The 144,179-nt window shown below is 45.6% G+C and overlaps 2 protein-coding genes across 7 annotated transcripts; one reads left to right on the top strand and one right to left on the bottom strand.

Annotated features, from left to right (window-relative positions):
• Window positions 1-23,591: 23,591 nt before the first annotated feature.
• On the bottom strand, window positions 23,592-60,753 carry LOC119452987 (transmembrane protein 104). 4 transcript variants are annotated; one of them, XM_049667461.1, is made up of 13 exons: window positions 60,544-60,753; window positions 53,737-53,858; window positions 52,024-52,162; window positions 48,434-48,568; window positions 46,156-46,228; window positions 45,846-45,913; window positions 45,732-45,762; window positions 44,746-44,845; window positions 42,827-42,956; window positions 41,907-42,000; window positions 39,085-39,377; window positions 35,760-36,008; window positions 23,592-27,977 (listed from the first exon to the last, which is right to left on the bottom strand). In XM_049667461.1, exons 1-13 carry the CDS (start codon window positions 60,586-60,588, stop codon window positions 27,669-27,671), a joined length of 1,788 nt encoding a protein of 595 aa, XP_049523418.1. In that variant the 5' UTR covers window positions 60,589-60,753; the 3' UTR covers window positions 23,592-27,668. The 4 variants fall into 4 exon arrangements, with proteins under 4 accessions (XP_049523418.1, XP_049523419.1, XP_049523420.1 ...); XM_049667462.1 differs by having other exon boundaries at window positions 48,440-48,568; XM_049667463.1 differs by lacking the exon at window positions 48,434-48,568.
• Window positions 60,754-60,975: 222 nt separating this feature from the next.
• Window positions 60,976-104,672, top strand: LOC119452989 (actin-related protein 2/3 complex subunit 1A-A). Of its 3 annotated transcripts, XM_037714956.2 has the most exons (10): window positions 60,976-61,110; window positions 63,291-63,375; window positions 76,074-76,355; window positions 78,394-78,571; window positions 82,519-82,628; window positions 84,551-84,729; window positions 86,865-86,952; window positions 90,062-90,074; window positions 97,608-97,788; window positions 99,024-104,672. In XM_037714956.2, the coding sequence occupies exons 2-10, from the start codon at window positions 63,312-63,314 to the stop codon at window positions 99,060-99,062; spliced, it is 1,134 nt and encodes a 377-aa protein (XP_037570884.1). In that variant the 5' UTR covers window positions 60,976-61,110; window positions 63,291-63,311; the 3' UTR covers window positions 99,063-104,672. The 3 variants fall into 3 exon arrangements, 1 of the variants encoding a protein (XP_037570884.1); XR_005192171.2 differs by lacking the exon at window positions 90,062-90,074 and having other exon boundaries at window positions 86,865-86,966; XR_007466981.1 differs by lacking the exons at window positions 60,976-61,110; window positions 90,062-90,074 and adding an exon at window positions 61,619-61,658 and having other exon boundaries at window positions 86,865-86,966.
• The last annotated feature ends 39,507 nt before the right edge of the window (window positions 104,673-144,179 follow it).

Here is a 144,179-nt window from a genome sequence, read left to right as displayed (position 1 = left end):
GGGCGAGTTAATAACGTACAGGCCTCCCGAAAGACTGACTTGCAACGGCTGAAGTAAATAGACACTATAGGTGAGCACACGAACTATAAGAACCTGCACAATAAGCAACAGCCAAACAAATTTGCTATAATACAGCTTATAATAGAAGAAGAAGAAGAAGAACGATAACTTTATTGATAGTCCAGCGAGTTAATCGGAGATTTGGGCGAATACCTCTGCCTAGGTGTTGGCCACGAGCCCTTGAGCTCTGGCGGCTTCCCCGGCCCGCTGGACGGCCCAGAGTTGGTACCAACTTCGAGGGCGGAGCTGAGCAGCGCAGTCTCCCAGCGCGTTCGGTTCGAGGCTACGTCCCAGTCTGAACCCCCCCCCCCCCCCCTCCCCCCTTTGTTTGCACTCCTATAACATGTGTTCCAGGGTTGTCCTGGCCTCGCAAAACCTGCATTGGTTTGACGATTAAAGCTCTGGGTAACAGAGATTCAAGATCACCGGGTTCAGAACGTTCTTGTCTGCAGCTGTCGCCATGCGACCGCCTGTCTCTTGTTGAGTTTCTGGTGTGGTGGCGGAAATTTGCACCTCGCCAGTCTGTAGATTATAATAGAAAGTAAAAAAAAAATTGTCTTGCCTTCGGCAGCAGGGAACATGTGATTTTGTGATCAGGAAACAATAACGGGGAACATTTTAAAGGAGATTTATGAACGTTAATATTTACAGCACAGTTAGCAATTCAAACTCGACGTCTTCCATGGACTTTTAGCAACAATGGTGAATCAATGGCCACTGAAGTTTGCGGAATAGCGGAAAGTTTGAACGACAGCGACAAAAAATGCCAGGCAAGGATTATGCAAGCTGCATCTTGTGGACAGATTTCTAGAATTAACGGCACGTAACACTCCCACCAACGTGCACTACTGTGCGAAGGTTTCATCGAGAGCAGTCACTTTATGCGATGTGTTGGATGTATTTTATTCTATGTATATCAAATAACTGCGCAAGAAAAATCATTGCAATACTATTGAATATCGTATCAAGGTGACGTTATAAATACTACGAAATAACGGATACAGCTAGGGTCCTGCATGTCCTTTTGAAGTATGCGCGTACTCGAAAAAAAAAAAAAAATAGGTGCCAGTCGCATCAAGTCAGTGCGTTTTAGAGAGGCGTCACTGTGTTCGCTCTCAGTGTGACAAACTTGGCAGCCATTGTGAGTTCGGTGCTCGTACGCTTTGCGTGAATAACCCTGCGAGTAGTCAGTCGCAGAGAGTGGCAGCGGTCACGGCCAGTCTGCTGATGGCTGCGTCCTTGCTTGCCTCCCTGGCAACTCTTCGTCGACGTGTTTCCGTTCGGGATGAATCCCGATCCGTATATACGGTTGCTTGCGCGTCCTCCTTTAGCTGGCCACAAAACTTAGTTGTGACCTCGAGTCTGCTTTTGGCTTAAAATATTTCCTGGCACCGCTCGCCATCCCGCTTAACGGATCTGCGTGAGAGCGTTAAAAAAAGGCGTGCTGCCATTGAAGCCTCTAATTATCCGTTCTTCATCCTATAGGTACATCTTAATTTGATCTACTTATTTATCGTCCTTCTTTATTATTATTTTTTTTTCAGTTACACTGAAGCTATGCTGCCTGTACACCGCTGCCCAGTCAATGGATGTGGGTCACATCTCACTTGGCGAGGACAATAAGGGGGAGGTTACGACCTTTCGAACCTGGGCCGTGCGCCGAGCTCGCGATATGAGGGCACATCATGTGTCACGAGGGAACGCTCATGATACGGGCGTCCGCCGGTGTGCGACAAGGAGGTTAAAAAAAAAAAAAAAACTGGTGTGCGACAGAGACACGCACGTACACACTGGCACCGGCAGCGCAGCACGAGCGGCGTTGCAAGAGCAGCCACCGAGGCAAAGCTAAGCTGAGCCTCGCCTCGTGGGACGAGCTGTGGTGGCGACGCAACAACGCTCCTCCCTTGTGACTTGCTCGTCAGCGCGGGCGCGGTGTCTTCTACACGCGGGGGGCTATATACACACCACGGGGGGGAGGAAGGTCCACGGATGGCGGACGTCATTAGCGAATATACGTCGGTACCCGTTCATTTTGCTGGTGTATTCTATCTTGTATGTATTTAAGAGTCTTGGCGTCTTTCTTTATCATCTTTCTTCGCCCATGTGCTGCACTTATTCGCTTCTCCTCTGATGTCTTTCCCCCACTCCTCTCCTTGCCTTCTTTCATCTCTCCTCATCCGTCCTCTCACAGCCTTTTTCGGGTATACCCCTTCCGTTATTCCCCTTTCCCATTGCTGTCATGTTTTCTTCTGCTTTCTTTCTGCTTTCTTTCTGTACTTTTGTTTCCCCCACTCCTGTTGATTCCGTTCTTACCTTCTTCTCCCATATTTCTCTTCTCGTGCCACTCGCGTGCCCTCCCCCTTTTCTGATACACCCTATACCTCTCTCAATCCATTGCCCTTTTTTCACGCCTTTCTCTCTCCACAAACGTAGAGGTCGTGCGTTGCAGACAATCGCCTGCCTTATACGGTCTACCTTAGCTCATCCGCGCGCCATTTTTTTTTTTTTTCGCTCATTAATCTCTTGCGACGTCAGCAGTTCACAGCCTCCCAATCCAGGGTTCGCTACGGGACACGCGTCAGCGGGGAAATACCGTTGAAACCAGTTGAAACTGCGCCACGTAAGACTGCACGCCGCGGGCGTATATTACTCGGGTATATCACCTATGTAAACGCTCGTAGAGCACTGACGGTGTCATGTACCTGGCATATCAGTACTTCGTGACTCTTGTGTATTATGTTGCGTAAGAGCGTTTGAAGAGTAGATGTGCCTCCGAAACTTCCTTTTCAAATGAAGGTAGTGTTAAAGGAATAAACTGTGTGACCACTTTGTTGTATCCGAAATTGTGAGGTATAGCTTTTATATTCATTTGGTGTTATCTGCATGGCGTACAGTGAGAAGACACCCGGCTTTACTTTTCTGTGGTGCTTTCTCGTACACAACTTATTCGTATAGACGCGAAATCGTACAGTGCAACAGAGCAGCTATATGATTTGCGGATAAACGATGGAGTTTTCAAAAGCATGGAGAGTTAGCCGAATAACATTCAAACAACTTACTGGATTCGAAAACATATATCAACATATATATTAGCATAAACCGTCAGTTCCTGACATCTTCCATGATTTTTTTTTTTTTTCAGAATGCAGGGGCTAATGACAACTATACTGCCTGTTTAGAACTATATGCAGCTTCTGTTTTGCAAAAGTGTTACAGTGTGAACATTTACGTGTCAGAGAGCCGAACGCACTACATGCAATTAACGCAGGCAATATTTAGCGGGTGTGCAACTATACACAAGTATGCTTTGTGAACCAGAACTTTGCATACCGAACCAGCATCCTAATTTCCGACAGAATTGACGTGCTACACATAGCGATGTATCATAGTCGACGGATATTACTCGCGCTGCTTGAGAACAAGGAAAGTGTACTATAATGAGTTGCGACTGCATATCGTCGATGCGAATTTTGCCTTAGGGCTCTTCTTTCCTCTTGCACGCCCGTTCTGCTGAACTGGTCGCGGTGCGTGGCCAGGTTTTGCAACGGAATTTCGCAAAACGGCATAATTAGAGAAGCCCGCCTGCAAAGGGGCGCCATTTTTAGAAAGCGAGTATACGCGAGCAAGCTGTATACCCCTGCAAGGCAGGGATTAGGCTCGCTGCCAACGCTAACTCCGCAAGAAGATGCTAGCCGTTTCTTCTTTGTTTTTCCATTTTCCAGGGTGTGAAAGTCATGAGCCTCTTTTTTTGTTTTTGTTCTCCTTTTACGTTTTTTGCAGGAATTCCAACGAGACTGCCAGAAAACTGCGAGGGGCTCCCACGTGAATACTCCCCGGCTGCCGGCCCAGCGCACGCGTACAGACCTCCATCGTCTGCACGCCGCTCTGTGTGGCAGACGATATCTTATGCGCGCGTCGTCTGCTCTTTTTAGCCGCCGCCGCGTCGTCTGCTCACGCTTCAAGGCTACGTATACGCAGCCGTTCCGCCTGCTTGACCTGCTGGTCCACATAAAACCGACAAGGCACGCTGCCGTGAGCACGTCCTTATATAAGCGCGCAATTTGCAGCTCTTATTTATTTCGTATTTGTTTACGTAGCTTTTATTTCGTATAGTTTTTGCTGTTGCAGTCGTGACGAAAGAAGGAGTGGAAGGTATACACTCTCCATGGTTCGGTGGAGAGAGTAATTGGGGTGCTTTCGCTCTCTTTTTGTTTCTTCAGTCATAAGCCCCCTAATGCTATTCACGCTAAATTACGTGCTCAAGAGTGCGAACTAAAAAAAAAAATACAAAGAAAAAATATGTAACGGAATTGTCGTCAGACTCATAGAGTAAGACGTTTAATGCCTGAAAGGGGTGCAGCCGTTCCCATAGGAATAGTAACTTTTTTACGATCACGTATAGTTTGTCGAGACACTTTGCTCTTACACTCGTTATTGCCTGAACGCGAGCATGCTAAAGTGTGCTGAAAAAGACAAGAATGGTAAGTTATAATCTGGGAAACGTAATTTTATTCACCTTAAATTTAAGTGTTCACCAAGGACGGCAATTAATTCGAGTTTATCGCATTGCACTAGTTCGAATCATTCGTGGGTTTGGAGCATGTAATGCACTTTCACCTGAACAGGCGTTTGAGTAGAGCCCACTACTATAATGTTGCGACGTATGAGAAGGCCTGCAACACAAATAATAACGCTTTTAACAGCGGAGCTGTTTAAGCTTTTCGTTTCTCCGCGTAGCGTTCGCAAGAACTCTCCCAGCGATGACGTCACTGCGCACAGCTGCGTCTCGCTTCACCTTGCGAGAGCCAATCGATAGTCAATCAATAGCTAATCGATCAATAATCAATAAATTTCGGAAAATGCTGGGGATGACTTGGTAGTGCTTAGCCTAGCCCAAGTACGTGACCAATACCTTGCGATAGCCAATCAATAGCTCATCGATCAATAATCAATAAATTCCGGAAAAGCATAACCCGTAAGGCCAGGACCAGCTAGGCGCCGATCAGCTCTGCTGTTTCTTTAGCCTTGCGACACTAGTGCAAGCTACGCAATTTTTTTTTATCATGGAGGAAAGACGACGTCGTCGTCATCTCGCACATCTCAGTGCTTCCTCATCGTCGTCTTCATCGCTTGGAACATGTGTATGGATGTGGTGGCAGTATGAAAAAAAGTACAGAGGTAAGCGTTCTCGTGGGTCCTTCTACTGTCGCGGGGTTGGCGCGCGCCGTGGATTGACTGTTCTGCACGGTCTGTATACACCATTTGGAGTTTTAATAAACGATGATTTCTCTGTATTTGCGTCTTGGAAGCTGGGGCAAGGCTTGGAAAAGCGCCACAGCGGCGCTGCTCATCGAAAGGTATGGCCATGCACGAAAGGAGCCCGTACGATCTTGCACTTGGCGGTCAGTGGCGTAGCCAGAAATTTTGTTCGGGGAGGGGGGCTCAGGTTGCAGCGCGGCCTCCTCCTTATAGAATTTGTCGACGGATCAAATACATGAATAATAACTGCATTGCCAGTGCCTTTGTATATTAGATGCTGCAAACGAATTATTGAATGCTACGCACTGTCAAGTAAAATATGTATTTTTTCATAAAAGAATATATTCGTATGTCCCAAAAATTCTGACAGAAATAACTGATATCAATGCGGCCGCGTTTTTTTTTTTGTCTATTTAATAAGTAAAGAAAATATCACACGGACTTTAGAACTATATCAGTTCGAAACCAGCAAAGCAGTGTATACAGCTGATATGAAGAACGTAAAGGCCATGAAATGAATAAGTTGAGGACAAATATTTTGATGAACCTTCGTCATTCAAGAACCTCGTTTACATTTTTGCACATATGCAACGGCCAGGAAAAAACCTCAATGACGCTGTCCCTCGTTGCAATAGATTGAGCAGGAGCAGCTGTTACCGGCCGTGTATTGTAATTACACCGAGATTATACTCGCAACAGTGATTACAAATAAAAAGTAGGAGAGAGAGAGAGAGAGAGAAGTCATAAGGGAAAGGCAGGGAGGTTAACCATGCAGAGCTCGGTAGGCTACCCTGCACTGGGGAAGGGGGAGAAGGGATTGAAAGAGAAGGAAGAGAGAAGTTCACAGTTCACACTTTGGACATTTACAGTTAAGCGTTCATCGCTGAGTTTCGTCACAGGCGGTCATACAGGCTTGTGCACTTCAAAAAACGCAGCAGCACCTTTGTAGCCCTGCACACAGCAGACGCACGAGGCCACGCGCCCAAGATCTTTTCCTCCGTAAAAGGCCTGTCGTCTAAGTGCCCCAAAGCCGTCCGAAGGGCAATCCTCTCATCTTCGTATCTGTGGCAGTCACATAAAAGTAGGAGTTCTCCAAAATATACATTAGAAATGCGAAGACAGAATGGAACATACAAATGCGAAGATACAACTCGCTAAAGGGCAAGAAAGAGTCGCTGGAAACAAAGTTCACTGCTTGTATACACAACACCTCGCAACAAAATATTTAAATATACGTCTAAGTCTCCAATAAATCTACGTATTTAAGCAAACGTCACTGTACATTATGCGTCAAACAAGACAAACACGTTGCGGAGTCAGAGATAGTAAAGTTTGCGCACAGAAAGACAGATGATCTAGGCAAGAACAACTATGATCGCAGAAATCGTGATATGTACTCGGGCCATGCAGCGGTCGCGACAGCACCATACAGGTAGAATAATAGAGGAATAATGCAGAAATCAGTACGAAAATGTGTAATTTAACTGCCTGCACAGCGGGAACAATTATTCTGCACCCAAAATTAAAGGAGGCTTTTGCTTCGTTTCAAAAAAGAAATAAAAGCAGGTAGCTAAAAAGGAAAGAAAAGGGCAAACGAAAGCCACAGATGATGCGGCAAGTTGAACTACCCAATATCTGAGTGTGTTTTTGGCAAACGCCACGTGGGCCGGGCTTTCTATGAGCAAGGTCGGTCAAAATTGGTTATTGATGTCCTCGTAATTTTCGTATTCGCACGATAATTTTGATCATGATGCCAACTGCTAGAATAAACGGCTAAAATTTCTGCGGCTTTAAAAGCTAACGAACAGTCATACGTTTTCATAATTACGAGCTTATGGACCTGAAGGAACAGAGCTTTTTACTTGCATTGATTTTTCCTGCTTAGCTATCTAAAGGACAAACTTCTCCCGGCGGGGAAGTTGAGCGAAGCGGTCAATGACTCGGACACGTTGATGCCGACGTCTCTGTGGGTGTATAGAAGCACCAGTCTAACCATGCGTTCCACAGACATTGTAGAGCGCAAGTAGTTTTTTAGTAAACTCTTGTTAAAAAATATTCTCTCTGCGCTGGCAGTGGTCACTGGAAGGGTGACTAGAATCTGGAACAGTTTGTACACATTTACATAGAACCTGCAGTCGCAAAGAGAGAGGGCATCTATTCCGGTGCTAAAACCTAAAACACTACCTCGATGTCGTTGGCATCCTTGTTTAGGTACCTTGCACAAACAGTAGGCTGTTCGATTCCAGCGATGTCCGTCGATTCGTCAGGAAGTATGGAGAAGCAGCCTGCTTTTGCAACTAGGTTTTCTTTGATAAAATCACCACAAATTTCTGTAATTTGGTTTTGTGCATCTGGGCTTAAATACGAGGCATTACTGGGGCAGCTTTCCAAATGGTTCTTCAGATATGTATCTCCACAATCAGCTCGCATGCGAAGAAGCGCTCTGAAAATACCTGTATTTTCAGCGGGGGCTATGCTTAAATCCATAGGGCCACTGTCCCTGTGGCCACGGAGAGCCAGCCCTTGTAGCCCGCAAAAAGAATTTCCTCAATATTAGGCCATTTCCTTTCTCCCGTTTTCTCATATTTTACTTTGCCTGCCCTAGTCCAGCTGATCGATCACATTGGGCACGCTTCCTGAAAATGTTTGCAGAAAATTATCAGCTGCTAGCTCACAGTCACGGTGATATTTGGTATTTTCGTGTGTGTGCAAGATTGCGAGCGCGTGCTTTCATTTCTGGAACGGCTTGGACACGAGGGCTCCACAAAGTTTCGGAATTGAAATCCATGCGCTCCGTAGATTCCGCGGCCGCTGCGAGATGCCGCAACGCGCCCGCTCGCTATCGAAAAGCCCTTGAAAGTTTGTGCTCGGATGGCGCTCCTTGCGTTACGTGACCCCAGGTGCCACGAAATCCACCCCGGGTGCCACAAAATCCAGCCCGAGTTCGCAATGTTCGTGCCAAACTGTCTTTTGAGCGTGAAAAAGACATTGTAGACAGAATGCAGAATGATTCCCGACGTCGGTGGTAGTTTTGGTCGGCGGTGCATGCCGGCACGAAAAAATTTCGGGGGGGGGGGGGGGGGGGGGCTGGAGCTTCATCAGCCCCCTCTCCCCCTGGCTACCCGCCTGTTGGCGGTGATGATATAAATGACCCTCAGCTACATATAGATAAGTATACTGCATTTAAAACATCATTCTTTCCTCTCCTTCACCTCCTTAAGATACCCACAAAGGTCGGGACATTGGCTAAGCTAAAAACATTTAATACGAGCTTATATATTGCTACATGCATATTGCGTGTTTCTTCTAGACGAAGAAGACGAACTGCTCTGGGCTCTCGAGCTATCGGCTGATCTGGCCACACACACACAACGTTACCTACACAGAGCTGGTCTGGTTCCCTCACCTAACTGTCCCTATTGTGGACAACATGAAACATTAGATCACTTTCTCATTGTCTGTCAAAGATATTCTCAATTGCGAAAAAGAACCTTAGAAACACCGTTCCGCCTTCTTAGATTAGAATTAAATGTTCAAAATTTACTATCATTGGGGGCCTCTACCCTTGGGCACAGCGACGGGAAGGTTGTCGATGCCATCCAGAATTACATTATAGGGTCAGAAAGATTTAGATGACAAAATCAGGGCTTAGGGTTCCGAAATATTTTTACAAATTTGATGACTAGCTGTGTACTTTTTTTTAGTTATCATTTATTCCTTTATTCTATTCAAGTCATTTGATATATTCTAATTATTCATTCTCAGATGCGTATATATTCCCACATTTATGTTTGTATTGTTTTATACATCTTCTTTCTGATTGTTATTTAAAACTACCCGGTTTTTGGCCAATCCCCCAGAGTGGGTATGTGCCAGTAACTCCAAGGCTCTACATCTACATCTACATCTAGATCTGGCCAGCACTGCAGCTATCTTTTGTAAATATACTTGTAAATAGTCTCCTGTACTTAATCCTTCGTTCGCGTAACATTTTGGTGGAGCGTGCCGTTCCCCGTCCTCACCACGGAGCTCCGCAGCGGCCGCACCGTCCTGCTTTCCACCATGGCTCCCAGTGACGACACCTCGACTGCTTCTACTCCTGCGACCCCGACAACAACGTACGACACGGTTACCAATCCCCGCGATCCTGGCATATTCTCCGGCCAAGATAATGTCGACGTTGATGACTGGCTACGCATGTATGAGCTTGTTAGCCGCAACAACCACTGGGACCCTACCATAATGCTATAGCGAATGTCCTCTTCTACTTGGGCGGAACACCTCGTGTCTGGTTCCGGACACACGAGGAGGAGATCTCTAGCTGGGACGCTTTCAAGGAGAAGCTCCGCGACCTCTTTGGAAATCCGACCGGTCGGCAGCAGGCTGCAAGAAAAGAAGAGCTTGCTACCCGAGTACAGTCTTCCACACTGAATCGTATGTCTCGTACATACAAGACGTGCTAGCTCTTTGCCGGAAAGTCGACGAGAACATGGTCGAAGTTGGTCGAATGGGATAACATGGTCGAATGCACACGGGGAAAGACAAAAAGAAAGAAACAAGAAGTTCTACATGAATCGCACAGTAAGAACCCTATAATTTTCTAACAGATTAATTTCATATCGCAATAAAATGAATTACTTTTAATTTAGATAATCACAATTAATTAGAGTATAAAACAGCAATAGAAGTGACAAAGTCAGAAGGCAACATAAAACGAAGCGCAGTTACATGTTATCTAGACAGGAGTACCTATGCTTAGAGCGGTAGATGCCATGGTTCACACACGATTGCGCGAGCTTTTCAAAATATGGAAAGCTTCGGCAATTGCCCGTGTGGACGCCGTGTTAAGTGAAGTGCGTGAATGGAATAGCAGAGCGACTCTGAGCAAGCAGTGCACGACAGCAATGGGTGAACAGATCCGACGGATGTTGCCGGCAGCGAGTAAACAAAAAAGGTCACGCGCCGGCGTGACAGCGGACGCGACAGGAATTCGCTACACGTCATCGGCTGAGCGGCGCTTCGCTTGACAGAACCGTTGTGAGGAAAGAAGGGTGCCTTCCTTTCGTTCAAAGAAATACACGACTGTACTTCTCAAACTTTTAATGCGAAGCATTTTACCGCGAAGAATTCTTCTCCGAGTCAACCCAGTTTTTGGGGTGTATCTCGGTCCCAGATATAGTGCGCTCTACAATGAACCTCTATGACGCCAACTTGATTCAGTGGGTATCACAACATAATGCTTCTCATTACGTAGATGCCAAGTGGAGTTGCGTCTGCTTGGATTTTCTTTTTTATCGAAACCACAACAAGACGCGAAGAAACATGGCTTACATATGCGGGTTAGTTGCTTAACGCCCAAAAGCAATTAACGCTGGCTCGTGGCTTCGTTAGATAAATTGTATGGGTTTATAGGTCGCAAAACTACACAGTGGGTCGTGAGGTAAGTGGAGGACTCCAGTTCAATTTCTACCACATGGGGTGGAGGTCTACGCAAAGCGCTTTGACGTGGACACGAAGCGCGGCACACGATATTTCATTCCACCCCCATCGGAGTGCGGTCGTGGTGGCAGGGAATCGGGCCCGAGAACTCGCGCGCAGTATAGCAAGAAACCACAGCCCACGAGCCACCGTGACGTGCTTAAGGAAATTTATAATTTAACGAAGTTATATCTTATACGACAACTTCCCATACAGCCGGGTTCTGAAAGTATATAGCGCAGCCAGGCAGCGCGTTCTATATATGTTTTCCGTTCGCGTGCTCAATGAGCAGCGGTCGCGCTCTTATTTGTTCGACTTCATCCGGGTGACCCACCTGGCGCCGATTAAGCTGACGCATGCAGCTGGATGGGTCGGAATTCTCGCGCGCAAGATTAATTGCGAGTGCGCCCCCCTTTCCCAAAACATCTCCTCCCCCGCAAAATAAATAAATGAGTGAGTGAGTGAGTGAGTGAGTGAGTGAGTGAGTGAGTGAGTGAGTGAGTGAGTGAGTGAGTGAGTGAGTGAGTGAGTGAGTGAGTGAGTGAGTGAGTGAGTGAAGCAAATCAAGTAAAGCAAATAAGTAAAGTAAATTAAGTAAGTAAAGTAAGGTAAAGTAAATAAATAATACGAACAAAACAAGACTAGAAAAAAAAGCTAACAATTCGTTAGATCACAAATCTGTTTTAAGCGATTCCTCTTTTGTATCCCCATGAGTTGAGAAAACTATATTTTAATAAAATGCACTCATACTGTACGGTATAGACGCACCGGGCCGTGATCCCACACGCCAAGCAGTGTCGCGCACTTCAAAGCGAATGCGGCATTCCTGTGCCAACCCGTGTCAGCGTGTTATTTTTGTTTCGCATCGGACTGCCTGTGATGCTATTTCGTGCCCCGTGCCAAGGTACAACCTAAAGAATGCTGTGTGAGTGGGCAGACAAGAATCTCTAGCGAATGGGCGCCCCGGTTCACAGTTCAGTCTTAAGTTTGCGAGGCGGCTCGCTTTTCGTGACTGTACACGGGGTGATTTTTAACTTTTACGGAATTTTTAGACATCGCCTGTGGTGGCATAATTCTTATCGTTGAGCTGGGTTATTCGATGAGGCGGACGTTAGTAGCACGCAAATCGAAACACATATTCAACTGATTAACAAAAATTGACTAATGGGCTTCTTAGTTAATTACTTTACGGAACATATTGCTATTTAGGAAGTGTAGCCGGTGAGATTGCAAGACGCATCCACTTGGAATGAATTTCCAGGATGACAACAGTTTGGAGATATGCGCCATCAAACTCGCCATAAAAATGCACTGTTGTTCCACTTACTTTTTTGCCAAAATGCTGTTTCACACATTGAAGCACAAACGTAACTGGATGCCCATGTATTTCGTTCCACACTTTGCGAAATAATATCTCGAAACAAGAACTGAGCTGTTTACGTACGTCATGCATAGGAACCGCCGTTGCACACTCCAAAACAAATTCAAACTTGAAAACGTTTTTAAATTACAAAACACACGTATTATTTGGTCCTGATAAAGAGAGGTCAATTATCTTATACCGCGCACGTCTTTTTTCATTACATTAAAAGAATTATGCGGCGTGTGCGACAAAACCTGGTAGCAAGCAACCCTGGGCGTCGCATCAGTCGCATTGTTGAAATCGTAATCATCTGAATTGCGCCCTCAAAAAATCGCATTGCGACGCGTGCGACTGCACTGATTTTTTTTTTTTTTCCCGCTCCAGTCGCAGCATGTGAAACAGTTTCGACACGGGCGCGCGTCGGGGCAATAACAAACAATTAATAAAATAAATGAAAAAAAGGTGCTAGCGCCTTCACATTTTAATATAAGACGACTTATATTGCCCCTGGAAAAACGTCTTCCCAGCAATGCATTTTTGTTTAAAAATGAAGCCGACTTTAAGGGGATCGGTGTAAGCTTGGTCTTTGTAAGCTGGCTTTCCCACGCTCTGTGTTGTAGTGAAGCCCACTGAGAGAAAAATTAGATTCGAACGGGGCCCGATAAGGCTATCGTGTTCCACTCTTAAATGGCAAGCTTAAGCGTCCTCCAATTTTTTTTGACCGATTTTACTTTAAGAAATTAAACTTTGTTCCCTAACGCCTTGCGCCACGCGAAGGACCTGCCCGGTCGGGGTGGTTCGGGATGATGTTGTCCGGCACGATTATTTCCGCTACCGACGCCGGTGAGCCCACGTCGACACCGACTCCGGATTTTCTGTCAGGTTAAAAAAAGGGGTCGCGGCGTTAGCTGTTGCATCTCGACGGCGGCGCGAAAGGATGGCCAAGAGGCTACTTGTAAACGGCGATATAATCCTAGCCCTGATCCTTTCCAAAGTCCTCGCTGCAAGTGTGGATGCGTACGTTTGTGCTGTGCTGAACCACAGCACAGCACGTTCACTTCACGCTGTAAGGGTAACTTTTCTTTTTCCTTTCTCTTTTTTTTTTATCTCTTTAGGGCAAAGGGATGAAAAACAGGCGCAGCGCGCTTTTCGCATATGAACTTTACCTAAATTTCCAGCTTGTCGAAAACAATAGGGAAAACCTATCTGTCCGTTGAGAAAATACGACGCTGCAGACATTCGAATGCCGTTTTCTTGCACCTTGTCGTAATGGTCGGCTGTTATTTTCGCCGATTCTGGTCGCATGAGACTATAGGTGACCACCGAATGCATAAAACCAATCACAGGCCTCAAAGTTAATCTCTGTGTTCCTATCACTATGTCGAACCCAACACCTAATAGTAGTTCGTACCACGTACCATGCAAGATATCATCTGTCGGGATGTACATGACATTTTAAAATTTCTGCTGCGTTTTTACACCACGCACATATAATTGTTCTTCCACTCCAATCTGTAATGTGGTAGGGTACAACAATATAAACTAATAAATAAAATAATAATTTGAAATATCTTAGAGCAAACAAACCTATATGACTATAAGACAGTAGAAGCATTTATAACGGTCTCCATTGGCGGTTCAACGCTCAGCCAGCAAAAAGTGTAGCAGTTTCGTGTACAGGTTTCTTTCCTTGTTCAGCGCGACAAAGGGGGACGTGCGATGAAAACGAAAAAAAAAAAAAAAGGAGGGAAAAACATCCGATATAAAAGCAAGGGCAACGGAGAATGACTCGCACAGAACTTTTATCACCGGCGTCCGCGCCGACTTCGTACGGCATTTACAATCCCGTTCATGGCTGTGACCTGGAAATGCGGGCACATCAAAAGCGAAAGAATGCCACATGCTGCGCCCGTATCCCCACAGTATATATCATCTGCTCGGAAGGCCGAGCAGATGCATGCGCCCCTTTCAAGCCGTGAATGTATTTTTTTTCTTATATATATATATATATATATATATCGCAATAAGGTGAGTCAAAACTCGCAGGGTCTCTTATGTTATCCCTAAGACGACTTGAAGGCGAAAGCCCAAGTTCCGAAGAATTAAAACCCGTCGCAGTGGCTGAGTCAGCTAAGGCGTTGCGCTGCTGAGCACGAGATCGCGGGATCGAATCCCGGCCGCGGCGGCCGCATTTCGAAATGCAAACACGCCCATGTGCTTGCGTTGTAGTGCACGTTAAAGAACCCCAGGTAGTCAAAATTATTCCGGAGCCCTCCACTACGGCGTGCCTCATAATCAGAACCGGTTTTTGCACTTAAAACCCCAGAAAGAAGAAGAAGCATTAAAGACGTATACAGCTGAAAGAGATCAGCACAAGTGACCGATCAGATAAATTGCGGTACGCGACGCTGTTGCTCCCTAGCACGCCGAAAACGGGAGTGCCAGGCACTCCCTCTTTGAAGCATGAATCATGTGGCACCTTAGCTACCAGTGTGCACGGGAACAAGAGTGCCGCGCACTCCAGTCATTGGCCACTTGTGCCAATCTTTTCCCGCTGCACCTGTACACATCCCCCTTAATTCGCTTACTCTACTTCGCTTAGCCATACCTCACAATTTGCTTACTCATCCTTTTAATTCGCTTAGTCATTGCCCTTAATTCGCTACGTGTACTTCTCTTAGCCATCCCTCTTAATCCCAAATGTCGAGGGTTCGACTCCCACCCAAGGTCGTGCGTTCGTAGCCTTTTTGTACCTTTCGTTTCGCCGACGCGTTTTCGCTCAATCGACTCGCTAATGAGACCTATATAAGGCTTTCGCCTTAATAATTTACCGTGTTCTCGTACTTTTAACACTGTACAGTCGCGGCCAAAAGATTGCGGGCCACTCGTGACGCGAGAACACCAGTGTTTCGTCGAACTCAGCGCGCGCAACCAGGCAACGAGTTATGCACTGTTACTGTCGATTCTTTCGTCCTCTGGATCCGGCAGTGGCATAAGTCCGAATTTCCTTTCTATGTGTGTCCGCTAATCAAGAGCGGGCCATCGCGTGCAAAGAGTACTATTTCATTCGCCACCGATGTACACCCAACCACAAAAGTTTGCGGACCACGGGATCTCAGAAAACGTTCAGTTCCCGATCGGCCTGTAGCAGTAGCCAGTAAAACTGTATACGACAATGTTAATAGCATGTTCTAGTCGAGGCCTGAAATGCAAATACCAGGCTGCGTTGTGAAGCTGCGGAGATATTCAGCTTTTTCTCAGATTCCATGTTCCGTAATATTTCGTGGTTGCATGCCTGTATCGTGATCGACATCACCCTTCAAAGCGAGCCCAACTAAATTAAGACCGCTCACATGTTCAACTGTTTTCTTTTTGTTAATAATTGGAAATTAAAAGCTGGTTGTTTCGGGCTAAAATATCGCCATCTGGTGAGTAGTGATATCATCCGAACGTTATTTTAACAGCGAAGCTGTTTAAGCGATCCGTAAAACCGTACTCGTCGACCGAAAAAAAGTTGTCGCAGTTTCACCTGAAAGGTGAAGCATCAATTGCGATAGCAAATTTGAAGAGAGCTATACGGAGTAATGATAGCAGCTTTATCAGCTGTATAAACTTGGACATGCAGCAGCACCGGCAACACGCAGAACTGTTGTCGACACCGTCGGCGTTTTGCCCGCGTTCGCTCAAAATGCGTGCGGCGTTGGTGACTGTTGCCGGAGCCTCTGATATAAATAGGCACTTGGTGCCGCAGCTAAACGTCGCCTCCCTTCCCTCCTCCCCCCCCCCCCCCCCACGGTCTTTCGTGCGTCGGAAGAAGGCACGTTTGCTCTACATATATGGTGATTGTAGAGGAGGAAAGAGACGCCTATCTTGTGCAGCCCTTAAGGGAGCACAGCGCAGAACGCGCGTTTGTTCTCCGCCGTGCGTTCACTCCCCGTGAAAGCGCGCGTCCCTCGCGCCCTTTCACTCGCACATACAGCGTTCGGCGCGCGGCGACGATTTCATCTCCATTGACGTCATACGGAACCTCACGGCGACGGCGACGCCGACAGCAGAAATCTGCTTTTGAGTGTCCATATAATTGCTATCGCAATAAAACATCGCTGAGTGATAAGTCACCTGCGTTGCCTAGCAACCACCTCGTGGAGCGGCGTGTGCTTCGCCTCCTCTCCGTGCCGTGCACAAGTTGCCTTGACATCGGACGTTAAGGAGAGGGAAGGAGAGCATGCGCGCGCTAGGCTCGGGAGAGAGAAAGAAAATGAGAGCGAGAGAAAGAGAAATTGTAGCAGCACCAACGAGGCAACGCGCAAAGCTGCTGCCGACGCCGTTCGCGTTTCGCCGTTTACCCGCGTTCGCGCCGAACGCGCACGGTGTCCGTGACTGCAGCAGGCGCCTCTGGCGGCGGCTCGGCAGGTTTCTACCAGCCACGCCTCGGCAAGTGTGGAGGCGCAGCTTGGCCGTGACGTCACCGGGGAGACACCGTGACGTCTCGTTGACTGTGGCGAGTGCATGTAGCCTCGACATGTGACGACCAAAGAAGATCCGGACACCCGAAGAAGAAGCCGCTCATCTTGAAGCGCGGCCAAGTGAGAATTTGTGCGTTGGCGGCGAACCGATTCGGAATACCATGCCTAGCAGCACTTAGCATTTCCTAGCAAAACCTAGCCAAGCCTAGTAAAACCTGGTAGAAGCTAGGTCGATCACCAGCTCCGCTGTTTACTCCAGCCTTGCACCACTAGTGCAAGCTGCCCACATTTTTTCCCCTTTCTTTCTTTGACATCGTCTTTCTTCAAGAGGAAATTCCTTCTGAAAATTCTCTGTTATTTGTGCTTCTTTGCCTAACGAGTTGGAATCAGCTAGCGCAAGACAGGGGTAATTGGAGATCGCAGGGAGAGGCCTTCGTCATGCAGTGAACATAAATATAGGCTGACGATGATGATATCGTGTTCAGACACAAACATCGAGATTGGTTGTATTAAAGCCCTTTGAAGAGAGAAGAAAGAAGGAATTCCCGGATCTTACGTGTCAAAACCACGATATGTTTATGAGGCACGCCGTAGTGGGGGACTCCGGATTAATTCTGATCACCCGGCGTTCTTTTAACGTGGAACCAATGCACGGTACATGGGAGTTCTTGCATTTCGTCCACTATCGAACTGGACAAGAAAAGGTTTCCTGTTTTCCGTCATGTATATACGCTAACGTTTATCGATTCCTCTGGTAAGACGGCGGCGGCCAGCCTCACTTTTAAACCGTCATCTCCACCCCAGAACCTTTTTTTTTTGTTTTTTTACCTCCTTTGTTTCGCCAAATCATTTATAGTATATAGTAAAAATAGCAGCGCACAAGGGACGAAGGACCATGGAGGACACAAAGCTGGCGCTGAACTCTGCAAAATTCGTCTGTGGACATTTATCTACAAAGTCTGCTGACTCTATCTATTCAGTTTGTATAGACAACGTTTCTATATAAAGTTCATGTTTCCTGGATTCTATCGCGTACTTCTTCATTTCAGCAGTGTCAAGCCGCAGTTTCGAGAGTGCACAACGATGCGATTATATTTCTTGCTGTCTCGCGTGCAGTTCATCGACCTGCATGAAGACAACTCAAACTTAAAAGCTTTTTTAACAGCGAAGCTGTTTAAGCCAGCCGTAATTTGTGGTGCGTGCCAGGAAACTGCCGCGCCGTAGCCATGACAACCCGGAAGAGGAGGAGGAGACCGCGTACATGCGTACCGGTCTCCTCCTCGCCAGCTCCATGCCTTCCCGACCCCCGCCTCTCTTCTCTCCGCGGTGCATTGAGCCAGGAGAAAAAAAAGGCGAAAGCTTTTTTTTTACAGGCCACGTAAAGCTCAAGACACAGCGAAGCTGGCCGATTGATATCGAGCGGCTAGCCTCCAACGCGTTCGGCGTCGGCAAGCAGCAGCGTTCTTGGCACTGTGCCAACCTTGGTTAGCCTGCCTGCGTTTGTGGCATGCCAGGAACGCAGTCGCTCGTAGGCGCCGACGCGTCCAGCGCTAGTCACGCGAAATGTCGCGTAAGGGAAGGTACCTCTGAAAATGATCGCTCGAGAATACCTTCCTATATGCGTAGTTAAGTCAGCAGCAACCCAGTCAATACCTAGCAGTAGCAGCCAGTAAGCTTCGTTGTGTCTAAGCTTTGCGCGACCGGGTGCAAACTTTCTGATTTTTTGTGGTTCTTTTATTGCGATAGCAATTATATGGACACTTCAACCGTATTTCTGCCGTCGCCGTGAGGTTCCCTATAGATAAAATCTTCGCCGCGCGCCGTATGCCCGAGCGGAAGCGTGCGGGGACGCGCGCTATCACGGAGAGCGAACACACTCAAATCACCCACGCGCAAGCAAGGAAGCGGGAAGCCAGCGCCGGAGGGAGCGCGGGAGGGGGGAGGCGCACTTCTACTCTGCCAACAACCGCGCTCGTCCGCACCGTCTCTTATCTCCACTCGGCTCTGACTTTTATGCGCCGTGCATTCGCCGCTCAGTTTCCGTTGAAGCGATAGACCGCACGTACGTACCTTCGCCCGTTGCTGCGGCGTATGGGCTTGCTGCCAGCGTTTTGACAGTCGTTGTCTGCAGTCATTCAGTGTGGTCTATTCGTGTTTGTTGGTGCGTGCTCACACCACGCTTGTTCATTACATTTTCCAACGCACGCTACACATGCAATGCTGCCCGGATCGGCAGTGCAGCGCTACAGGTGTGTCCCTTCGCACGCGCTGCCCACGGGAAGCGCTTCTCATCAACACCACCGTTTCACACGCGCCTTCTCGTGGTCATCGAGTCTCTCTTCATGTCGGTCTACTTACGCCGCAGCACACCTGCTTACTTAATCAGCTCATGTTTACTACAATTCATATTGCTACCAAAGCCGCTCACCTTACTTCGTATGACATTGCTGTGTTGCTATCGCATTCATTGCTTCGCCCTTAGGGCGAAACTGTGACATTTTTTCTTGTAGAGCACAACCAGGCAGCGATGCTACACGCAGCTGGTTTTCAAGAACAATGCGCTTATGCTGGTTAGTCCGCAGGCAGAGAAGCATGAAGAACAGAGCGTTGGCAGAAGGAATTCCCTCTTGAAAACTCTGTGGATCAGTAACCAAACACCGTTCCATCATTTTCTCCTTGCTTCGAGATCGGAGCTTTCGCTACAGTGCTGGTGCAACGACACACCGAAGCAAGTGTTTCGCAGCGCACGTGTGCAGTGCGTGGAAGCAACGTGTCGAGAAAATTCATTGACAAGGCAGTGCAACGACCGTCCTGCACCGAGGGTTTCAATTACGACGCTACATATAGATCTCGACGCCACTCGATCTGCCCAGGGGTGCTTTAATCGAGCCACAAGCTGCAGAAAGCACGGGAATTATATCAGTGTCGTTTTTAACAATCGGACTTTATAGTTGTTATTAGTGTATCTACTATAGATCCGATCAAAATGCTGACATTTGGGCGATTTCATCGAATACGTATATTTATATCGTGTATATGTATACATCATGTATAGCATACGTATACATGTGCATGCATGTATATGGATGCCCGAACGAAAACTGCACAGGTCCATTTATTTTCGCTTCATATAGTTGTACGTATACGTGAAAGCACCATATACCAGCGGCGTCAGAAATACCGTGTGTTCCAGCTAACGTTAGCCAAGATGTTCAATGGAAAATAAGATTCAAATAACACGGTACAAGTGACATCTACAAGATATACGGTGAGGACCGAACACTGTGGGTCTTAAGATCGTATTCGGCATCGTGTTCTTTTTATTATTTTATTTTCGCTGAACAGCTTGGCTAACGTTAGCTGGGACACCCTATATACTATTCGCGACGCCAAATACCAAACAGTATATATACCACAAGTTGTTCTAGTTATTAACTGGCATATGCCAATATTTGTCGCACTTGTCTTGTATATCTAGTGTGACACTGACACAGTTAATGAGCTTTTCGTTCAAGGTCGTTCTCTCCGTAAACACATCGCTGCAGTTGTGGCAGATGTGCGGCATGCTTAGTAAGTGCGTCACGGAAGGCCGCCCCACTTTGCCAACTTGGCTGCGTGACTTCTACACCGTATAACCAGCGAAATGCTACAATATGTAGTATTTTAAATACATACGTACTGAAAACGCACCACTGAATTTTGCTGCTTTTGTCACCTACGTGGGCCGCCAGGTCAGTTGATCTGTGCATGCTGTGATCGTAGATATATGAGCTCGAGTGATCGCCTTCACGGTGCGCTCCTGGTGTCTGGTTCTTACTAAATATGAATGTTTAGTATGAATATTTAGTAATCTAAAACAACATTCATATTGCTTTAGATTATCAGCTATATTAAGAATGATGCGACGTAAATGCGCACCATGTCAGCGCTCGAGTTTTGAGGTGGCTACACTGATTTTTTTTCTTTTTTTTTTAAGTGCAGAGGAATGTACAGTGTATAGTTTGGTAGCATTTATGCCGTATATTCATTTCTGTTCACATCATGTAAAGTCTGAAGACCTCGATCGTTGTCCGGTGGACTAGGTACGGCGAAGGACCATTTACACACCAAGAGCAATGTAGCAGCCGCCGCCGTTTATTCCAGAAAGAAGCCGACGACCTTATCTCATGCGCTCTCGTCCCCTTTACTTATTTTTCCTCTCATATGCGCGAGGTATTTCCTTTCTATTATTAAATCACAAACAACCTACAAAGCATTGTAATGTCTAGCCGCACGTCTATAGCAATTATCATTACCATCATAACCATACTTACACCCATTACTATCATTAATTCTCGGTCCTTGGCAACTTTTCGAGTTTCTCGACTCATTTTACGGCTTTTTCACGCGAATTATCATAATTAATTTAATGACTATCTAGATCTGTACCAATAGCAGACACGTGGCCATTGTGGATGCGCGCGCCGCAGATGAATACAGTGCAGTAGTACGTTTTTTTTTTTTTTTTTTATGCTACCTAGAATAGTCGTAGTATACTCTCGCTTTCCGATCGGTTCACATCAGCTCAAACTTCCCCGTACCCGACGCTGCATTGTACGGTTCAGCGGATCAGCGTAAACGCATTTCTACTGTGAGCAGGTTTATTATTATTATTATTCATATTATTATTATTAATATTCTTATTACTACTATTATTACGCTAGACGTTTCGAAATGAACTCAAACATGAGCGGCGCCATTATAGTTTTGGCGACGTCCGTTGTATTACGGTTGTGACACCGTGATCACGACAGAGCAGTAGTACGTGATACAACAGCCACGAACGTTTCAATGTGAAAAGGACACTGCAGAACACTGGGCACTCTGCAAGATTGCCATGCCAAACAAGATATCACATTTTCAACGTGTCTTAGAACGCGTTTAGTTCTAAAGTTCTCTTAGTCGTAAACCACTTTGTACCACGCGGCACGTCCATGCATCCTATGATTTACTAGACAAGCGACTTCCACAAAACCTTTACGGATCGCTACGGATGACATAAGGCCTGTGCGACTCCATCGGCGGTAGGCCATGTTTTGACCACACCAGCCAAGCGCTCGAGCTTTGCAATGTTAGTTTGCTGCTCTTTAAATCATAGTGGCCGCACCTTGAGAATGGCGGTTTGCCTGCTGTCGAGGACACTTTTGAAACGCGCGCCTCTTCCCGACATTATTAGACGATAGGTTGCTACCAGTGGCGCACCGACGAGGGGGGAGGGGGGGGTCGGGGGTTGTAACCTCTTCCCCCCCCCCCCCCTCTTTTGTTTAACCATTTTTTTTTTCCTTGCGCCTTTGAGTACTGCAACTAAGATGTAAGACGCGCAATCGTCTGCACACTCCCAATAAGCGCAGTTTTTGACAATTTCCCGTGAAAAAAGTGAAATTAGTGCTGTTTAGATGGTATCGGCAAACTAAGGCAAACTGTCAAACCTCCCCCTGGCAGAGATCCTGGGTGGCCACCCAGGATCTCTGCCCGGGGGTTGTGGTCAGAGCGACGGTCCGCTCGCGTTATCAACGTTCATATCGTGAGCGGACCACCACTGGCAAAGCGCGATAAGCGCGAAAAGGCACTATTACTTTAAAGGCATCGCTACAAAATAGCGGCCCTGGTTGCTACCTATGGGTAACCTAGGTACAGTTCTGCGAAGCTAGCGACTTCTCGGCGGTGTCGGGCGACTGTTGAGCAGAACTAGGGAAGCAGCAGTCAGTTTGTCTCGGGTGGGGAAAAAAAAAAAAGATTTACTGCTGTGAAGTTGGATTACCAGCGAAGCAGTTTAACACACGACATAGAGGTGACACAGAATTTAGATCAAAGGTATGAGTAAATTTTATTTCTCTTGAGCGGCGATGGCGGTCATTCAGAAGACACACACACACACACGCACGCACATTTTTATTTTGATCGGCGGTCTTAATCGGCGGCATACATTCCCGTGGAAGACAACCGCTACCTCGGGGAGCCGGAGGAAACAAGACTCGCGCGACGGGACCGCGACGGCGGGAGAGCGGAAGAAAACTAGGTATGCAAGCGCTTGGAACTACGACAAAGAGTGGGCGGTGCGAGAGAGGGAGAATTAACTTTATTAATGGTCCTGAAGGGGCCTGGGCACTCCTTACGGGACCGGCCCGGTGGCTCCGCCCATGTGGGGACTGGGAGTCGGAGTTCGCCAGCCACCTGTTGGGCCTTCTGGACGGCCTGGTGTTGAAGGACCCTGTCGGGGCTCCTGAGGTGGCTGATCCAGTCGTCCTCGGTGGCAGGAGACCCGAAGCAAGCGTTTAGCTCGAGACACTGCCACAGCATGTGACCTAAGTCGCACTTTGGATTTTGGCATTTAGGGCATTCTGGCCTTATATCTGGGAGGTATTTGCTGCATATATAGGGGTTGGGGTAACTGTGCGTTTGCGGTGCGAGTGTACACATGGCCGACGCAAGTCGCACAGCGGCAAATCTTTAAGAAACCCTTATTACCTACCTGCGAGTCTACTGATATTGAAAATTGTGCCTATTGACAACTAATCTACTGAAAATGTATATCCAAGTGATGAAACGGAGATTTTGCATCGAAGAAAGCAACTTTGGAGCAAATTCGGGAGCCGAGTTTTCGCACACGCAGACCTGTTGACGGACACAAAGAAATGCATAGAAGCTTCGCTGTAAAAAAAAATGCAATAAAAAAAAAGGAAAAGGCAAGAAAGGAGCTCAATGCACAATAAACAGTCTTGCTATTCCCCACCTAATCAGTACTACATACCACCTTACCATATCTTTCCTAGCTTATGACGCTGCGCTGTGCAACATATGCTTTGCAGTTACCCATTCTTATTCTAGCACGGAGGTTGTATTATACGGGGCCTAAATTAGGCCAAAGTACTACAATGCACTAAAGTTTTGCAATTTCTTGATAAAAAGTGTGCACAAGGCCAAAGTTTACTCAAAAATACAATTTATTACTCATTCACAGCCTAGATGGAAAACAGCCCTGCAAATAACAATAGTAAACATGGAAAGTAACATGTCCATTCAAACCGGCTTAATTCAAGAGTAAAAGAGTGGGGGGTTGTGGCCTGTGAAATTATGCAGAGGCTTATTCCCTTCAGTATTGGCAAAAGCAAAAACATGCACAATTGCCGATAAGAAAGCTTAACGAGCAAACACTACACAATGAACAAATAAAATATCAGAGTTGGAAAAAAAAAATCCCATGTTTGGTGTACTCAGTTAAGTGGGGAAAAAAGGGGGGGGGGGGGGAGAACTATTTTAACATCTGACATAATTGCACGACTAGACTGGGTTGCACCACAGAAAAGTCCATTGGACTAAAATTAGTAACTGCAAAAGACAGGAACTTCAAGAGTGAACGAAATACAATAAACATGGTTTGCGCACATCACAGAAGGCCTACCAGGTGAGTACCAAATCTGCTAACTGAGGATGTTCAAAATCCAAGCTAAGAACATGACAAAGCCATCATCAGTACAAAAATATTCCGAGCAAGTGACATCCACACATTTGAAGGGAGGATGCCACTTATTGGCAAATATTGCCACTTTGTACATTGGGGACATATTCTAAGCATTTCAACAGCGATTAATTTGCTACAGACACCAGTGACATGCGAAAACTAAATGAATCAGACAAAGAAGAAAGCAAGGAGGTATGTTGGTAGCTTGCAAACTTTGACCACAATGAATGCTCAGACATTCATGAAGTTTGAATGACTGCAATGTGGAACGGCTGCAAACTGCCTGTTACTTGTTGGAGACACGCCCAGATGCCAACTGCTATGGACGGAATTGAACATTGTGGGCAATTAAACAGGAAAAGAAAGAAAGCATACAGTTCAAGACATGGAAATAAATACCACAAGTTCAGAGGTTAAAATGAGTGGTCCCGTCATCCTGACTATCATGGTTTGAAATGTGTACAACAGTGTCCCATTTGCAGCAACACACAGGATCCAGTCGTATTCCACACCACACCCTTTACATCCACAATCAAGAATGGCAAAAGAGCTATGAACAGCTAATAAAACACTAGTTTTCTAAGCCATTTTATAGAAAATTCTCTGCTGCAACATTGTGAATTTGCATCAGCAGAAACTGTGCCCCAACAATGGAGACCAGCTTTTGTTTACCTAAATTACGAAGTTATTAGAAAAAGTGCAAGCCGACGATATGCACTTGGCTGCAGTGAGCTAAAACCTGACACAAAAGTGACAATTAAAATACTGCAAAAACAATCTTAACATTACCCACAGTAAACCATAGTAATTAAGCAGCCATGCCAACATCCCTGCAGCAAAATTTTAAACAGACATCAAACAACGAGAGCACATATGCAACAAATATAAATTAGCATTTTGTATAAAAGACTGACCTTATATCGTAACCTTCCTGTCTATTCATCCCTATGCCTGCAGCACTAGAAGTACTGCTAAACAAGAAAAATGTATATTCTATACTTTCAATCTGACAAGCCGTAAAAGCTAACTAATGAAATCCACAGTCAAGAAAGGGAGCATGTAGCTGTCAGAATTGTTTCGCAGAATGTACATCAAGAAGCAACTAAGTGGTCCACAAAAGTAAATATATAAGCATTGTGGGGGCCAACTTCAGGTATACAATCAATCCCAACACCCATCCATCTCTCCAGAATAGCAAAACGTTTTTAGAGACACAGTAGAGTGTTCCAAAAATTGCCTCCAATACACAACTAGGAGTGTTTCATACCTCCCGACAATTGCAGATACAAAACCACGCCAAGCAAAAGCATAAGGAACACAGACAAAATGGTAAAACTGAATTTCTTTGCCTTCTGCCTGGCACTGGAAGTAAAAGCCTGAATCAATCCCTTTTACATTATGCACCTATGCTGTGAAAAGTTTAAATGTTTTTTTGAGGGACCCATCATCTGTATAATTTGCTGGTGGGTGTATGCTGCGAATGAACATTGCTGCTCCAATTTGTGCATGGCACTGCTGTCTACACATCCAATTGAGAGGGGCTGTAACAATGTGCACTGTTTCACTGTTTAACAATTTGTGTCCCAAATTCATCTACAATAAAATGTGGAGTAAATGGAACGGCATCAACAGTGCATGGAGCCCAGGTTGGCCACTGCACCTATTGTAGTGCATATTGAAACACATATTGCAAGGACCACTGCAATTGCTTAACTCTTCGATTCATGTGGCATTGACTGTTTTACATCAGTCAATGCCACATGAAGAGTTAAACAATTGCAGTGGTCAAGAAAATGTAACACAGGTGCAGTAAACCGAGAAAGCTAGAAAGAAGCACAACCATGCTCTTAGTAATCACTTTCATGGATACCACTTTCAGTTCATGCACGTTTACTAAGAGTGCATCGCCTAACACTTGCCGCCATCTGCGCTTCCAATCAGTGTTTTAGCTGCATCGCATTGTTACCCAACACACTTACAGGACAGGCAGCAAAACAGTCACGCTGTCATTAAATGTCCATATACAAGTCATGCAGAGCACTACAAAATCCTCCATGAAGGTGAAAAGCATCCCTAAAAGTGATTGGCTGAGAATATAGTAGTGCAAGGGGTACGCTTTTTTAAAGCTGAAGACATGCTGCTTGTGCTGTGATGAACACTCCATAAGAGCACAGGATCATAATCCTGCTCAATGTGCAAGCGAGTTTTATGGGGAAGAGCACAGTGAACAATCGTTGGTGCCAACCAGGGCAAATGGTGGGCAAATGCAAGTTGTAGAGCTTGGAAGACTTAAGCACAGGACCACAGTTAGTGACCCAAGGCCCACACAGACCTGGTTGCCCACAAATATACCCGTGTTCAATGCTTTGGAGAAATATGTTCAAAGTGCTGGAAATGACGAGAGAACATCAACACAAAACAGGCACCTTCGTCGATAATTTGAGTAAAGAAACAGGTCCATTAAACTGGGAGAGAGTTCAGTGTGAACGCACCCTTTCATCCAAACACTGGAACAACGTTTTGCAACAGCTGTTCACGTTTAGCACACTGAATTGTATGTCGCATCATCATCAAAGGTGCTGCACATATACTGGTGCGTCATGCAGACTGAATAAAAAGTGCAGATGCCACTCTGCTTTTGCTGCATGTCCTGGAAACAACTTTCCTCACATTTCAACTTGCCCATCAAAGCAAACAAATCTGTCAATGCTTGTGCTAGGCAACAATTGCACTTACCATTAGTTTACAATCAGAAATCAAAAATAAATAAAAACCAATGTCTTCAGGGGTGCTTGAACTTGGCAAAATCTTCTGGCAAAGCATTAGCAAATTGAAGGTTCAGCAGCGGCTGTGCATTTGCAGCAGTTCCACAGACCAGCAGTAATGAAGCTGGCGATGTGCGCACATGAAGTGCTCGCTGAACAAAATGCTGCAGCAACAGCAGCAAAGACAAAGCACCAAGGCCACAGGTGATGCAACTCGGGGGAAGCGTTGAAGCGAGGTAGCTCACCAACAAGTACCGATGCCTATTAACGTTTCTGCAGGTGATGCTGTGACTGAAGGGTTGTGCAGGGAAACAATGTCCCAGTGCCACCCAAGTAATGCGATAATTACTAGTGGTCTTGTTGTGCCCCCAGCTGTGTGCTCTGCTGAACCAGGTCTATGAAAATGCACTCCAAGGGCAAGATATAGGAGAGTGGCCTGGGCGGTAGTCACGTTTTCATCGAAATCTGACAATGCTGAGACTGGACTGCAAGTTAATAAAGGGGTGTGAACCAATCAGGATCCCAAGGACTCCCATCTTGCGCTGCACATGACACAGCTGGTGGAAGGGCATGGCAGTGCTAGTGGTGCAAGGACAGGAAACTGTGCTATCACTGGCCCTTGTATCAATGGTAGAGTCCCAAGGAGTGGCAAACATTGGGCCGGGTCGGAGGAACAATGAACACCGGTAAAACTGAGGTACTTTCAAAGCTGTTCTGGTCACGTGCACACACTGATGCTGTCATGTCACCGAAGGTGGCAGCGGAGAAGAGGTGTGCTATGCCAGTATGATGATGTGGTTCACAGTCACCAGTGTCACACATGCCACTGCCCAGACCAGCACAAAGATAAGCCAAGCGCCATGGCGGAATGGTGAGGCATGCTGGTTTTTGACGCCGAGCCCGAGTGCCTCGAGCACTTGCTTCCTGGCCCGATGCACCAGCGCCACTGGTATGATGTACTGGATGAAGGCGCCAGCGTAGGAACCCGTGAAGCCAACCAAAAACTCTACGCTCTCAGTGGCTAAAGCAATGGCGACCGGTGGAAGCAAGGCCAGCAGCGGGAAGATGAAACGCTCTACAAGCACCTAGAGAAAAAGAAAGGGAAAAATCCCGAGACTCATTTGCAGAACTGGCTGTAAACATGTCTTTCATACACACAAGTGAATTTGCTTTTTCAAAACTTAACCGGGATAACATTACAGGTCTTCTCCACCTCCAATCTCATATCATCATTAGCTAGAATGCTGTTGTGCCTTTATTAATAGCTGTATGACACAGTGGACAATAAACAATGTAAGAAAAAAAAGCACTACCTGACCCAGGTACTATCACCAGCAATCCTCATTCTTTGAGACTTCTGACACTAATTTCATAGATTCATTATTCGCTTCCTTGCGTTGGTGCTTTAGAAACAAGCAAACAAGAAGAGTCACATGACATTGCTCATCTGCTCAAAACTGCAACCATTGTGCATGCAAAAAGCTGTGTGAACTTCAGTGTAGTGGTTATTGCACTGCACTCCCAGTGCAGTTGCTATGGCAACGCAGTGTATTCAGCATAAAGACAGCACAGTTCACTCTGGATGAAGGGTCATGCCACTAAACTAAATTACATCTAGATTCAGTGCCATGGCACATCTACTGTTTACTGTCACCGATAAACTCAGCAGGGAGTCTAAAGTAAAATAGAGGTTAACCATGCTCCACTAGACTAATGATCGCAAGTTTCTTTGTAAACATCATGTTCAGCACTTCCCTTGTTTTGTTACACGTGTCAGTGTCGAAGGTGGAGTTATCGCCATATGAAGCTGCTTTGTTCAAAAGTGCAAAATTCGTAACAGCACTCGAAACCATGTCCCAAGTGAACACTTCAAGGAACAAAAGCTGGACATCTGGAACACACATGACAACCAACCAAATGCAGCCTCGACAACTTTGCGGCTCAGCTTACCACTGGGTTTGGCGTGATCGGCTACTACTGGATCCATAGAGCGTCCTACTAAAATTACTAGAGGGAACTGCGGTGCTGCAATCATGCAGCTAGCATGAGAATGATCAATAAAACATGAATGTGTCCGATCGCCATGCTCGTGGCTTCAAATGTTCTTGTGGTTTTATTCACTGCACTTTATCTGCGTTTATCAGCCTAAATTAAAGAGCAATTCCATATTTTTTTAAATGCAGAGAGCAATAAGACTGAGCACATGCAAAATTATTGCAAATTGTTTCCCATGCTGTTCGACGTGTGAAGTACGCAAGAGAAACGCTGTCTGCTACGTATACATGTTAGGTATTTACAACCTATACATGTAGGGTAAGCAACGCGGCTCGTTCACCTGTTGAGCGCCCCGAACGAATTAATGAGGTTAACCAGGCAAGGTTAACAAAGGGCTCCGTCAAGGCCAGCGAATACCAACCCAAAGTATTTTTGGAGCGTGCAGCCAACACGGGGCAGATTGAAAAACCACGGCTGTCAGCATGCGAATTTGCGAACTGGCACTGCGCACATACACAATTTGAAGAATTTTGTGGAGACAAATGTTGGAAATTACGCCTACCTGCCGTGCATGCTGCAAAAGTGCTTGTGCGACAGACTGTGTTGCAGAAACAGCATAGGCCCACGGCCGCGCGCAGCAGTCATTGGTCGATCTTTCATGATTCCGTTTCGGCGTTTATTGCAGATCATTTTGGGTTTCTTAAGAGCAATCTCTTCGTCCATTCATTGTCGCTAATCACGCGAACATGCCTCATAGACCTTACCTGTTTTCAATATCGTATGACATTCGCTGAACTCCTGAGCGGTGGCTCCTGAGCTTTCAGGAGCATACGGCCACCTTTCCCACTACTCAAAACCAACGAACTCGCTGTAGGGGGCGCTGTTTAGCGTCGCTTTTGCAGCGCCGCCTGGGCAGCGAATCTTTCCCATAGAAACCTAGCACCGGAGTTCCCACTGGTAAGTTTCGTAGGAAACTGACTGATTAGAATATGCCATAGCTATTGTTGTGACCGGGGGCCCAAAGATGTGGGGCTGTCATGCACTGTGGGGGAGTGGAGATTGTAGGGACAGTGGCTAGAATAGGGAAGTGTGACGAAGGCTCTGTCACTCGCGTGAGCGTTTCAGATGCAGCCGCAAGGCGGCGCTCACGCTTGCATTCACGTTGCCCGACCAGGCCCGACGATCGACTAGCCGGATAAGCACCTCGATTTGCGATGCGAATGTCCTTTTCTTTACCTCGAATGGTAGCATATCTTGCTCAGCCGCTCGTGTTCGCGAAGATCGCAGCAACATTATAGCAACATATGCACCCTATAAATTCGCGTATAACATGTCATTTACTTGCGAGATCTTGGCCGTCTTGGCATGTGTACCTCGGAGACCACGCAGACACGCCTCGAGTTTTGCTTCACTGCGGTCTTATTTTACGTGCAAATTACTGTCTATAAGGCATACCAGCTCACCATTGATGATGTGTTCAAAGTGACGCGACACAAACTGCGGATCGAAATGCAGTTCGCATACAGCGGCATTTCGTTCGAGTGGCTTGTCGGCTCGAGGTATGTTGCGCTGCCCACTTTCGGTACGTCTCGTTGTCTTACGGTACCCTGAAGAGCGACTTCTTTTTGCACGATTTGTAACCAGTCGCGCAGCCAGGCACAAAAACAGTGACTTTGACAGCGGCTCATCCCTGAGCACTTGTTAGCACCGCACGAAACATTACTTCGCACAAGAATTTCCAACAAAAAGCGGGAGAAACTTACGGACCAATTCATATCGGGCGCTCAGCTCGATGTATAAACGAGTGCGAGCGCCCCCCGGCGGATGCATCACAAGGCGGCGGCGGCAGTTGCCATAGGAGCCGCCGGGCGGTAATCACACTTCCCCTATTGTAGCCACTGTATCGTAGGCATTGGCCTGACATACAAGTCGTTTCAAAAACATGTTTATATTCACATTCAAGTCGAATCTCGATAATTCTAACTCGAACGGGCCCGAAAATTTGTTCGAATTAAAAGACGGACTTATTTTAGAAGTATTCGTACACCATAGCATGGCGTACGAACGGTGCGAGTCGTGAAATATCGCGGCATGCAAGCACATAGCGAGCGAGGGCCACGAAACTGCCCACACCGGCCAACGTTCGCATCCCATTAACGGCAGAAAATGAAACTTCAGAGAGCGGGCGGCGCCGGCAAGGCGACGGGCGCGTGCGGCGACTGTCGGAGATGAGGGCGGAGGGCGGCAGCGAAGATGATTTGGCCTCTGCAACCCTGTCGCTTCAGTGGCTTCGGCGGGCGCGGTGGCAGTGCCGCCGCTCCCGCCGGCTCAACACCAGCTTATAGCCCGCTCCCTGAACTTTCGTTTTCCGCCGTTGAAGCGAGCGTTGGCCGGACTGGGCCTCTGTCGTAGCTTCCCTCTGCGCCGCAGCTGCAGCGTTGGCGAGTCGTTAGCATGTACACGCGTGTTCCGGCGTGACGCAGAAATGGCGACCTTGCCATTTGAGAGAGTTAAATTGCTGCTGCGTTTTTTTTTTCTCTCTTTTTTTTTTTCCTCCACGCGGCGTTGAGGGGTCTCGCCTAAGCTTTTGCTAGAGTGTACTAGATTGGGGGAGTGGGTCCAACGAAGGCTCCCCGCTGAGGCTTTTTTTATTTAAAAGTTGGCGGCATCACCATCGCTTTCTCCCGAATGAGCGGCCCCGCGCACCGGCCGGACGTTTGTCGCGTCGGAGAGCCTACCGCAGCTGCATGGAGCTTTTACAGGCGAATACTCGGTGGTGGCAACACTGGTGTTATTCCCCACCGATTGTTTGCAAATAAAACGGAAACACAGCGGCGGAAAGAATGCAAACTACGCAACGACGGTGCATCGAGCAGGCGACAGCTACTCGACCCGCGAGCTCGCCTCAGCCAATGAGCGCTGCCGAAACAGCCAGAGCCAACGTTTATTGGCCGGATATTCAGAATAAGGCGATGGCAGCGCCGCCACAATTTCCACGTTTTTTGCGTCACCCTCGGCGCTTGCAAAGGCATCCGCTGGACCCACTCCCCCAATCTAGTACACTCTACTTTTGCTCTACGGCGGTGCCGGAGCAATGCCGGTCGGAGGCGCCACCACGCGATTTGGCGCGCTGCTGAGAGCATTGTCGGTGCACGGCATGTTCGAATTAACTGTTGCAAATGCTTTCGCATTCGAATTACAGGGCGTTTTCGCCCACTGAAATACACATAACTCTGACGGGACCACAGAGCCCGTTCGAATAAACCGGAAGTTCAAATTGAGCATGTTCGAATTAACGAGATTCGACTGTAAAAAAATAGGGATGAACATGAGAAGAAGTTCAGTTATAGTAGTTCAAGCTGCCGATCCCTTAACAAAGCAACTGCCTCGTCTTATACCCCTTCGGTCTTTCCAGTCATGCCATCTTCCTCCAATCCGATGCTAGGAGACAGGTGATATCACATCGGCCAATTACAGAGGAATCTCATTGATACGATCTTCATGGGAACTGGGAAATAAAACACATCATCTGAAAATCGTATTGCCCGAAATACATTGCTCCTATAAGACACTGGCCGGGAAAAGAAGAAAAGACATATTATGCCGAAAAATGTATTATGCAGAATCGTGTCAACGAGATTCCACTGTAGATGCTAGGAAGACATTTTTTGCCAATCCGGAAGTCTGAAGCACTCTTCCTCTGAGGAGAGAAGGTTAGTGCAACGGCGCTGAACACAAACATGGAGAGAGACACACCCAGCAGACACACAATCCCCGTTATCTCAGCGATAACAGGAGAAGGAAAAGCACAACCAGTTCGCTCGAATAAATGTCCCTTCGCAAAATGCCTACATGCCTTGACTATGTTCAATGGGCTGGCATAATGCACCACACTTCACGTCGGCAATTAGCCGGCTCTGGCAAGGGCGTTGGTTAAGGTTCCTTGCAGAGGTAGAACGCTCCCCTTTTTACACACCCTTTCTAAGGAATTTCTTGTAGCGCAAACCGACACTGCAACGCGGGGACGCCAAGGTAGGCGCATGCACGGCACGCGCTAGTCTGTTCTAAAAGCCTGCCAAACTGGTCTTCTCGGTCGCGGCGACTCCTCGATTTCTTACATTCTCATCGCGTTCTCATGACGAAAGTCATCAATCAACAGTTGCGACTTGGCCACTATGCTGGCTCTGGCTGACACAGGGGCTGCATATTTGAGCCTCGTAACGTGGATCAGTGATTGGTAGTGTGGGGCCAACGCACAATCACAGCACTATCTATAGCACTAGCGTCCTCCAATACTCTTGCTCTTGAGGAGATGCTGGCAATGTATCAAAACAAAAATATCGCCCTTTAGCTATCTCAGAGGCTGAATTAACATATGATCAGGTAGGTGGAGTCCGAATTATTGAACATTACGCTATAAGGCGTCCAAAATTTCAGTTCACTTTACACAATATATCTATGGGGCGGTGTCGTGAAGCTGTCCAAATTATCGGCAGGCAATGGTGGCGCAGTCCCATTCAAGCCTGTAATCGTGCCACGCTGCTACCACAATGAGTAAGATGAAATTCCAAGGATGATCTTATGCCTCCCACAGACCTAGCGACACAGACAGAAATAGCGGTGATCTTTGGAATATTCAAAAAGAGTCGACTGACGTGTTCATTTTTGGCACTCACATTTTGGTGCTTATTTTCAACACACAAGTCTCACACACCAAATGAAGCAAGGTTAAGCTGTTTGCAGAATGAATTTTACTTTAAAATGCATGCCAATCACGGTCACTGCTACCAAGACATGGAACATATAACATGAAATAACGTAAGCTGAGGGATGTTGGTGTTCCATTTCTGCATCCAGCCCACAACACAAGACAAGGATAGAGCGAGGAACCAGCGACATAACGAGCTGTCTTTGTCGGTTTTTCACTCTGTCCTTGTGTTGTACGCTGGATGCAGAAATGGATCGTAACATTGTTAGTATTGCGAACATTGTTGAACTAGTGCCTGTCACACAATATGAAAAATAAAAAGGCAGAAGCATGCTTAGCACTTACATAATGTAAGTGCAAAAGGCAAAATGTGCCAAAATTATTCTTTTTGAAAATTTCGAATAGCACTGCATTCATTCAATGTTCCAGTTCCCTGGCCCTTGCATTTTCCCAGCTTTTGCACTTTCTTGAAGTATGCATCAGAGTCCTGCCATATTAAAGGGACGCTAAAGTAAAATAGTAAGTCAAGCTAGAGTGAAAGATAAAGCTTCTGTAAGCGAGAAAATGACAACTGCAAAAATCGAAGTGCCGCCACCAATTTCAGACTATGGTACTTCTCATGTCATGTGACATTAGCACTGGATGATTCCGAGAGCAGTACAGAAGGAGGTCATGTGGGAATTATGCCAACTCGTTCGTTTTGGTGCAGGCGATTCAAATTTAAAAGCAGCAGCGGCACCTTTGGAGACAATTTTCTATGCAACAAAGTCATATACAGTGTAGACCGTTTATAACGTAAGTCGCCGGAGTCGCGAATATCCGCACTATAAGCGATACCGCACTATAACCAAAGCAACAATTTTCAAGGCCCGCACATATGCAAAACATGTGCACCGAGCCGCCACGCATATGCGACAGTCGAGGAATGCGGCTAGAACGTTTGCATTCAATTGACAGTCGAATCTCGTTAATTCGAAATAATTCACGCGGCGGCGACTCCGACCGGCATTGCTCCGGCACCGCCATAGAGTAAAAGCTTAGGAGAGACCCCTCAATGTCGCGCACGAACGAAACAAAAAAGAAAGAAAGAAAATGCGATGGAAATTTCACCCTCTCTCAAATGGCAAGGTCGCTGATTCTGCGTTGCGCCGGAACATGCGTGTACGTGCCGACGTCTCAGCCACGCTACCGTAGCCACGCGTAGAAAATGGCAGTGAACCCTTCTTTCTCCTTTATGCTTCCTCTACTTTCTAGTCACGTGTTGACCTTGCACGCTGCGGCTACGGCGCAGAGGGAAGCAGCGGCGCTGTCCCAGGCCGGCTAACGAAACTGCCCACGCCGGCAAACGCCCGCTTCTTGATAACGGCAGAAAACGAAACTTCGGGGAGCTGGCGCTGGGCTGCCTGGAGCAGCGGCGCCTACACGGCAGCAGGCGCGCACAGTGACAGTCGAAAGTGAGGGAGCTACGAGGGAAGGGCAAGGGGAGCCACCGAAGCGGCGGAGTTGCCGAGGCGAAATCTGCTTCCCTGCCGCCCCCCTCCCTCACATTCCGCGGTCTCCGCGTGTGCCCTTCGCCGTGCTGTGCCGGCGCCGCTCGCTCCCTGAAGTTTCGTTTACTGCCGTTATCGAGAAGCGAGCGTTGGGCGGCGTTGGCAGTTTCGTGGCGTTGGCAGTTTCGTGGCCCTCGCTCGCTATGCACGCCGTGATATTTCATGACTCGCACTCAAGATTCTGGTTTCAGCCTCACTGGCTGTTCGTTCACACCATGTGCCCTTCTCCTCCACTTAGTCTCTCTTTTTTCCTCGAGCACTCCTTGGGGCACCCGTTTGAGGGGAGCGTTCGCCGTCTCCGCTGACTTCCGTACTCCCAGGCAGCCGCACTGTAACCGGTATTTCGTTTCCCGCAACTGCACTATAAGCGATACGTGTATACATGGACTGCTATGGGAAAATTAACGGGAGTCTGAAAAGACCACACTATATCCGGTCCTGCACTACAAGCGGTTACGTTATAAGTGGTCTATACTGTAGTATTGCCATACAGAATACGATGACAGACTTCTAGACTAATACTCTATCAATCTAACTCGACTTCATATTTTCCACTAGCGATCCTTTAGTGAAAAACTTAAAAGCTGTGCGTGCTCAAAGGAGGAGCTGCCCACCTGCTTGCGAGACTGTGGTGGTGGCATTCCGCCTTGCATGGAACTGCCCGACGAAGATATGCTGCGGGATTTCGACCCCAGCTGGCTAGATGCGGATTCCTCGCGGAGGAACAGGGAGCGCAGGTTGTTGCGGAGTGTGATGGCAATGATGGGGAAATTTGTGCTTAGCGTGAACACTGGGAAGAGCGACAGGAAGTACTGGAGCACCGGAATGCGTGGAATGATGGAGTCGCCCGTGTCGCTGTTTGGCTGCACGAAAAAGAAACATGGCACTAAAGTCAAATGAAGCCTCAATTCCTCACAACCAATATTCACAAATCTTTTCCAAATGTAAGTGTGGCCCATGATTGGCTATCGCCCCAACCGTCTCCTTAACATTGGTAACCATTGTGAGTAATGCCTGGCCAAAGGCCAGCTAATGAGAAAATACTCTTACATAAGAGTTTTATTAATTAATTAATTTATTCATTCATTCATTCAAAAAGCCTCACAGGCTCCAGTAGGAGTACTGTGTGGAGTGGGTTATACAATAATATATATCTTCATAAGTGGAAGCATTACAAACAAGTGAGAGAGACAACGAGTATAGTACAAGTCGTAGGCTAAGGTACATAAAACAAAATGATGATACATAATAGTTACCACAACACAATATTTTGCGAGTCTGTGCCCAGGTTGGCAAGAATCATGAAAAGATGAAGTCAAATGCACTTGCCACAGTTATCAAAGAGAATGAATAGAGACCGGATTTTAGGCAAATGCCTTTTTTTGTTCCTTGCGTTCCTATCACCCCAATTTGATATATGAGCATGAATTAGAGGTTAAGAAGGGCTTATATAGTGTTTTTATAGTGCCCATAAATGCCTATTTTGGCGTTTGTGCCTAAATGCCTATAAATGCCTATTTTCAATATCGGCGCCTATATGAACATTATTTACCCTCAAGTTTCGCTTTCGAGTGCAGTTAGAGACCGTTATTTATGTTACCGGGCAACATTGACTGTTCGGAACTCTATGGGGTTTAACAAAGTCCTCTAGTTCAACCAACTCCTGGAAAAGAACCGCTAGCAGCAATGAAATGGGAGGCGCCGGCCAGCATACGCCGCCGCGCTGACATGGCGCGAGCGGTTGGCGAATGCGAAACCGCGGAGAGCCGACAGGGGAAAGGAGAGTGAAGAGCAAAAGAAGGAAGAAAACTGTGATGCGCCTGCGGCTTTTGTTTTGTTTGTAATTTACCTTTTAAGGTGTTCACCGCCGTCAAGCATTCCTTCTGAGCGTACAAGATCATTCTCAGTGACAAGAGGCACAATTTTGAATCCAAAAATCTCGAGGTGGTGGTAGTTTTCTATTGTTTCCACAATCTTCACAGTGATTCTTAGACTATGTTCCGCGTGCCCTCTAAACACATTTCTTCAAACATGTGCACTTCAAATGGGCGGAAGTGTATTTGGCAGTGTTGGGACGTTTTGCCTGTACAATTCGGATAATGTCATCGTATATGAGAAAACTGTCAGAGTTGTACCTAACAGTCCTCAAGTAAGAACATGTTAATTTCTTAATAAATTGTAGTCTCTCTTGCATTTATTATTTATCTGTTTTTGTTGTGTCTTAATTTATTTGCGTCAGGCAGACATAAAGTAGCGTTTTTTTAATCAGTATTCCTAAGTTTCTAGTATTCTTTTTCATGCCTGTTTCACTATAAGCGACGCTCGAGTACAGTGGCCGTTGAACATGAATATTAGCAGTGTGCTTGTAGAATTAAGCCAAATGATCGTCATTAATCCAGCAGTTTTATGGGGCAATTGCACGGCTATGTTCAACTGTTGGCGCCTTTGTGTCATCATACACAATAACATTTCTTGTTTTTTTGTCGTAGATACAGGTCACGCACGTCTTCGTTTGAAATAATTTGCATTTATGTAAAGATTTATTGTGCCTATATTTACGATGTTGGAGGCCTAAAACGTTGTTTTGCCTGCCTATTTTTGGCGCCTAAAACGCGCTTTTTTAATGCCTAAAGATACGGCCTCTAGTTATGAACAAGGTTACCATCTGCGAGCCAAAATGTCCATCTTTGAAAATTTATACACACTTGAATGTAGCACTGAGCAATGAAGGAAAATTTATGGGTACCCCAGGAAGAGCTCTGCTGTGGAAGAAAAATTTGCCTTGGTTGGTTTGGAGATCAATGCAAGAACATCTGGTCACTGGACAGTTTGCTTGACCAACTGAGCTAGCCTAAGCCAGGATTCTAGGAGCTCGCAGTAAAAGGGTAAAATTGCATAAGAAAATAGTGCAAAGAATAGGTAAGGAGCAAGTAGACAGCACTTCCCACCCATGCTTGGCACTGTTTTGCTTCACATTCCACCCAACCAGTCAACTTCAGTGAACTCATGTGATTTATTCGATAGTTCAAAGCACAGGAAAACTTAAGCCAGCATAAATCAGCAACATACAAGCAGACTCAAGTAAGCTGGTGTCCTCCTGATTTTTCGCAAAAAGTTACAAAGCGCAAATTTGTTGCTTTTTAAGGAACCCACATGCATTTCCTTTCATAGTGTCCAGGCTGTACACCAGCCAATAATGCTACATCAAGCTGGCAATGCTTAATCGCCCCTTCCTGGGCACACAGCACAAAAATTTAAACAGAGGAACAAACTAGCAATTCATTTTATCAAAATCACATGGAAAATGCATCAGCCAGGTTAGGTTACCAAGTCAGAGTGACCAGGTTAGGTCACTCTTACAAAAAAACTTAGAAAATAAAAGTTGACAGTTGCTTTAGCATACTCTAAAGAGGATGAAGGCAAAAGCCTGCGTGCCCACGAGACAGTAATTATATTACTTGAAATTCTTGTTCGAAAGTGTTGTTACTTCCTATTAGTACTTGTTTTCTCCCACGTAAGGTGGTTCGACTCCCACCAAAGGTCGCGGGTTCGAGCGCCTTAATTAACTCTATCGTAATTGACTGCGTTAACACCAAAGGTTGTGGGTTCTCGAGTGCCTTAATTAAGTATATATTAAGGTAGACTTAATGAAGGCACTCGAACCTACGACCTTTGTTAGTGGCATTATGAATTTTGGTACCAGAATGCTAAACAACACATTTTTCCTACCCAGGAGCCATCTAAGGCTTTTGCCTTAAAAAGTTAGCATGAGATATTCTTTTTCTTGTGTTCTCGATTTTGGGTGCCCCCAGCTTGTGCCATGAAATCTTTAGATGTTATCTCCTTGCAAATATGGAATGTGCGATGTCAATAAAATTGTCAGTGCTTTTGGTGTTCACAAAGTGTGCACAGCATCAACGGCTCAGAGCGCCCTCCCACCTGGAAGTCGAGGGTGTACATGTCGTGCAGCTCGGGAAAGGTGAAGATGCCGGTAAAGCTGAGCAGGGTGTAGAAGCCCAGGATGAGCATGTAGTCGGCGGCCAGCAGGGGGAACAGGTGGCGCTTCTCTCGCCACGGGGTGACCAGCGAGGGCAGCGAGTGGTGGCACATGAACGAGTAGACGCACACCCCAAACAGGTTGGGCAGGCCCGTGGGCACGGCCAGGGCAGGGTGGCCCTGACCTTTACCCTGGCCCAGGGCCAGAGCACACAGCACGATCATCGAGGTGAATGCTGTCACAAGGGGGAGGCAAATGAAGTGCACCGTTTGTTGGTACAAAATATACCAATATCTATTACATACAATATCAAAATACAAAAACAGGCCTGCTGAAGCCAAACGAGGGCTTGAGAGGCAGTGCTCAGCAGCTCAAGACATGAGAGCACAGACAAAAAAAAAAAAAAAAAAAAATCACAATATTAGATTTAAATATAGTGAACATCAAAAGATTTTTGAAGCTTTCCAGCATTTCAAGGAAGACATCTGGAACATAATACAATAGAACCTTGTTATAACAAAGTTGAAAGGGAGCCAGAATTACTTTGTTATGTCCATTATTTCATTATAAACAGGTTTCACTGTATTTAGGAATACACTTTCCGTACCTGGTGTCCACATAAAAAAATTACCGATGAGGACGGAGCTCTTGTTCAGGCCTTTAAGCAAGGCGAAACTTGTGTAGATGTGCAAAGATTCCTTAAACAATCAAAAGCAACGAAGGCAGCAGCCACAAAAGAATGCATAATCAAGTGACACCGAACAAATAAACAGAAGTTGTTACACCGGTATTTACTTCAACCGTTATTTACTTAAAAACAGTTTCAGCTAAAGGTTTAGAACATCAGTTGGGGAGACAAGTACAGTGTAGACCGCTTATAACGTAAGTCGCCGGAGTCGCGAATATCTACACTATAAGCGGTGCCGCACTATAACCAAAATGATTTTCAAGTCCTGCACGTATGCAAAACATGTAGACCAAGAATGTAGACACGCTTGTACTATCGCACGCACATCGCGATTACATTTTCGCCGCTGAGCTGGCGAAAACATAATCGCGATGTAGCCGGTGCTCTTCAAGCTCGACAGCTTTTTGATTTTTCCCGCGGAAGCCGCATTATAACCGGTATTTCGTCTCACGCGGCTGTACTGTAAGTGGTATGCGTATACATGGAGTGCTATGGGAAAATTAACGGGAGTCTGAAAAGACCGTACTATATCCGATCCTGCACTATAAGTGGTTACGTTATAAGTGGTCTATAATGTACGTTCTCCTATAGTTTAGACAGGTGAAATGCTATTAGTACTCTTTTTAGAACTTTCAAAAATACCTGTTTTCTGCATCTCTAGATCTGAACATAATATTAACATATTGTAATTGTTGATGTGCAGAGTTTGCTTATGTTCATTAAAAAAAATGGCCATTCCTCATTCTCAGTAAAACATTGTTGGATGTGTGCCATTGAACGTGTTCCATAATAGCTGCAAGACAAGGCAGGCGCTGCAAGACATGACAATCACACTGTCAGTTACACAGTGCAAGATAGCCTGGGAGAATTCTACAACCACATCACTGACTGCCCATCGTGTCTAATAACTGTAAATCTGTGCGAAAACTGACTATATCGAGGCACTAAGAATGCATACTTACAGAAATACACCTGTTGATGAAAAGAGAAAGTAAGGAATCTGACATTACGCCATCAGTCATGAGGCTCTGCTGGTCTGGCACAGAGAAAAATTGGCGTCATCTTAAAGCGAAACTCATCAGGCCTCACCGGGAATTTCGGTTACGCACTAGGTTGTAAAGTGCCGTCAAGGAAGTGTTCTACCAGAATAATATTTAAAAAGGCAGAATAATATTTCAAAAGGTGGAAGCAAATAAAATGTTGCCAAGTGCATGTATCACCAAAGTGCATGTATCATTCGTGGCCTCCAGGGTTGTTAGTGCAGCACAGGAGCCCTGTGCTGTGCCAGCAGTCTTAGGAGGCCATGCTCTGCCACCCTTGGCGACCCAGAGGGTAGCAGAGATAAGACTCCATTTGTCTACAAACAGCATAAACTGGCAAGAAGTACTGTGCTGCTTTGTAAAAAACTGCAGTAAAAATGGCCGGGTTACATTTTCTTTTGTTCTTCTGTACAACAAAACTTGCTTATTGCCAATTGTTGACCAGTCTTGACAAATCTTAAGCAAGAGAGCATGTCAGCCGAAACTGGTCGGCCATTTCCAAAACAGCAGCACAGATGTTTCCTAATGTTTGTGCCATTTCCTCATGGAATTCTGTGACTTGCAAGTAATGACGAACTTGTTAAACAATTTTATAAAGTTATTCTGTGAATATAATTTCTGGTTTAACTTCCACCTTTATTGTCCCGTAATGCCTTGAACGAGAAACTGAAGCATATTTCTATACACTTCATAGACAATGCTGACAGTGGGCCTCTTCGATTATCCGTCTCTGACAGTCCAGGACAGTCTGAGAAGGCGCACACGCAACGCTCATTGGCTGAAAGCACTGCTTCGGGCAGTCTGGGACTGTCAGGGACGGGTAATCGAAGAGGCCAAGTGGTTGCACAGGGACCCGAGTTACTGCAATGAATAGAGGCCTCGAAAGCCCATTGGAAATTTGGCATGCCAGCAAACAAAGTTGAAGTACTAGTTAAACACAGAAACACTAGCACTTATTTTTGAAGGACTGCCAAACTGGCTCTACAAGACCAGCTCAGTCTTCGTTCATGCAAGTGAGTGAAAAGTTTGTGCTTACCAATCCAGCGCATCAGGGTTGTGAAGATCTGCAAGTACTTTGTCTTCTGCACGTTGAAGAAGGTGAACGGCCCAACAAGACCCAGGAAAACCAACTGAAGCAACATGCACAATAAGCATAATGTGAGAGGTTGGTCGCTGTTAACTCAAATCTGAGCAGCTTGAATGAACATGTGTTGAGTGAAGGCAACTCTGCAATAGCCATTAGCATAACCCTGCTGGGCCAGTTTGTGCACGGCTTGATGAATGGTGAGGCTAAATGTTCCAAAGTAACACTAATACTACAAATGACACCTTGGCAGATGGCTATGCAGTAATCTGAATCATGTGGTATCCTTAAATGCGCACCCAAATCCATGTAAAGTTGGCCACAAAGATTTACGGGACAGCAACAAATATGAATTTATGTTAAGACGTGGTACTCCAATTTAATGAATTAATCTGCAAGTTGAAAAAATAGTATAAATCAAAACTGAATTCAAGAATATGTGCCCAAGCCTCACAATATTGAGCTTCATTGCAAGTCTTGTGTTCCCAAACTTTTGTGACTAGTTAAATGAGCATTTTTGTACTCTGCCCACAGCAAAATGCAGCCGGCTGTGGCTGTGAATCAGAACTGTGGCCTTACGCTCATCAAAGGATCACAACAGCCACTTATCCACTGTGATGCATGGCCCATGGCTTAAACTCAAGGAGTACCACAAAATGACCAGGACAACAGATCAAGAGCATTAACATTCTTTTACACATAGCTGCAAAAGAATGTTACAAATAGCATTCTGCTAAGTCAGTACCTGCAAACTAGCCTTCTGCTAGGGTTCAGTGTGCATCAATATTTTCGCTCACAGAAAGCCAAAGATTTCGCAACCCCAACCTTACAGAGCAGAAAAGACTATTTATAAAGAGGAGGGAAATTCGTACCAAAAATATCCTGTAAGCGTTTCCACGAGTGATGGTGGAGTTTTTCCAGCACGGCAAGTCATTTGGATGAGTTTCGTTTGAAATGTTGGCCGTAGTGGTTAAGTTTTCTACAGACGTCGCTGGTAATTGGCTACGAGAAGGACAGGAAAAGAATTTCATCAGAGCATTTCACTTCAGTGAAAGCAAGCACTAAACCTGTGTGAAAGTTCTCAAAAAGCACTACTGATGTTACTCTGTCCGGTGAAGTGCCCATAACATTTGTTGGGGTACCTTAATCATCGAGAGGCATTAAAAAAACATACAATAACCAATAGAATGTGCTGTACAACAGGACTTCACGAACAATATAGTATGCATCAATAAAAACCCACCTCTGTATCATAACCTAGTTTATGCGCTAAGACACATTCATTCAATCCAGCAAAATCTTACAGGAAGGCCCCTGGGTTCCAAAAATGCTCGATTTCACCGCGTTAAGAGGAAGCTTTAGCTCGGGCCAAACTCAACGCGCCCTATTGCAAAGATACATGTAAAACGCCGAAATGCTTTTCTGAGATAACCCCATGGCCGACTTTAATGAAATTTGTTACATGCATTTGAGAAAGTTAAATTCTACTGACTGCTTGTAAGTAAAATTTCGATTTAGGTCGGGAATGTTCTTTTATTTTATATTGCTGAAAATTGATAAGTTTTAGAAAAATAGAAACCCCAAAATTTACTAATTCGTAGCTCTGCACCAAAACATATTGCAGTTATGAAAAACTGCATCCTATCTAGCATGTAAAGCAGACAAACTTGGTATTTTAATTTAAAGCTCACGTGAATTTATTACTGTGTTTACAAGGGTCTTGCAAAAGTCCTATTCACAAACTAGTAATATATTTCACAGGAGCGTGCAATATATCAATTTTGTTCGCTTTAGATGCATTATTAAATGCAGCTTAAACATCATAGTTTTGTTTTTCTAAATTTTGTAGTTTTCAACAATCTTTATTAAAGTATTGACAGCCTAAATCAAAAATATGCTTCTAACAGTCACTAGATTTTAACTTATTCTTTTAAATGTAACAAACTTAATCAAATTCGGTGCAGTGGTTGCCGAGAAAAACAACTTCTGCTTTCCCATGCATTTTGATAGAATCCTCCGAGCTAAAGCTCTCTCTTACCACCAAGAGGCCATACAAATGCAATGGGTCAGGAACAGAAAAACACCCTTAAGACACAAACATTGGGTCTTTTCCAGAATGTTTTGATCTACCTCTACAGTCTATTTACGCTGAAGGGATCAAATCAAATCAAGCTTTATTTCCTTTTGAGAGAGGAAGAGGCGGGACTAAAAGCCGTGAGTACGGCTTTTTGATATAAGGATTCAAATGAGATCTACGATTTTGAACACTGCCCATCATTTGTGCATGATTCATGCACACGTACAGTTTGATAAGCTATAAAAGTAAACACCTAATTAGGATTCAACCCAATAGGTAAGTTGAAAATATCAATTTCACAGAAAGAATATGCTTGATGTGACAAACTCAGTCAACCTACATTTGTAAAAAAAAATATTGCCAAGGACTGAGCCAGAACTACGCTGAAATCAGTCCTGAAATAGTAATTTTCATACATCTCTTTATAATCAATGAAGATGCATAAAATAACTGTTCTACATACTTTTTTTTCCTTCTTTTAACCAACTGCCTCATAAAAGAAGGCTCAAAGACTAGGCGATACTTTCATTTCTATGCTCAACCTTCTTCTCGTACATATGAATACATTTCAATTCTGTGTTGTGACGCAATTACCAGAACGAATTTTTTGATGTCTACGCTTGCTTAGTGCTTTATATCACTGAATGGTTCAAACTCAATGCAGGTAAGCTTCCCGAGCTGATTAGCTCTGCAAACACTACGAGAGCCACTTACCATGCTACATCACGAACAGACTTTGAAATAGCCGCACCGTATATGGCCAGGTCTCCATACAGGTACACAGCTATGCACACGTAGAAGAGATTCACACCCACTGCCGAAGAGAAGCGATGTGAAATTAAAATAATGCAAGCTCTTCTTTTAAAAGGACAGCAAGGGCTCTTCAATACACAAAGCTCAGCAAGGTGATACAATAAGACGATGCAAAAGATGTGGAGAAAAGCAGAGAATGTGCACAACCCGAGCACTCAGGAGCAAGCACAAAGCTAACAACCAAATAAAAAGAAGGGACACAAGCGCTTACAGAGCTGAGTGCTTCTTTCATTAATCATCACATTGATTATGCTGCTAACACACAAACAAGAAGAAGCTGCTTGGTTAAAGGGAAACTGAGACATCCACCCAAATGTAGCAATTTGCTACAATGGAAACCCAACCGGGTTCCTCGAAAGAAAGCCTCGCAGTTGATTACTTATCTCCACCTAGCGGATTTCCGCTGAACTATTACGTCAAGCTGCTTGGTGTACACATTGCTGTGTAATATTGACCCCGACTGGAACAGCTGCATTAAACTATCAGCATAAATATTTTTGCAAGATGCTCCAAATTTTGGAAATTAAATACTATCTCGATTGAGTTCAATCAGACATTTCTCCCACATTGTCGTAACAAAACATGCTCTGCAACAACCAGCATGGGAAAACTTTCCACGGCACACTCCGGCTATCAAATGAAAACAATCTCCAATAGAAACTTCAGAGCCACTTGACAAAACCTGTTTAAAGGTAATGTACGGAAGCCCTTGAGGAGGCTTTTGTTTCTTCAAAGCCCCAGTGATTCAGGGGACCAGTGCTCCTTGATGCCTTGAGGCTCGGAGTATGGGGCATACTAAAAAGGTCTGGCCACAGATCCTGTCACTTGTGGAGTAGCTTTGAAGCTTTTGAAGAACAGTGCACAACCAGAGACTTGACTACACCCACCTTTGCTGAAAAAGAGGGACGCCATCTTGCCCTGTAGTGGAGAAAAGAGGTTGTGAAAAGAAGTGAGCACCACTTCAAGCAAAATTAGGTGAAGAAAATGAAAAAAATTCGCACCAGCTCGAAGCGTTCAGTGATGGCAAAGTAGTTGACATGTGAGGACTCTGCCATTCGCTCCGCTGCATCTGAAAACAAGTGAAAAACGTTTGATGCAGTAGCTTTATGCTGGGCTTCAAGTTTGCCACCATAATCTATCCACAAGTGAAAAGTTTTGCAACCCTCTAATCCAGGAGGACACGTACCAACAGCCATGCACTCGCAATATTGTTATTTCACATTCTCAGCTCCGTGAATGTATACCTACGGTAGAAAAGCAGAAACACAAATAACCTGAGAGCATGCAGGGAAAGTAAGACAGTGACTCAACTGCTTAAGAGAAGAGGCACTCGTTCATCCTCGTCTACACACTTGGAGATGATGTCATCCGTCCTGAGTTCATTCTGCGAAGCACACAGAAAAAGGGAAAGAAAGAAATAAGGTGCAACTCCAAGATAAACAAGCCCATCACACAAATAAACAAGGATTTCAGACTTGGAACTGCCACAGCACACCATGCACTAAGTAAGTCGGTTTCTCCTAGCTCCCAACCCTGCTCTACCTCTACTCCTCTGCAGTAAACTAGAATATAATTTTGCACTAATGATTATGCTTCAAAAAAAAAAGAAAAAGAAAGCCCTTCACATGCGAATCCTGCATGTGCTCTTAAATGCTCTTCATGCACAAGTGTTGCACCTTGAGTTTTTTATGTTGCAGTGGCATTGATAAAAGATGCGGACATGGCACTGACAATTACTAGACAATACAGTGGGTAATGCAAGCACCAGCAATCCTAGAAGCACAGCAAGAATGTGCTCTCAACACTGCCCCTGGCTGATGCTTGGTAGCGATGACTTCACCAGGTACTGCTAGCATTGCTTGGTGGATCAAAGTGTAGATGTCCGATTACACAAGCAAACTGAGCGATTCAGCGGTTCTGTTCAGACAGCTGTTATAAAACATAAGCACCATCATCCGCCTGCTTCTGCAAGACAAAGGCCTCTCCCAGAGACCAACAGCTGCCACAGTCCTTTGTCAGTCACACACATTGAGCTACACTGTGTCCCATGCATTTTCCTTACTGCTAATTCCCCTCAACAGTTACACGAGCAAATTTCATAATCTCGTCACTTTAACTAAACCTTGGCAATTGTTTCCATTACCTTGACACCTATTGTGTCACTCTAATAGACAACTTATTTGTTCTCAATACTCTATACAGTGAAATCCCGATAATTTGAACTCTCATAAGTCGAATGGATGGCTAATTTGGATGAATGGATAATTCAAACTGCTCTGTTGGTCTCAGCAAAGTGCTATGTATTTCAATAGAGAAAATATCTAGTGAATTCGAACTCCAAAAACGGTGCAGCGGTTTTTATCGCTACCATGGACCAATTTTTGGACAAACTCGAGCCAACGGCAAAGGTTTGATGTGTCGCTAGCTATCCTAATGTCGCGTGTCGTGACAATGACTTAGCAGGGTAGCTGATTGAGCAAGTTGGCGATTCATAATACTAGTCAGTTTGAGAGCGTAGAAGTTTGGGCCCTTGCTGCAATCGCCGTGCTTTTCCGAGCAGTCTTCTTTGTACCGGATGCAGCAGCAGTGGCACTGAGGGAATACAGCAATGCACACGGGGGCGTCACGGAAATTATGTTGAAAGCCGTGCATGAAGAATGCCGTGCCGTGAAGCAGAGCGGCGTGCACCCTCTTTTACCAACCAGCTTAAAAGGCGCAGGAAAGAGGTTCTTAGCGCACGCTTCAACACATTGCTGCGTGCTCACCCCCTCCTAGCGTGCACTGGATCACGGTAGTATCTCCGAAATAGAGCATGTGGGAGGATGGCGCACATCAAGCCATCATCCTTGTCAGCTCACCCTCACACGTCTTCCCTCGCACTCATACCAAACAGTGTGTGCGATCTTATCACACTTGGACTATATACGTAACCTGGGCTTCTTCCGGCACATGTCGTACCGCACACGTGACACGTGCATGTCACATACCGCACGTTCCGGTCTATGTCACAACACGTGCCGTCATGCGCTGATGGGGGAAAGATAAGACTCAATGAGAGCACAGTGATGGTTTTGGTGTTACATGCTGTACCACACAACTGATTAGGCACTATATTTAAAGGGCCTCTACTTAGCTCGAACTCCGTTTTCGAATAAATTTCCAATCCCCATCAAGCTTGAATTAACGAGATTATACTGTACTACAGGACATGCCGAACTCCAAATCTTAACAAGTGTAACACATTAAAATAACATTATCCAGCACCTCCTTCCATCCCCAAAGAGCACAGCACAGGTGTTTACGAGGACTGATCAACACACAGGTAAAAAAGCATTCCACAACAGAAATCCCACAGTAAGAAGCAAAATAGAAGTGGGGGAAAAATAATTAGGGAGCAAAAAATGAATGTGACATCACAAAACAGGTTCAAGGCACACATCTCGACAGCACAACAGGTATGGTACCAACGTATGTATACATAGTCGCCAAGCCGCCATGACCCGAAGGGTAGTAACAGGGAAGTTGCCTGTCCGCCACCAGATATAGTGTCCGTAGTCGACAGTGATATCCATGCGCTCTCTACTCACACAGTTACCCTTTCGATTTGAATTGCCAGATAGTTTCGCTTTGATAGTTTGGCCTTCATGGCCGATGAGCGACCTACGAGTTGCACCGTAGGCCATGCGCTGCATTTCAGGCACTTAGAGCAGCCCGAGGCACAGTACTGGAAGAAAAGAAAAGCCAGGAGCATTGTCGACAGTGCAGCGGGCATTAGTGAGGCTACCGATACCACCATATAGGGGATGATAATCAATATAGGTATGTCTTGTTTTTCGCTACAGTAAAACTTCAACAAAGTTGTCCAAAATCTCCTGCAGGCAGTGCACATTACACCCTATGAAAAAAAAACGTTTCAGCTGAACAACTTCAGAAAGAGGCAACTTTCATGTGCATGAACTTTTTCATGAAGTTCAGAAAGATAAGGTAAGCACAAGGAATGGTCTAAGTCTTTTTTTAACCTAAAAATGCCCAGCTGAACTATAGTGCAATTTTAAATGACAGGGCTAACATCCTAACGCGACTCACGAGTGACAAGAGAGGCTACAGTTTAATTTCGTCCACCTGTTGTTTTTTTAATGCCCACCTAAATCCAAGTACACAAGTGTTTCCACAATTCACCTCCATCGAAATGTGGCTGCTTTCAGGAATGAAACCCGTGACCTCATGCTCAGCAGTCATAACCACAGAACCACCACGGCAGGTCCATCGTGAAATTTCCATCGTCACGTTTAAAGTACGAGCCTCAATAAATATACTCTTTTATATTTACTCTTCTTGTTTTGCCTTAAGTGTTTGCAATCCTCGAAATAACACTCAAGCAATCGGTAAATGCTTAGTAATTTCATACCAATGTTTTACACATGCTCTAATTAACCCCTTCAGGCGCCAATTGATTCTGTCTTGACAATTTAGTTCACCACATTTCTTGCATCTTCAGAAGCACAATAAGCATATAACTGCAGAAGAGATTAAGAATTTTCAATTCTTGAATGAGTTCTGTAAAGTTTACAGAATGTGGACTCCATGCAAAAACTCTCTACAGGAACGTCAGATATGAGAACCTCAACGATTTCATGCCTATAGCGTACTTGGAAAGTACCTATCCAGCGACTTTAAAATATATCTATTGTGAAAAACAATGAAAAAAGGGATAATGCTACATGATGATATAGTGACAGAGAGAGCAAATACTTAGCCTTCCAACTTGTTTTACTAAAACTATTTACACATTTTATTCACACTCGCAGCACAGGACCAATAAGTGTTCCAAGATGTAGGCAACCTGTTTTAAATTATAATATCAATATTTTCATCATTGCCTTTACTTTTTATGAGTTATCTTAGTGTGCACAATTGTGTACACAGCGCCCTGAAGGGGTTAAGTGAATTTTCAGTTTAACAAGCCTAAAGTCTTGCCTTCAATAGCACTGTCATGCATGCGGCACTGACTTTTCCTTATGCGAATAAGAAAAAAGAAAAGAAGGAATGGTAAAAGTATTTTTACTAAAGCTGCAGGAAAGAAAGGTTTATATATTGTGTGTACTTCTCTAGACAATTTTTTTTTTGTGGCTAGCACTTCGCAGTCATACTGCAAGCTTGGGAAACTTTCCCATGCAATGAAAGGAACTGTATCTTCTCGTAACATGTTTTTCATGGAAATGCAGCAGTGAATTTCTAAACACAAAACATTACATGAATATGCAGAGTTTAGGCGATGTTACAACAAGAAGGACATGTTATCGAGGAATGCATCAGTAAGCTTCTACTGTATTACAGAAGCAACTCATCACTTGCAGTGGCAATCTCAGTAGACGAGACTAAAAAGAGCTGACCTTCGCCAAGACAGCTAATTGCTGGACATTTGAAAGAAAGTGCTGCATAGCAAATGCCTGTTGCAAACACACAGGCACTGCCTTATCGTTATGATATAGCAAACATAACCTTCCTCAAGCTTTTGCGAGCTCTCACAGCACGCCTGATCATAAACACTGTAGAAGAGTAACCATTTCCAACATTAATGGGTGCTGGAATAGAACGTGTGAAAATAAATTGCAGAGTCTAAATAAATGGCATTCAACTTGAATAAAACTTAAAATTTTTCTACCGCACCTTTTCTGTTTGACGTCACCGTTAGACAGTATAGTGCACACACGTTAATGCTGCGTGTATCTGTATGTAGAGGCGTGAAGAAAATGCATTTTATAACGGTTTGTCAATGTGTCGAAGCAGATGGGCATCTTGACTTGTTCCGAGCAATTCCTTTAACGTTTACAGCCTCTCTTGCCTGCACCTGTATAATCTCCTTCATTAGACACATTCTCACTTAACTTTGTCTCTATAATGGTATGCCCGAGAAAAAAAGAACTAATTAAAAAAAAAAAGAATACTCGCTGAACCAAATTGTGCATCAGAATACCCGTCCTGCACAATCCTTGCAGTAGTGTCAAAAACTTAATTTAGTCGAGTTGGTTCAGCACGCAATGAGACGAGGACAAGAGAACAACCAAAACAAGAAAGCGCTAGTCCTGCTGTGGTTTTCTTGTCCTCGTCCCATTGCACTGCTTCAATATACCTGTAGTATTTTCTGGAATTCCCACATTGACTGTATCAGCTAGAAAGTCTAGGCCATGGCCACTCAATGACAAATGAGCAGACTTCTATATATGGCCACTTACAGTTGTTTTTTTTATTTTGCAGTGACAGGAACATGTTATGCTTTTGTTTTTCAAATTTGTTATGTCTCACCCAGAGTTGTGCCAAAGTGACAATACCCTGCACAATATATCAAGAGTATTAGCACTGACCCAGAGTGCCCTCCCGCCTGACCATTCCTAGTGACAATGTCTGGCAAGATAGATTAACTGTCCCAACAGCAATCTGCTGTAGAAGTTACTTTCTCAACATTAAAGCAAGAAAGCCATAAAGTAGAAGGAGCAGAAGGCTAGCAATGTGCCTGTGCAATGCAACTACGGCAAGCCAATGTGCAAGCATAAAGCTAAAGCTCTACAAGCGACAAGAAAAAATGGAGAAAGCTCTGCAGCACTACTGCAGTATGGGAACAACCAAATAACGCCACACAAACCAAAGAATCAAGAAAAAAAATTTAAGGAGCGAGCACGGGTTTATAGTGGCATATGTTTATACAAGCCTACGAACAGCAGTGACACGGCATCACAACCATGTCAAAAATAATGCAAAAATTATATTCCTTTTCAAAATGCATCACTGGCTGGTTCAGAGTAGTTCATGATCAAAATAAAATAAAATCACACAATGAAGTGTTACATTATACAGTCAAATCTTATGACGAAGTTGCATCTCATATGAAAATACTTTTTACCCAGTATTAGCAGTTAATCACACATTTATTGATCACTGCTATCGGCAAATGAATTTTGATATTTACTTCACTGTATCAATAATTTAGTGTTCCTGTGCTTGTTACACCGAGGTTCAACTGCATCAGTTCAGAACGTAGCTGGTAGGAGAGAGGTCCGAACATTTGGTGCATTTGCAACATTGTACGATTTTGCCACAGATTCTTACTCTACTGTGCCAAGCGCTGATACTGCCACAACTGTGTGTCGCACTATGACCAAGCAGACCACACCGACTCACCACCATGTCCTCCTGCTGGGCCTGTGTGATGGCGCTCTCCTCCTCGTCAACCACGCGCTTGTAGTGCTGCAGCGTCTTCCAGTGAACAAGTGCATTGGCTGAAGCCATGGCCTCGATCACAAACGTCGTCGTCAAGTAGCTGCCAGGGTGGGCACCAGGATCGAGAAGAGCAGGAACGGAAAGAAAATACTACAGCACATGCATGCATGCACCACTTAAAGGAACACCAAAAGACAAACACAATGTCCAAATCAGTGGAGTAGCCAAGGGAGGAGGAGGAGGGGGGGGGGGTGACCGGGCCCCTGAAATTTTTCCGGCCGGCGCCCTGTTCCCTCTTACGCCTGGCATGTCGCCTATCAACAAAGGCGCATATCCTTCGAACGTGCGGCGATTATGGGCATTCGTGTCTCAATGCCTTTCTGACGCCTGGGAGCTTACACAGAACGAAGCACCGCAGTCAAGATGATCATAATGCACACATTGCTATGAAGCAAGCTATCGCACGGAACTATAGCCACATAATGTAATGCCTGAACAAGGCGCCTGTGCGTGCATCACACATGCAGATTTGCACTACGCGGAATTGTGATTTTTGCACAGTTTACACCTACACCTGGCATTACATAACTATAATAATCAACGCCAAAATCATAAGAGTGACCTGAAAGGTTCTTAGAAACCAACGAGTGGACATATGCAACCTCGGTGTTTATACTGCAACCTCAGTGGGCGTATGCAAAAAGGCCAAGAAGCCCTAATTTCATTGCACTGTAAAAGAAAACTTAGATAAACTCCTACTGTTGAAAAAATTAGCTCCAAGAGACACTCAACGAATTTGCCCCAAAATCACTCAAGAAATGCGGAACCCCGTATATAACAATTTTCAGATCTGTTTCCACTGCGAAATGTTGTAAACATGAGGCCACAATTTTTCTGAAAATTACCAATTGCTCAGCTAGACTGTTGAAGAGCAAAATAAAAGTGCGCTTCCAACACTCACTAGAAGTTGACTATTTTACAGTGGAATCTCGTTGATACGATCTTCATGGGAACCAGAAAATAAAGCCTATCATCTGATGTAATATCCAACCAAATCATATTATCGGCAAAAGAAACATATTATCCTGAAAAACATATTATGCTAAATCGTATCAACGAGGTTCCACTGTAAATCCAATAAGAACCCCTAGTCTGTTGAGAATACAATGCTTATTTAACTGACAAAGCCCAATGCATTATTCTTGCTACATAGAGTTTGATACTTCAAAATTTTAATTTAGGGAATGAAAACTTAATGCAAATGCAAAGCCCATAGTATCGTTTTTGATACACTGGATAGTTTTCCCCCCTTTGTGGATAATTCAGCAAACCAATGACTAATTAATTGATTGCTATACTAATTAATTTTACTCCCAGCACTTAATTGTTTTTGGATGAACATGGCCAGAAATAAAGATTAACATATTGTTGCAATTTTCCTTATGTGGAATGGTGTTCAGGCATTACGGGGTTAAAGATGGTTGGAAAGAGCTAAAGGTTTTATTTCTAACAGAGCGTACATCACTTTCCCTTCTGCCACTTATTGTGTTGTCTTCAGCTCCCTTTAAAGGTTTCCTTTTTTGTGTGTGCGTGTGTCCATTATTAGGCCTCATGGAGAAGTACTGGCAGAACCAGCTGGTTGAACACCTCACTCATATGGGCCGATTGACTTACCTCATAAAGGCAAGCACAACTACAATGATGAGACTGAGGAGCCAGCCAGCATCTTTGAAAGCTGCAGGCATTGTAAGTGCCCCCGTGCCGACAATCAGGTTGAATATGTACACCAGTCCCACCTGGAAGAGAGCAAAAGAAGAACCACCGACCAAAATAAGAGAAGTCATGGCATTAGGACCAAGAGACACCTATCACAACAGTGCAACATTCATGTTAGCGCAATCATGCTTTCCTCAGATGTCAACCAACTCGCCCAGCAACAAGTTCTATTCATGCAAGCTTCTACCACCAAGACATTCCAGCAGAGCAGCTACAAACAATGTTCCTTCAACCTGCAGATGACATGATCAATCAAAACTCGCACTGAAAGCATTCTGTCAGACTCAACTTTTGTCAGCATCAGCCTACTGTACATTCCAAGACACCCAGTTACCTACAACAACCCCAGTGTTGTGTCCTAATCTCATTACACCTTGACTGCACCTTCCTTAAGAGGAATGTTTAACTTGGGAAATACTGTCTAAATATATGCAAACAGAGAAATCATTCTGCTTGGCCCCCACAGCACTGATCAATAAGGTCTGTTGTACTTAAAATAAAAAGGTACACGCTAACATCTGTAGGAAGTCCAATCTCCAAGTGACTGCTGCTCACCGCACTAATATGAGTGTATGGTGATTGTGAACAAAGGCAAAAAGAAGAAATCCATAATAACAAACAACATTAATCAGCAAAGTGATGACACACCAATACCTAGAGCTAACAGTGCACATGACTTTTCACCTACAGAAAAAGCTCCCCAAGTTTCAAAATTGGCCCAAATTCATTGCACACTTGACAGATCTTCAAGAAGGCACAGAGGACCCAAGGAACAATAGCTATGATACATTACAACAAGCCTTGGTCTACTCCAGAGTGACAATCTCAGCAGCACTACACTAACTGGGTAAGGACGGACATATGGTATAACACGAGGCCTGTGCTGTCAGAACTCAAATTACTGCCATGGTCTACTCAAAAGTGCTATACCATTTCCCCTGCATTTTTCACTGAGGCACAAGTGAAACAATCTGACAAAGCATTACTGAGAGTTATGCATCTTACTGATTTGCCTAGTTTTGTTTTGTACTAGACTGCCTTTTGAAAGCAACTAGACTGTATAACTCACTCACAAAGCAATCACAACTAAACAAGCAACAGAACTTAATGCTCAGGTTCTTGCATCAAAGTCAACGACTACTCTGTCTACCTGGTATATTGCTCATGAGACTGGAAACACTACTAAAAAAACACACCCTGCCCCTGGGAAGACTACCAGTATGATAATATTAATCGGCACATAGTCTGGATGCTTGTCATGCCTTCCAACAAGGCAAGCTTTCATCGCATGTACAGTCGTGGCCACTGTTAGAGGGAACGCGGCACGCGTGGCCGCTCTCTTCGGGCCACCAAGCGGGCGCCGCGCGAAGTATTGCGGCGCAAGCGCAATCAGCGCCAGAGGCGGAGTTGGCTGCGCGTCGTCTGCTACGGTGCCACCCACTTCGCCGCACGCGCTCTGGTTCAAAATACTGTAGCTATGGAGCTCGATAGAAAGTATTTCAACTGGGTTATCTGGGCGCGCCGTTCATGCTACACCCAGTATTCAGGTTCGAATTTCATACGTTCGTTTTCGTCGCAAAATAAAGTTGGTCGCTGAAATTTCACTTGGTTACAAAAGGAAATAGAGCACGTGGCATAAGATTAACAGCGTGTGCCTTGGATGCTTCACATGTCAAACAGCGCATTTAGGCGACGAAAGTTACGCCCACTTTTGATAAAACTCTGCTCGTTATGAGTTTAAAAGGGGCTGCATGTGTTCTTAGTGTGGCATTTCGTCAAAGCAATACCTTCCGGCATGGCCAGAGTTCCTGAGAATGAGCGCTGGGAAATCGTCGAGCTCTATTTCAAGGGTAGGTCGCAGCGAAAAATCGCCGAAGCGACGGGAAGAACGCTCAAGACAGTCAACAGGATCGTAAGAGCATTTAAATCTTGCCGCCGGATCAAGGATGCTCCGCGGAAGCCGAGGTCTCGAGTTACGACTGAACAAGAGGATGACTGGATCGTTGCGGCGGCAGCCGTGAAGCCAGGTCTCTCTGCTCAGCAAATCAAAAATACCCTCGACTTGAGAGCATCCGTGACAACGGTCAAGCGATGCCTCCGAGAAGCGGGTCTGAAGAGCAGGATTGCAGCCCAAAAGCCTCTTCTTCTCTACTTTGACCACCTAGGAATCATTAACGTGCACCGAAATCGTTTAGAAGAACGCAATGACGAAATATGAGACTGCGGTTAATCGCAAAGGCATTTAAAACACTGCAGGTTTAAACATAGCTTGAACAAGTTCATAACGGCTTCAGCTATCTGTACGTTTCCTTATTTTATGCGTTCACAATCGGTAGTCTAGACACCCAAATGTTTTTTTTTTTTTTTTTTCTTGATGCAGGTACCAGCCAAACTTCTTACAAAGAGTCTCGAAAAGCGGAAGGTCAACTGTAAGTGTCTGGGGCATGATCACAAAAGACGGTCTTGGACCTCTTGTGAGAATCGACTGGCAAGTTCACAGCGAACAAGTACTGCGAAATTTTGACCACAGTGGCCCATCGCGAACTTGCAAAGGTGCACTTCTCCGGGGCTGGTCCTGTATTCCGACACGACCGTTCGCCTGTGCACACTTCGAAGAAAGTTGAAGCCCTACTACGCCAGCTCAACATCGCCGTTTTAGAGTGGCCGCCGCAGTCACCAGACTTCAATATTATTGAAAATATTTGGGGCCAAATGAAAGCGGCATTCGCATCCAAGCCCCTCCATGGAATGTCAAGGGACAGCCTTTGTAGAGCAGTCCACGCTGAATGGGAACGCCTTAAGCTGGATGCCACCCTTGTGGATTCGTTATACAGTTCCCTGCCACGTAGGATGGCTGCCGCGATTGCCTCCGGGGGAGATGCAACCAGGTACTAAAATTCGCCTTCGTCATTGGTTTGGACATTGCACCCTGCTGCCTCGATTGTCTCCGAAAGGAAGGAGACCATCATCTAAGCTTCATTTGCAGCCGTGGTCTTGGCTTCATCGTATATATAATAAATCTGAAGCACAGATTTATCAATATCTCTTGTTTGTCGTGTGATTTTTTTACTTCCTTAGCATGCCAATTCTGAAACCCACCCTCTGTGATCAAAGGGAACTTTTAGAAGTAAAAGGCGCAGTTAATATTTTAGGCGTACAGCATGCCTGCGCGCTTTCATAACTGATTTAGAATAGTATCTATTGACGCGTCATTGCTACAGGGTTTGCGTATTCCAAAGCACGCGCGCAATCTAGGCTTCGCCGCTCGAGGCGAAGTGGGAGGCACCGTAGCAGACGACGCGGAGCTAACTCCGCCTGTGGCGCTGATTGCGCTTGCGCCGCAATAGTTCGCACGGCGCCCGTCGTGGCGCTCCGCGGAGCGCGGTCACCCGCTCCGTGTTCCCTCTAACAGTGGCCGCGACTGTACATGCATCCGCCCAATGGCACACTCACACGAACTGCCACCCACGTTTCCAACGTGCAATGAATACACGACCAAAAGACAAGTTGAACACTACAAAGACCAAACACAGACAGAAACGAAAACAACTCACACCAAACACAGACAAGAACGAAAGAGATGACAAAGGCGGTTCGTTTTCATTCCTGTCCATGTTTTGTCTCCGCAAAAGTAAACCTGTCCTTTACTAAACACCAATTAATCCAACAACAAGTTCTCTTGAACAACCTTGCTGGGGCACCCCTCTTCTGGAGTTATTGCAAAAGCGGGAATACAAATCAAAGCACAAGTTATTGCAAGTAAAAAAAGTGCTACAATGTGAAACAAACAAATTGGAGAAAGCAGTATGCCTTCTAACTGCTTCAAGAGTGCTATGAAAGGGGCTAGTTGGTGGCTCTTCATACTTGCTTGTGCACTAGCATATTACTAAAAGCACAGACAGAAAACACCAACAGACTGCTGATACGCAAACTTACAGCTGGTTTATTCTTGCCAAGTCACATGCATATAAGGATTTATAATCAGATTACAAGAAACAAAATTGAACAAAAATGTAAGAGGCCCAAAGATCTTCATGGATGTATCTGATGATGCTAAACAATCCTAAATAAGAATCGGACAGTAACAGGGTTCTAAAAAAAAAAAAAAGGAAAAAAAAAAAACTGTAAAGATGGCAAAGTTTACTTGGTGACTGGTTCTCGTGGATGACGGTAGCAAATGACAAATCGCTATTTGGAAATGTGCAGGGGCGAGTAAATAGGAAACGCAGAAACTTCGGTAACTCGACATAATGCCGGCTGGAAAGAAGAGTGATCAAATGTTACATATGAGATGGAAAAGTTCCAGTTATAAGACAAATTAAACTAATAGCCTCTTCCTGAGCATTCTATCCAGCTGATGTTGAAGATTGTGCACAGGTTCCATATGGTATCACTATGTTTAAGAATTGGCCAAACAAGAGTTTTACGAGTTAGGGGGTGTTTTGGAGCTGTGAGCAACCAAGGTAACAGACTTGTGCATGGTGTTTTGTTGCATGCGATTCCACTAGAAGCAAGAATTATAGGAGTAGGTGAACAAATAAGTTAGAAAAAAAAAAAAAAAAAAAGAAGGAAAGCACAGAGCAACGATTTTATGAAAGCTAAAGATCACTTGCTAGAGCTTGAGAAGTGATTTTTGAGACTTGTTATCATTGAGCATCATGACTGTATTAGAGCACAGTCATCAGCGTAAAGGCAATTTTTTTTTTATGTGCAGAGCTTGACAGGTCACCATGTGAAGCAAGAAAAGAAGAGGCACAAGTACAGCACCCTAGGCTGGGATAATGCAATGATTCTATTAGAATACTATTCCTTTTCATGCTCCATCAGTGGTCGGAGTGGTGCTCTGCCAACGTTATCACTGGGATTGGCTGGCTGAAGGGCGGATAATTAGAAAGTAATAGGATCAAGCAAAAGGATTCCTTTCATGTTAGTAGCCCTGAGTACACTAGAAGCTGCTGATGCTTCTGAAGAATTGCACAAGATGAAGGAAACGTGGGGATGCAAATTAGAAACTACCGATTCAGTCCACAAGAAAAAATGCCACGTACAAAAGTACACACTTAACATCAGTAGCGTTTCAGGCTTTGGTTCTGATGATTGTTTTATTATCTTTAACTTGTCTTTTGCAGCAGTGGTCACGGTTCTGCTTTCCACCACAGATAAAGGCATGACAATGAGACATTCAGGTACTAGACAAAACAAGATATGTAGGACAACAACAGCGACTTGTGGCTGCTTTAGAGATGGTGTTGTCTGTAATCACCCGGCATATAAATCTAATGCTTTCCCACTTCTTTGTTTTTAATTTCTTTATGAGTGAATGCAGCTTAACCTGCAAAGGACAGAATCCAAGAACAAACAGTTATATCACAAAGAAAATATGTGTTGCAGCTAGACACATGTTGTGCGGGTGAAATCTGGGTGTACTGTTACGAGAGCAGACAGAGGGTGATGATATGGTGATAAAAGGCATGATGCCTGCCATTTATCAGACACTAATGCTTCTGGACAAAAGATGCTGACCAACATATGGCCTTAGAGATGGACAGTTAAATGCAGGAAGTCTCTGAGAGTGCAACCTCTGCCTCTCACATTACCATCTACAAGTGTAGGTTGAAGAAAAAAAAAAAAAAAAGCAGCGTTAGGCATTTTCTTGGCGGTTTTGTGAAGTAGACAACTCCACTTCTTCCGCTTAGTGTTCGGCTATTCGCACAGTAGGTTCTGGCCAAGAGAACACCAGGAGGCGATAACGACCTCCTGGTGTGCATAGATAGCAGAAACAGCCATAGAGGAAACTATGGCAATTGCCGCATGGCATGGCACTTCCCAAGCTTGGCGACATGTGACTGGAACAAAAACTGGGCAGTCATGAGAGAATATTTTCATGATACATCTTCACATGCACATTGAGTGATATGACAGATGCAGGCTAGTCCTCAGTTTTGGCAGTACATTTATTTTAGCACTTTCCCACATGCCGAACACGGCTCCAATGATATTTAAGCGGAAGTTACCTTCTGCGCCTGAACCAAGTCAAAATTTATGGTTATAAGTGCACTACACGACTTTAGGAAACATGATTGGCACATGTTATGGCTAAACAGAGTAACAATGCATGGGACAAAATACACGAAAGGAAGGGACTTGTTCTTTTCGTTTGTCCTTAGCTATGACTGACACGCTATACTTCTACAGCACCGCAAGACATGGTGGTAAAGCGATGCAGGAAAAGTGTTTTCAGAGAAAACAAAAAACGATGTGTTTTCTAGACTACTTTGCTGTGCGACGTTAAAAGCACAGGCAAAGCTGAGAAACGTCGAGCATGCAACGAGAAGGATATAGTGCCTCCCACAATAACACGTAGCCGCAGCACCCAACAGCTGCTCAGCGCATTTAAGCAATAGCAGTCAGGAAACAAATAATAAAAAAAAATGCTGCCAGACTGCTCATCACGAGCTGAAAACCGCCTCGCATGTAACACGTCATTTTCGCTATCAATGCGCGCCTGTAAAACCAGCATCACGCGGACTGAACTCGAAACGAGCTTCCAGCATCAAGTCTACGCAGGTGACAGCGACAAGCAGCGACAACAAGATAACAAGCACGTTCAGTGATGGTGAACAAGAAAACTAATACAAAACGAGTAAACAAGCTGTCTTCATACACGCAGAAACCGGACAAGTATCACAACATAAAGCAACTCACCAGAGGTGAAATACTGTCCGATGCGTCCACCGAGTCACCTGCCATGATTGTTTTGGCTTGAAGCTACTAACGAAGCGCTCTAAAACTTGCAAGTAGTTAGGGGGAAAAAGGAGTATTTAAAAATTTATCTACGATAACTTAGAAGCTTACGCGCTGCTGGCATCGCAAGCCACAACCCCCCATACAGCACCGACACCAGCTGGACGCGCTGGCGACAGCAGCACACCGTCGCGGCTGTATGCGTAACATTTATCTGTTCAATTAAACAAAACACGTTGCTATACTTTTGAATAAAGTTGTCATTATAAACAGCTACCCCAAAATTTTGCACAAGCACTACAATATTACGACACGGAGAAATGTTACGCGCGAATATCGCTGCACTTTCCGGCTAGATGTTAGTCTGTTAGCCGCTCCGGCATCCGCCGGCAAAGCCAACACAATCCAAAATACGAGTAAGTTTTTTATCGCAGAGACCGTGGAGGCAAGCTCCCCGGTCGACGAAAGTCGCTTGATTTTCTTCAACATTCGGCACCCGTTTTCATGTCTAGGCTGCCAGACGCAAAGGTAAGAAGTGCCTCAATCGCTGTATCTTTATAGTGATGGCTGCGTCTCGAATAAATATTTATTCACGGCGAGCTGTCGGCGACGATGACGGGTTACTCCCCCGCAATGCCACTAGGCCTAAATGTTTGCCGACGAAGGATGTGCCGCCGTTCCGGTGATACGACTCGCAATCTTTGTACTGGGCGCGGCTTCGCCTTTGCCTCCAGTGACATTGCGCTCCTCTCTCGTTCCTTCTTCCGTTAGCTTTTGCTGTTGGCTTGGTAGCGGCGTCGTTTTCTCCGTCGACAGCGCAACAGGTTTTCGGCCCCGGTGAGTTGCCGTGCTTCGCTCAGTCCGAAAATAATGCTATGCGCACCGACACCTGCCTTGATTAAGTGACAGGTGCGTTCGTCAAGCTGCCGCCGATCGTTTCGACCATGCTTTCATTATAGGGCGCCAACTTATTTCGAAGGCGAGATGTTGCGCCAATTGCATCGTCTTGTCTGCTCTGTGTTTCCCGATTGCAGAACGATTTAGGAAGGCCTGATTGCCAGCCAGATTATCATACAGTGAGCTGAACACCTTCAAAGCTCTCTGCGTCACTTCGTGATTTCAGCCGTTTCAAGTTGCTGCGCTGAAATCTGGCGGTGATTCAACGCGGCGGCGGGCGTAGTAAATCCGGCCGTGACGTAACTCCCGCGACCGGAATGTTTAGACTGTGCCGGGTTGCGCCGAGGCGAAAACATTTTAAACGGTCCCTAAGCGGCCCGAATGACGTCCTCATTGTGTCGTGTAGACGTTTGCACTGTGCTCCAATTGCGACTTTAACAAGCCGCCGTGAGGGCCGGAAAAGGGTCGACGCGTGTGGGCGTGCGGACGGCAGGAGCTTTCCGCCGGCCGAGGACGGAAGGCCGTTGAATGTTCCTTGGCGTTGCCCAGCCGTAGGCCCATTTCGTGTAATTGATCAAAACAATGACCCCGTGTGCAAGTACACTAATAGGTTGTCAAGTGACTCTGGAGCAAAGAATGCACGCGTCAGTGGGTTCTCAACTGTGCCCGCGCTTCCGCTTGTCACTGTCGGGCCAATTGTATAGCCCCATCGTTCTTTTTCTTTATTTGTGCTGAGTAAAATTTCTGAAAATTTTCCAGGCTGCTGTCGGTTAGTTAAGGAGATGATCGCGTTGTTTATCGAAAGTCGTTTCGCTTGTTGCAGACTAGCTATAGTAGGACAGTGCAGTCGGCGAATTCCGAACTTCAATCTGACCATTATCCTGTAAGAAACATCCTCTTATTAAGAACAACAAAAAAAGTTGCTCTTCGTTGATAGATGCACTCAAAAAATACAAACAGGTGAGGTACACGTGGCAATTATAACTCTTCTCCTTTTTTGTGCTTTCTTTTTCATTTTTGAAAAACTTCTCTACAACTTTTGTTTATTTACAAACGACCTGCTATGTTTGCTGTGTTTGTTTACAGGAGCTGCCAAGCGAACTTGTAAACTCTGCTCCCTTGCCCCCAGCCCATTGTTTCGCTTTGGCTCGTTTGATGTTTCAAAGTTGGAGAGCAAGCAGTGTTGATGCCACAAGTCTCGCTCACTTTGTTTGTCTGCACACGCTGGCAGAAAGTGCTGCGTCATTCATTAGTAAGCCGACCCACGCATAAGCACCGATGCGCGGCACGCTTAGGTCATGCCTGACTAGGTGTCCATGACACTGTGAGGGTCGAGATTCACACAGCTCCAAACAAGGCTTTTCTCTTGGCCGATTGTTGCACGTGATGGTTGTAAACTTCACCCTGTATGTTATCAACACACTTTGCATGATTATGAGTGTGCTGTTGAATCAGTTTCTAGCGCACAAGGCAACATTGTGAATCAAGTAGGTGCAGTCTGCATTCACCTGTCAGGCAATCCCTTTCCTGCTGTTTAAAGTCGCATAAGAAGTGTGTAGAATGCACTGGTGGCAGCCGAACTTGAATTTAGATCCGATAACTAGAGAACAACTTCGTGGATGTGAAGCGGGATATCATGTATGTTCTTGATGACCGTTGTGCAAAAGCTTGTTATACTTGTAAAGTTATTTGCAGAACTTGACTGATGATAGCACACATTTTCTTATACAATGTAACCTTGTATACTGACATTATGTTTTTGTGCAACACTATGTGAAAGTGTCTTAACTCTGCATACACACTTCATGCAGTGACATCTCCACTCTTGGACCATGGATGTACACAGTTTTGGTGTGGAGCCCATCACCTGCCACACATGGAACAAGGATCGTACAGGTAGGCCCCTGGAGGTTCTGCTCATTTGTTCACACTTGGGAAAAGCAGCAGGATAAGATGGAAGAACAATTGATTTAATCTAAGATGCAGGAAATATCATGCTTGGAAAGCTTGCGGCTCTTTATATGCAATGCCTCACAAGTTCAAGTGTACCAGAGAGCGTTGAAGAATGCCAACATTATACTAATCCATAAGAAGGGAGACGTTAAAGAATTCAAGAATTATAGACCCATTAGCTTGCTTTCAGTATTGTATAAAATGTTCACCAAGATAATTTCCAATACAATCAGGACAACACTTGACTTCAATCAACCAAGAGAATAAGCTGGCTTCAGGAAGGGATATTCTACAGTGGGTCACATCCATGTCATCAATCAGGTAATCGAGAAATCTGCGGAGTACAATCAACCTCTCTATATGGCTTTCATAGATTATGAAAAGGCATTTGATTCAGTACAGATACCAGCAATCATAGAGGCATTACGCAACCAAGAAGTACAGGATGCATACGTGAATATATTGGCAAATATCTACAAGGATTACACAGCAAACTTGGTTCTCCACAAGAAAAGTAGAAAGTTACCTATCAAGAAAGGGGTCAGGCAATGAGACACCATCTCTCCAATGCTATTCACTGCATGCTTAGAAGTGTTCAAGCTATTAGACTGGGAAGGCTTAGGAGTGAGGATCAATGGCAAATATCTCAGCAACCTTCGGTTTGCAGATGACATTGTCCTATTCAGCAACAATGGAGACGAATTACAACAAATGATTGAGGACCTTAATCGAGAAAGCGTAAGAATTGGGTTGAAGATGAATATGCAGAAGACAAAGATAATGTTCAATAGGAAGCAAGGGAACAAGAATTCAGGATCGCCAGTCAGCCTCTAGAGTCTGTAAAGGAATACGTTTTCACAGGGGACTCTGATCACGAGAAAGAAATTTACAGAAGAATAAAATTGGGTTGGAGTGCATACGGCAGGCATTGCCAAATCCTGACTGGGAGCTTACCACTGTCGTTGAAAAGTGTACAATCATTGCATTCTACCGGTGCTAACATATGGGGCAGAAACTTGGAGGTTAACAAAGAAGCTCGAGAACAAGTTAAGGACCGCACAAAGAGCGATGGAACGAAAAATCTTAGGAGTAACGTTAAGAGACCGGAAGAGAGCGGTGTGGATCAGAGAGCAAATGGGGATAGCCGATATTCTAGTTGACATTTAAGAGAAAAAAATGGAGCTGGGGGTAGGGCCATGTAATGCATAGGGCAGATAACCGGTGGACCATTAGAGGTACAGAATGGATTCCAGGGGAAGGAAAGCGTAGTTGAGGACGGCAGAAAACTAGGTTGGGCGATGGAATTTGGAAATTTGCAGGCGCAAGTTGGAATCGGCTAGCACAAGACGGGTAATTGGGGATCGCAGGGAGAGGCCTTCAATTGTCTTGCAGTGGACATAAATATAAGGTAATGATGAACATCATGATGATAGAGGTGATGTAGAGTACTGTTCGCTCCTATAATTAACACCTAGTTGATAATAAAGCCAATCACAGAAAAACTGTCGGAGGGAAAAAGAAAGTGCTGATAGGACGCATTAGGTTCACATCACTGCATTGAAATATAGCCTAATGTTTTCGTGCCATAGTTTAATTAATGGCCAAATATTAAAGGGGTGTTTCTTTTAGCAGTTGACGATACTGCACAGTGCTCAGCGATTGAAATGCGATAATCGGCCTTCATGGCAGCCAAAGTTTTTTTGTGCCACAAATGGGAACTGCGAACACCAAGCTGATGTATTGTGGTATACAATGAAAACGAGCGACTTTGAGATATATTGGGACTGCATTTGGTCTTCCCAGCGATCACATGACACTCACCTTGGCACAAAAAGCTCCATCTGTCATGCAGGCCAGTTAATTTGTTTGAATTGCTAAGCACTGCACATTTCTCATAATTGCCCATTGTTTCTTAACTCTCTCATTACCACAATAAAATGCTTTTATAGATACCGGCAAAAAATTTTCTCCACTACAAATAATATTCCAGCACACATTGCAGCATAGCAAATTGTACATAATGAAGTGGTTTTACCAAAAACATATGTTGCAAAGCAAAAAATGTACTAGATAACACATACAAATTCTAAAAAGTGCCATTTTGTGTCCAGTTGATAAAAACATATCTATAAAATCCTTAATATCAAAGGAAATTTGGAATATACATTTCACAAATAAATCACCCAGAAAAAAATGTCTGAAAAAATAAATGCTTAGTACACTGCCGGTCTTCGGATACAAAAAAGAAACTGAGACCAGGAACTGCTTCACCGCTCCTGCCATGCGATGATGCGGTTCTTAGTTATTATGAAGCTTATGTGCACTATGCACTTTTTGCACAATGTGTTTTTTTTTTTCTTTTTTTTTTTTTTTTCAACTTAGCGGTCCTCGTAACGCATTTTGCAGTGTAGCCTTTTTGGCATCTTCTGGGGATGGTCCGATGAGAAGTCCAATAAATATCAGTTCATCTGGAGTCGCCTCTTTCCAGGACCCATCTCTCTCTGCGTAGCTGGGAAACTGCAGAATATTCATCCAATCATAAACTGAATTTTCTTTGCACATTCTGACCAAACAAAGTCCGCACCCTGCAGATAATCACTGTAGCTCTTCAGATGTGCACGAAGATGGGCAGATAAACGCGCATGAGGAAGGAGACCGCTCAAAGCCGTAAATAAAACTCGCCGGTGAACAGCTGTGAATGTCCCTGGCTGACTCAAAACATCATTGCTGTCAGTGCTTGAATCTGGTTTGCTGTCATCTTCAGACTCGTAGCTCGAATCCTCATCACTAGATTTAAATGGGGGGGTGGTATAGTGCCGAGCTGAACGCTTTTCTCGCAGCACGAGACGCCGCCGCCAGAGAGCAACGTTCCATAAATGCGTTTAGTAACACTGGCAGCACCCATCGCTGGGATTTTATGCGAGAAGCGAAACCTAAACTCTTGCATACTGGCTGAAAATGGCAGGTCCACATCTTGGACATGTGGCGGACCTTCAGAAATGCGCATTGGTGGCATAAAACTACTTTCACTCCAAACCGAAGCTCACTAGTGAACAGCTGGCATCATTTTCGGGTAATTATCACCGCTCAGTACCATCACATGGCGAAGCCAACAACATAATTTGATTCTTGATTTGTCGGGATTCTTTCAATCACAAAAATTTGAAATTAGTGCGGCGTAATCATGAGCGCCACATTTTCTTTCTCAAGCACTACAGAGGGTGACAGCCGTGCCCCTTTTCACTACAACACTCGCACATTGGTTCACAAAAAGGTCTGTCAAGAACGACAACATCGCCAGAGGAAACTTAGAGACAGAGCAACCATCTTTTAAGCTTTATAACTCCAGCACATCAGCTTCATAAATCCCTGATTCTACAAGTGGAATGCCTGGACTAAACACTAGGTGGCGCTAATTGCATAAGAAATGACTCCAACATGTAGAAATCGGTGATTTAAAGCATCGATCACCAATGATCAATCTGAATAGGCGTAATGAAAGAGCTAACCCCTTCCATTATCCACCCACCATTATCCCAAAATCTGACCAAGAATGGCCAAGTATTTTTATTGAGGAATTGTTTATGAGAAACATAGACAATGTTTTAAGTGTTTATTTATTCAAAATCTGAACCATTACTGTAAATCTGAAGCTTAACAACACTATGCGATAAGTATGAACAGCGGGCATAAAACTATATATTCGCCTGCAGAGTACACCTTAAAATACAGTTAAACCTGCTTATAACGAACCTCCATATAACGAATTCCTGGATATAATGAAGTTTTTCTATTCCCTGCCGTTACTCCTTAGAAGCACATGTATTTGAGACCTCTACGTAACGAAGTGGCAGCGGGAGACCCCCTCGAAATAACGAATTTTCCCCGCCGACAACCTAGAGATCTCGTCCCAAATTTTGTCATTTTTGCGCGAGCAGCAACCGGAAGCACCTTCTCCACCACGACGGAATGCGAAGCGGCACGCTTGGTGCGCTCGAATTCACGGCGACTGCAAGGCGAGAGCGAGCGCACGTGTGCGTGCCTGCGAGCGTGCACGAGGCGGGCCTGCATCTCTCGACCTGGCGATCTTGCCGCCGTGGGTGTGACCTTTCCCCCTCCCTTCATTCAAACCTGATCCCGCCGCTTGCTGCAGCTGGCATAGCCCACCATGCCGGCGCTCTTCTTTTCCAGTTGATGTTTCCGAAAGGCAAAAAAAAAAAACTTTTTTTTTTTTTTTCAGTGCGCTGGCAGCGCCACTCTTTGGTTACTGCGCAAGTCTCTGCACTTCACTAACCTGACACTAGGTAGCTCCCGTAGCCTCGACCATGTGCTGTAGTACGTGTGCTTAGTCATTAGTCTACCAATTTAGTTAAACAGCGAATGTTTACAAGTTTACACGGCCAATAAGACTACTATCCTTACTTCGTATAGCTGTCTGCTAATTTGTTGTTGCAATCGATGCTTCGCCTTTCGGGCGAAACTGGGACTTTTTTGTTCATCGCAACTTTAGTGTATTGGGAGTAAATCTTGAGCGATAGTTGTATTTCTGTATGAAAGCATGAGGTGTGCCGTACTGTAAAGGATTTTTTTCCCTCTCTTTTGGTCACGGAAAACGGGTGCTCGTTACTATCGAGGGCGCGTTAGAATTGAGTAAGTACGGTAAGCGTTTCTTTTTCGAATTTTCGTGCCGAACCTGCATATAACGAAATCCTCTTTGAAGTCGAGGTTTTGTTGGAAGCCCGTCTAGTCGGGAGGCATCATGAAGAAGGGTAAAAAGAGGGACACCGACCACTGAAAGAATACAAGACGTTTCGGCTCCCCTGAGGGGAGTCTTGTTCACAAATGAGCGAAGGTTAATGAAGTCGAGGTTTTGACGGAAGCCCGTCTGGTCGGGAGGCATCATGAAGGGTAAAAAGGACACCGACCACTGAAAGAATACAAGAAAAGACGTTTCGTCTCCCCTGAGGGGTGCCTTGTTGACAAATCTATTATAATTCCAAATCTATTCATAAATCACAAATGTCTTATAATAGAAATCCTCATCATAACGAAGTTTTTCGGGAATTTGTCAATTTTGTTAGATCCAAGTTTAACCGTACTCCAATAGATCACCTGTGTCCTCCACATCGAACGTATTAGCTAGAGACGCCAAGAACTGAAAGCAAGGCAGGCATTCAAGGCTTTTGTTTGCATTGAGTTCGCAACACTGCCTTGCGACCTTGAAGTCACCAGAGCTCTCACAGGACGAGCTGAATGTGTAGAGAATCTTGGCACCTTCTTCACTTGAAGAGCAATACATTTCATCTTCCAAATGACACGATTCATTGCTGAAGTCAACTTTTATTTTTAACGAAGAAGCCAACAAAGCTCGAGCTGCTGGCGGCGCCATTTTTAAGGAATCCAGTTGTCAAATTGTTTTACTTCTGCTATAATAAACTCGCTTCTGCTTGCGCTACTCCACACATCATACACTGCCTTCTACCAGAAGCATGACAGACAGGGTGCGCACAGGTCCTTGAAATCCTTGAAAACCCTCGAAATTGAAAGTTCCGTTTTCAAGGCCTTGAAAGTCCTGGAATTTCTTTTCCGTCCTTGAAATCCCTTGAATTCTTGGGGTTTTCATGGGGTCCGACAGTGCGACTCGCATTATATGGCAGTTGAGGGTGGTCCCGGCAAACTTCATTGCTTTCCGCAACGCCGGGACCGCGAAGTCAAACTTCCCGCTCGAGGAAGAAGCGAGCGCGTGTCCATTGCGCACTTTTTTCATTTTTTTCCCTCTGGCTTGCTTCGACTTCGGAGTTGGCCAAAAGCCATAAGTTGCTGGCCACAATGAGTCTAGAGCGTCTCGACCTCCTCGGGAAAAATACAAATTGTGCCACCATGCTTATTTGTAACGAAAAAGCAGTTACATGAATCTTAACAGTTGAATTTGGTAGTATTTCACTATTTTTTTTTGGGGGGGGGGGGGGGTTGCCTTGGGCTGGATTTATTGGCAACCCACTAAAAACAGGTACCGCCTCATAGCCTGAGCGTTGTCTGTTGGCCACATTGTGCTTTGTTTATCTGTGTGCGTGCTCCGGTGTCGTCGACGCTTTGTTTGCTTTTCCCCCCGTTTCGGTTGTGGTGCGCAAGGTTCAGAATAATGCCTGGGAAATTTAAATTACAAAACGCCGGGCTCAGCAACGACGATTACAAACTTTGGGTTTTGCCGGATACATCGGACCCCCACCGCGCGAAAATTTGAGAGGAGCCTTAGCAGGCTGGATGAGTTTTTTCATGGCCTCCTGAGCTTCAATCCTTCCTACAAAGAGCTGTGGAAAGCAGTCAGGCTGTTGCTTGTTTTGAGCCATGGGCAAGCAACTGTCGAACGGGAGTTCAGCGTCAACCGCCATATGTCCTTAGAGAATTTGAAAGCTTTGTCATACATTTCACAGCGTATCATATGTGACGCAGAGGACAGGGAAGGTGGAATTTTGAATGTTCCTGTAACAAAAGAACTCAGTATAGCTGTGTCCGCAGCGAGGCAGCATTACGGTGCACACTTGGAATCGGAAAGGAAACGGTACCAGGAAAACTCAAAGCAGACAAAAAGGCGCACAATCATGGAAGAAGTTGAAGGGTTGCAGACGAAGAAAAGAAAGCTTGAGGCAGTCGTTGCCGATTTAACGGCCTTTGCCGATGGATATGCAGAAAAGGCTGAGAGAACTAGTGACATCTCGCACGTGGTGAAATCAAACAGCTTGAGAAAGACTGCAAAAGCGAAGGCTGAAGAACTCAGCAGCATTAAGATGCAAATAGAAAAGAAACTGAAAGACCTGCCCCGAGCTTCAGAATTTCATCCAGTCGAAAGAAACTATACGTGCACTAAGTCAAATAACTTTCCATTGTTCTGTCCAATAAAATGTAACGTGTGTGAACCACCGTATTAAATATCGAAATTTTTTGAAAGGTCCTTGAAAAGTCCTTGAATTTTTTTCTTGGAAACCTGTACGAACCCTGGACAGAGTACTGAGACAAAACCAGTTTGTTCATGGGGTTGCTAGAAAATTAAAAAGTACTGTCGATAAGCATAGCTCGATCCTTGGTCGTTTTTACCTGAAACGTGTGGACGTACCGAGCTCGTCTAAGGCACAGTAGAGTGAGTTTAAGGAACTGTGTAAAGTGCTTTGTGTTGACAGATATGGGTAGGAACAAGCTCTTGTCTTGTAAATGCTTTATATTTTTGTCTGGTAAGATTTGTTCTTTTTCAACTTTGCCCTACCTTCAGGTGTTGCTGTTCATCTTCAGAGCAGGCTGCATTTTCCTAGTCAACAAATTGTGCACCCTGCACCAGTTTAGTGTAAAACTTGTTGAGTTGCGATAGCATAAAGGACACTCAAAAACGGATTCTGGTGCAAATTGGTTTCAGCTGCAACTAAAACACAAAGGCAACACTTGTGATATGTAAAGCATGTATAATTATAAGACTGTATACATAAATGATAAGAGAAAGGGCTGGAAAAAATGAGGGGGAGGGTTCTCACCTAAGCAGACATCATTAGGTAATCCACACACGAATGCCCTGGGTCCTAGATCTTCCTTTTTTACCCGCTGCTGTGGCTTAGTGTTTTTGGTATTCTGCTGTAGAATATGAGGTCATGGGTTCAATTCCCAGCCACGGCAGCTGCATTTCGATGCTGAAAAAATGGAAAAACGCTTGTGTGCTTATCATTTAAGCCACGTTAAGGAACCCCAGATGGTCAAAATTAATCCAGAGCCCTTCACTTTGGATAGCATGGTTAAAGGCTCCAGATTAATTTTGACCGTGTTAATCTCTGTGATCATACCTGCCAAGCCTCATGAAGTTTATGAATTTTGACTCATTCTATAAGTCCAGCTTTATGAAAAATAAATTGTGTTTGCAAAAGAGTTTTAAGGGAGTTAAGGATGGGGCAGCGCACGATTGCAAAAGAATGCATGCAAGATAAGAATTTGTGATGGTATAGCTGCACAGCTCTCTTGTGGCAGTGCAAGGTGCCATATACAAGAGACTATAAAATTACTTGGAAAATTATTAACTCAATAATAAAACCAACTCCTAACCAATACAGTATGTCCTACACTCATGTGACAGGAATATTGGAAGAGTTAATAGTGGCATCTTTCAATACTTACTTTTTGGGCATCGGCAAGGAAATGACGAATATATGCCGTGACTTTATGCTTGATAGTCTTCCTGATAGAGTGATCAATTTTTTTGGTGATGTCGAAATCACGGCAGCTGAGATCGTCAAAGTAGTCAACACGATGCCATGTAAACATAGCACTGGATGTGATGAGGTTCTGTTTATATTAAAACAATGTAGTATAGAGATGTATTTTACACAGCTACGTACCCAGATCTCTTAAAGCTTGCTAAAGTTGGTCCTATACACAAAAATGGACACTGAAACCTTCCTGGAAATTAGAGCCCAATATCTGTCGTGAGCGCCATTATTACAGCTTTTGAAAAACGCATTGCGAAACAGGTCATTAGTTTTGTTGAACTAGAATCGGTGCTAACACCTAGCCAGCATGGTTTCAGGGAGCAAGAGGTAAACTGCCACTGCTATATTATCTTTCTCAGATATTGTAAACACCTACTTTAAACAATGATATAATTGTATTTGGTTTGTTCATTGACATTAAAAAAAGCTTTCAGTACTGTACATCATGGAATATTACTTGAGAAACTAGAACATTATGGCTTCCGTGGTGTCTAGAATTTTTCAGAAGCTATCTCACCAATAGACAACAAAAGGTACGATTTCTCGATGTCGAATCGGATTTTTCTGAGGTCACAACTGGAGTCCCCCAAGGATCAGTTTCGGGACCCATATTTTCATTATACGTGAACGATCTGCCGTTGATATTGCGTAATTTCACTCCTGTCACGTATGCGGATGACACTGCTCTCATTTGTGCACGTGTGTCTACGCCTGAAGCTTTTTGTATAGCTAACAAAGAAATGAAACTTATTAGTAGCCAGTTTTAGTTCAGTGTACGTTATAAAATAGCGGGTCGTCACTGCGCATGCGCAGAATGCTAAACGACCCATACCGTATAGCGTACGCATGCTATTTCTTAGATTTAGCGTTACCGTTTTTGCGTGGTTTACGTATTTTACGTAAAACATGGCAGCTGTCCCCGCTTCGATTTGAATTTGGCGTTGCTTTTGTAGAATTCACTTCGTTCATAGCAAATGACTACGTAAACGGTTTTCACTTAGTCTTAGGCCACTTTGCCAACACTGTATTATGAATAACCTTGTGGAGTGTTCGAGGTCGCTTCTCATTTCGAACGAGACGAAGCTTAATGAGGGAAACCTTCTGGATGTCAGCGCCACTTATCGGTGAAGTCTGGAGATAGGCGCGACAACGGCATATGGCCTGAGATTGGAAGATCTCGCAGGCCAACTGAAACTGTAATAAACATGCGCTGCTTATAGTAGGATACAACTTTAAAAAAACAGTAGTTGGCAACAAAGGCACACTAACCGCACGCGGTTGTGTTACTCCGCCAGCCAATCACAGAAGCAAACAAAATCGTCATCATGTGACCTTTTCAAATGGCGTCGTACTTGATACGACTGTACTCGTTGTACTTGTATGTTCCACTATAATCGACGAGGGGAAAAGTATAAAATTATGCGCTTATAACTTTGTTTTTGTGGTTACCGTCTTATTTAGGTAAGAGGGAAAGTTTGAAGTACGAACTATTTGAAGCGTTGCGGCGAAACAGTGGCTGGTGGTTATGAGGGCATGGGTGGGGCTTCGCTGCAGACTTAAGGTGTATCCGACTATAGCGTACGCCGTACTATAACTGTCTAGTAATCGGTTTCACGCCAATAAACTGCTACTGAATGTACAAAAGACAAAATATATGTTAATTCATTCTTCACACAATGCTACAGCCTTCGACTCGTGTGCTTCAGGTAGAGGGAGAGCGCATTGAACGTGTGAATAGTATAACATATCGCGGTGTTGTAATAGACGATCATTTAAACTGGAAAATGCATATTGGTTTGCTGTGTAAAAAGCTCAGCAGTGTTTGCTTTGCTATATTTAAATGTCGCCAGTTTTTCGATGTGTACCGACTTTGAGAACAATCTATTTTGCTCTTTTTCATAGTCAGATATCACATTGTGTAGAGTTGTGGGGCCGTATGTATGATTTACTTAAGGCCACTTATAGTGCTGCAGAAGCGAACAAATCGTTTTTTGTCAAGTTCAAGTTATGCTGCCCTCTACCAAGCCACTCTAACAAATATCAAATCACGCCCCTTAACTGCTAATGAAGTATAAAACTGCAATTATGGTGTATTATTGTATAAGTAACAATTGTCCACTTCACTGCTTATCATTCATGTCTTCCTGGTTTCCAACACGAGGCTACGAAGCCGGCAACCTAGCGTTGGTTGCACTTTGTGGAACAGTCTTCCTGTTCAAGTAAAGCAAAGTAAATACTTTTTTGTTAAGCTGAAACACCATTACAAAGACCTGTATTAATGTTTAATTATAATTACAAGATGTCTGCTACCTGCATAAATACACAGCTGTTGAAATTGCTATTGTGTAAATATATATCTCTTCTTATTTGTGTATGGATTCAAACTAGCTTGATGCTAAGGATCCAGTTGCCTTTTGTATTTTTATCATTTTTGTATCCTTTTGGCAAATAAATTCAAATAAAAAGAAATTAGCAGCAGTGTACTTACTTTGAGCAAGCTTATCCTCACGAGTTCCTGAAGCACGCAAAATCACCTACAGCACAGTCATTGAAGAAGTTACTGTGATCTAAAAGCATTCTGTTGCTTATCATTCACTGATGTTTCAAGTTTGCTGCATCTAAAGTAAATAATCGTTAATAAAGTGCGTATATATCCCACAAATGTTGTGCTCTCGGGGCGAAAAAATGTATGCGTGGTATTCTCCCCTTTGTGTCTAGGGGATTCTAAATGACATAACATGGCTCTGTTGCCATACATACTGACATGACTAGCACTGCAAATAAGTATACTTGTGTGTTTTATATAGTGAAATCTATCTGTAGCACATTACTTGTAACACTGTTAACAATCCCAAGTCCATTAACAAAGGAGTAATGACAAAATCTCGAAATTAAAACATGTAGAAATACCTTGGGAAACTAAGGATACTGCAAACAGTGATGAAAAGGCGAATGATTGGTTAACCCCTTAAGTGCTCTATTTTTTTGCCAATTTCCGAACCAAAAGTGCCTATTTTTTTTATTGCTGATTTCGAATCTGATTGTACTAAAAAGCAGCTAGCCGATGTTGAAAAAATATTTGAACCACATACTTAGTCAAATCAACACAATAAAGTTTATTTCGGAACAATACATAGGAGACCAGCTGCCTGCTGCTAATATAAATAAAAACCTCATAAAAACAGTTGCAGACGTCACATATTTGTTCCCTTGTGTAGGCTAAGTACCCTTGGGCTATTTCACTCGGGAAGCTTCGGGACTGTGTGGAAAATTTCGAAACATCGAATAACGCAAAGCGGCTTGTTGCACCTCCTGCACCAAAAGCGAGTTTCCTTTCTCAACTGTTTCCCGTTTTCTCCTCGCTTCCGACAGCAAATGAAGCATTTTCTTGTTGGCGCTGCTTTGGTTTCGCTTGGCGGGATGTAAGAAGCAAAGTGCCTTTCCTTGAGACGCACAGCGTCAAGCACATCAGACGGTCGGCCGCGCTTTGTCTTTTTTGAAGGATCAAGGTACCTAGTCAGGATCGCCTCAATTAGGGTGAGGCAGTAGTCAAGGTGGCTCATCTTCCCTCCGTATATATTCCATAAGGTCATCTGACGATGCCAAGTTGAAAGTCTTGCCTGGAATGGCCAAGAAGGGAAAGCGAGGAGGCTTCACAGGAGGATTGTCCACATCAAGCAGGATCCACTGGCGAGCACTCGCGATGTTCGCTTCCGAGCTGTCTTCATCATCACCGGAGGAGCTGCTCAATTCACCGTCATCGCTGTCATCACTTCCGGACACAAGATAAACATCTGTATCCGAATCATCATCACTCGAAGAAGATGACAAAAATGAAAAGCTTCTTTTTCGCGTTGACGGACCAGCTATGCATGGGTCGCCGCCACCGCACGCCATCTTTTCATACAAAAACCGCGCTCCTACCGCAGAACAAAACTAAATCGTCGAGTAAATGCTGCCATCTGGCGGATTACACGCAATTTAAGCCGTAGACGAGCGCTTCTCGTCCAGAACGCTAGAGGGGTGTACCTATTCCGCTAGGACGAGCTCTGCTCGTCCAAAGCAGTTTGGGGACAGTTTGGGCAGGACGAGCTCAGCTCGTCCAAAGCACTTAAGGGGTTAAGAGATGGCAGCGGTAGCTTTGGAGGGTGATGTTGAGCAGGCCATGTAATGTGTAGAACATGAGATACTACCGACAGAAGTGCAGCGTAATGTGGTAGAAGCGGGAGATTGGAAATTTTGTAGGGGGTCTATTTGGTTGATGCATGGTGGGGGTAACTGCTTGTCTCTGGTGGTGCTCTTTGTCTTGTTGTGGGCATAGTGAGGTTAATGGTGATGATGACCACACTTGCTTTCCTTCCTGTCCTGAATGTTTGTTTTTCACCATGGTTGCAGAGGTGGCACTGTGCCCCAACAACGCGGATGTGCAACTCTACAAGCGAGAGGCGGGCGGAGGATGGTCTCCGGGGCAGACACTCAGCCGGCACGACCTGCGAGTGACTAGCATCGACTGGGCCCCACGGAGTAACCGCATTGTGACGTGTTCTGCAGACCGCAATGCGTACGTCTGGACTCTGGGCTCGGAGGAGCCTGGTACCAACGCCACGGTGTGGACCCCCACCTTGGTGCTGCTGCGAATCAACCGTGCTGCCACCTGTGTTCGGTGGTCGCCCCTTGGTCAGTGAGCCTGACTGCAACATTTTAGAATAGTTAGCTTAGTTAGTGCAACATTTCAGTTACTAAAGTGATGGCGTGGTAATCTTAAACATACAAATCTTGGACATCATATGAAAGGTAGCTTTAGGTCAAGCTAGGCTGACCGTAGCAGTACAGCACGAAGGCATTATTTTGTGCACAGTTATCGGGCAGGTCATGTATATTCAAAATTTTTGTGCTGAGTGTGGTGTATGAAATTATAGGCGTCCCTCAATTTCACAATGTCTTGTGAATCCTGTCAGGCTTTGCTCTCACATTTTCGGGTTCATTGATTGAGCTGAATGAGTTGGCTCTTGTTTTTTCTAGCTGCCATCTGTGAGAGCACATGGGACAGTGACTCATCTTTCACTTAGCTTCTTTCTAATGTAGAGCATAGACATGGGAACTGAAAACGACCTGCAGGCACTGGTGTAGTGGTGATGCAGGGTGCGCACAGGTCCTTGAAATCCTTGAAAACCCTTGAAATTGAAAGTTCCGTTTTCAAGGCCATGAAGTCCTGGAATTTCTTTTCTGTCCTTGAGAACCCTTGAATTCTTAGGGTTTTCATGGGGTCCGACTGTGCGACTCACATTATATGGCGGTTGAGGGTGGTCCTGGCAAGCTTCATTGCTTTCCGCAACGCCGGGACCGCGAAGTCAAACTTCCTGCGCGAGGAACAGGCGAGCGCACGTCCGCCGCGAAATTTTTTTTTCCCCTTTGGCTTGCTTCGATTTCGGGGTTGGCCAACAGCCATAAGTTGCTGGCCACAATGAGGCTAGAGCATCTCGATCTCCTCGGAAAAAATACAAGTTGTGTCATCATGCTTATTTATAACGAAAAATCAGTTACATGAATCTGAACAGTTGAATTTGGTAGTATTTCACTTTTGGGGGGGGTTCACCTTGGGCTGGATTTATTGGCAACCCACTAAAAACAGGTACAGCCTCATAGCCTGAGCGTTGTCTGTTGGCGACATTGTGCTTTGTTTATCTGTGCGTGTGCACTCCGATGCCGTTGACACTTTGTTTGCTTTTCCCCCCGTTTCGATTGTGGAGCGCATAGTTCAGAATAATGCCTGGGAAATGTAAATTCCAAAAACGGGCCTGGCTCAGCAACGACGATTACAAACTTTGGGTTGCGCCGGATGCATCGGACCCTGTAGCATAGCTATGGCGTGCTCGCAGTAACGCCAGATCTCCGTAGAGAACCTGAAAGGTTTGTCATACATTTCACAGCGCATCATATGTGACGCAGTGGACAGGGCAGGTGGAATTTTGAATGTTCCTATAACAGAAGAACTCAGAATAGCTGTGTCCGCAGCGAGGCAGCATTACAGTGCACACTTGGAATCGGAAAAGAAACGGTACCAGGAAAACTCAAAGCAGACAAAAAGGCACATAATCATGGAAGAAGTTGAAGGGTTGCAGATGAAAAAGAAGCTTGAGGCAGTTGTTGCCGATTTAACGGCCTCTGCAGATGGATATGCAGAAAAGGCTGAGAGAACTGGTGACGTCGCGCACGTGGTGAAATCAAACATTTTGAGAAAGACCGCAAGGCTGAAGAACTCGGCAGCATTAAGACGCAAATAGAAAAGAAACTGAAAGACCTACCCTGAGCTTCAAAATCTTATCTAGTCGAATGAAACTGTACGTGCACTAAGTGAAATCGCTTTCCTTTGTTCTGTCCAATAAAATGTAACTTGTGAACTACTGTATTAAATATTAATATTTTTTGAAAGGGTCCTTGAAAAGTCCTTGAATTTTTTTCTTGGAAATCTGTACGAACCCTGTGATGTGTTTTGGTTTTCTTGTGTTAATTGTTTGTGTTTCCTTTATGTTATTTTTCATAGTGGTAGTGAGTTACAAAGCACAAGACATGCCTTATACTGTATAAACTGATACAACACACAAGCACTGCTAGTGTGTTATCTCAGCGTGTCATCCCACAACTTCTTGACTTACAAAAGGCACTAAGATGCCAACCCACCGCAATGGGTTTCACGGAGTTGTTTTCTGCGCAGAGAACAAGTTTGCCGTGGGGTCGGGTGCCAAGCTGGTGTCAGTGTGCTACTTTGAGAAGGACCACAACTGGTGGGTGAGCAAGCACATCAAGAAGCCCATCAAGTCAACTGTCACCTCGGTCGACTGGCACCCCAACAACTGCCTGCTTGCCTGCGGCTCCACCGACTTCCGCACCAGGTTAGCACTGCCTCGGCTTCTAGAAGTCCAGGGTATCCTCTCCACTGACGCTGTTCCTGCATTTAACACTTTCAGGGAATTCCACTGATAAAAAGCAGCTGGAAGAAACGCCCCTTCAGTGCTGCACTTGATAACAAAGTTACACGCCTATTGCAGTAGCACAGTGGCGGTGGCATGAGGTCGCAGGTTTGATCACGGCCACAACGGCCGCATTTCAACAGGGACGGCATGCAAGAACGCTCCTGTGCCGTGCATTGGATGCATGTTAAAAGAAGCCTCAGGTAGTTGAAATTAGTCCGGACATCCCCACTATGGCATACCTTGCAATCAGATCGTGGTTTTGGCATGCAGTACCCCACAATATATTTAATTTTAATAAAGTTACAGCATTCTAGAGGCAAAAATGGGGCAGTGAGACGGAACATGGAAAAATCATGCCAATTACTCCAATTTGCTGAGCTTTTCAATGTAACCTATATGGTGAAGCATTTTACTGAAGTCCCATCCATAGTTCCTTCCCTTGCTTCAGGTTTAACCAAAATTAGCAGTAGGCTGAAAGGAGGATGCATTCACCAGTCTTACTCTGGAATCTATTATTCTGAATCTACAGCATGTGTGCCATATGTGCCACTGTCATTCTATCATATGAACACCACCTAGATAGCACAGGCCTACGCACTCCGATCTATGATGTCATGATGCCTGGCCCGAAATTTCCATTGCCAAGGCTGGCTTGTCGAAAGCGGTGACATCAAAATCATTGTTGCTTACGCGAGAGTATCCCCATTAGATTCTATGGCGGTCGGGCCAGGTAGCATGACGTCATGGATCGGAGTGCATAGGCCTTGTGCTGCCTAGGTGGTGTTGATCATACTCCCATTACTGTCATGCTGTTGATGCCACTGCTGCCATTGGGCCACTACCACTGTTTTAGTCGGCACTGAAAGCCTTCCTTTTTAGGGGTCTGCTTGGATATTAAGGGCAGCTTGTGAGATATTGATCATTTTGGTTTCTGCTGAAAGCAAGTTTTTCAATTCATTATGCTGCTCTGAACAGCTACTTTTGTGGCCCTATTTGCAGTTTCATTTTTCAGGATGCTGCATTTAGTGCATGCCCATTTGCATAGCTACCAGCTCTCCCGAATTCTTAGTAGTTGTTGCGAACTTGGACTCGCTCTAAAGTATCATGAAAAATAAATTCTTCTTATGATGATGTTTTAACGCCTTTGGAAGATGTAGACACGTAAGATAGTAAAAATGCACGCAAAAAAAAAAAGCATTGTGATTGTACTCGAGCTGTGCTCTTGCAGCAACGCAAGGCGCCTTGCATTGCAGCTTCTAGTACTTGGACTTGCTTTGAGTAAGTTTTTTCAGGTAAGTTCCTTAGTAGGCAAAATTGGCAAAGTCGCTGAAATAGTCTGCGATCTAAAAAAAAAATCTGTTGCTTGTCGGTACAGGCAACGTACGAGTTTTTGGACTCCCTGGGGACTGCAAAAACGTTCAGAAATGCAGTCCGAAAAAACAAATGCGTGCATAAAACACATCATTTCATAGGTAGTGCTCAGATGGAGAAGGTCAAGGACAGAGTAGCGGACCATCACAACTCTTCGTTGAGATGGCTATAAAAAGACTGCTGATAAAAATAAATGCCAACAGCGATTGCGATCAAAGTAGCTGGCACTATCTTCAACAACACCAGTCATAATGCTGTCTCTTACTGCCTTGGTGGTTTGAAAAATTTGTCCAGTCACTTTTGTACAGCATTCTGCTTACACACGGTAATGTCTGCTTGAATTTCGGCTTGGGTGATGATCACTGTACAGTAAAACCTTTTTTGAGGTATTACTGTTGCTATCTTACATTTGCTGCAGTTTGTGTGCTGTGTCCAAAGGTAAACAATCGTTAATAGAGTGCCTATGTGGTATCTCACAAAAGGTGCGTGCCTGGGGCATACTAAAAAAAATGCGTTGTATACTTCCCGTTGTCATGTTGCAGGATTTATTCGAATTTTTAAGTTAGCAGGTTGATTGACAGGTACACATTTGGTGAAAGAGGTGGAGGTGGCTGAATAAATATGGGGGGACAGGTACATACGGTATTTAGTCGTGTAAAGCCTTCCCATGTGTAATGCCCGCACTCCCACTTTGGAGTGGGAAAATTGAGAAAAAAAAAGTTTTGGTAAGCCTCACGTGCATACCTGCATGCTGGTTTATTTCCACAAGTTGTTACTAGATGGCCCTCGTCCTGCCAATGATCATCACTGTATTGCACACTTTTGGTCGCCGACTCCGACAAAGCGTTGCTGGTTAGGCCTAGATGGCAGGTGTGGTGGGCAGCACGCTATTGTGGGAAGTTGGCTCTTAAAATGTTTGTACCAGTAGGCCACATCAACCATTGGACATGAGATCATGCGCGTAAGTGAAGTTTGGGTCTGCGGGTGATCTGCTGGCAACTGCTGCATTCGTGTGTGCGCTTACCAGACGAAACAGTGTAATTTCGCATGTGGACATAATATACCGAGAAAGCTTCAAGCTGATTTTGTACAGCAGCCTTAACTGGCAGTGCCGTGAAGTAAAGATAGTGTGCACCATATCTGCACTTTGCGACAGCCCACGACGCATGTCGGGCTGTGAGATGGGTGAACACGACATGCAACCGCAGCCTCATCAATCACGAAACGTAAAGTAAATTTTATTTTAATGGACCACTGCAAACGAATTTTTTGCTGTGCTGGCGCTCTAAAAACCAAGTAAATAATTTTGCCATCGCATAATTTTTTTCGAACTGCTCGATTAGTCGGACATTTCCACGACAAAATCGTTGGTGGCTGTAAATGTGTCGTAGTCATTCGCCAGTGGTGTTATTTTGCATAGCAATCCAAGAGTAGTTTGTGACTTCAGTGAGTAGCCATAAGCCTGCCTGGTGTAAGGGCCGCGCACAGTAAAGAATCCAGAAAAGAAATGTGCGGGCATTACGCAAGTAAATACTACAGTATTCCTAGTGCGTTGATACATAGAAGAGCAAGCAGAAGTGCTTTGGTGTTCACATGTGCCTGTCACTACAATGAGTCTCTGCACAATTATGACTGAAGGCTGCTGAAAGACAAAACACAGTTACCCGTTCACAGTTGTAGGGTTTATTACACAATAGATGGCCATGCGTATAGAGTCAAAACTTTTTATAACAGTCACATCTGACATGGTAATAGTACCGTCGTTATATGCAATATTCGTTATAAGCCTAAGTGCTGAGAACATCAGAAAACAAAACTTCACGATTGGTTCGATGCGAAAGAAATGAAAAAATATATGATGCCTCGGACAGGCCAGTAAAGGGTCTCCATTTGAGTGTGATGGCCCATAGGTGGCTTGCCGCGCAAATACATTGCACATAAATTACACACGCGCTTTGTACTGGCACTGGTGCGTGACTGTGCGATTGGTGTGATCACACCTATCGGCACGTTTGCTTGCTGGCTGCTGGCTAGCCAAATCGTTATTCAAAACACGCATGCCAATATTTGCTTTGCTATAACCAACATTGTCTCAGACCTTGCATTTTCGCTTTCGTTATGGCAGTAGAATAAGCATCAAAGTAAAGCATGGCCAACCAAACTCTGGATCTACTTTGTTATATCCAATAAGTTGTTGCGTCTGTGTTCGTTACATTGAGGTTCCTTTATAGGTGCACCAAATGGAAGTGAAGGCATGAATGCAAAAAACGAAAAATTTCTTTTGAGCATGGCTTCTGGAACAGTGTGATCAAGGGTCCCGTACTGGACTCGAAACGTCAAGTTTTATTTTCCAATAGATGTATTTCCTTGGCGAGTGTTCGTTTTATTTCACTATGGAACAGTGTGCAGTGAAAAGAGAAAGTTCTGTCTTCTCCTGCTGTTTTTGATGTTATGCTTTTTCTTGTGACTGTTGCCCTTGGTGCCCGTGGGTGCAGGGTGTTCTCTGCATACATCAAGGAGGTGGACACTGCTCCTGAGCCGACACCCTGGAACGACAAGACCACCTCGTTTGGCAGTCTAGTGGCTGAACTGTCTGCCAGTGGCAGTAAGTGTGTGCATGTGGGCACATTGTGCATTGGTTGTGGCACAGTAACATACTTAGGGCAAAGTGGGTCCATCAGTAAACCAAGCACCGTTTTGCAATTCTGTAAAGTACCTGCATCTCCGGGAAAATAGGTGGTGTCCAGAAATACACTGGACATTCCTTCAACCGTTGCTTTCAGTGCCTGCTGTCTCGTTATCATTGCCCTGATAAGGTGATTACTAATGTATGTTTTGGAGTTGGATCTAAAGTAGTCACACCTCTGACACCTAAATTCAATTTAAAGGAGCGAACCTGGCCTTTTTGTGCATTTAAGATTACATGCAGCGTGTTCCACTTTTCTGAGGACAGATGTTGACGCTGTAGTGTGCCGAAAACGTGGCATTTGAGATTATGGCGCAACATGCATTTTCAGTGGTAGAAAGCCACCATCTCAAGGCCATGTAACTTGATGCACACACAGAAAATTGTTGTACCATAATAAAGTGGGACAGCGCTTAATAAAACTGAAATGCTTGCCCACTACTTTTAGGTCCATTTTACTACTGCGAGGAAGCCATGGTGCCAACAAAGAGCCATTGTAGATTTTTTCTTCTTTCGATGCTATGTTCTCATTGGTTTCTATTAATCTCTGGGAGCTGTTGCTGGAAAGTTGTAATGTGGACATCGCCTATAGGTATTATACTGACATAAGCGAGAATCACTTGTAAAGCTATCACCTGACAGCAGCAGGTACAATATGGTCCGGTAATAAGGGAAAACCTAATTAGCATTCAAGTCTGCATAATGTAAACACATCATCAACTTCTTACGGGGAAAGAAGTTGGTGCTACGCATTGTAGAGACCTATACAGTCGCCGACAGATAACTTGAACTCCTCGAGGACTGCCAAAAATGCAAGTAGTTGCGAATCCGAAATACCAGATTTGCCTTAAAATAAGTGACTTTATTCCACAAGTGGCCGAAAAAGGGGTACCGTGTTCTTGGATTGTTACTTTCAGGGATACCTTCAATTTCGCGTGACTAGTGGAGTACGCAGCGGTGTGTATGAGTTGCAGCATCTTTGGCGCAATGCCAAGCACGCTATAATATTATAGTGCACAAACGCTGCCGTCCGTCAATACGGCTGGTGCTAGTCACGCAAAATATTGCGAAAGTGACAGTATCTTCACAAGGGGATCATCTGAAAATACAGCACAAGTTAATGCGTTGCTACGTGCACATATGCTTCCCTTTGTCCTAGACAGTTCGTGGCCATGATTTCCTAGTGATGCATTTTATGCTATATATTCCTTTTCGCACTTTTAACGCTTCGTCAGTGGTCAGAGCAACGCTTCACCCGTGTTGTCAGCGGGATCAGCTGGCCACGAGCAGTGGACTATAAGAGCAGAACAGAGCTCGCACGACAAATCACAAATGCAGCCTTTGCGACTTGTGGCTTGGCTTGTCCTGAGGTTTGGGTATGGTTGGCGGCTACTAGATCCACCACGCTTTGCTAGTTTCAGTTTTGAAGTGGCCCCGGTGGCATGTCCGACGACCATGCCAGCAACATATCAAAACGAAATAATCTCTATTTCTGCTAAACTCGGTGTCCAAATTGGCACACTGGTCGTGCAGTCAAAGTCCAAATTATCGCACGACGTGCTGTAAGGTGACCAAAATTTTAATCGTCGTTACACATGAAGTCTATGGGGCCAGTGGCAGTGCCACGGAGCTGTCCAAATAACTAAGCATGTCTAAATTACCAGTGTCTGAATTACCAGTATCTGAATCGTCAGTCGGTGGCTGTACTATTGGTAAAGAATTATTGCCGAGGCCTTCGTGTCAAAGCTCGGCTGTAGTAAGTCTCGGAATACTGACTTGGTATTTCTTCTTAACAGTGTGCCGTAGTGTACACGTACCACAACCTTGGTGTCTTGTTGCAGTTGGCTGGGTGCACTCGGTGTGCTTCTCGGGGGATGGCACCCGGTTGGCCTGGGTTGGCCACGACTCGAGCGTGTGCGTCGCGGATGCCCAGCGGGGGCAGGCCATCACTTGCGTGCGCACCCCATACCTGCCATTCCTCTCCTGTCTCTGGATCTCTCCCACGAGGCTGCTGGTGGCCGTGAGTGCCCATTCCTTCCTGTCATGCACACCTTGGTAGTGAGGCCTTGTCCTGCCTGCTGTTATAGTGACAATTTAGCAATTCTTGTCTCAATTGTGGACTGTGTTCAAGTAACAGTAGTTTTAGCTTTTCCATATACATAGTGCCCTTTACACCAGATTTTCAGTGTCATTTTTGTTCCCGGTGCGTTCCCGCACCTATCTGCTAACTTTCATTATAAATGTCCATCTAAGGAACAAAATGCGGCGTCGTGTAGCTATTTCAATACGGCACCCGTTTCCGATCACCTAGTTTTCATTTCGAAACTGCAAGCGCAGCCGCCACTTTTGATTAGAGAGCTTGTGATATACTTTACTGCCAGCTGGACATGACTGTATTCTGCACACCAGAGCAAAGCGTTCTAGTCGGCCGGAAGCGTAAACTTCGGAAGCTACTGCGGCATGCCGCCATTCTGCAAAGGTCTTGGCATTACGATTGCACTTCAGCCATGCAAGAGCTGTACAATTATATTATCTATGTCGCTGATATGTGTTGCTCAGTGGCGGTCGGGTTCCTAAAGTCAGCTTCACTGCAATACAGCCGTGTTATTTGGCAAAGCATATAAACACCCAAAACTGGGTTTAGGGTGTAATTTTTATGGGGAGGAAAAGGCGCTCGTTAGAATCAGGCAAATACCGCTATTGGACATGGTGAGCTACAGTTATTGCTTGAAAATCTTCCTAGAGCAGACCAGATATGCTGTGAAATTCCGAGCGAGCCCCTCGTGCGCGACTAAAAAAAGTGAGGGAGGGCGGGCATTCCGGAACAGCACCAAAATTCAAGATGGCAACGACAAAATTTTCCCGCCAGAAATAAAAAAATGCGCAGTGGGCATGGATTTCAAATGTCATTTAACATGAACTTTATTAAGTCAAAGATTTCTTAGTGCTGTAACTCTCAAAACCATCGAAATAACTGCAGAAATAGCGCATCGCCGCTGCACCGCCACGACCGGCGACCCGAGCATTGGTTATGCAGCTTCTATTCCAGGCAGAATGATGTCCACTGGAGTAAAGTGACGAGTAATGTTCATTTTATTAAAAACTATTTCCACGGACATACATTTAGCCCTTAAGAAGAATTGTGATACAAGTTCAGCTGCAGTGCATGGCAACCGCGGCTCGGCCATGCTTGCATCGCAGCTGGCGGCGCTGCAAATGTCAGCATGTTTTCTTCTTCATGTGAAATTATTGCGAGGTGAGGGTAAACCGGAAATAATGGTAAGAAAACATTACAGCTTGGAAGCGTTGATCGGTGGTTCGTTCTTAAAAGCTGTCTGCTACAGATTCAGAGTGAGCCGGAAAAGGCCTAGCGACGATTTCGGCGGCGAGTCATCAGCAGGAGTGAAGCTGGCAGCGACGCCAGAGCGTAACCACGACCACTCCTCTGTCATTGAGTGGCCACATCGTTATGTCGCAGGGAAATCCTCTGTACTGTGTGACAGGCAGATCTCGACGTCAGCCGGCGGTCCACGAACTGCAGACCGCCTCCACTCCCACAAAAAAAAAAAAAAAAAAAGGAAAGAAACCACAGAAACTGATTTTCGTGGACTCGACCTGGCAGGCCAGTGTTGTCTGGGCACGATGTGTGATAAGGGCGCAAATCGGGGGTGGGGGTGCTTGCTCGGAATTTCACGGTAGGCTTTTTCGACGGGAGATGACCTGTGTTCAACGTATTCACTGTCCCCTAAGCTGTGCTGAGAAAGATGCTGCCAGTAAAGGGGTTGGTTACTATAAGTGTCACCATAGGGGTCAGGGGTGTGTATGTTGACTGTTCAAGTTTGAATTATCCGTGAAAAGCCAATGTTAGGATCGAAATAATGAAAGTTTGGGCCGATAGACATCGATGGGCGCTGGCCGGGACTTTCGATTGAGATCGAATTAACGGAAGTCTGCTGTATATCCTCTCACTGTTTCGGGTGTTGTGCTGTGCATTCTGCACACTGTTCCTGGAATAAAATTTAGTCGCGAGTTCGCACCAGTGCTATGTTATTGCACTTATTTGTTTCCTGTCGAGACTGGCCAACTAGCCTAGCAGTGCAATGCCTATTATTAAGTTGCATTGTCTGAGCAGCATTCTTGCTCTTCTCACCTTAGGGTTATGACTGCTACCCCATGGTGTACGAGTACAGCAATGGCCAGCTAAGCTTTGTTGACAAACTGGACAAATCGCAGCGCAAGGAAGGTGGATGGTGTCAGGTGAGAGCAAGCTTTGTGCTGCTGAAATTTCACTGACCTATGCCTTTCCCTAACTGACTTTATGCCTTTCACCACTTTGGCATTAAGAGTGCCCAAGTGTCAGAGGGTTGAGAAAGGGCAGCCCTGAACAGCACTGCAGTTTGTCTATGCAGCAGACTAAACCTTAAGAGCTTACCTCAAGGTGTGCTGTAATGTGAGGTCGGCAACAAAGCTAGATGTTGAGCCAACATGAGCATAGCGATGGCCGCTGCGTATGATGAGGGAATGTTCCGAGCGGCAACTTGCACAGCAGCTGCAGCAATACATTGTGCTTGGTCTTGGCTATACCTTATGAAACAAGTTGCTATTTCTCGAACCTCATGAAATGAAGTGGCATCCAACACGAAAATATCTTTTTTGGGGCCGATATTTATTACACACTAGTATTGGTTAGAAAAATTTTATGCAGTCAAACCTTGATATAACGAACCTTGATTTAATGAAATTCACGATGAAACAAACTATTTTTATTTCCCGATCTTAGTTCTATTAAAATCTGTGTATTTTAATTTTTTTTTTTTTCTGCAATGTAGCGAAACAATTTCGTGACACAGTCTCGATTTAACAAAGTTTTTGGCCATTTCAGGCATGTAATTGGAGCCTGTGTGGCTGTAAATCTAACAAAATATAAAATATCGGCTGAGGACAAAGTTCCGCATGCAAAGTTCGAATGGCAAAAACGGTGTCAAAGTGCGCGTGCTGCGACACAGTGTGCAGAAAACAGCGCTGCACCATTTGTCGCGCAACAACTTGCAGAGGCCGCGGGGCGCGTGGTAGCTTGGAGTGCTCGGAGAGACATGGTTTTTGCAGCAGAATAAGAAACACAAAAGAAACACAGACAACAGCACGGGTGGCTATGTTTCGTCCTTTTGTGTGCGTCTTAAAGGGACACTAAAGCAAAACAATAAATCAACTTAGACTGATGAAGTATTCTTTGAAAACTCTGCTGTCAATTAAACTGCAATAGGTCAATTATTGGAAAAGAAAATGAAGCTCAAAGTTAATTTTTTTTAATTGTGTGCGGAAACCTCAACGCCAGTACTTCAGTACGACGTCACGGCTTCTAAAGTAATTTTTCGTATTTGGGCCACGTTGGTTAAGTAAATGTTCACGACACTTGCCATATTCAGTCTTGGGCTCCTTTAGAACACAATGTAATTAATCTTTACCGCTAAAGAATTAACTGGGACCTAGAAGACGCTGTCATAATCCATGTCACGGTAAGCTGGTGCAGGAACTTCAAGGTGGCGTCGCCACTCGTCTTGCTTTGCTTTTTTTTTTTTCCGCTTCTTTCTACCTTACCAACGTCTTTTCGCGGTAAGAGTTGTGTTTTCAGTATTGTGGAAGGCTAATCTACTGATACAGAAAAATCATTTTTCCTTTTAGTGTCCCTTTAGTTACGGCAACAAACGTGTCCTTCAGCAAACACCAACTAGGCTAACAAACAGCTCGGAGAAACACGAGAGCTGAAGATTTCTTCAGCACAAGGGAGGTGGGGAAGGGGCAAGCGCGCAATTATGTGATCAAGCACACGCTAGAGGGGGGGCAAGGGACGTGCACCTATCTGTCTTCTTCTCCTAGCGCTCGCGTCTCCTCTCCTCTATCCTTGCTGTAATTGCGCATAGCTGTCCACATGCGGGTCACACGCCATATCTTGGAGGTAATCTTCGGCAAGCGCAAAGGCCGAGCCGAGGTGGTTGGTGTCTTACGTGCCCATTTTTTCCCGTGCTTCTAGCGTTCGCGGTCGCGTAATCTCAACTTTCCGGGGCGTGGTGCGCAGCGTTTAATCGCGTTGCAACAGCGAGTGTTATTGGTCATTAAGCGTGACACCAATTAAACTATGAACCTTGCTTCATGTAGTTATCTTTGCTATCGCCATCAATGCTTCGCCTTTGTGGTGAAACTGCCACATTATTTTTTCTCGCGTCGCTATCTTTTTCCACTTCTGTTTTTATAATTTGAGGGCGCCGTCTGATGACGGCTGCGGGCACTAAGCGCGGTCAGCCATGCATGGCGTCTAAGATTTACAACGTTGCGCGATGCAACACGCTAATCTCGGATGTTGTGAGCCACACCGATGCATTGCTCTCGGTGCAATCTGCACCACGTGCGCTGGCAGTCATAACCGCGTTGCTATGGCCCGACCTTCTTGGGATTTGTTTATAAGTGATTACTGACAAGATACTATCCACAAGGAATGTTCTACGAATTTTTGAAATAATTTTTACTGTTGAAACTTTGCGATATAACGAAGCTTTTTGCTGCAAGTACAACTTCGTTATATTGAAGTTCGACTATATTCGCTTCATTATATCGACATTCAACTGCATGTGGAAGAAATTTGTGACAGCCATGGCCACTTTAGAATAAATGTATGTTCTGGGTTGAGCAGCACTGCAGCCGTTGCACTTGTGGCAGCTGGACGAGCATTCACCACCTTCTGTTTAAGCTTGTGTTGACTTGCAACAGTCTTTGCAAGTGTTTATGCGTAATGCTCCACAGTAGAGCTGCTGCTGTTTAGAATTCAGTGAATCACCGAGGTAGCAGAAACAGCGCAAGGCAGAGCTGCTGTGGTCCTTAATTCAGTGCATTCGTGCGGGTGGACACTTGTATTCAACGAGTGAATGAGCATGTGGAGTCATTTGTTTTGACAGACCAGCACATTACTAGTCTCTGGGGCAGCGACAATATTTTACAAATTTTAGAGATCCAAGTGTTTACAGATATGGCTTTTATGCTGCCTCGTAAAGGAGGGATGCCACTGGAGACTGGGTAAAAAGAAAACAGCTGCTGAAGTGACATTTCCCAGAGTCTGCTGCATTGGGAGACGTAACCCTGTGACTGACTGGCTTTGACGTTTACAGACCTGATGTTGTCATTATGAGCATTGCTGCTCGTCCTTAAGAGAAAGGTTGGTAACAAGACCTAGAGGCTAGTTGTTGTTTCATGGTCAGTAACTTCATGACAATGGGACCAAAAAAAATATGCACAGATGCAAAAACTTCAGCACTGTATGTGTTTGTCGCTCTTTTTGTGCCATTGTCGTGTGCTGCAAGTTATTGGAGTTGTGTATTGAAAGGAAAAAGAAGTGCTTTCTGGCTGCCCATGATGTTCTGTGGTGAGCTTTTTGTATTTGTGTATTCGGAGCTCCTGTTTCGTGCCACGTGATGTGGGCAGTGCTGACGTGGGACTTGTCTCCTCTGTCGTGCACAGCGTTAATGTGGTAACCTCCGGAAGCAGCCAGCACGACTCAACAGATGACGACCCCGAAGTTATCAGCCCAGCTGCGTATGTGAGCAACTCCTGTGTGGTGGGAAAGAGGCTCGATCGGTTCACCCGCGAGGCACACCTGATAACGCTTCTAGAATGGAGTAGCCAAGACTAACACGATTGTCCCTTGCCTGCACACTTCTCCTCTGTGTGGTAGCCTCTAGCTTTGCAAGTGGTGTGGCAGTGCTTTGGTATTGTCTAGGAAGATGTGGACATCACCTCTGGTGTGCTGCGATAACAGCCCACTCCCCTGATACACACAAGGTTCGTAGTGGTCCTTGAAGACACCCTAATATCAAAGTGGCGCTCTTGAGGTGTCAAGAAATTTTATGTAGTGCTTAAAAATTCTTGAATCCTTGTTTTTGGCTGTATCTTGTGGAGTTAGTGTGCATATATGGACAAAAGTAGAGTGTCACCCGAAAGTTGAGCCACCACAGTTTTGTGATGGTTGGGGGCATTTCTTTTAACTTTATTCTTTAAGCCTTCATCTTGTCCTTTTATCGTTAGCGTGCAATGAAATATTTAAAAAATGCCCGCTCAATCGTTGACAGCGATGGTTTGTTTTCAAGCTATTGAACATAATGTTGCCAGAGTCCTTGAAGGTGTTTTGTCAGGACCATGGAAGTCCTTACAGAAACATTAAAGGGACAGATAAGGTGGCCTGTTTAGGATACCAACAAAGCCACTTTTGCTATGAGAGGAGCCTGAATAAGCCATAAAAAACATTTAAATAAACAAGACACAGGTGCAGTGGTGGTCCAACTGTGCCATTTGCGCCATTTTGCTACAATTCTACTTGTCTGTGCCTTGCTTGGCCCACCGAAGTGCAACTTTGTCACCTTCTACTTGGGAGCCGGAGAGTTGCGTACATGCGCTACTCTCGATGGAGGAGAGACACGGCTGGCAGCACAGCAAACAAGGATTTAATATATACAGGGACGGTAAAAGCACAAGGCACACAACACTAAAACCATAACTCAGCCAAAAATGCTCACTCAATAGAAAATACAAAACTGACTAAATACAAAACTACCAGAAAATAATCTATCTCGGAGCCTAACTCTGTCTTAGAGTCTCTACGTCAGTCTTAGCGCTGACTCTTCAAAGTCTGGCCACCCTGGCCCCGGCCTAACTGCGTCGCAATATGGAAGTGCGGGTTCTTACGGACTGTCGGTGTGGAGTTCTTGTTGAGTCCACGTCGGGCTCGTCCGAAGCGTTGCGGGTGCCGTAAGTGCCGACGCCTCGTGGCTCCGTTGACCTGAGCGAGTACGTGGCTGGTGCCCTGGTAGCCGCCGCTCACGTGTCACTTGACGGGTTAGGCTTCGCGAAGTGTTCTTCGCCCTACGTCGATCGGCTTGGCCGGGGAAGAGGGATTCTTGAGAAGAAGACCGGAACCACCGTGAGCAGCAGCAGCCGGTCCCAGGAGCTTCGCCCGGACGTCTCCGAGGACTAAAGCTACACCTGGGCCTTGCCAGCTTCACGAGCTTCGTGGCCGGGTCCTCCGCTCTCCCATCGTCAGAGCATGGCTGACGAAGCGACCTTCCAGCTCAAGAGCCACGTCGATAATACTGCTTCGATGCTTCTCCCTCGCGGATTACACCTCGGTTCACGTGCCTCGAGCGCTCGCGCCGATCGGAACGCTCCACGATCTTCATCGTCTTCTTTTCTTGCCACAGGCGACCTCTTACATGTGACAAACTTGCGCCAAGTGCACCAAAGCACCACCTTTGCCTTAGGCGCTACGTGGACATCACAGTAGCGTGGCCGATCCCTCCATTTATGGACAGAGCCGAGGCTAAGCATTCCGAGCATCGGCAACGCGGACTTCGCGACCAAGCTTCACGCACGGAATCCTCGATCGGACACGCAGTTAAGCCTTTCAGCACTCTATGTTTCGGCATTCGCGACTAAACACATCGAGCATCGACTCCTAGAGCCCGCGACTAGGCATTTCGCGCATTGGCACTTGGGACTGCGCGGCTAAGCATTTCGCGCATCAGCACTTGTGACTGCGCGACTAAGCACATCAAGCATCGACTCCTCGAGCCCGCGGCTAGGCATTTCGCGCATTGGAACTTGGGGCTGCGCGACTAAGCACATCTATCGTCAACTCCTCGAGCCCACGGCTAGACATTTCGTGCATCAGCACTTCGGACTGCGCGACCAAGCACATGAAGTGTCGACTCCTCGGGCCCGCGCTTAGGCATTGTTGTTGCACAAAATTGTTTTTCTGCATTTCTAGTCGATGTTGTATTATGTCTGATTGCATAAAACTATTCTCAGTAGTCTACAAGTGCTATTTACATTGGCGGATAAAGTCTGTTTGCAACATTTTCTGCTCTGGGCACGCGAGCTAAATGTCTGTCAGTCTGTCTTGCTTGTGCCCATTTCCTCTAAAGACGTACTTAACTATTGTGTAGTAGTTAAGCCGCACCAAATGTCATGCACTTGCTTTTCTCCTGCTCCAACTGATCCGAAACACAAAATTTTGTGCTACAGAACTGCTACAAAATGCTAATGTGGCTGCTCCTAAATTGCTACAAAACAGCCTTTTTCCTGCTCCAAAAATTGCTCCCGTTCTTAAACTGGCTGGACCACCACTGCAGGTCGCAACGCCACCTTGCAGTTTCTGCACCACGTCACTGTGTCATTGGATTTTGATAGTGCCCACTCAGTCCTAGTTCGTTTTTTGTTGGTAAAGGCGGACTATTTTGGATTCTGAAAGTGTTAACAAGTTTCAAGAACTTTAATATGCCACTACGGCCAAAGTAGGAAAAAATACTTTGAAATCCATGATGTCACACTGATTGATGTACCAGCACTGGGGTTTTGGCGCAAAATTTAAAAAATGGCACTTTAACCTTCAGGATTGCTTCTAATAGCCACCTTATTATTGCAAATTTAATGCAAATAAAGGTTTGAAAAAAAAATTGTTTTGCGTTCTAAACTGATTTAAGTGTTTCTACCAAATGTGCTCTTCTCCTTCTCCACTCCACCAAAGTGGAGGGAGTTGTACAGTGACATCTTGGCATAACAAATTTCTCAGTACTGCCAAAAATAATTTGTTCTTTTGAAATATTGTTATAGTAAACCTTGTAAATTAGCATTCAGAATTAATTTGACAAGAGGAATTCTTTGTATGTGCTATGCCTGTAGTGGCATTTATACCGTTGATCGGTACAAATAAAAACGGAACACTACACTAGATTTATTTTAAAATAAGTCGGCTTCAATATTCACCTGATGCATGCCGTAGAAATTCTGGAGGCCACATACCTATGTCTGCATTCGTGTACACTGCCTGTGTGACATCACTGCACATGTGTCAATGGCAACAGATGCAAGATGGCGATAGCAGACAGAAACAGTTTGACACGTGTACTGGGATGATGCACTATCTTTCTTTCTGTCAAACTAGCCCAAAAATTATAAACATAAGTGCAAAACCTTTTAGAAACTGACGGCTACTGGCAGGACCAATTTGCATTGACATTGGTGCGATGTGGATGAATAATAGCACACCTGTCTCGGTAGTTTTAAATTAGGGCTTTGTGAATATAGGAGGCTTTCAAGGCATGTTTAATACCTGTGGTTAGAATCTGAAAGGAAAATTGAATGTTTAATTTTTTTGACTACCTGTTGCGATAGCCCAATGGCTATGTATGGTGTTACGCTTCTGAGCTCGAGCTCACAGGTTTGATTCTCGCCACAGCGGCAGCATTTTGGTGAAGGTGAAATGCAAAAACGTTTGTCTGCTTATATTTAGGAGCGCATTAAGCAACTCCAGGTTGTCAAAATTAATCCAGAGTCCCGCACTACAGAGTGCCTCACAATCATTGTGGTTTTGGCACCTAATATCCATGCCACACGGGCAAAGTAAAGTGCACATTGAGTGCACTTTGCGGCTAGTGTCATTCGGAGGCTGCCTGCACAGGAATGCTTAGCGACACTCACCGGCGAGTGTGTTCGGCAAAGTGTGTAGCCTCGTTAGCAATGAGTAAAAAATAAGTAAAGTATTATTGAAGGAAGAGTCGGAAGTAATTTTTAATAACATTGTTTTAAATTGCTAAAATTACAAGATAATAAAATGTGCCACATTGCAAAAAAAAAAAACACCAAAAAACTACTCTTGCTCTCAGGCTGTTCACGACCACACCGGGTAATGGCAGCGCAGTCGTTTTGACTGTTGCTGTTGCCATCATTGCCGGCGCTTGTAAAGGTGGATTGTAAATGTTGCTTCTAACAATAATAAACTGTTTTCGTGCACACATATTTATATTAACAAATATGTGCTTTCCCCTCTGACTCTCGATCGCCATGGCCATCAATTTTAAAGAGCACTTTTTTTTTCGTGTAGCAGCGCGTTGCCAAAGTGCACTTTACTTTGCCCGTGTGTCACAGGTATAAAACCCCATAATTAAATTTTTATTGATATGTTTTTTACTGTCTGGCTTATGGCTGAATCTACACTTCATAATTATAGCTGCTGTTCCATATAACAGCAGTTATTCAATAAAACTGCTGCATATGGTCCACCAAATACTTGAATTGTTTGCTGTACCTTAACTGGGAATTGAAATGGACGTTTGCTTCTTACTCTTTTACAAGCGAACAGATGAACATATTTCTACACTGCGCATGATGAAGGAAATTAAATCTTTTCTCTCTGTCTTATTTGCTATCTCTCCATGTTTCTTTTTCCATTTTTAAACAAAGTAAGGAATTTGAGGTCCAATTCGATATTTGAATCCTGTACATTTTAATATTACGTTCAATAGCTTTGCTATTTGAATGCATTTATATTGTTCAGTACCAAGTGCTGGCAGGCAGGAAAACTTAAATCAAAGTACATCTTCGTGGCTACAAAATCGAATCACATGGCTGCCATGCTGTCCCCAATTTACAGGGTGTCATGGTACATTCTCGATGATGCTCAAATAATAACGCAAGTTCAGGAATGTGCTACAATAATCGGTATACTCTGGTAGGACAGGCTTGTCTTTCAACATCCATCTGGCTATATTTGAGATACATGAACACTATGACGCCACAAGCGTTTGTCGAGCAATTATATATGTGTGAATATTAAACTACTGGGGTCCACTAGCTTCCACTTCCCATGACACTTGCTAAGTTGTCCTTGTTTGCTCCCCTGTTTGGTGTCTGTGTGCACTTGATTTAACAAACATCACAACATGTTTAGTTTGGCTTTTAAGAGCCCTGTGGCTATTGCTGATTTTTGATTTAAGGCTGCATGATAGTAAAAGTTGGCATCCAGGTGCCATATTGATTGATCACCTTCAGAGATACTTTAATTTTTGCATGACGTGGCACAGTGCCTCAATCGAGCAATGTGTGTTCTGTTGACTGCCTGAACTAGTCACTATCAGCTTGAACTGATATTTCTGAAATTGATCTGGAAAAATGGCCTCAGATTTTCTGCATCAGGGTAAGCTTCCCCCACGTGATAAAGGAACACCCGAGGATCGCGGGGGGGGGGGGAATTGGAAATTCTCACCGGTCAACCCGGAGTGGTGGGCGGCATTTCCACCGCCGCTCACCGTGTGGGTTGCCTCAGAACCGTCACTCACGGAGTGACGGTTCTGAGGCTGAAATATTAGCAGAAAAGGTATATATGAAAATCAAACTGTTTATTGGGCGAAGTAGCGTGATTACTAAATCGCCTGCCATGATAGCTCAGTGGCTACTACATTGCACTGCTGTGCACAAAGGCGTGGGTTCAATTTCGGCCGTGGAGGCCTCTTTCCGATGCAGGTGGAATGCAAGAACATTCGTGTACGATGCATTGGGTGAACGTGAAATGAAGCCCAGGTGCTCAAAATTAATCTGGAGATCTCCACTATAATGGGCCTTATCATCAGATCGTGGTTTTGGCACGCTATTAATTTTAATAGCTAAATCGAATCTTGCTGCTCATGTCTATCCACAATTTATATGTGTGTCACTGAATATTTCAGAGCTGTGCGTGGTGCTCACATAAAATCTGATTAGATAGGCCTTTCTTGCTATCAAATCAGCAACAATATTCGCAAAGTTTCCAACACAAGCAGCACTTGCATGAGACCAATAACAATGATAATTTTGTCGAAGTGATCACTGGCAAAAAAAAACAGTGCATGTGTGGCAATATGGCACGCTCCCTGAAAGTTTTGCCTGTGTGTTTGCATGTGTGTGTTGCACATTTCTGTGCTAAGACAGGTTTAGCTGAGCGTCGCTTACGGTTCGCTCCGCCTACATTTCACGCACTCAGGCACTGTAGAGAACTGCATTGGTTTCAGTTAAGGCACGTGCGCCTTCCAGAGATCCAAGCAATATGCAATCAGCTTGGCTGGAAAATGACCGAGTTAATTGGACATTCCGCTCAATTGGCTCGGCAGCGGAGCAAGGGTCAGGGTTCTCCATTCAGCTGCCAGCATGAGTGTTGCATTCGTGTGCACTAACGTTCCTGCTGAATGGCTGAGCAGCTCGGCTGGTCTGAGTGGAGCGGACTGTAAGTGGTGAACTAAACATCTGGTGTCTGTACAGCTGTGCAAAGTCACCATGTTTGGGTTTTTACTCCAATCAGTTATTATATAGTATGCAGCTGTTGTACCAGTGTAGTAAAATGTCATTTTGGGAGCATAGATGTGAAGAATTATGCAATTTCAGTTGAGTGCAGCTAAACATTTGAGCTAATATGAGATTTTAGAAGGTGTTATCCTAATAATTTTAATGTCAGGGAACTGCCTTACATTTAAATAACTACAGCTGCCTCTTGTTTGCAGCTGAATGCTATTTCATAGCTAAATGTGTTTGCTGCAATGTTGCATTTGGTGCAAAGCATTAAAGGAGGAGTGTGGTCTTGGGCCAAACATTTTTTTTTTCTTTTAATCTTTAGTGTTTGAGTTCTGGTGCTGAAATCTGCGGATTTGTGTAATTTTATGTGCCCATTTCTTATATGGGGTTCATTTTTGTTGATCTCATTTGTTTCTAATTTTATGCAACCTTCCTTTACTAAACGTTTCAGAAATGTTTGCATAAGAAATGTTGCTCAAATTTCGCTAAGCAAAGTATGAATGGCTTCTGCATGATTCACGAAATCTAATAAGACCAACTTTATTGCTCAGTGCACCCTAGAACAACGAAGGCTTCGAAGTTGACACCTTAAATGTTTGGTCTAAGACCCAATTTTCCCATTAAATTGTTAAAGTGGTACCAGCTGCAGCCGTGTAAAAGTTATCCAGGGGTTTTCACTTCTTCACGAACATGAGTTAAGCTATGCAAGTTGACGTGGGAGGCACCGTCTTACCACGTGTGCTCTGTGGTGTGCAGTGCCATGCGCAAGTTCCTCAACATGGACAAGCATGCGATGGAGAGCCGGGGTGACACCCTGCTGGACACGGCACACCAGAATGCCATCACCCTGGTGACACTGGTGCAGGGCGAGCGGGACAATGCATCACGTGTCTGCACCCAGGGCATGGATGGCAGGCTCATCCTGTGGGACCTGAAGGTGTGTTGGGGGGGGTGGCTTTTGTTTTTCGTGCCTGCTTCACATGAACCAGTCAAAGGACAGCTGCAATGACATTGTGCTTTTGCCTAATTCATTATTTCTAAGCAGTCTGTCATCTCATGTCATCACTTGTGCCCTGTCCGCAAATAATTAATGCCTTTATTTGTTTTTATGTCATTGATATTGTTTCATTATGTCATTGATATTGTCATTGATATTGTTTCAACAAGTCCTACAGACACTCAATAAGGCTTATGGTGCACAAACACACTGCACAATGAAAGCACAGGCATGAATAGCTAAGCAGTCGTGGCATGTTCAGCTGTCTAACTGTACAGACTTGCCTGCGATGTGATTTTTAATGAGCATCAGATAGTCGGGAAGTTAACGTATTGCCCATTTCTAATGCACCCTTGACCATAATGCATCTGTCAACACACTTTTTATACAGCATGGTCTTTCAACCTGTGCAACCAGTTTTCGAGTGCTAATTGCATGTGATGCTTCAATCTACTTTTTGTGAAATCTATTTTAAATTAAGCAATTATAACATCTAGTGCATGTCTTCTCAACCACATTTTAATGCTAGCCTACAAGGCTGAGGTTCAACTTTTGCCTTATGTTGACACTTTTAACACGGAAACGAAAAATGTCCAAGGAGCCCGCCAATATCTGCCTTGTGCATAAGCAGCAGTACAGCAACACGGTGCTATTTAGGAAAAAGAAAAGAAAATATACCTCTTCCATAGGCTGCACACTTCAAAACCTCAGTGCACAGATCGCCCAAAGTAGTGTATTCATTTTCATAGCACTCATGCGTTAGAAGACTTGGTGTAAATCACGCTAAGCGCCACAATAAAAATTGAATTTCTAGAAACAAGCACTAACAAAGCAAAAAAAAAAAAAAAGACATTTTTAGCCCTTTGTTCAGGCACATTTTTTATCTCGAGCATGCTTACTGTTGTTTGGCACTTGTGTTCTAAATACAAGTTTCATTTTATAACTCACTGATGACATGTAATATTTGAATAGCCCATGCAATACTGCTTGAGGTGTTCAAGGCATAATTTGAAAACTGGTGCAATCATAGAAACACGCTAAAGATGAAGTCATCATTTTTAATGCCAACAGTGGTGTGTTGCTGATCCAGCCTTTGTTTTGTTTCTGCTCTGTTCAAATGTGCACAATTCTTCATGAAGATTTTCTTTTTTTCTTTTTCTTTTGACCCCAAGCAGACTCTGCAGTCCTCCATGGCAGGCATGCGCATTGTCTGACCTTCGGTCATCGCAGTAGCTGACCAAGAATGTGGCCGGAATGGTCCACTCTACCGGTCTAATGTTGGCAAAGGACAGGAAGTGTGCGCGTGACCCTGCCGGAAAGGCGGAGGGCGGACAGCGACACCCTTGTGGTCCACGACAGTGAGGCAGTGTCTTCCATGCGGACGACAAGCCAAACCAGACAGCTTCCATGCAGACACGCTTCTGCCCAAGACACCTGCATCAAGGGAGGGCTGTGTTGTTGAGTTCTTTTTTTTTTTTTAATCGGTAACTTAATGAGAACATTGTTTACTGAAACGATTTGTGCTGTTGGTGACTGTTGTCTGTGAGTTCTTTTTTTCCATCCCTTCTTTGCTTTTTTTTTTTCCCACTAGAGTATGTTTTGAACGCTCACTAATCTAGTTGTTTCCTTCACCATCTTCCCGGTGTATGCAAGATAATTTGTGGGAATTGTGTGAAGGACACACTCCTCCAATTTTATGAAAACTGTTTTTGCAGTTTCAAACATTTGGATCCAGCAAGTGCAGAAAAAGTGCAAGCAGTATGCTAGTACTGTTCCCCCTCTTTGTTATTTGTAGGCTAAAATTCGATGCTGTTTGTGATATTGAATAAATAAGTAGTAAGTACCACAAAAAAAGACAATTGCATGTTATAACAGAAAGAAAGGGGCCTAAGATATGGTCTGAGCAGTGTTAGTGCTGGCAAAATATTTTGTAAAAACTGTTACAGCCAGGCTATTCTCTGTGTGTCATGTATGCCCCCACTGTTCCAGGATGGATTCTTAAGTGTGCATTCCAGAGTACCCTAATCCAAATCTCATTGCGAAAAGTGTTTTAATCATAGCAAAAATTCTTACTGGGTATCTAGTGCTGGAAACAATGTTAACATTTATGTGGTTACTGAAACAATATGTGTGTCATTTTTGCTACAGCTTTGTGCAGATGTTTGCATTTGATGGCCATTTTAACCCCCAAATGAATTCCAGAAAAATGAACCAAGTTTCCAAAACTTTTTTTATGTTGTCATAATTTTTTCTGTGTCATTCTGATTCTGAAAATGCATTGCTTGATTGGTTTCTGGCTGGAATTAACACAATCATTTAAAAAAAAAAAAGCTGCTCTTGAGGCTAACTTTTCCTAAATGCCGACTGTAACTCGTCTTTGGCAGTGGGAGCAGCACAATGTCGAGGCTGAACGAGTCTGACTTTTCATTGGTGATACTGGTACAACCTCTCGTGATGAGTACAGCTTGGGATTGGGGGTTAAAGGTTTAATGAGTTCTATGGAGGCACTAAGGACAGTACATTTTGCAATGAAGCAGAATGTTTCATGCCAGTGTTCTAATGTGCCATGATTAGACATTTTAAGATGATGCAGAAGCAGCATAGCGTTTCTTGAAACTCCAATTGAACCATATGTTGCAGAGCAAGGTGAGATTGCTACGAAGTGGGCAAGTTCTTCCTGATGGAGGAGCTTGCTGAGGAATCCGTGACATAATAGCAAATCGGCAGGCTGCCTTCCAATAAAATGCATAGAATGATCGAGATGAAGGAGCAGACAAAATAAGACAAATTGCTGTTAGAAAATCTGGAAAATGCAGTTCTAGACAGCTGCATCAGGAACTCCTGTACCAAGATTGATTAGAAAAAGAGAGGTGTGCTGGCTGAAAGCCACTGCCTCCCAATTCTCGTGTGGCTGCCTTTAAAAAGAACAGGACCTCAGTTGTCTGATGCAATGCTCTGTCTTGCCATCAATTCACGTCTGCTACCTGCCAGCATCACAAAGCAAATGGCACCCTGGGCAGAGGTAATGTAGCAATTTTGATTTTTCCTTTTTGTTTTTTGCCAATGGTCCAAGTGACACTCCACCTATGTTATTACCAAGATCAGTCGGTTGTGAGCAGTGAGTGACAAGAAAGGAATAGAATCGCATAAGAGGAGCTCTTACATTATACTGGTCCAGGTTAATCGGACTTTCTTTAATTATGAATGTAGATTGGTTACCACAACTTGTCGATATCGCAACGTGATGCACCATCTGCAGTAGTATAAATTGGCAACTGGCACTGTTGTGTGAATCCACCGTTAAGCAATCAGTGGAGAGCACAAATCTGCTGTAAACCAAACAGTGTGAAATGTATCTGGGTGTATGGAACAAAAGAGCGTGCACTAGATGAACCATTTGAATTCATTAAATCACTTCAAAGTTCACAGTAAGCATGTGGAATTGCAGGCTTTCTTTCATTCCTTCCTTATTTAGTATCAAGTGAAAAGGTTGTGTGAACATTCGCCCAGGGCTGGCTTTTGGTCTGGTGTTTGCCTTGCTTATGGCTTTTTATGTTGACATCTCTAGTTTTGTGATCAAATTATAGGCTCGCTTGGTGCTTTGATGCATTGTAGTTGGACATGTAATTCATTGCAGTTTGAGTGGCACCGATTGCTTAAACTGTCATCACATGCTTCGTGATTGGACACTTCCCTCAACTGTGGAACTGATAACATTTATGCTTTTTCTTACTAGTTCTGCTCAGAAATGCAAAAGTAAAACACGCAAACAGTAATGTATATCCTTGCACAGATTTACTGCAGCAAAGTACACAGTGGTGTCAGTGCAAGGCATCTGTCATTAGGATATATGTATATATGCTGTGGGGATGATCTTGCATATTGGACATGAAAAACTAATAACAGAATATACATGTATAGAGCGTTGCTCAGCACTGGGAGAGAATGTAGCTTCTACTTATTCTGCTGGGAAAAATGATGCTTTGAAGCAGTCTATGAGAACCAGACATCTGAAGAACATATATCAAACTTGAACGTAGGACATGCATGATAAAAAACAGATTGTCAATCATTCATAAATTGTAGAGAGCAATTTGCGTAGCTCCGATGTGTTGTTCTTGACATGAAAACACAAGTGACATGTTCACCTCTGCAATCTTTTTCAAAACAGTAGCAGTATCTTGTACAATATAGCAGTCATTGACACAAATTCATAGAAGTGGAATGGCACTCGGAAACTTCCTCACTAGTGCCATGTCACATTCAATTTGAGGACTTTTGTCAAAGTTTACTTCCCCTGGATCACTATTTCATGAAGTGTGCTCAAGTATGTGTACGTTGCTAGGGCTAGTCTAGAATTAGCTGTCACATCAAGACATAAGAGAGCAGGATTACTGCTGGCCATCATCCGCGGTGCATTTTTTGCAGCAACACTAATATGTGTCCTATAGGACTGCTGTACGACTTTAAGTAACATAATACAACATAAACATTTGATGGGTTTGTCACATCTGGGGTCGCATTCTTGTGTGATCACTTTTGGTAATAGTATCACTTTCGCAACGTTTTGCAAGAATCTGCGCTGGTTGTGGGCAGGGCAAACACGCAAAAGGAGCTCTCATTGGCACTTGTGGGCTGAGTCTCTCAAAATCTTGCGAAAGTGACACTATCGTTGAAAGTGATCGCCAGAGAATATGCCCCCGGGTGATTGTATAGTTTGATGCATTCTCAAGGGCTGCAACTTCATTTTTATGCATGACATGAAGCGTGCATCGTGATGGAAGCTGTGTTGTAACTGTGCAATGTGTAGCAGCTGGCATTTGCCCAGCTAATATTAAATCAAATTGTCACATTTTCTCGCCTGTTATAGACGCTTGAGATGACTACAGCTCTTCTGGCATCAGAGGATTCTCAGCAATACCCTCGTCTCTTTCGTCGTTTTGTATTGCACTGCAGATTATGGCTACATTCTTATATTTTGTACGGTCGATGGTTTTCTTTTGTCACGACAGTACTTGTTATTGTGGGCATTTCCTTCTCCTATCACTCTGTGCCCAGCATGGACAAAACAGTAGAAGGCCAGCTGCAGCTTTGGAAGATCACTGCTTGGTTATTCTTTATCTTGGGTTTCTGTGGCCTCCGTGCCTTTAAAGCTGCTGGTTGGTTGGTTGGCTGGTTGATCCTCAGTGCAATTAACTCTGGGAGATTGGCCAAGAACCACATGGTAAAAGCACCCAAAAGTGATACAAATTTTGAGAATGAAGCAGGAATTCTGGATATAGAGTTATCTGATGCAGATCTGCATTTAATAAATAAATATTACTGTAAGGGAAGATGTGAATAAAGATGGGAAGTTGGGAGAGTTGGTGACTAATCATCATACCATGTGGGTGAAGCAGCGCACTGACCAAGACAAGGCGGAGTGCGTCGTGCATTCTAGTCTCTCCGCCTTGTCCTGGTCAGTGCGCTGCTTCAACCCACATAGTATGATGAGCAGGGAATAAGAGGAAAATAAAATTTAGGATGAAATAGTTCCTGTCTCGCATAGGGAATAGAATATGGCGAACTTCGCACCATGCTAGTGTTTCATCCTTACCCGCCGTGGTTGCTCAGTGGCTATGGTGTTGGGCTGCTGAGCACGAGGTCGCGGGATCGAATCCCGGCCATGGCGGCCACATTTCAATGGGGGCGAAATGCGAAAACACCCGTGTGCTTAGATTTACGTGCAAGTTAAAGAACCCCAGGTGGTCCAAATTTCCGGAGTCCCCCACTACGGCGTGCCTCATAATCAGATCGTGGTTTTTGCACGTAAAACCCCATAATTTAAAAAAAAATTGTTTCATCCTTGTACTCCACTTTTGTGTTTTCTCTAGTGTAATTTTCAGTCTGGAGATGATGTTTCGACATGACCTATTAAAAATGCAGTCTGTCTTTTTTGTTTAAGCACAGGTGTTTGGTTGTAATGATAATTAAATTTTATGAGTCACTGCCACCAGTTTCCGTTTGACATGTGAATGGTGCGAGTTACATTTGGTGGCATGGCATAGTGGCCAAGACATCGTCATTTTGACTTGCATCATTGTGGTTTGAACACAACAACTGCAATTGCACTTAGCTTTTTATTTTTTTAACTAGATTGTGTGACAATCTATGCTGCATTTGGTCAAGATCACATTATAAATATAGCTTGCTAAAGGAAATGCCCACAGGAATAGTGATTGTTGTGCGACATCAGTGAACCTCAATAGGTTTAAAATGTTAGGAAAAATTGTTGACATTTCAGGCAGTTTCCTCGTCGCTGTAGACATTCCGAATCCAAACTGCTCCATTAGTATGCATGTGGTAAGCAACTGAAGTTGTGAGCTGTTAACGTATGGCCAAGGTGTCGCTAGAACAGTTCTTGCGAAATAAGGCAAGTGCGAAGCATACTGCAGTAGCTTGTAAGTGAACACATTGCTTCAGCACATTATTTTTGTGAAACAGCAAACTTTGGCTATAAAGTGCTAGCTTGCACAGTCTATGAACTTGTAAATTACATGCACTGCTACGCTGTTGAAAGCTGACTACCATGGCGACGTATGCTGTCAAAGCTTTACTGTTCGTGGCATAAATTGTTGAGAGTGTCGCTGAGGCTTCAGACTTGAAATGGTTGGCTGTGAGAACAGCCAAATTGCTTATTTATTCTTCCAGGTGTTCTGCATCTGTGATTCTTTGTGCACTGTTTAAAACTGCATCTCGGATGTTTTGATGGTCGTACCTCCAAGCTGGACACCTTGGTCTCGAGGTTGTAAGATAATGACAAATAAACAACACATGCCTTTCTTCTCCGGGCTCTTACTGGTGTGAGTGGGACCCCCCTGTTTGTTTACACAGCTGTATCGTCTGTGAGGTCTACACACATTAGCCAGGTGAGAATGATACTTTGCTGCACCAAGCAGCTGTGACGGCTTAACATGTTTACTGCGGCAGCAGTTTTGGATGACCCAAGTATTGTGCATCATGACCTTCAGGTGGGTCACGTGTCATATTTTTCAGGTAGGTCGCCACCTCCCAATGAGTCGTGCATTTTTATTGAGCTCTAGAGATATGCTGCCACCACGCTCGCATTTGGAAGTAACAAGGATCACTGGCATTGATTTTCTGCAGTGATGTCGCATTCTCATTAAAGGAAAGACCTGCATTTGCACAGGTGAGCAGGGGGAATAATCCCTGTCGCCAGCCTGTGACCCATGCAGCAGCGAATGTCTTTAATATTAGACTTCAGCTTAGGGCCGACTAGAGTTTCCCTATTCAAACCCACATGAAACACAGATCCACCCCTTGAGGAGCCACAGAACTTACTTGAATGAAAGTGGATTTGAGTGAAAGTTGCATTGACTGTTCAAAGTAGGCTGATAGTTTTCTTCTGGTGCAGTCCTGTTTTCTGAATTTCTCCTGATAGTACCAGATACTGGTTTAAGGTTTAAGTGCCTGACCAGCATGCATTAGCCGGTATTTCAATCTCTTGCATTTAAAGAAGTACGCAAAAACATTCTTTGCGAAGACAGTGAGATGAAAACTGAATGTGTACTGATGTAATGAAACTGGAGATTAATGCTATCTGGAAAGGTTAGCACAGCAATAAGCTTGGCATGCTATTCCATGTGAAAGGGGGGGGGGGGGTGAAAAGATTCGGAGAACAACAACACATGCACCTGTGTGAAATGCACTTGCCTGCAAGTTTACAGAGTCTCAGTGAGGCCTGTGTCCCGCAGGAATGGCCTTTGTGGTCCCAGGACTCTGCCACAGTCCATTAAGGTCTCGCAGCTCAAATCTAAGGGGGAAAAAATGTGGTCATTGCCTTTTCAGCTATCTGTCAAACTACGCCACAATGAACAAGCGTAACTCAATGGGCAGCATTTTCAGGAAAAAAAGTCGCAGTTTCGCCCGAATGGCGAAGCATTGATTGCGACAAATAAGTACACATGCAGCTATGCGACGTAAGCATAGTAGATTTATCGGCCGTATAAACTCGGAAACATGGTGTCGGCGCGCACAGGCAAACATGAACACGCCGCACTCGATTACTGCGGACACGCGCTGTCAAAACGCTGGCGTGAGGAAGCGCGGCGGCAGCAGCGGCCGAAGTGACCTCGCTGTCTTGCTTCAATGCAAACAGCGGTAAGAACACATGCACGCACAAAGGTATATATGAGCCGTCAACAGATCGCTTTCAAGACAAGGCGCGCAAAGTACGCAGTTGGTGCCGGTGTAGAACGCCACCTCCCCTCCCTCCCGCGCTGCCTCCCCTCTTTCGATATTGAGCTCAATTGAGCCGCGATCGTCGGCTCCCCTTGCGCGTGGTCGCGAAGTGCGCAGTTGCAGCCGGAAACAACGCCGACCCCCTCTCCCCCGCCCAGGGCGCCTTGCGCGCAACGAAAGACTGCGCGCTTCGTCCCCGCTTTCCTCTCTTGCGCGCGCGAGATTGAGCCGCCATCGTCGGCTCACCGTCGCACGCTTTCTCGCACATACAGCAAACGGCGCGCGGCGACGGTGTTATCGCCCTTGGACTTTATACGGAAAATCACGGCGACGCCGACGGCAACAATGCGCCTGGAGTGTCCACATAATTGCAATAAAAACTACATTTCAAAAGATCGGCCAAATTTCAACGAGTTTCAGTTAACGTCAGAAAGGTTGTTCGTCGAATGACACGCATGTTCCATCAAGTACCGCGGGGAAGTCACGACTAATTGTCGTAAATGCGTAGGTATGCTATTAGAGGTACCCTAGAGGTTTCTAAATAAATTTTATTGAAATGCGACCGATCTTTTGAAATGTAAGGCGTTGAAAATGCTACGAGTTACTCTGGTGCATCGCGGTGAAGTTAGACAGATCGCTGAAGAAGAAATATCCAGAATGCCCTTCCCTCCTCCTCCTCCCCCATCATTGCTCATTAATCACTCATTGCGTATCTTATCGTCTTTCACGCGCAATTACGTCGACCTTGTCTTGTTGAGCGTCGACACTTGCGTGATTATATATATATATATATATATATATATATATATATATATATATCAGTGGCGCACCGACGGGGGGGGGGATTCGGGGGTTGTAACCCCCCCCCCCCCTGAGGCCGACTTAACCCCCCTTTTTGTTTAACTCCTTTTCTTTCCGTACGCATTTGAGTGCTGCAACTAAGATGTAAGATGCGCAATCGTCTGCACACTCGCAAAAAGCGCATTTTTTTTTTACAATTTCCCTTGAAGAAATCGAAAGTAGTGCTGTTTAGATGGTATTGGCAAACTGTCAACACCCCCCCCCCTGGCAGAGATCCTGGGTGCGCTACTTATATATATATATATATATATATATATAGAGAGAGAGAGAGAGAGAGAGCAGCTCTTATGGCCCGTTCTTGGGGCGAACGTCGGCGACGGCGTAACCTAGCGAACAAGCACTACAGCCGAAAGATGAAAGAGAAAACACACGCTCATTTTCCCATCATTTTTCATTGAAAGATGAAAGAGCGAGCCGCGAACGGCGGAGACTGGCGGAGACCAATGAGAGTGGCTCCTTCGGTGACGTGCGCGTGTTCCATTTTGAAACGCATACAAGATCGCGCCCTGGTCTCAGCCGGACCGCTTGTTTCGTACTATCGTCTGCTCGCGTCAGCTCTCGCTCGCGTTGTTAATTGGTTTGCTTGGTTTGGTCTCGTTCGCGCTTTTTTCGATTATCATGGTTTGCGATTGATTTGTAATCTGATTGTATGTGCGACGCCAATTGTGTAATACTTTCTGGAATCCAAGCGGCTCCACGGATTACAGTGGAACCTTTGATGAGTCGTGTATAACAGCCGACGCGCTTGACCCGCAGTTCAGATTTTCGACGATTGCTGACTCTGCTACATGTTTCTCTCAAATTATTTGCCTCAATATATTGCAAAATGAAAACGCGTATATAGCTGCGCTCACATTTCGCATTCGGGAGTATCGTAATCGTCGGTGATTTTTTTTTTCTTTTTTTTTTTAATCGTTTGAGCACTTGACCACCCCTCGCCTCGGTTTTCTCGTTGTACTTTCACGCTACTGCGAAACATAGGGCCTATTACCCCCGAGTGCTTACGGCTTCTTCCAAACACACGCCCCCCAAGGATTGGGCGACGCACTCGCGCCGCCGGTGGCCGTTACTCCTGCTTCTCCGCCCTGTTCTCCACCATGCCGAGTTACTGTTTATACTTTGCTAGAAGAAGTAGTTTATTGATTGGAAAATATACAGTAACTCTACCGAACTGGGGCACTTAAATTGCGTCGTTTGGCGGAGGGCTGGGCAGTTTAGATGGAAGAGCGAAAAAAAAGTAACAGGCGCCGACCAAGGTGAAAAAATTCATTTCGGCCCCCAACTTGCTACCATACTTGCTAGTATGATATTTTTACGTGCGAGAAGCATGTCATAGACATTGAAGAAAGTTGAAAGCGCGTTGATATGACCTGTACTGATACAATATTAGGATTATCTGGTTCACAAGAGCATTGTCTAGCGCACTAGGAAGGTTTAAAAATTGTCGTAAGGCCACTTGCGGCAGTGTATGCCGTCTGTTGATAGCATCGACGCCCTTGGCGAGGCGACGAGCGTCTGCAGGAAAATCCGCACCTTCACCCAGGGGCGCTATTCTGGAGCGGCATTTCCGCACGATCACTTTCAGGCAATCGGCATCATGGCCGCGATTTTGTAGCGATGCCTTATGACTTATTCTATACTAGTCTTATTTATCATCTACCGCTCACGGCCGGCTGATCCCGTTGATAACGCGAGCGGACCGTCGCTCTGACCACTGACAAAGCGCGATAAGCGCAAAAAGGCATTATTACCGAAAAGGCATCGCTACAAAATACCGGCCCAGAAGCGTGCTCCTGGCAACCGTGTCAAGCTCGCTCGCTATCTTGCGCACAGTGCCAGCTAGTCGACGCGTCCGGTGTCAATCGAGTCGCGCGAAATCTCGCGAAAGTGGTCTATATCTCCCGAATCATCCTCGAAACTGATCGAGTGAGAATATCCCCCCAGGACACTGTCAAATTCCGCCATCTTTTCATTTCAGGTTGTCTCACAATGCAAAATAACAAACCTGAAAATCGGATAAGCCGTCGTGGCTATCACTGCCTCGCAGACAATGCGTGACGTCACACTGACGTACCGGCACCGATCGATGTTTCGGCGCGAAAATCAAGAGCGGCCTTCGTTTCTGGTCCCCCAGTGATGAACCCTTCTCTGACCAATGAACGAAAGTATAGCTTTGGAAGAATACATCGTGCCAGCATTAAATTGATTCGCTTTTGCTCGTTTCACTGTGCCACGGATGACACGCAGCATCATCGCCTGCATATGGACGACGTGGATATGCGGGGACCCAGAGCGAGTAGCGCGCAGCGGGCGCCGAGGCGTCGGTGCGCGTCGCGCGAGTTGCGGGAGCGGAGGAGGAGGCAGGGTTGCTGCCGTGGGACGCACATGTGCTCTTCATCATCGGACGACGACGACGACCTTGTGCCCCGCATGGCATGCGAGAGGAGACTCGCCAAAAGCGTGCAGTGCACCCATGTATATGGAGTTTCATAAAATCATTCTGGCGCTATGGTGTCTACGCGGGATCTTTCGAGGAAAGGTGACTACGAATTAGTAGTATGCATCTATAGATTTGGCTAAATTTCGTCCTGTCTTCGAACGGATTTGTGACCTTGCAAACAGCTCATTTTCAACAAAATATTGCGTTATAAATGCAACAATTCCCAGCGATTATGCATGTGCGGAGAGTCTGATTGCCTATTGCTCCGAAATCTACGCCAATAAAGGCGGATAAAGTGCAGTCACGAAAGCCACAAGAACGTCTGAAGCCATAAACACGAAGGTCCCACAAATCCATGGTAGCTGCACAGTGGCGTACCAACTATTTCTCGAGTGGGGGGGGGGGGGGGGGGGGGGGGGGGCAGACCGCAAGAAATCTGACCTCTCTTCTCTCTCTGTCTTTCTCTCTCTTCTTCTCTCTCTGTCTTTCTCTCTCTCTCTCTCTCTCTCTATATATATATATATATATATATATATATATATATATATAGAGAGAGAGAGAGAGAGAGAGAGAGAGTCTCACAGAGGTCTCGGGTCCCGCCCAGTAGCAGCAGCACAGCGCACATAAACAATGTACATTTGCTACAAACAATATTAATAATTAAACAAACAATTGTACTTGGCATTTTAGTATACAGCCTAAATGTATCCCTAATTTAGGTAATAGTATTGTCGAGGTTCTACGCAACGAAGTACAATAAACATAATTTACTTGCAATATTCACTATAAAAAATTACAGCAGATGTGTGCAACAACCCCATTTCCAGCGAAGCTGTTTCTTTCGAACAGTTACAATAAAACTTCCAATTTCTTGTAATTATACCGTATACATTAAAAAGTTGACCGTAAATGACTGTACCATTTGAAACTTTGCCCGCGTGTAATCCTTTGGAGCACTTCTTGTTGGGATTTTTTTAAAAGCCAGTAATTCATCAACACATGTTACTTCGCCATAACATTTACCATGGTGTCCTCCCTCGCCCTCCTTGCTCAATTTCCGCTAGATTTGATATCGCTTGAGTTCACAGTTCTGCCAGAGCAACGGGATGAATTTTTTGTTCGCAAAAAACATTCTCAAAGTTCCGGATAGCTTGCATGCGTAATTTACTGCAAATGTCATAATTAGTCGCCTGTCCTTATAGTATACCTACATATTGTCCATAAAGCGCCCTTTATCTTCGCCAAATATAAACAAAACATCTTGATTAGTTCGCCGAGCATCGCTGAAACAAAGTCTGAATGTGTTGTGACGCCTTAAAATAAGGACAGAATAACGACGGCTCAAAAATTATTTGCAACGCTTCTAGCAGAATCACGAACGTAAAACTTTTGTCGCACATTGCAGTTACCATGTCCTCTCTCTCCATTCCACAAAATATAAAGCTGCTGTAACCTACAGCTATGTCGGGGCACTGGGAAGCATAGCTGACCGCTGGCATAGCACAGCCATATAAGAATAAGAATCGAATAAGAATCGTTTCACAAATGCTGTGAATGAACCAGCCACATTTAACTTCGCACAGAGAGTTTCCATAGCATTTCACCAATTTTCGCTAAATTTGGTCTTGGTCGCATTTATAGTTCTGCCACGGCAGTGGGCTCAATCCTTCCCCGCTCGTTAGACACACTCATGACATTCTAGAGTGCTTGCATACGTAATTTATTGCGAAAGGCCCAATTACCCATCTACTATGAACTTCACCTACACATCACCTATTAACTTGTCTTTACAGTCACCAAACAAAACGAAGCTGCCTCCTTTAGTTCAGTGAGGACGCCAGGCGAGCCTAGTATATCATGCATGAAAAAATAAAAATAAATAAAATATGAGGGTTCAAAATTTATTGGTATCGCTTCTAAATAAGCCAGAAACGTTAAAACTACGTGACACATTGCACTTAAAATCTGCATATTCCTTCAAAGTATAGAATATCTGAAACCCACAGTTCTCTTGCGACATTGGGAAACCTAGCAGCAGCGTGATACTATCGAACAATTCGTTACACTTTTTTTAACCTCTTTTGATCAACACGCATTTACCATCGCAAATAAACTTGGCGTATTGTTCCCCTTATATTCGCAAAATTTCACCTCAGTTGTAGTTGTAATTATGCCAGCGCAGCCGTCTAAGTTTTACACCGCTCGTAAAACAGACTACTAACACAATGGACGACTTGCATACATACTCTACTGGAAAATGCGCATTTAACCCACCCATCTGGAGCATTGCCTACAGATTACCCATATCAGCTGCTTAATTATCCCCAGATATGAACAAAATGCCCTGTTTAGGTCGGAGAGCTCGACACCGGAGAAACCAACTACGAATCTCACATGATGCACGAAAACACATGGGAAAACGAGAGTTTAGTAATTATCTGCAACACTTACAGTAAAAGCAGGAAAGTTAATGTTTCGCAACGCATTGCGCTCAAAATTATCTCTATTTTCACGGAATTTAAACTTTCTCTCATGCCGTTGCTTTAGGAGTGTGGGAAACATTTCGATTAGCGGCAGTATGACTCCCTGGAACGCTCAAATGAATAATTTTCTACAAAGACTGTAATGAACCTACACAGGATAAACATTTATCGCTCGTCACTCGGAACATTTGTTCGTACTTCAAATAAATAAAAACACCATAACCCGCATAGTTCACCAAAGATACCGGGGGAAAATAACTAAATGCCGTGTATAACGCATAAAAATTGGGAGAAAGAGACTGTTCAGCAACTGTTTTCGGAGCACATAAGCAACCTACACAGTGCACATTTTCGATACACACCACCAAAAAGTGGCGCTCATTTTTTTTTTTTTTTCAAAATATAAAACATCTGCCGTTCTTGCTCCTGCTGGGATACAAGTAACAGTGTAGCTCTTATTTAGAAACAGCCTGAAAATGAAATCAACACGGTGAGAAGCGACCGCGTCGATTAGACCGTGCCTTTAGAAAAGAAAATTAATGTTCTATTGATGTTTAAATGGCTCTGCACGTTCGACTAAGGTCACTTTCCCAAACATATCTACAAAAGGTCGTGATTAGACAGTGAAACTCGACAGTTATGCCTGTAATAAGTTTGATTAGACTTTTTGATGGTGATAAGATACTGAGATACAACGCTATGTAGCATGTCTCCAGACAGAGATTAAATAGTTCCAGCATTTGAAAATACAACGATTTCATGCCGTAAACTACACCAGTTGTTGAACGCGGCTGATTATAATACGTTCTCCTGACCTCGCCCTCACCCGCAGATTAAATAAGCTGATTGTGTTTTCAAATACGGATATAGTGATCCCGAAACACTGGGCATGATGCAAGTAGCGCAAGCTGACATTTGTTAGTTCTGTAACTGCCCAGAGCCAGGCCTTCTTCGCAACGCGAGCGTGTATGGAGTATCCCGCGTGTAGTCCGCTACAGCACGTCCCGAGGAGACACAGAAGACAATCCTCGCTGCCCAAGCAGGGGATACGTAGTAAAGAAAAGCATTACTGACATGGCGACTCTATTACGAAAGAAAATTTAGCTTCAGCTGTAGTTCTGTTGAAATTTCCAGCTTGCTGCCGAAAGAGCCCGCTTTCAAAAGTGGGGGGGGGCAAAATACCCGCATTGTCGCAAGCCGCCTATCACGTTCTTCGGGAGTCTCGATCCCGCGCCTCTTGCCGGTCTTGTTCAGGGGCGGTGTTCTGTAAGAGTCTACCTAGTGGACTGTCCATTTCGGCGACCGTTGATTCGCTGCTGCTTGACGTGCAGGAAGGTGCCAGCCAGTCTCCTTCCTGCACGTCAAGCAACAGCGAATCAACGGTCGCCGAAATGTACAGTCCACTAGGTAGACTCTTACAGAACACCGCCCCAGCTCTTGCCCGGCGCTTGCCGACAATTTCGGGGTCGGTCGATTATAAGTCGACTCGCGCTCGGCCTACCACCGCTTGCGTTGCTGCTCCGTCCTTCTCGCTCGGCCTCTTGATTGCCAGAGGAACCCGGTACATCCATAGCGCACACAGCCCGCAGCAACTGCCAGAGGAGGTGAACCCAGCGCGCCTCCGCCTACCCGTCTCCTCCGCGGCGCTCCGCCTCTTTCCTCCTCCGCCTTCCGCCGCGTGCTCCTCCTCTCCACCTCCAGGCGCTCTCCTCCTCCTGCGCTCGCTTCCCTCTCCCAGCTCGGCGGCCTCCTACTTAATCTCGCCGATTTCACAGACACGGCATGTACGCTTGCGCCGTAAAATGCTGGGGTTTTACGTGTCATAACCACGATCTGATTACGAGGCACACCGTAGCGGGGGGCTACGAATTAATTTTGACCACCTGAGGTTCCTCAACGTGCACACAATGCCCGGTACAGGGGCGATATTACAGTCCGCCGATTGAACCCACGACCGGAACCCCGAAATATCCAGCAAGGTCACGGAAGAATTTAATGCAGCAGGCAACGTTAGTTAATTTTTGTTTTGGTCCTGCATTTGTTTCCTGTGATTATGAGATGTTTGTCTTCGTGCGCACAACGGACACGCAAACTCATTTGTGTTACACGCGCTGCGCGCCGCAGCTGTATTTGGATGACTGTGTCAGACGTGCACAGTGTTTGGTCCCTTTCTTTAAGTGCAGTTTGTGGGAAGCAAATACAGTGAGCGATAAATGAACCGGCAGTCGTGACATCAAAGGAAGAGCGGTCTGTAAACAGTGTTGGCACAACACGGTGAATTGTTCATTCTCGGTGGTTGAAGAAATGTCTTCTACCACAGCGAGTTCTATCGTGCACGTACGTGCGTGTGTGCGGACAGGGAGAGGGCAACTGTACAGAATTCCGTACGGGGGCCTTTGTTCGGCTTCTATGAGAACGCAGCCGTGGCGGCGGGATAAACGAACCGACTAAGCTTTCCAATCGCGGCAGAACGTTCTTTTAGATTATAAAGAACGAAACAAGAATGCACGAGTGCGACTATATATATATATATATCAATTTGTTACCAGAAGTGTGGCGGTGCCTTATTAGCCCTCGCGCGTTCGGCTTCTGTGCGCTGCAGCCCAGAGTTACATAAATCAGATGCAACGCTGTGGAGTCCAGAGAGACAGTTTGCGTTGGCTCTATTCGCGCTTAGAAATAGTTAGGTGTTTTCTGACCGATTTTTGTGAACATGTTCTTTTTATAGGTTCAGCTCTGAATTAAAAAAAAAGGAATTATACATTAGAAATAAACAAATCGTCTACTTATACGACTGCTAACACGTTGTTTTAGATCAATTTGTTTTTCGTTGTTTTTCATTTCGTGTTTATTATTTGCAGCCTTTGCTCGCACGGGCAAACGCCGCTTTTTCAAACGCAAAATTTCATTCAGGTACCTTTATTAGCTTTAAACCGCAGCTTCGTAGCTTTAGTACCTTCCCGCAAAAATGGGCAAAAGTATTGCTTAATTTCGGTCGCATTATTAGGAAAAGTAATGAAGGTACATGAAGGTACAACCATGTATCTCATGCTTGTTCTTGAACATCTATTTCTAAATTACATTAATAAATTTCATTATATTATATATAGTTGGAATCTAGAAGAATTAACCTTTTTTATGGTATATACGTGAACTTTATATCCTAACTATAGAAGAGCCGTCACGGTTGCTCCAAAAGTACTGAAAACGTGCCGCCTGAGTAGGACCGCCACCTTAACGCTATCGCGTTAAAACGGAGTCTGCACCTGCCCTCTGCGCCCAAGTGTGTAGCTTTCCCGGCACTGCACGCTTTTAATGGTGTTCGGAGCAAGCGGCCGGGCCGGATGGCCGCGAAGGAGGAGGCGGGGGACGGGAAAAGCCCGGCGCATATGTCTCCGAGGGCACGTGAGAGGAGCAATTAGGCGCGTGCGCTCGATGCACTGACCTCGTGCGCCGATGCCAGGGGGGCATCCGTCGTCCAGCAACTCCTATACAGCTCGTGCACGGACGAAACTTGAGCACGTCTTTACTGCACGCACCGTGTTGCGCTCTAGAGGTTGTGGCGCTTGCTCAATTAAATACTTTACCAGCTCGAAGGCATTACAGGAAGGAGCAGTACATATATATAAGAACAAAGACAGCCATGTGCAGCAATAATGTTTAACATAGCGTGTTATTCACTTGCCAGCCCCCTTTTCCTGTGATCGTCTATTTTATGTTTTCAATAATCAATCAATCAGTCATGTTTATTTAAAGTGCCCAGGAACAACCTTAAGGTCTGAGTGCTGGTGCACGCATACATTAAAAACCAAAAACAAGAACACTGCAGGGGAATATAATCTTTAAAAAAACAATGAATAAAAAAAACAATTGTGAAAAGAAGAGAGTACATACAGCAAAACGCAAGGTAAATACAAAGAAAAAGGAGGAGAAGGGCAATCGAACAATAGGTGAAACTATGACACAACCAGGCAAAGCTTGGAAAAGAACGATGACAGCGAGTTATAAAAAATATCAAGATTATGAAAATAAGCGTTGTCATCATCACCATCAACCTATATTTATGTCCACTGCAGGACGAAGGCCTCTCCCTGCGATCTCCAATTACCCCTGTCTTGCGCTAGCGTATTCCAACTTGCGCCTGCAAATTTCCTAACTTCATCACCCCACCTAGTTTTCTGCCGTCCTCGACTGCGCTTCCCTTCTCTTGGTATCCATTCTGTAACTCTAATGGTCCACCGGTTATCCATCCTACACATTACATGGCCTGCCCAGCTCCATTTTTTTTTCTTAATGTCAACTAGAATAACATAAGCGTTATGACTCTCTATTCTGTGGACCGTTGAGTGTTGGTGATGACAGGCAGGAATATGAAAAGGTTTATGTTCTCTGGTGATCTTGCGCGGAATATGAAACATGATACAACTGAGGAATTCAGGAGAGGTGAGGAAACCGTGAAAGACTTTGAAAAGAAACAGAAGGTCAGCGCGATTACGTCGGCAGCGAAGTAAGGACAATGACGATAATCAAACACTGCTATATAGAACAAGGTGCAATGTCCGTGTTTGCAAAACGGTGATGATATATGCTTAGAAACCTTTTCTGCACCCGATCTATAATGTCACTGTTGGATCTGGAAAAGCCATGCATGCTAGACAACCGACGCATATTCGAGTTGAGGAAGACAGCTAGTAGTGTACAACTTGCGGAACGGTGTAGGAGACTTGAATTCCCTCGATAGTTTGCAAACAGAGCCGAGAGCGCATACCCCGCATTGCAACGCGTTTAGTGTGAGCAGACAAGTGTAAGGTTTGATCAAAAAGTACACCGAGATCACTGATCTCACAGACCTTACACTAATAAAAAAATGTTGCACTTTCGCCCGAAAGGCGAAGCATCAATTGCGATAGCAAATTAGTAGAGAGCTATTCGGAGTATGGATAGTAGTTTTATCGGCTGCATAAACTTGGACACATTCGCTTACTAACTGAATTAACAATTGTGGTGTCAGCGCGCACAAGCAAACATGAATAGATCACACTCAATGACCGCCTACAACCACTGTCAAAACACTGGCAGCAAGCGCAGCCGCCGCAGCGAGCGAACGTTCGTGCGGTCCATCGCTTCAACGGAAACTGAGCGGCGAATGCACAGCGCATACAAAGGTCAGAGCCGTGTGGAGATTTCTTTTAAGAGACTGCGGGCGACCGCTGCAGCCGGGCAAAGTACAAACACAGTTGTTGGCAGAGAAGCTGCCCCCCCACTCCCTCCCGCACTGCCTTCCCGCTTTCCTCCTTTCGCGTGGGAGATTCAGTGGCCAGTCTCCTTGCGCCAGGTTTCCATATACGTATTTGGTGCCGCAGCACACCGTCGCCCCGCCTCCCTCCCTCCCAACGGCCTTTCGCGCGACGGAAGTCGCGTTTGCTTTCCGCCGTGCGTTCGCTTTCCGTGATAGCGCGCGTCCCCCGCGCGCTTTCACTCGCGCATATGGCGCGCGGCGACGATTTTATCGCCCTTGGACTTTATACGGAACCTCACGGCGACGGCAGAAATGCGCTTGAACTGTCCGTATAATTGCTATCGCAATAATAATAATAATAATAATAATAATAATAATAATAATAATAATAATAATAATAATAATAATAATAATAATAATAATAACAACAACAACAACAACAACAACAATAATAATAATAATAATAATAATAATAATAATAATAATAATAATAATAATAATAATAATAATAATAAAGGGTAGAACTGAGATAAACGTGACTCATACCTTCCGCATAAAGTGTGCATTGAGATGAAAGTGTTTACCTTTCAAAGTGGCGCATAATATTATGTACGTGAGCCAATACATGCACGGACGAGACGGACAGCCTTTTCTCTGAATGTTGCTTTGCACTGTCGCTCACCACCAGCCGTCAAATAAGGCCGCATGCACGCATATACACTTTTGCGAAGCGGTAGAGGCGATGGCAGGCGTATTGATCACGACTGAACTTTTCAGACAACAATGCTGGCAGACGCTTCGCCACTGTGCAGTGCTGACAGCGACTACAGCTGGACCCTTGCCTTGCATCGTCTCTCAGCTGTGTATACTGGGACGATTCACCATATCGCTGCATACATGCTGCTCTGCCGTTAACTCACTCGTATGCGTTTTCCGTTAACGAAGAACAACTGTGCAACACCATTCAAAGAAGCATAACGAGGACAAAGGTGGAAGCCATTATTTCCTGTCAACGGTTTCTGTTCTCGTTCTTATGCATGTGTATTTCTGTCTTCCTTTCCTGCTGTCACTTCTTCTTTGTGTGGACTGTGCCTCTTATGGTTGTAGTCCTCATCATTTAAAAGAAGTAATAGTTGTCAAACTTTTGGAAACACTTGGTCCTCTCACAAGTAAATCGGGAACACCCTTGAGCAACTCCGTTTCATGATTTCCGCTCACAGTAATTGTGATTAAGGTACGCATAGATGTGGCCGCATTGCAGCTAAAAGCATATTTCCAGCTGTTGGTAGATGTTCTCTATTTTTCACTACATTCTACAATTAGCGTCCTGAGCGTTGCATGCCAATAAGAAGGGCTCCCACGTCACGTTCTTCGTTTTGTCATAAAAATGACGTACGCCATGTTCGTTTTGAGACAATCGAAGACACAAGTTCAGTTGAACACCAAACAGTCCGTTCGATCAGCCATGAACTTCGTGAAGCCAGTTCATCGCCAGTTCTCGCTCGCACATAACCGATCCGGCAACTCCTGCACGAAATCTGCACCCACGTTACTCGCGAAGTGCATGCAATGCCGAGCACGTTCTGCACGAAACCCGCGCCATTCGTGAAACGAATGGCGAACTGAGCTAGAGTACCTGAATCCTGAACTAGAGTTCTAGTTCAGGAAGTACCGGCTAACCGAATGAACTTTTTTTTTCTTACCTTCTTTCCTTTCTTAATTTTTTTCTCAAATTTGCTGCATGGATCAATGTGGGAGAAGCATCTTTACATATACTCGGCGTTGGAAATGGTTCGTCTTGCTAGCGCTTTCGTTCGATATATGCGATGGACGTCAACATGTAGCGCATGTCTTTAGCAGTCCCAGTGGGCACGCCAGCGAGCACTCTCGAGGATGTCACGGGTCATGTACACACAGTTTGTGGGGGACGCGGTGGCGCCGCAGTCCTAGCCAGCATGCCTCAGGGCCCTGGCCCACGGCTCGTGCGGTCCTCGCCCTCTTCTAATCTAGCACTAGACTTAATGTCGCGGCGGCAGCTACCACAACTTTAACCATACATAATTTGAACGGGAGGAGAGTAAGTCGATACAGATTCACAGCGTACTTGGGCCAGCGTGGTACTATACTCAGACAAAGAAAACTTAGAAGAGGAGGGAAAGGCGTGACAATGTCTTGCCCATTGCTTCTTCTTGTTGTTGTTTTCATCTCTGCTATTTTATTTGAACTGCGTCGTGCTGCCCAAGTAAGGTAATAACTATGGAGGCTCACAGATTTTACCCTATATCTATCGAAACAGCTATAGGCAAAGATCTCCCGTGATAAGTATCGCGATTACGTCACGTCAGCCGCATTATTTGAAGAGGCGGACACTGCTTGCAAGACAAACTGCAGCCTGAGTGATGTTAGCTCAGTAACAAAATTTCACTAATTAACCGTGCAAAATGCAGTGCCGATAAGTGTAAAATCTAGAGCATCAATGAATTTCACGACAGTTATTTTTTTTAACATTTCTCAAGACTGGCGCAAGCACGTCGTTCCCGCTAGATTTATGGAGATTACTTCAATTATCACTCGGCTTCAATTTCGACATGTGCTTTAAAGTGATTAATTACAAAGGAAAGCATCGGACGTTTACTGCGGAAGATGTGGGAATTCGGTTCCCACCAGCGGCAAGCTGTTTTTCGTGCACTTTCATTTATACCTCATGTTTCTACATTTGGGTTAATTAAACAGTTAATTTCACTCAAGCTTTCCTTGGCTTCGCTGTGTGTTGGCTTCGCGTGGTTCCAGCTAACAAAAAAATCCAGCCCCTCGGTTGCCCTTCTCGTACAGAGTGGTGGGCGGTGCGATCCCACGCGGTAGCGTACAAGCCCGTGCATATACAGTTAGTCATCGCCGCACGAAGTTCAATGGACCGTGGAGATGCACGCTAGTCCGCGTAAACGTACAGAGCTGAGCGATTCAAACGCGATAATATTTCCGCATGGCGGCCGGCACTTCTTGCGCCACCATTGGGAGCTTGGTGATCGCTGGGAGCCCAAACGCAGTCACAATGCATTACAAAGGCCTTCGCTTTTGTCGTATACCGCAATGCACCAGTTTGGTGTCCCCAGCGCCCTCCATTGACACAAAAAAGTTCTGGCTGCCATACGGGCCGATTATCGCGTTTGAATCTTTGAATCGCTGAGCACTGTACGTTTACGAGCGATGACAGACTGCATGGTGGCGATGTTGCGTGTCGGCGCACATCGTGCACCGACGGGATTGAAACTCAAAAGCTCGCAGAAAGTTTTGGGAGAACGAGAGCGTCACTCGACGAAGCCTACACGCCTGCAGATCACCGCAGCAGTCCCGTCTAGCCGGCCAGGCCGTTAAAAGATATACAGACGCGATAGCCAATGAGCGGGGAGCACACGAAACGCATTTTTATGTGCGATGTCTGGTTGAAGATACAAGCAAGGCACACCGCTGGTTAAAAATATTCCGTAGTACTCCACTGCGCCGTGCCTCATAGTCCGAGGCATGAACAATCCCTAAATCACTGAATCTATCTATCTATCTATCTATCTATCTATCTATCTATCTATCTATCTATCTATCTATCTATCTATCTATCTATCTATCTATCTATCTATCTATCTATCTATCTATCTATCTATCTATCTATCTATCTATCTATACTCGCCGTCTATCTGCAGCGCAGCTGAACATTACCTCGCCCTCCTACCCCCTTTCATACAACCACTAAAACAAACACGCACGTATATACCCCCTTCCCCCCAGTCCAGGGTAGCAAACCGGACGCGCGTCTGGTTAACCTTCCTGCCTTTCCTCTCTTCTGTTTATCCCTATCCCTCTCTCTATACACAAGGCTTGACTCAATGACAAAAATAAACTGAGTATGCTTTCCAACAGATTTGCCACGGTGGCTCGCTGTGGCTACGACGTTCTACTGCTAAGCACAAAGTCGCAGGTTCGACTGCCGGTCCCGCCGGCGGCCGCATCCTGACGGATACGCAATGCGAGAACGCTCGTGTGCCTCGCTTTGGGTAGAGAACCTCAAGTGGTCGAAATCATAACCGGCGTCTCTGGTAGCCTCACGCGTGTGTGTTACTTTGGGACCCAGTGAGGTATGCAAGTATACGAGTATGCAAGGCGGAACTGTTCTCCGTGATGTAGGTAGGCCAGCAGTGAGCCTAAGCCAAAAAGAATAATTCCGACAGAACCCACCTCGCGATGAGTGTCGAGGTTCAGCATTGAAGCAGCTAGTGTAGCAACACATCGCCGAAGCGCACCACTGCAGCAGCTGGGCTCGTGTTTCCCTCCGGACAGGCTGCGCCGTCTACCATCGCCGCCACGAAGTCTGCGCGTTTCTCAATACACCGATCGAGTGTGTTATTTTAACGCTAACGTCACCAGCGACATTAGAGAGTTTTAGAATTTAGAGTTTGGGGCCCCAAACGTTTTGGGGCCCCAAAGAAATAGCGTCGACACCACTGCGCATGCGCGAGACGCTAACTGCGTTTGGGTTTTGCGTCAGGCACGCTATTTCGCCGATTTAGCGGGAGCCCCAAAAGCAGCCCCAAAAGTTTTGCGTCAACAAACATGGCGGCACCCATCGAAGCGGCGGCTCTCCGAGTACCAAAGTCGGCTTGATTCGTGGTAACGCGTGAAGTTCCTAAGCTAGGAGAAGTGTCTGCGCTTATCGCTTTCTCTCAACTAACGTGTGTAATGAAGATTGATTCATTAGACGCAGCTGATTCTGAATTCGATTGTCGATTCCATGGCTCGTAGGCCTAACGTGGATTAGCTTGGCTGGTGAAGGCACGTCAAGTTGGTTACTCAAAATTAGGCGCAATAAATCGCTTGCTGCTAACAGAATAACATCTTAATTGCAATTAAACGCAAAACCACGAAAGTCAAAATTACTCTTCCTATCATAAAATGGTATAGTTTATTTTAATATTTAGAATAGTTTTTCTTTGACACCGTAGTGGCGCTGCAAGCGCCAGCACGCTATTCGCAAACGCAAAGCCCTATTCTAAAACTCATCACTCTTGCATGCCCCAAACTTTTGGGGCCCCTATTCTAAAACTCTCTATTTAGCATAAATCCACTTATTGAGCTGCAGGCATACTCGATAAGGTATACATTACTGCCGCTGAAAATCAATACGCATAATTGACTAGCTAAGAAAATTTCGCTAATTATATTTTCAACTAGTTACTTTAACGCACACATTGCATGCAATACGCGAATTGGAGCCAGTGATTTCACAAGACACATTTATTTAGAAAGAATTTCGAAACTAGCCCCAATTTTTGAGATTGCCCTTTTTCTTCGCATGCATGCTTGCAGAAAGAAAGAAAGAAAGAAAGGAAGAAGGAAAGAAAGAAAGAAAAGAAAGAAAGTGTGCAATACGCAAAATCAAGCCACAAAAAACAGACACAATGCAGGAGATTGAAGAGGGATTGGCGGCTTTGTTAAGCCGCTTGGGTGTTCACGAAGGGTTTCCAGAACGACAAACCTTCGGCGCCTCAGCGCGAACATTGGACTCCCGCTCCTCCGTGATCGCGGAGCAGAAAAAAAAAAAAAAAAAAAAAAAAAAAAAAAAAAAGACATTATGCGGATTTCATGCACAGTGTGAATCGATGTAAGCGAATCTTACTGTGCTGTTTGCTTTGATTGACGATAATTAGCGGTGACGTTGACGGCAAATATTTAATTTCTTCAGTGTCTAGTCCAATACGAGAGTTGTAAGTTGATGTAAACGTTACCTTGCGAGCACCATTGCTTTTGCCTGCGTAGTACACAAATGGAGACGTGTTTGCTTGAAGCGTTGTTGTTCGCCATTGTTCATAATCTCTAAGAGGGTTGAACATTAATGATCATTGCCTCGCATGACATATCGCATCGTGGCTGAAGTATTAAACTTTAATTTAATTATGCAGCTGTACGTGCCAAAACCACAATCGGATTAGGAATAAGCACTCCGTAGTGGCGGATTCCGGATTAATTTTGACATTCTAGTGTTCTAAGTACTCTCGCGTTATTGTATTTCGCCCCCCTCGATATGCTGCGGTCGGGATTGAACCCGCGACTTCGATCAATGCCATAGCCTCAATGCTACCGAGGCGGGCACAGAAGTGTTGATTTGACGTGCGACCGCTTCCGTATTGTCGCCTAGACCCTACGGTGGTTTAATGCGGCTTTGCGTCTACACGTCCTGCGTCAGTTGTCCGCTTGACAAATTTGCATTGTGTTTATTTTTCAGAAATAGCAGAAACGTAGCATTGCGTACCTTCAGTTTGTCCGCAACCGCTGTGGTGTCTATATCATGTCACGTTTTTCCTCTCCCGGGAGCCTTGTCCCCCTGTATGGGAACTGCGAGCGAAGAGTGGCAAGGCTTCACTCATTTCGCGACTGGGTCGGCTCTCTCTGGCTCCTCTCCCCCTCCTCTCTACCACTCTATCTACCTCCCCTCTGGACTTGCACGGTAGTAGAAAGGCAAGTGCTGCATTTTCTGCAATGCTTCTGCGGAGGGTCACGCATAATTACACCTGTAAATATGCTAATGTGGTGACGCCCAGGCAGCTCCAGAGGGCATTGTGCTCATGCGACGCGATGGAAAGGTCCAAACGAATTTCTCGCGTTGCCTTTCGTATTTGCCACACTCCTTCCACGCGTTCTGGACGACCCCCTGACGCGGCGTGCAAGGCAGCAGTAGCAGTGGAAAAGTCGAAGCAAGAGGCAAAGAAAGCGGCACTTTAAAAATGAAACAGTTTTGGCGGCGGGCGTCACCGTAGAAAAGCATCGTGCGGTCCGCTAGCAGTGATGTGGCCAGCGTGCCGTACGGGTTGAGAAGAAGATCCGTTGCGGCGGGAAGCGAAACGCTAGGGTGAGAGCTTGACATAAAAAAAGTACGCGAGGGAAAGGGCAGAGGAAGATCCCGTGTTCTCTGAGCGCGCAGTGAGTGAAACAAGCTCTCACCCGCTTCCAATGCCCCCCCCCCCCCCAACGCCTTTCACCCCCGCCCAGCGAGTGAGCGACGGGAACGAGCAGAAGGGAGAGAAGCCCAGCAGACGACATCTTTTCTACCAAGCTGCCATTCATTATATGTGACCCTCTCTCACGGCGGGGTCTTTGAGTAGTAGTACCTCGAAAGCTCGGCTCGTTCTCTCACCAGAATCTCTCGGGAGGGAGGGAAAACACACCCTGACACCCCTCTCGGCAGCGGGGCATTTTTTTTTTTTTACCCCCCTCTACCACTTTCCGCAGATGCGTAGCAGAAAGAACCGACGCGGCATCCACCACCCTCCTCCTCGCGCTCGTCCTCTCCTTTATGCTGCTCGCTCTGATGGTTGCTGCCCCGGCGTCGTGAAAAGCGATCGGGGCCCCGTTTCTGCGAAAGGAACGGGAGGGGGCAAACGCCATTATATTTTGTTTCTCTCCGGACAGCTCCTGCTGCTTTCTTGCTGGTGAAGCCCCTTCGTCACTGACCCTCCTCCTCTTCGAAACACCCGCCGCGTCGCCTCCTCCTCCTCCTCCATGCGAACACGCGAACGGGCCCGTCCCGAGTGGTGCTGCTGCCAGTCTTCTCCGGCCCGGGAAAACGTGTTTTCTGCCACAGTAGTGACGGACTGTGTCTCTCGTGCGTCGCTCACCCCGTGGAAGGCATTCTGCCAGGCCCTGATCTCCCTATTACACTGCAACTTCGTTTGACGTCGCATCTATCTCCACTACACCTCTCATTTCGACAGTGATCTCTGTGTTGGTGATTGTGTTGTGTGCCGTAAAATTGTAGTGTTCATCGCCATTCGTTTGTGCGCGCGCGAACGTCGTCGTCTGCTCCGAGGTCAAAGAAAGCCTTCTGTATTTTTGTCCGGTGCTTCTTCGTCTGTGAACCGCGCGGCCCGTGTGTGTGTGTGTGTGTGTGCCTGTGCCGCCAGTGCCTGTGACAGCTGGTCGACCGAAAATCCGAAGGATTCTTGATATTTAATCAATCAATCAATCGATTGTTACTGCGAAAGACAAGGTACGTCCCTTTTCGGCGTTGCCGCCACCGCTCTCATAACAGTCGCGACAAAGAAAGCTCGCGAGCGCGCTAGGCGCACGTTCTTGTTGCAGACAAAGCGCGCGTCTGTCAACGCCGCTCCTGCCTCGTTCGTCTGCTAAAGAGAGAGCGGGAAAGGAGGCAGATCTTGTCATACCTGACTCTCGGCGGTAAATCGAGAGAACGACAACCCCGACGTCGTCAGCGCCGCTTTATTCTCGCTTTTTATTTTTCGTTTTCCGTCCTGAGGCAACAAAATTGGCTTCTTGCGAGAGCGTCGATTCCGTTGTGGGAGGTCTGAGAGAGAAAAGTTCGGTGCACCGCAGCCGGCACAGGACTCGCACGGGGGCGCGCATAGTGCGCCAGAAGAATCGAATGCACCTTTTCCCGCGACCGGACGCTCGCGTCTGGGTCCCCGAGTAAACTGGTTGTCGTCTGCATGCGTGCGAGCAGACGAGCGCTTCTCCCGAGAATTTTTCCGCCGCGCGGTCTTTAGCGATGCGTTTCTCTTGCGTGACACTGCAACCGACGACTAGAAAACGAGAGATAAATAGCGTTCTACAGACAGTTTCAGTGTTCTGCGAACGCTCCTAAAAAAAAAAAAAAAAAAAAGAAAGTCACAAAGGGGACAACCGAACAAAGGAAACGACTCGCTGACGAGAGGTCGATGGAAAACGACAGTCTTCGTGTTTTGCCGACAAACGGTTTCGATTTGAGAGGTCGCGTGTGTTGACAGCTTTCTGCGTCTGCGGCTCGCCGATACGAAGGCACCTGTACGCTTTACATGCTTCTGTCTCACTTTTTTATTATTATTTTTTTTTCGCTTCTCCAAGTTCAGCAGTTTTCTTTTTCTCTCCGTGTACTGCCAGTGCTCCCAACCTGTTTTATTTCTTCGATCGCCGCAGGTGCCAAACACCTCCGAGACAGACGTACTACCGCCACTATAAGGCGCAAGATAAAACACAAGCTCCGACCGAGCCCCACGTGAGAAAGGCCCAGCGAGCGTGCCTTCGAACGAAGCGGCGAGAGCCAGCGACGCACAGCGCAGACTCGGGAACCGCGCGGCGCACCACCACCACCAGCGAGCAAGCGGAGCGCTTCGCTAGGCCTAAAGGCGACGCACGGGAGAGAAGCGCACAGCCGCCGCGAGCAGCGCGGCTTGACGGGAAGGCCGAGAGACCCAGCCGCAGAAACCCCTCCTTCCAACCACGGCGAACGATTCATGGCGACCACCCGCCTGCTGAACGGAGCCGCAGGACTCGTGCAAAACACCGGTTCACCCCTCGACATCGTCGGCAAGGAGAAGTCGTCGGCGGGGACGCAGGCAGACGGCTACTACAACGGTGCCGTCTCGTACGAGGCGCTCGGCGGCATCGACCCAAAGGTGAGCAAATGAATCGTCTTCTCCGATGGCTCGGCGGTCTTTCCACTGCGCGCGGCGCGATCCTTTATCGGAGCAACGCTCGAGTACGCTGGGCGATATTTGACCGCGGCGAGTCAGAATTGGAAGCCGTCTCGCTGCGGCCACTCTCTCTCCTTTTCTTTTATCAATCGCGAGTGCCGCGCGCGTATTACCGCGTCTCCGGGCAACGCGCGTGCGGACGAGGTGCGTGCTATCCGGGGAAGCCCACCTCCGCCCCCATTCTGCGACGCGAGAGGCGAGCGAATTGCATCGATCCTTCTTTGTCACCGCGACGTGCGCGGCCTGTGTGGAGTAATAATAATAATAATTTAAAAAGAAAAGAAATCGTGCTTCAGTAGGGTGAAGGGGGCCGTCACTGTCCCGAGGCTTCTTTGTGGCGGTAGTCTTCTGCGGGATCCTCGCTTGAATGAGAGGCAGACGAGGCGAGTCCTCACGAAGCAGACCGGACGTCGGCAGGACAGACGCGCGCAATTACAACTGCCCCAACAGGCTCGCGCGGTGTCAAAAGCCTTAGGCCTAGCCGCTGCTCGGCGTGTTTGAGATTATTAGGCCCGGTCAAGTTCGCGGATTCCTTGTGTAAGAGTTCGTCTCGACCATTCCAATCTCCGAGCCGGAACATGCGAGCACCCGTCGGGCGAGTGTTGCGTGCGACGACTGCGACGAGAGACTTTTCCACCCGTCAATCCTTTGTGCATTCGTTCCACGCGTATCGCGACGACTTCTGCGATCACCTTCTTCTACGATAGAAAAACCTTGCTGGCTGTTTAAGCACACGACGCCAGATCGTTACTCTTTTGTTTCGTGCAGCGTGCTGTCGTATATACGTCACGATTTCGTTTTCGTCTGCGAAGCGAACAGCTGCGAAGCGAGCAGACGACTTTTTTCCTCGGAGCGCGCATCTGTCGCGTGTTTAATTTCTTTTTTTTTTTTTTTTTCCCTGAAAGCTCAACCTTCAGGTTTGAGCTCTCCGTTACTTATAACGTTCGCGAAGCGCCGCGTGCCAGCCATCCGCTGCGCCGAGAGCAGAGGCGACGCCGAAACAAATACGAAGAAGCCGAGCTCTGTTTTCTCCCCGTAAAATCGATCGTGGGCTTCGTGGCGAGGGCTGGCCGCGCGGTCTCTCGCGTCTGCGTTTGTTTTGGGGGTGTCAGAATGAGCGTCGGGGCGCGCGTGCAGGTTACGTCACCGAGACCGCATGGCCAGCTCGCGTTTTGTTTCATTTATTTCTTCGGAATGGAATCGATAAGTTCGCCATGCACTGGCCCGTTTCGGTTCAAACGATGCCAAACCCAAAGGCCACGTCGCTTTCATTGTCGTCTGTTTGCCTGACATTCCGCTGAATTTGCGGGTGCGACGTGGTGCTTCGTGTAATTGAATGAATGTGCAGGGTGGTGATTACAAAGCAGGTCGCATTCGCTGGCTCCGTGTGAATATCAGCGTTGAGATGCTTGCACGCTGCGTCATAGTTACGCTTGGGTATTGTTTCGTTCACTCGTTTTAATGTGGTCAGCAAGATTTCTCTGTGAAAGGATAAATGAGTGACGCCTGTCTTTGGTCAAGCTTTGTCGAATCCGTAAGCCACGTCGCGTTCATTATCGCCTGGTCACTCGACACGTCTGGCGACATCGCAAATAAAACGCGGTGTTTCGTGTAACTATTAAATAATTACAGTTTGGCCGTCTTTGTGACGACTGTGTATACATTAGGTAAGCACCACGGACTCTGTGTGCGACCGACATCGCTTCATCGCAATTTGTCTCTGGGAAGAGGCCTGCTATGGCTAGTTACTAGCTAGCACTTTTAATTTGATCCAAATACACGAGTCAAAGAAAAAACAGGACCTCGCTCTACCGTGTTTAACTTCAAAAGTTGTGTTTACTTCGACGTGACACGAGTAGGGTACGCTCTCGTCCGACAGGACTGCAATGTTCTCTCGTTTCAACCAAATGTTGTGGCACAACAAAGAATTTTAATGCACGTGGCATTTCTGCGAGAATCGGTGTACAGTGCGGTAAATAAACTGATAGCACGCTTGCAGCTTGCAACAGTTCTGATAAAATGCTAGTTTATGAGTAATATGACGAACGCTGCGGTATGAATCAACACTTTCAAAAAGCATATCACCAATGTCGAAACGCGGGAACGCTCACATTGTCACGGTGGTGCCAACGTCACGCGATGTTACAAATGCCACGTGCATGCATGCTTCCAGGGTTTCTTCACTTCACCAATTCACGTATAAACGCATTGACACCGCCCGTGTCTCGAAATTTTAATGTCGCCACTAACGCCTCTAACATTAGGCCTTTCTGTTTTTTTCATTAAACATGTCACACGATCCGAACGCGCCTTCCACCAATAACGTAGCTACGATTCGTGTTTTTCTCTATCACTTTTCCCCCATTTGCACTGTAATATAAGTGATGGTTAATGCATGAACTTCAACTTTTTGTTTGCTTTCTGTTAACTTTTTTTCTACCTGTATAGTTTCATTTACTCAATGCGTTCTGGTGTTGTATACTTACCGTTTATCAACGTTTGTTCCAAGAGTTTTAAACAGCCCGACACAGGACACAGCAGCAGAACACGCTGTCAACATTTGCCCGCACGCTGTTCTCTATTTTGTTATACTTGAGGATACAAACAAACAAACAAAAACAGCAAAGCACGCCGACCAGGACATTGTCGAGCTTACTTCTACTATCTATATTTGACTCCAGTTGCTCTGCAACAATATGACCGTATTTGCTCCGACCACTTGGTTTGCCAATGATGCCAACGCAACGAATGCTTGTCAAATGTCAGAGAGTACACGCTAAAAGCTGGAGTAAGGAAAAAAGATTAATGTACGGACTATACAACCAATTTCCTTACGATACAACAGTATCTTTTTTTCTTTTGTTTCTGGCGAAATTTTCTCATTCAGTTCTCGCTTATTTTTAGTAGCATTTTGCTATGTGGCCAACCCCCTTTACGAATATGTGATGGCGATAGCAATGCCGGCGAGGCTGTTGCCCCGGAATTCTGTGCACCAGAAACTGCCCGGCAAATGTATTCTGAAAGGCTAGAGAAATATGGAAGGGGGGGGGGGGGGGGAGGAAGAAAAAAAAACGATATAGACAAAAGGTGGAGGAATAGGAATGTGTGACAGGTGTGATATAGGATTAAAAGGAACGCCCGAGAATGCTGTGACATTTTCGCGACCCTTGCGTAAACCACGTCGTTTTTTTTTTTTTTTTTTGGTTTTTTTTTAACGCCTCCGGAGCTGAAACCTCGAGAAAAACACGAGAAAAAAAATGCAAACTAGAGGTTGAGCTTGAGGATGGAATGCAGGGCCAGGTCCTGCCTGGTCCTGCAGGCAGCATATATTTCTAGTGGAATCGATTGGCCTGTGTTCGATGAATTAATCGGTTGCATTAACTCACGCGCGCGAAGAAAGAGAAGGAACAAGGTTATGCAATGTGTCGCACAGTTGTTCCCGATGCTGTGCAGAGAGTGGCGCTTACTTACAGAACACCTATGCAGTTTTATATGCCTTGAGGCTCACGGTTGATATCCTCACATTCTCTGCGTGCTGACAGCGAAGAAAACTGTTCTCAATGTTGATCATGCTGCCATTAGTCGTGCAACTCCCAAATGCGGAAAGCTATTCGCTGAGGAAGGATGCAAGTGGACATAAAGACGCTGGAAACAGGCGCGCTGACAGGTCTGTCGCTTGACTGTCGTAAATGATTCGTGAGACTAAGTTGGTTCATATCACCAACTTGTATACCCGACTAACGAGACATCAAATAACCACGTTAAAGGATCACTTGGTTGATCGCAAGGTTGGAGGCACGAAATCACCCAGACACATAGGTGTCGCCTCTCTCAGAGCATGGCGCGTCAACGGCACCAAAGACGTCAGACTTCCGGATGAAGAGTCGGGCGGCGTAACACGGTCGGCGCACATAAGAGAGTGACGTAGGAAGATGGAGGCGGCGCTAAACAAGTACACTGCCAAAAAGATTCGTCAATGCTTGCGCGACCCTAGCAGTCACACGGCCGCCTACTGCGCTTCCTGCGGAGCTTTAGGAAGCTGTTGAGTTATATAGCTCTTCATGCAGTCCCTCACAGTATTCATGCTATCTCCAGCTCAAGAAAACCACGCCGCAGTGGCTGAGGGTGGCTATGACGTCATATATTGCTGAGCATGCACGGCGTCGATGGTTCGATTCCAATGCGCGGCAGCAGCTCCGCATTCGCGTTGAGCTTGAACACAAGAACATTCGTGTACGGAGGTCTCGGAGCGAGTGAGAGACCTCCAGAAGTTGGAAATTCTAACACAAGAAGTCGAAGCACCGCTTACACGGCGATCCTCATAAAAGTCACAGTCAATTCGTGGATTTTGCAAGCTGAAATACGCGAGTCATTTCGATTATTTCGACTACGGCCCTAATCCTGACTTCCGTCAAGAGGAAATAAAAATAATTTAACTCCTGCTATGAGCTACAGGAGCCTGGTCAGACCCGAGAACGGCGACAGCTTTTCTCACGGGCTCACTTGCTTCAATACTTTTATCGAAGGCTCTACATACTGGTACGGCGGCGCATCGTATACGATGCTGTAGTGTACTGCAAAAGAACTGGTTGCTGGCCTAGTTGGAGTCTGTACCAAAGGTACGCAGACAGGAGCAGCGACCGCTGATGTGAACCGCTATTCCAGATTAAGATTATAGGAAAAGAAAAAAGAAGATAAAACTACGAGTCAGTTAACGGAATCACATTACGTTAAGAAGATAAAGACTTCAAAGTGCATCGGTGAAAATTACATTACACTAGTGCACGACTCAGAAATGGACCCACCGCAGTGGCTCTTCAGGGCGTTGGCTGCTGATCGCGAGGTCGCAGGTTCGATTCCCCCAGGTTCTTTGGGTGCATGCTGATCCGGTGGAGTCCTTCACAACGGCGTCCCTCGTATAGCCCGCTGTGCCGTTATGGGAGTGTTAGGCGTAACTTATTTAATTCGGAAATTACCTCCTTCGACAGCTGGTGTTCATTGGCTGTCGTGCCTTTTGCACATTTCCGTTTTCCACTCTGCGCATGTCTCCTCGCTGTGTGTGTATGCATTCCAGCGTTTGTGTAACGGAATCAACTAAATGGGAGTTATCTCCCAACTCGTCATTTTCGTTCCATGTCACTGCAGTTGCAAACATGCGCTCTATACGCAAGCATGAGCGTCTCGTTGCGCTGCTCGTCCCTCCATATAGTTCATATTGTATAGCATGTAACTCTATATAGTACTTAAATTAATTTATTTAAATTGTGGAACTTGACGTCCCTAAACTGCAACAGTAGGTTATGAGGAACGTCGTAATGAAGCGCTCCGGAATAATTTTAGCCATCCGGGTTTCTTCGACGTGCACCATAAACGTACACTCTAAACAACGTTTACACCCTTTAGGGCGTATCTTTTCCCCGAACATTTATCGTCATCTATATTACAACCGGTGGACCATTAGGGTTACAGAATAGATACCAAGAGAAGGGAAGCGCAGTCGAGGTCGGCAGAAAACCAGATGGGATGATGAAGTTAGGAAATTTGCAGGCGCAAGTTGGAATACGCTAGCGCAAGACAGGGGTAATTGGAGATCGCATGGAGAGGCCTTCGTCCTGCAGTGGCCATAAAATAGGCTGATGATGATGATGATGATGATGATGATGATATTACATGTGTAGGCGTGCCTCGTAATTAAATCGTGGTTTTGGCGTGTAGAACCTAAAACTTGATTTTTAATTACTCTTGATTGCATTTACTTCCTTGAAAAACTCTGCACTCGGTATATTTTCCTGTCAAGAACACTATATGTATTTGTGGCGCTGATGATGCCCATGGCGTACATGGCAGTGGAGGCACAGGGCGCGCAGCGTTCAAGGGGACGCTAAAGATAAGAGTGACATGCGCTGGGTTCGTGAATTCCACAATACCAAACAAAAGTCATTCTTACCGCGAGAAGACGCTTGGATACGCCAGAAAAGAGCTAGAGACTTGGGAAGTCTCAAGAACTTTTACTGAACCGCAACGGGCAAAATACGAAAAGCATTAAAAAAAAAAAAGCCATTGGTGACGTCACGTTCCCGTACCAAAGCTGAAGTTCCCGCGCGAAATTCAAGACTGAATCTTTGACTATCGTTTTCTTTTTCTACTAATAATTAGCCTATTACCGCGAAATCGACGAATATGGAGTTCTTCAAGAACACTTTATGAATCTATAGACTGATTTGGTGTTTCACTTTAGTGTCCCTTTGAAGAAAGCAGTCACAGATAACGCTTATTGTTTGGGGCCAAGATAAGCTCGGAGGGTGTCAGTGCAAGCACACGAGCGTTTTGGCATTCCGGCCCTTAAGCCCAAACCGCATTCACGCGATTTTGTGCGCGACGGCGACGAGCGACGGCTTCGAGCGACGAAACGGGCCGTCGCGCGAACAGATCGCTTGGTCTTTTCGCTCAATCGCTCGGTTCTAGAAATCTAGAATTTGTCGCTCGTCGCCCGGAAGTGCTATGAGCGACTAGCCAATAGCGCGAAGCCGGAACTGGATATACATCAGTCAAGTACTACCGATTGTCGCACGGAACGAGCAAACGACTAGATTTTGATACGTGCAAGGATAATAACGTAGTGCAAGACCTTTAGAAATATTTATGCTGCTCTTTACACTAAAACACATCAACTTAAATTAATAAAGCAAGCGTCACGCCAGTTTCGGCGAGTATTTGCTGCCCTCATACCGGCAACACCGGGGAGACGTCGCTCGAAGTCGTCGCTCGCATGCGGTGCGACTTGTAGGCGACGAGCGACCGCGACAGCCATCTCCATCGCGTCGCTTGTCGCTGTCGCGCGCAAGATCGCGTGAATGCGGTTTATACTTTAAGGATGTGGTCTCCGCGAATGGGAGTCGAACCTACGACCTCGTGGTCAGGTACGCAACCCCCTGTGCTATATACTGAGCGCTATCGCGGTGGGTCTCTCTTTTTTTTTTTTTTTTTGAATGCTCCATAGTTCCCGATTAATGACGGTTATGCGTTATCACGTGTAAGGTGCTAGCCGCAAAAGATGCGTACGGGTTCGCACCGCCTTATAAGCGCGGACTGTGCGCACATTGAAATTTCCAACTAAGCGCACGAATTAAATGCTTAACGCCACGCACAAAGCGCACGCGCGAACTCAGCTACATGTAGGCGAGATAGCTCTCTGCGTATAGCACAGTGATTGCGACGGGCACGGAAGGAAAATTAGAAGACGAAGGAGATTGCGTATTGAACGTGTGGCGTGCTTGCGAAGGCTCATCAAAAACACATTAGGCCCGAAATGACAGAGTCAACGAGAGTGAACAAGCGTTTCGCGAAGGAAGCCATATATGCAACGTCGAAAATGCGGAAGGCTCCATAGAGTGCTGTTTTCTTCGCGCATACGCTTCTTCTGCCTGCAGTTGTGTGCCTCGATCTCGCAGATTAAACAACCGATGCAGCCTTTCATTTAGTGTTTAACATTTGTTGAACCGTACAGATATGCCGAATGGTATGGCCGAAGTTGCATCCTTTAGGCCCGACGAGGAGCCAGCCTGGTTTTTGAAGTCGTGGGAAGGCACTACTGACACTTGCACAAATGAACAGTATAGGGGAGAAAAATATCGACATTGCTTGAAGTTACTGTGCTAACATTACTATCCCGCCAACTTGCTCATCGCCGTTATTTGTAGTTTATTTATTTATTTACTTTACGTTTTTGCAAATCTGGGACTCGTTACTTCATTGTCTACGTTAGCATCTGTTCCCATATTGTATTTCTTCTTATTATGGGTTGAAAATTATAGCACATAATCATATAATATGGGTGATGAAAGGGGCGGCACTCACGGAAGACGTGTGAGGTTGTTCTTGAAAGAGCCAAAAAAATTGAGCAAATTAAAAAAAAAAAAAAAAAAAACGTCGCGTGTTAAAAAAAAGAAAGCTCGGGCAGATATTAAGTGACTTTCTTATCTCTTTCTTCTTTCTTTTTGTGTAGCTATCTAATAGACGTCTTAGCTGGAGTACCTTCTCTCTCTTTTGCCACTATCGTCATACGTCCCTTTGTGCTGTTGCGTTCAGTAACAAAAAAAAAAAAAAATTGTTGGTTGATTTCCCCATAAATATGACGCATACCCACTACGGATTGTCCAAGAATCGGATGGAATTAGCGAGGGACATGCTTTAGCCCTGTCTAGAAAAATCTGTCCCCTCACAGCAGATCCCATTCGTTGCCGGGACCTTATTCGTGCGCCGCATTCAGCAAACAGCACGAGCGTATCCAAGCGTGATCTCATAGCGTGGTCGGTAGCACCGTTACTAGATTACTTCAGTAACGTTGGTCGGTAGAGATAGAGTGGCCGCGTGACTCCAAGTAAAGCTAGCGCAGCTTTCAGAATCCAGAGGCCTCGAGTTGAGCCTCCGGTTTTGCCAGTGGCGAACGAACCAGGGATTTTCGACATTGTTCCTTGGGCCATCTGTCGAACTTCACCGCCAATGCACCAGTGTAACTCAGTCTACAATCGACAAGCAAGCTAGTCAAAGTTGCATTTTTGGTTAGCAGCGCGACGATCTACATGGAAACGAGAGAGAAGGGAAAGAGCGCTGTCAATTTGATTAGTCAAAGTTGTTACGTTTTTGGAAACGAAATTAACCGGGGTCCTATTGCCTCATTAAAGAAAAGCGCCGCTGCCAGGACAGACAACGCATATACTGATCGTAATCCTCGCTTCATTTGCTGCGCTATTTTGTCGCATCCTTCTCGTAACGCTGCGAATATGGCGGAGCCGAATTTTCCCAAAGCTTTTCTTGCACCAAAGCCACTACGGTCGCATAGGTCGTCGTTCTATAACAATCTATTTCTCTTCCGCTCGTCTTATCACCCGCGGCGCCTATTAATGACCGATCGCGGTAGGGAGCCTCGATAAGTTCACACGTGGCAAGGCTCCCCAGATCCCTGCGATAACGCGGCAGCGTCATACAGCCAATGACGAAGGTGCGAAAGGGGTGGAGAATGTGGGGTGGATCGTTACAAAATACGGTGCCTGCTTGTCATTGGCAGACATCCTTCAGTAACAATAGGTTCAGCTATGGATCGGCGTCTGTTCGTGACAACTGCTCTAGCTCTGCGTGAATACGGGCCATGTTCACCAAGTTCACCGTGCTGCCATATCACGGATACTGCAACGTCATTGTTCCAGCGAGAATCTACCCATGTCATGCACCAACTAGCCTAGCAACACGTTCTTCTTAAAAAGTTATAAACCGTTTCAGCCATAGCGCTTCCTATAACATCGCTGGAGGGAACTGTAGCCCTATAGTTTTTACGTGAGCATGAGCGAGCATATGCTGGTTCAGCCAGTATGGTAATAATGAGGTATAGTGCCTGAAACTTGGTCCTTTCTTTTTCGAACGACTTTGCGTGATTCCTTAAATTGATTATATTCAGCAAATGATCGCATACCTTAAATGCAACAATTCGCAATGCTTATGCGTGCGAGCACACACTTATTGCGTTATGCGTTAAAAAAAAAGCGATTGCTTGAAAATTTAGAAAGTCGAAGCGTACTGCATAACGCCACAAGAGCGCCTGAAACCACGAGCACGGATATTGAGTAAATCAATGTACTACCAATCATTTGAATTGTAGCCGAACGATCACAGCGCCTACGTTTCCTCTTGTAGTAGTCTTTGTTTGAAAACTGTATGCCTTCAGCCTCTCCGATGAAGGGGCCACGCCCGAGAGAGACGCTCACTTGCGCAAGCACCGTACACGGCGCCGTCCTGACTTTCTCTCGAGTCTGCGTTCATTTCCGACGACATTTGGCTCGTTGCACGTGGCTCTACCGGGGCCCACTGTTTCCCCTCATTTTCCGAGAAGTCGCTTCCGCAGACTCGCGAGAGTGGCAGAGGAGAGGGATAATTCGAGGATGCGGTATGTGGCCACAACTCGCGCATCCTGTCGCGAGCCATAACGACAGGTGTACACACACACACTCTGTGTCGCTAAATCTCTGCAGCGTTGTAGAAGGTGCGCCGTTCGCTAAAGCCGGAGAGAATACACTTTATGGTGATCTTATCAAAGTGAGTTGTTGGCACGGTTGGTGTATATACGTGTCCAGGACACGAAAAGACGAGCACGAAACAGTAGGCGAAGACAGGGAAGACGACAGGACCAGTGCTCTCGCGGAGAGAGAGAGAGAGGGGGGGATATTTATTTACAGAAAGGTACAGTGCTCTCGCTGTCGTAGTTCGGTCCTCAAATCATATGGCTTGTACCCACGAGTGAGAATGGCCACACGGGAGGTAATGAAGAGCACACAACAACAACAACAACAACAACAACAACAACAACAACAACAACAACAACAACAACAACAACAACAACAACAATAATAATAATAATAATAATAATAATAATAATAATAATAATAATAATAATAATAATAATAATAATGGTTGCAGCCGCCCACTTAGGGCCGTTGGCATCAGTGGCGGTTGTTCACCCTATCAGACGACAGAGGTAACAAAGCGTCACACAAAGATCAGGGCGACATGCAATGCATAGAGCAACGACGAGTTGCCACCTAACAGGATTGACCCGCGATGTGTTGCCGGACAACGAAATTGTTGCTAAGAGCAACCATAGTATTGGGGATACTGCTGAAAAATGACAAGAACATGCCTCCTGCATGACTGTGTGAGAGATACTGCATTAGGTAATTCCCCTCGGAACTAGCTTCGTTCACAGACACACGCACTTTGACTTCCATCCGTACAGCAGTATGAATATACCAACTAAATTGCTGAGCCATCAGTTTTTTCTGAAGGCCGTCTGTTCGCAGGTACATATAGAGAAGACGGTCAAGATGTCGCCCCATCGTGTTCGCATCCGCTGACTGCATGCTTTCGGTTGACCGAGGCGCGCACCCAAGCCGTCGCCTACGCTGCGCCGCTGTAATGAGACGTGCAGAGGCCACGCCTTCCGCAACTCCTTCACCTTTCAACAACGACGTCCTTCGGGCGCACGCTTGTTCATTGTGTCGCCGTCTGCACGCTCCCCTCCCCCGCGTCCGTTCATTTCCACCATTGTTCAGCGACGTTGTCGTGATCCGAACCAACCGCCGACCCTTGCCGCAGCTTCCGTCAAGACACCGTCGGCTGCTCTCTGTCGTGGACGTCGCGCACAAAAGGACTGACTGCTACACACAAACCCGTGTTACGGTATCGTGTCTGCGCTCGAATAGAGGGAAGCCTGTACACAGCGCACATACCATATCGCGTTCGCATGCACTGTCGCGCGACTGAACGCTTCTTGGACTGAAAGGCTCGCGAGGGGGAGGGGAGGCGTGCAGATGACGCAGCAGACAGGTTGTTGGAACCTGGAGGGAACACGATAAGAAATGGAAAAAAAAGAAGAAAAAAAGACGAGGAAGAAAAATAAATACAGGAAAGTTTCTTGCCCAAATGAAGCCAACACTGGGTCCCTTCGGTTTGGCGTCCAGGATTGCCCAGGAGTGCCCGAGACGTTGCGTATACGCAAACGCTCAGTGGTTGAAAGCAGCGTATCAGTCAGTTCTGCACGGCAGTGCAGGAGGACAAATCGAAGAGACCAATCGAAGGAGGACAAATCGAATCGAAGAGTGTGTTGTGGCCATTTGGGTCGATCGTGGCACGTTTGCGAACCCTGACGGATCGTTTTTCAAAGCACTGGTATGATATCACTTCACATGTTATCATCGATTGATAACTGAAATCGTTTGTGGTGAAGCCGGCGACCTAATAGCTGCCGACATTTCCAATTTCATCCAAATCACTCGCTCACTCACGTACCTACCTCGATGGGCGCAGCTGCCGCCCGTATTCGTGAGTCAAGGTGAATGGAGAGGAAAAGAAAAGGAGAGGATCGTGGTTGTTATCCCATTAAAAGACGACGGCGCAAGAGAAAACGGCATGACAAGCGCCTGTCCTTGTTTCCCATTGTGTCGTCGATCGTCTTTCTCGCGCTATTAATAGGCAAACATGCATTCGTACAAACTCGCCCAAATTTTAGTTGAGGGATGTTATCCAGAAAAGCGTCTGGTTGGCTACCCTACGCTGGGGGAAGGCGAATATGTAAATGAGGGAGAGAGAAGCAGAAAAGACGTGGTGAATTCTCTGCACGCACGCGGACAACGTTGTTCTACTTGTGCTTGTCTATAAGCACACGGCGCGCACTCCGGACGCCTTTGCTGAGAGAGAGTGCCCTTCGTCTGTCGGGATGCAGAGCGGAGGCGGCACCACCTCGGCGAAGCTGAACTTTGCCCTCTCGTGGACTGACGAAGAGCAGTGCATCGCTCTCCTGTGTTTACATTTTCGGTGTGAAGCTTCGACATACAGCTGGGCGTGAGAGGAGGACGCTCTAGAGAGATCTGAGGGAGCGGACGTGGCGTCTTTCGCTGCTACGTTTCTTCGTTCTCTCGCATTGGTAACCACAATATTATGGTACACATTCGACTATATTTTCCACCGCGCTCCAACTCGGTTTGCGGCGATGCGGAGCTCTCTCGAGATTGGAGCCAGAGACGCCAGCCGAACGTTCAGCTGCTCCCAGAGCAGTCGGAGTATAGCCACGTCATCGAGATTCCGTCACATCGCGCTCCCAGCTCGAAGGATCTGCCGGACCTACCAGCCGGGCGTAGTGCGCTCAAAGGCGACCAGTCTGATGTATCCAAAGTATTCTCTAATTGTCCATTTAAATAGACTCGTGTGTTGTCAATCACTCGCAGGCACAAATCACAGACGAATGTTCTATAAGAGCATAACTTGAAGCAGCGCGAAGAAGACAAGGACAAGAATCGAAAACAAACACAACAGGACGAGCTTGCTTGCCTGCTTGCGTTCGAGAGTGGCTCATACCCACTATGGGATTGGCCAAGAATCGGGTGATTTAAGAAAAAAAAAAAAAAGATTGTCCGAGTTTAAAAAGGATCACTATTGAGAAATTTTGAATGGCTAAAGGAATGAAGTCAGGTGAAATTCACGAATTTAGCAAGGAAATCGAGCGCTGTTGTGTCATCGTCTTCTTCGCGCGGCTTCAAGTTGTACTCACGATGAACCGACTCGCCCAAATCAAGTTGTTGTTCCGTAAGAGTACACGGTCCCTCGTGTACACGAGGACGCGCCCTCTGCCCGTCCTAGCGATCGGCTTACGTATCCGCCGCGGTTCCTTAATCCCCGGCAGCCGTGCCACGCGCAGTTCCCGCCGATGGCATCGTCGTCCTCGCTCGAGCCAAGGCGGCCGCCTTGTCGAGTGCGGCGACGAGCGATGACAACGACGGGCTAATGGCCGCACGTCGGTTGGGCAAGCACACTGTGCAGGCGTCGCCGCATCATGTGCGCCTATGCACGACGACGTCGCTTCCTCCCCCGAGGAAATGTGCAAAGTACGGTGGGCTACGTTTAAGGGACACTAAAGAGAAAAATAGTTTGAGCCCGTTTCAGTAAACTACCCTTCTCCAATACCATGAAAGTCACTCTTGCGCGTGCGAAGAAGCTTGGTGTATAGTCCAGAAAGAACGAAAGCCGGGCGGTGACGACGCCGCAAGTTTGAAGTTCCTTCACCAAACCGCCGTGACGTCATGAATTTTGAAGAACGTCTGCTCGGGCTTTGCTTATTTTTTTTTTTTTTTTTTTTTTTGTCGGTGATATGGACTATACTGCATCCTAAAGGAGCCAAAGACTAGACTTAGCATGTTTCGAGAACTTTCACTGCGCCACAATGGCCCTGTGACGTCACACTAACGTACCGACGCCGGGGTTCAAACTATAAATTTAAACAAATGTAAGTTTAGTCTTAGAAAATAGAGTTTATTGGTCTACTTCTTTCGTGTTCTTATGTGGTGCTTCTTAATAACCAGAATAGCAGCAGGTGTTATCCACATTGCATCTGCGGATTGGGACATGACATCCAAGGGAGGGTAAAATGAAAAGTCGGTTCTCCTATATATATATATATATATATATATATATATATATATATATATATATATATATATACACCTCCAATAGCCAAATTGTACTTCATGTGATGCGTGCCCAACTAACTAAAATGTCGTGCACGCTTCTTTTGAAAATCCAAACCGCATTGAGCCAGACAGTTTTCCCTGAGCCGCTGCGTAACTTTGCACAGCATTCTGTCGTCCGTGGGCGAATGACGGCACAAACGAATAAGTGTTCCACGAGGTCGCATATTCGTCAGCCGAGTTGTGGCGCTTTCGTTAACATTAGTATTGTATATCCACGCTTGCGAACGCGTTAGAAATGTTGTCGCGGTCGATTGATCCACTCATACCTGTCGGCTTTTCTTTTAAGTCGTATACGAACGCAGCACCTTCGATTGTCTCTCAGTGCGCGTTAACACATCGGCCAGGCATTCGTATTCAAACTTCACAGAAGTGTCACGCGCGTGTAGCGCAGGATGCTCACTGGTCACGTGGTGCGCAGCGCCTCTGCAGATGCATCGAGCGATCAGCCGTTCCGCAAATAGCGCGCAGTCGAGGCAGCAGCGTCTTCGATCTTCGCGCGCACACACACGCTTTGGCGCCTCTCGTCACGGGCGACCTTTGTTCAACCTTCGGGATCCTCACCGGCACTGCGGAGACGCGTTCTTCTCTTCCGCCTTAGAGCGCACGCCGATGCTCGGATCGATCAATCAATGGAGCCAATTAAAGATGCATGCGGTGGTGGCTCGCGCACCTGCAGAGTCCCCGATGCGCGAGAGTTGCGAGTGCTGTCAGTGTATGCACAGACTGATATTAACTCTCGAGCCATGTAAACACGACAGTACACAAACTACGCAGTGCCTGCCGAAGCGACGTCACTGGTGCTTTACAGACTTCCAGCAGTTCCGCGCGAATTTTCCAAACAGCGCCTGCAGTGTCGAAGTATATGAGATGCGAGACCGATCGATCGTTTGGGCCGAAGCGCTTGAAGCGAGAAAATGGTCGAACGCGCTGCGATATTCCGTGTCCTCCCAAAGGGCTGAAATTGCTGCGATCAAGTAATGGTGCGTCGTTGCGTAGCTGCGGCGCGCTATTAATAACTGGTTATAATAACCGCATTCGGAGTGTATAAACAGCTGTGCGTTGGCATCGAGAACATGTCTGAAATCAGTGCTATGGGATTATTCGCACTGAGAAAAATGCGCTAGGTAGATGAAGCGCTCCGGCCACGTGTTATTTTAGCGAACCCCATGCCTTGATACTTGCACCACTACACAGTACGTCCGTTTTAAATGTGGTGGGACACTGATGGCGCCCTTACGCAATGAATGAAGGTGAAACGGCATATCCTTACTTTTAATGAAGTTGCATTTTGCCGGCCCTATTAAGTTCATTTTATTTGCCTGTTGCGTTTTGCATTTCTCTTTGTGCGTGTGTGCGTACTTTTCTGCGTGAAATACATACCAGGTTTAACTCGGGGGTTCATATACATAAATACATGGGAAAGGAGAAATCATTCTTATCGGCAACCACCTCGCCGAATTTGATGAGGTATGTTGCATTTAAAAGAAAACGTTAAAATCTAGCGACTGTTGCAAGCGGATTTTCGATTTAGGCTGTCGACTTTTTTAGGAAAAGTTATTGAAAATCGCAAATATTCTGAAAACGAAACTATGAGGTTTACAACTCCGTATCTCAGCTATTAAAAATGATATCACAATTATGTAAACTGCATCTAATAGCGCAGCTAAAGCGGCCAAAATTCATGTGCTATACACGGCTCTTATAGACACGCCATTAATACGTGAGTAGGACTTTGGCAAGACCTTAGTAAACATAGTGACAAATTCCCATAAGATAGAAACTAATGCATCAAGTTTGTCCGCCTTGGATGCTCTGGCGGATGCAGTTTACAGAGCGGCGACACATGTTCTCGGTTCAGAGTTACGGACTTGTAAACTTATCAACCTTACGAACTTTCGGCAATTTATTTGAACACAATTCAAGCCCTAAATAAACATTTTGCTTTTACATTCACCAGAATTTAGCTTTCTCTCTCAAATGCTGCAAATTTCATTATAATCGGCCCAGGGGTTTTTACAGAAAATCACTAATGCGTTTTACATGTTTTTGAATAGGCGGCAGCGGAGTTGGGCCCGAGCTAAAGCTGAAGGAAGCCCGCGCCTCGGCCTTTGGCTTCTCGTTGTTTATCAACGTTTCTGTTAGAATGTTCGCTCGAGTGAACGCGAGGGGGATATACGAGACGCTGTAGTGGAGAGAAAGAGAGAGAGAATAGATGCATAGAAAGACAGGGAGGTTAACCAGAGAGAGCTTCGGTTGGCTACCTTGCACAGGGGGAAGGAGTACTGGGATAAAAAGAGAAAGAGAGTGGAAGGGGGGAGATAGAAAGAGAGACGATCACAAACAAACCGCGTACACCATAGAGCGGTAGGGGGCGGCATTCTTAGAGCATATCGTGAAGCCCCGTAGACCGCAGGAGTCTTAGTGGCGCGAATAAGGCCTTCTGCGTGGATGTGTTTTGGAAGCACGTGTGGGGCCGCACGCTAACTGTGACAACCTGTAATTATTTAATGTACGCAGTGCGAACGGTATACGGGCGTTCTTTCAATCCCACCCGCATCGCAATGCGGCAGCAACAGCCGAGATTCAAACCCGCGACCTTGTGCTCATCGTCGGTAGGCGCCATATATTCACTCAGCCACCGCGCTTCCTGGTATAGTGTGTATATCCATTAGCGCACTCAGTGGCGTTGTCAGCCGCTTCTCGTAAAACCGCGGTTGTTTCATTCACTGGATGAGGCCCTCACAGACACCTTCCAAACAAGATAGAAGTTCACAGGATGGCAGAGGCTTGAAATGAATAAGAGTAGTCGAACAAGGAATGTAGCCGAAATACTCTTCCTTGTTCGATCACTGCTAATCACTCGCCGCACCTTGTCTTCGACTAACAACTACAAACGGTACCTCGCATGCCTCGTGCAGAGATGCATCAGATGTGCAAATAAAGTCGAATAACTCCGCCCTCAGAAGGCGTGCGGGGCAGGGCAGGCGCAACAATCTCGATCGTGGTCCACCATACTTCCCGAATTCCTGCACACCAGGCCGTTTCGACCGCATTTTCGGGATTCGCCCGAGCAACAAAGCAGAGCCCGCTAGCTATAGCCCCGCGTATACGTCACGCGATTAACATCGGGGCCAGCGCGCGACGGCGCAGAGACGGACGGAGTGGTGATATAACCGCGGATGCTCGGGAGTTGAGGCTTGGAAGAAGCAAACAGGAAATAGGAAAGAATTTCACGCCAAAGCACGAAACAAAAAATCGGTCAGGCGGGTCTACTCGACCCGCGAACGCCCAACCACGCCTGCTGTGGCTGCTCGCCCGAAACGAAGCGATGCGTGAAGGCGCACATGTGTGTGTGTGTGTGTTTGTGTGTGCAGGCGGCATGTACAGGAGTGGCGCCAACATGTGAGTGACATGGCTAGAGGATGTGTGGCCTGCGCGCACACGAGATGGAATGGAGAGACGCAGGAGAGAACCGAGAAT

This window comes from Dermacentor silvarum, chromosome 5 (assembly GCF_013339745.2).
Source record: "Dermacentor silvarum isolate Dsil-2018 chromosome 5, BIME_Dsil_1.4, whole genome shotgun sequence".
In the NCBI taxonomy this organism is placed as follows: domain Eukaryota; kingdom Metazoa; phylum Arthropoda; class Arachnida; order Ixodida; family Ixodidae; genus Dermacentor; species Dermacentor silvarum.
Note: the sequence above shows the minus strand (reverse complement) of the source record. Positions and strands in the feature narration are given on the sequence as shown.

Coding starts and splice junctions, on each gene's coding strand:
- LOC119452987 (XM_049667461.1), bottom strand. CDS start 60,588: ATGGCAGGTGACTCGGTGGACGCATCGGACAGTATTTCACCTCTG. Junction 44,846..45,731: donor GTCCCTCTTTTTCAGCAAAG/GTGGGTGTAGTC, acceptor TCTCTTCGGCAG/TGGGTGTGAATCTCTTCTAC. Junction 42,957..44,745: donor TCTGTTCGTGATGTAGCATG/GTAAGTGGCTCT, acceptor TCCTTCTCGTAG/CCAATTACCAGCGACGTCTG.
- LOC119452989 (XM_037714956.2), top strand. CDS start 63,312: ATGGATGTACACAGTTTTGGTGTGGAGCCCATCACCTGCCACACATGG. Junction 76,356..78,393: donor TGTTCGGTGGTCGCCCCTTG/GTCAGTGAGCCT, acceptor TTTTCTGCGCAG/AGAACAAGTTTGCCGTGGGG. Junction 84,730..86,864: donor CCACGAGGCTGCTGGTGGCC/GTGAGTGCCCAT, acceptor TTCTCACCTTAG/GGTTATGACTGCTACCCCAT.